Here is a 144,179-nt window from a genome sequence, read left to right as displayed (position 1 = left end):
CCGCTCAGGTGGAGGAGTGGGGAATCAAACCCGGTTCTCCAGATCAGAGTCCACCGCTCCAAACCACCACTCTTAACCATTACACCACGCTGGCTCTCATCTGTTGGTTGCTACTGATCTACAAAAGGAGGTTCCACAGTATCTTTGGGTAGATTTTAAGCAGAAGAGATTTCTGTGATAAATCTAGCAGCCAATATCTAATGGCATGGATATTCCTCTTTTTTTGTGTGCCTGGCCATTTTTAAACTTCATGCAATATTTTGAAGTGCATACCCCTCCACTCTCCAAGACATTCATTTCTGCATTTGATAACGATAGCTGCCCTGAGCCTGGCCTTGGCCGGGGATGGAGGACAGGATACAAATCAATAAAGAAATAAATACATAAATTGAAATGAACAGGAGCGGTTCTCATGCCCCTCCTGTTTGTTCCAGCGGGGCTTGTGCAGGAGTACTTCCCAGCAGGCTGTGAGCCGTGTGAATGAATGGGAGGATAGGGGTGCTGCTTGAATTTTTCTTCCTCTGGCCCAAATACGTCTTGGGCCAGGAGAAGAAAGATTCCCCCCCCCATCTCATTTTCATCTACCAACTGTGAGGGAGAGCAACTAACCTGGAGAGGAGCTGGTCTGGGAGCACAGAGCGAGGAGAAGTAGGAGCGCCAATGCGCAGGCACTTGCGTAGATCTTCATGTTCCTGGTGGGTGGAGTGGAGCGGCAGGAGATGGACTGGAACCGGAGTCTCTTGGAGGCTGTGCTGATGTCTGGCAGCAGCTCCGGGCATCCTTTATATTGAACCGCAGCTAGAAGGGATTGAGCAAGAAAAACAGTGGAATTTCCAGCTGATGTCACCCTGAAGCAATGCAGAAAATAGAATTCATCACCTGCCATCGCAGAGGAAGTCTGAGTCATCCTTCCATAGAGGAGACCTCAAAATCTTCACTGGAAGGTGATTTTTTGTTTGTTTTTTTGTTTGCATTTTAGCAGAAGTCAGACAAGAGAGGGGGAGAGAGGAGAACAGATTAGCTAAAGGGGGGGAGATGCCTCCCTACAATGCTTTGTTGTGTCACCCCCCCCCCCCAAAAAAAACCCCAAACCATTCAGTGTAGAATGCTAACTTGAGCAATCTAGGAAAATGGCAAAATGCAAAGAGGAATCTTTTTCCAATTCCATTTTTCATTCAGAGAATGTGGGGATTTCTGTGGCACGGGTAGGAGAGGGAGGGATGTCGCCATCTCGAAACCATACATTTATTTAAATTGTGTTGGTGTGAAATCCCCAACATCTGTATTCTACTACATGATGATCCTCCTGTTTCTCCAAAGCCCTCGGGGTAGCATACATTGTTCTCCCCTGTCCACAACAACCCTGTGAGGTAGGTTACGCTGAGAGAGAGCAACAGGGCCAAGGGCACTCACCATTGTGGCAGAGCAGGGATTTGAACCCCTGGTCTCCTAGATCCTAGTCCAACACACTAGCTGCTATACCAACTGGCCTGATCCAGCCTTAACTGTTTCGTCTACAATCTGCAGCCAGTGGGGTGCCTTCTTTCCTTCTCAGCTGTCTTGAACCCCTGCCTGCCTTCTTTGATTCCTCCCTAATAGTGAAAAGGTGAATATTTCATATATAGATCCCAGAAGAGCTTAACATAATAGGTGGGAAAGCAGCAAAATGGACAACCTTTAGCAGCCTTTTTATCTATATCCATTGTTCCTCTGCACAAAACTGTCCTGGTTTTTAATTTTTAAAAAGCATCTGCCATGCACATCTTGAGTAAGTAAGGCCACTGGTTCATCTAACTCAGTGCTGTCTATTTTGGCTGGTAAAGGCCATCAAGCTAAGAAATCCCCCCCCCCAGGTCTGCTGTTTGGGCATCGAGCCTGTAGCCTTCTGCACTTGCTCTGCCACTAGGGTTGCCAACTCTGACTTGGGAAATTCCTGGAGATTTAGGGGCGGAGCTTGGAGAGGGTGGAGTTTGGTGATGGGAAGGAGCTCGACAGGGATTCGATTCTATGCCCTCCAAAGCTGCTATTTTCTCATGGGGAACTGTTCTCTGTAGTCTGGAGACCAGCAGTAATTCCAGATCTCCAGGCCCCACCTGGAGATTGACAACCACATCTGCCACTGACCTTATGGTTCCACCTTCTAGAGTACATATCTACAGTACATATGTGAGGCTGAAGGAATGGTAGCTAATTATGTACACCTTTAATGTTAAGGGGGGGGATTGCTACCTGCAGACCTTAAAAAGCTTGTCTCCAAGGCCTAATCTAGTCCCGATCATGCCTCATTAGGCTGTTTCAACAATTTTATTTAAAACATTTTTATGCCGCCTTTCTACCCAATTAGGGCCTCAAAGGGTAAATAAGCCATGGGGACCCCCCAGGTCTGTGCTTGGACTGATGCTATTTATTCGTAACTCATCAGCAGCCTCAAGTAGATCTCTGGAGAAGCAGCAGACACTTTTTCTAAATAAGTAAATCAGGGTGCAGAGCAGCCATATAGCCAGGATTACAGATGGATTCCAAACTATTCAAGGTGGTAAAATCCCAAGCAGCCTGCAAAGAGCTGCTAAAGGATCTCTCTCGATTCAGGCGAATGGGCAACAGAATGGCTGGTGAGGTGTAAGGAAAACAAGAGGAAAACCATGCACATTTTGGGGTGGGGGGTGAGGAGAAGCTCCACAAAATGGATCTGAGTTGGCTGCGAAAGAAATCTTGGGGTTTCGGTGGAACTCTCAAAGAAAACGTAAAGTGAAAAGGGCACATTTCACATGAGGAATTATTAGGAAAAGGATGTAAAAGAAACCAGGCAGTATCCTAATTCTGTTATATAAATCTGTGGGGCATCCACTTTTGTAATACTATGGAAAAATTAAGTGCGAACTCATTGCCCAAAGCAGGCGTTCATCCTGTCATTGCCATTCTTGGGGAGAAGGGAGAGACTGACCTTGCTGAAACAAAGTGGATTTTGCCTACCTGATGTGTAGAAATCTGCAACATCATTGAGAAATCGAGCTGATGTGTTTGATTTCCCTTGAGCTCAGCATTCTGTGGAAATATTCACACACGCAAGCCTTGAAGTTGTTGAAAGAGCAGACATTTGGTGTCTGCTTCTACAACGTCCATGGATGGCCTCCTAGAACTTCAGCGGCCTCTGGACAGGACTGACATTTCTTCAGCCCTCAGGAATTAGTCCAGATCCCTGGGCAATAAAGCTCTGGTTAGAGTATTGTGTTCAGTTTCGGGCACCACAATTTAAGAAAGATGTAGATAAGCTCGAACGTGTCCGGAGGAGGGCAACAAAGAGGGTGAGGGGTCTGGAGACCAAGCCCTACAAGGAAAGGTTGAAGGAGCTGGGTATGCTTAGCCTGAAAAGGAGAAGACTGAGAGGGGATATGATAACCATCTTCAAGTACTTGAAGGGCTGTCATATAGAGGATGGTGCCAAGTTGTTTTCTGTTGCCCCAGAAGGTCGGACCAAACCAACGGGTTGAAATTAAATCAAAAGAGTTTCCATCTAGGCATTAGGAAGAATTTTCTAACAGTTAGAGTGGTTACTCAGTGGAACAGACTTCCTCGGGAGGTGGTAAGCTCTCCTTCCCTGGAGGTTTTTAAGCAGAGGCTAGATGGTCATCTGACTGTCAGCAATGCTGATTCTATGACCTTAGGCAGATCATGAGAGGGAGGGCACCTTGGCCACCTTCCGGGCACTGGGTGTGTGTGTGGGAGGTAGTTGTGAGTTTCCTGCATTGTGCAAGGGGTTGCACTAGATGACCCTGGTGGTCCCTTCCAACTCTATGATTCTATGTGGGTACAGTCATTCCCGCTTCTAGTAGTGGAGCCCTAAACAGAGTTCCTCCTTTCTAAGCGCATTGGTTTTTAATGGACATAGAAATCTCTGTTTAGGACCGCACTTTAGGTTTCACAGCAAGAGAGACCAGATCTGAAATGTGGAACCTGAACAGACTAACTTTTGAATTCTGCCCCAGGATCAGCCTTGGAATCTGAGATGCAGAAGCAGAGAAGTTACCTAGTAAGTTCTGGAGAGTAGCAGTTAACCTCTGAAGTCAGAGGTTTTGGGACTCACCCTCTGACCCGAGAGCTTTGTTTCCTCATCTCAAATGTGTGGGGGCCGTTGTGGATAAGCACCAGTGAGCAAACTGTGCTCTGTTCATGTTCAGAGGCAATCTCAAGGTAAAGTAGGCTTGTAACTACACAGATGAGGAGAAGGACAATAGAAGGAGGAGGAGGAGGTTTTTATATGCCAATTTTCTCTACCTTTTAAGGAGAATCGAACCGGCTTACAATCTCCTTCCCTTCCTCACCCCACAACAGACACCTTGTGAGGTAGGTGAGACTACGTTCTAAAAGAACTGTTACTAGCCCAAGATCACCCAGCTTGCTCCATGTGTAGGAGTGGGGAAACCAACCCGGTTCACCAGATTAGAGTCTGCCGCTCATGTGGAGGAGTGGGGAATCAAACCCGGTTCTCCAGATTAGAGTCCACCACTCCTAACCACTACACCATGCTGGCTACATCACCAGACAGGGGACTAAAGGCCAGTAGGGTTACCACCAGCAAGGAAAGATCAGCTTGGCCCCAGCGGATATTAATGCCTAGGGAAAAGGCACCACTTTATTCTGGCTTGTCAAACAGATCTCTCTCCTCCACCTTTCCTCTCCATCTTTCCCCTTATATGATTGTAAGCCAGAATCTTGTTTTCATTTATGACCAGTCTGTTGAATTTCAGTTACAGTGAACCATTTGGAGAGAGATTTTTTTTTTGCCTGTACAATGGGATGTGTGTGTGTTAAGTGCCGTCAGGTCGCTTCCGACTCATGGTGACCCTATGAATCAATGTCCTCCAAAATGTCCTATCTTTGACAGCCTTGCTCAGATCTTGCAAATTGAAGGCTGTGGCTTCCTTTATTGAGTCAGTCCATCTCTTGTTGGGTCTTCCTCTTTTCCTGCTGCCCTCAACTTTTCCTAGCATGACTGTCTTTTCCAGTGACTCTTGTTTTCTCTTAATGTGACCAAAATATGACAGCCTCAGTTTAGTCATTTTAGCTTCTAGGGTCAGTTCAGGCTTGATTTAATCTATAACCCACTAATTTGTTTTTTTTGGCAGTCCATGGAATCTGTAACACTCTCCTCCAACAATTTCAAAAGAATCTATTTTCTTCCTATCAGCTTTCTTCACTGTCCAGCTTTCACACCCACACATAGTAATAGGGAATACATAGTAATAGGGAATATATAGTAATAGGGAATACAATGGGATACTAATATACAATTACATCTGCTCCAGACAGGCGCTCTTTCCCTCAAGGTTGAACAGGAGAGACAGTGTGGTGTGGCGGTTAGAGTGCTGGACTAAGACCTGGGAGACCCAGGTTCAAACCCCCATCCTGCCATGAAGCTCAGGGTGACTTTGGCCCAGTCACCTTCTGTCAGCCCAACCTACCTCACAGGATTGTTGTGGGGATAAATGGGAGAGCCATGTACGCTCCCAGGACCTCTCTGAAGGAAAGCCAGTGTAAAAACGTATAGATACAATAGATAAATGCTCCTGTAGATCAGCTGGGTGAAAACGCATGGCCGCTTTAGCCTCCTTTATTCCCTGTTTCAGCCAAGATTCAGCCAGGATCAAACGCACTTTCGGCAAAACGCATGTGTTCGATCCTGGCTGAATCCTGGCTGAAACAGGGAATAAAGGAGGCTAAAGCGACCATGTGTTTTCGCCCCAAGTTACTGCACAAGAGAAAATGAGAAAACAAACGTCTTACTACCAGAGTTAGGATACAATTCATGGAAGATAATTGTTTCAATCTATTGCTATAATTTTAATTCCCCCCTGCATAATTTCCTGGATAGAAAGACACCAATCTGTAAGAGCCTAAATTGGGGGTGGGGCAATTTTGGATTGAACCCGAGCGGTAATATTGTAGTAGATATATAAAAATGGAACAAACTTCATACTGGAAACATCATATCCAGTAAAACGCAAAGCCAAGCATCCATAAAAGTAACTCTACAACAGAGATTCCAAACGACTTGAATATTTCAATTTAAAAAATTCTAAATTCTGCATAATAATCCACTTTTATTGCACCCGATACTGAATTGATAACTTCCATTATCTCTTAACCAATCCTCTCTTTAATAAAATCTGGGTCCAGTACAAGTAATTTATAACTGTCCAATTCTTATTTCCCCACAATTTAATTGATGGCACTTTTGATTTTCAAATATAGGGCAATTAGTATGCTTGTAGTCACTAATATGGCATAAATTAGTTTCATTTCCTGTCTTGACCCAAATTCTTTTTAAGGTGGTGACGTCCTGACTCAGACTCCAAGGAGCAAGCCAAAACTTATGATTAAGCATAAAAATACTTCAGCGAAATGAATTTCAGTGAAATCTGAGATGACCAAGCAAAAAAAAACGATGACCAACCGTGACTTTAACAGAATAGTCCGACACAGAATTACATGCTTTTAAATCCATGGGCTTCAAATGCTGTAGCTGTGTTCGGAAATCCTCTTTTTACTCACTAATTTCATTTTGCTGAGAATAAAGACAAGCTCCGTTCCAAACATAGATTACAACCCAGCATATTAGTCACCTGGAAGAGACCACATTTCCCTGAACTGACACCATTTGCTCACACGCATATTCCTCAGAACCCAGACAGACATTTGGTCTAAACATATCATAGTCCTGCACTTTCCCTCTTTTGGTTTGTTTCAAAATTTAGTCCTAGAGCGTAGTGTAACGGTTAGCGTGTTGAATTAGGAACTAGGAGACCCAGGTCCTAATTCCCACTCTGACATGGAAACTTGCATGGTAACCTCACAGGGTTGTTTTGCGGATAAAACAGAGGAGGGGAGAGTGATATTGTAAGCCACTTCGTGGAGAAAAGGGGGATATAATATCTAAATTAAAAAGATGCATGATTTTTTTTTTTTGTTGCCATCAGGTCACAGCTGACTTATGCAGTTAACTTTGGATCAATCGGTGGAGTCACCCTTCACCCTTCAGCAGAATCCATGCCTCAGAATTGGGGAAGGCGACAATTGTATTATGCTGTACCACACTGTTAGCTTTTCCTTATGAATCGTACTGCGCCTTCCCAGATCAGAATTTGTTTCTCGGTAATTGAACCACGTGGGAGTCTGAAACCTGTGACCGCGTTCGTCATTCATTAAGCGCAACAACCAAGTCCCTTCCACTCTCTCACACAGGGACTCACACCTGATTGATTTACAACAAGTCCTCTCTCCCCCTCCCAAATGATTTTGGTTATTAAAGTCTGTATAAAATACCAGTTTCACATGCGTTTGGGGAACAGAGGCGTGGCTCATGAAAGCTTAATCTGGAATAAACTCTGTTAGTCTAAAAGGCACCACTTGATTTCTGGTTTAATCTCTTGTGGTTTGATTGCATGACCAGGATCTGTAAAAAAACTGGGTTAAAATCTCCACCCTTGCAAAAATAAAAATAAAAAACACAACCCTCAACAGATGTAGAAGCCATCTTCAAGTACTTGAAGGGCAGTCATAGAGAGGATGGTGCCGAGTTGTTTTCTGTTGCCCCAGGAGGTCAGACCAGAACCAACGGGTTGAAATTAAATCAAAAGAGTTTCCATCTAGACATTAGGAAGAATTTTCTAACAGTTAGAGCGGTTCCTCAGTGGAACAGGCTTCCTCAGGAGGTGGTGAGCTCTCCTTCCCTGGAGGTTTTTAAGCAGAGACTAGATGCAATGCTGATTCTATGACCTTAGGCAGATCATGAGAGGGAGGGCACCTTGGCCATCTTCTGGGCATGGAGTAGGGGTCACTGGGGGTGGGTGGAGGGGACGTAGTTGTGAATTTCCTGCATTGTGCAGGGGGTTGGACTAGATGACCCTGGTGGTCCCTTCCAACTCTATGATTCTATGTGTTCTTGTGCACCACATACCAGGAGGCAAAAAGGCTTTAAAAAAGTCCACTACGTTTGTCTGGCTAGCTTCACATATTACAGCATGGGGGTGGTACTGTGTGATAGGCAGGCAAATAATTTCTGTGAAGCAGCCACTGTGCAGTGTGCAGAGGTTTTTAGCACACCAGTGGGGCAGAAAATCCCCCAAGGCTGGTTTTGAGCTGTGCGGTTACAAACCACCTGGAATCTGCGGTTGTGTTGGAGGATGTCAGTGTTAACAGAGTCATCTAGATGTTGCAGCCGGGCCAGCTCAAGATGTTTTAGAGGTGGAGGAGGGGAAGTGACTGCTTCCCAGCAAGCCAGCCAGAGCATTCCAGAGATCTTCTCTCCAGAAGGGTCTCTGTGAGCCAGGGAAACGTCAGCCAAAGGCTGGGGTTGCTCAATAGCCTCCAGGTGGGAGGAGCTCTGCACACGAATGCCAGGAACCTGCCTCTGCCTTTTATTGTAAACGGCACTGATGTGAGCAGAAAGAACTCTCTCAGCGCAGCACCCTGGGGGTCCAGCCCCACCGCCTCACATGACGCTGAGAAAAACTCCTCTGCCGCCAATTGTGTGGTGTGCATAATCTAGCAGAGCTGCCTCGCCCCATCAGTGGTGCTTGAACTTCTGACGCAGGTTCCAGCATCCATTTTACAACAGCACAGAGGTGGCCAGATGGCTTAGGAAGGTCTTGTTGGAACAGGCAATGTTTAAGTGTACAAAGAGAGGAAGGCCCTGCCGGGGGGCAGCAACAGCTATTAGATAGGATAGTGAGGTCAGCACCTTCTCTCCTGCAGCCCCTTCTCTCCTGTTAAGGGTAAGTCCTTGTCTGTCTCCAGATTGCTACTCTCAAGGCAATATCCTCCTTCTAGGAAGTTCCACAGTGATTCTCTCTCAGCTATGGATGTATCTTTGTCTCTCCTCTTCAATGTCATAAGAACATAAGAAAGGCCATGCTGGATCAGACCAAGGTCCATGAAGTCCAGCAGTCTGTTCACACAGTGGCCAACCAGGTGCCTCCAGGAAGCCCACAAACAAGACGACTAGCAGCAGCATTGTCCTGTGTTCCACAGCATCTAATATAATAGGCACGCTCCTCTGATATTGGAGGGAATAGGTATGCATCATGACTAGTATCCATTTTGACTGGTAGCCATGGATAGCCCTCTCCTCCATGAACATGTCCACTCCCCTCTTAAAGCCTTCCAAGTTGGCAGCCATCACCACATCCTGGGGCAGTAGGGTTTTCAAAGAGGTAGGTTTGTAGGGTTTTCAAGGAGAGCAGTTGCAATTCTGGGAGAACACCAGGCCTTACCTGTAGGTTGGCAACCCTACCAGGACTATTTTTTCACTTCCCAGTTTACACCTGCTTGGAAGCAGCCAGTAATGAGGGGGAAGAGTATGAAGAAAAAGGCTATAACCACAAAGTGGGGGAGGACTTGCTTTCCCCCAAAGATTTTTCTAGATCTCTTCCTTTTCAGGGTAACCTTCTTGCGCTTTTACTTCTGGAAACCGCAAAAACCTCAGGCTGTATTTTTGCTCGACAAGATGTTGACTAGGAGGGAAGGCGGCATGGTGAAGCCCGATCTCATCAGATCTTGGAAGCTAAGCAGAGTCAGTACCTGGATGGGAGACCACCAAGGAAGACTCTGCAGAAGAAGGCAATGGCAAACCCCCTCTGCTTCTCAATAGCCTTGAAAAGCCCTTGCTGGGGTTGCCATTAGTCGGCTGCGACTTGATGGCACTTTATGCGCGCGCGCACACACACACACACGCACACACAAGACGTTGACCTGCTCTGTGTTCTGGCCCATGAGTGCAAAGGCCCCCAGATAACGGACAAGCATTTGGTGCTTTTTCGCAAATTTTAATATAATTCTTCCTTAAATTATTTTTAAAAAACCTTTAGACCTGCATGGAGACTTTATGGATTCATGCAGACTTAAATAGCATCTGTACCCCCGCAGTGCCCCACCTTTCCTATTAGGATGTCAGATTCAGCAGAGAGCTGCGCTCTGGACCATTCGGATAAATTAGCCAAACAGCATGTCATGGGGGAAGAAAGGGGGAAACCGCTGCCTTGCCAAAATACAGTGGATTTTTCTGCTCTAAAGCAGACTGTCCAACTTCCTTCCTTCCTCTTTTTCCTTCCTTTGGGGGAATTCCTTTATTCTGTCTCGCTGCTAAGATGCTGACAGGCCATTTCAATCACATCCGTTTGGCCCTTGGTCCATCACGGAATGGCATGGCGCAGTCATGCTGAGATTCCAAGCATTTAGAGCTGGAAAAGCATAACCCAAAGGCTCAAGCGCTCCTTTCCCAATTCAGGGGTGGTTTAATTTAGAAGCAAAGCTGAGGGTTGTAGGAAAAAACTAGAGGAAAATGACATTCAGCCCATGGCTTGGGACCTTTGGGTGGTTGTGGAGCCCATCCTGGTGGGTCGTGAGCCCCTATACAGCTGGCACCTTTCTTGCAGCCTTTTGGAAGAGCTGTGCTGTATAGAGAGCAAGGGACCCATGCCTCCTGCCTCTCTTTGTGTGCAAGCTGAGAAGAGCGACAGGGTGGTGAAGGGAAGCCACTCAGTGGCGGTGAAGATTCCTCCACGTGTCTGACCCTTGGCTTCTCCCTCACTATGGTACAACTCTGGGTGCCTGGCTTGTGTTTCTTGCTCCTGGCTCATTTGGTCTGCTATCCATGGTCCTGACCTCGATACCAACGAAGCCATAACTTTGGCTCCCTTTCTTCCTGTCACATCACTGATAACTTCCTGTCATGTGTTTGTAACTCAGCGGGTCCCATCTCTTGAGAAAACTGTACCACTGAGCTAGAGGTTTTCAAGATGGAAGTTCTTTGTCAACTCAGCTACCTGAGATCCTTTAACTGGAGATGCCAAGGTGAACATGGGACCTTCTGGAAGCCAAGCTGGCACAGGAGAAAATGGCCAGGCTGCTCCTGTGCAATCTTGACCTGTGGAAAGCAGCAAATGGAGTTTCTCAGCTACTACCTGTGAACACCTTTGGATAATACCAAGGTTGAAGACAGAGCTATGGAGACCAGTTCCAAAGGCTACAACCCTAGCCACAGGGCTGTAGCCTCTCCCAAATAAGCCACACACCCTTATTAGCTTCCTGGTGAACCGGGTTGGTTTCCCCAGTCCCACACATGAAGCCGGCTGGGTGACCTTGGGCTAGTCACAGCTCTCTTAGAGCTCTCTCAGCCCCACCTACCTCACAGGGTGTCTGTTGTGGGGAGGGGAAGGGAAGGAGATTGTAAGCCGGTTTGATTCTTCCTTAAGTGGCAAAGCCAGCGCATAAAAAACCCAACTCTTCTTCTTCTTCTTTTAAGCAGGAGGGCAAGAAATCATTTCATTCTTTTTTTTGTATCCACTGTTGTCATTTTGGATTGTTATCATTGGTGGTGGTGTATTTTTAGTGTGTTTTTATTTGTAGACGCCGGCCTCGGGAGCTTCATCCAGGAGAGAGCATGGAAAAAAGGGCTGCACCCATCGCACCGGCTTCAACAGAGGTGGGAAAATGACCCCCGCAGGGCAGGATCTGTGGCGGGACCCCTTCCAGCCCGCATCCTGCTCTTGGTTTAGTTTCAGCCCCTGTGTGTTTGAGTGCTGTTTCCTTTCTCTCTGCGGCTGTGTTTGGGTAGCAGCCAGCAGCTTCTTCTGCAGGGTCAGTGAGTCAGAGCATACTTTCTGTTTCAGTGGGATTTTCCAGATAGGCTTCGGTCCAGGAGGCTGGAAATAATTTGCCCTCTTCAAAGCCCTGACAGAATCTGGAGTAAAAACAAAAAAGACCTGGCTGAACAGGGCTTCCGACAAGCTCCCCTATTGGATTAATTTGCGCCGACGTCTTTGTCTGGCCCTGCCTAGGCTTTCTGGGTCTTCCCCGTTAAGGAAAACAGGCACATAGCTTTTTTATTTTTTATAAATTATTTGTATTCAGTTTTAAGTAATAACGCACAAAACAGAAGAAAGAAAAAAGAAAGGGAGGCGAATCCAGCCCGTCATACAAGTAGTCTAGGTATTATTAACATTGCAAATTCATAACATTCTTCCTCATACACAATATTTAATTCAATACCAATTCATGGCATTCTAGCTCTTGTATAATGTTCAGCTTATTCCTTATTATACCTCTTTATGCATATAATACTTGGTATTATACCTCTTTATACATATATTTAACTTATTTTTCCCGTTAAATTCCTTCTCTGACTCAAACCTTTACCCAAATTCTTGTAAATTTCATCCATTTTTAATTTAGAATTTACCTTATAAAATTCTTGTAATTTACATATCTTATCTCATGTCCTATATATTAACAGTCGATCTCTCTTCTTGTATAAGAAATTGATACCAACTAAATTACTCTCTTTGTTTCTTTATCTTAGGAAGTTGATGCAATAAACTTATAAAAAAGCATCTATATTTCTTGGTGATGTTCTTGTGTTTTATCCACCAAGTAGTCTGTCAGTTTTCAGGCACATAACTTTTATGGATCTGGAGCATCCAACAATGGGAAATGGAGGCTCTGATTTTCCTTTTTTAAATATCAGAGTTGCCAACTGACCAGGGCAAAAAATAGGCTTGCTCTTCTGCCTTTAAGAGCAGCTTGATCTGCAGAAATCGGCAGTCAAAACCTTTCAAGGTCTGTAAGAAAACAGATCACAGTGGGTAGCTGTGTTTGTCACTAGCAGTAGAAAAGAACAAGAGTCCAGTAGCACCTTAAAGACTAATAAAGACCTTAAAGATGAGCAGCATAGCCTGCACACGTTTGGTGATCAAAGTACAGCTGCTGTGACTTCTGGAAATGTTGGCAACTGCCTTTATTGGACCAGGGTGATATAAGAACATTAGAAAAGCCCTGCTGGATCAGGCCAAGGTCCATCAAGTCCAGCAGTCTGTTCACACAGTGGCCAACCAGGTGCCTCTAGGAAGCCCCCAAACAAGACTACTGCAGAAGCATCATCCTGCCTATGTTCCACAGCACCGAAGATAATAGGCATGCTCCTCTGATCCTGGAGAGAATAGGTATGCATCATGACTAGTATCCATTTTGACTAGCAGCCATGGATAGCCCTCTGCTCCACGAACATGTCCACTCCCCCCTTAAAGTCTTCCAAGCTGGCAGCTGTAAGAAAAGCCCTGCTGGATCACACCAAGGCCCATCAAGTCCAGCAGTCTGTTCACACAGTGGCCAACCAGGGGCCTCTAGGAAGCCCACTAACAAGACTTCAGCAGCATTGTCCTGCCTGTGTTCCACAGCACCTAATATAATAGGCATGCTCCTCTGATCCTGGAGAGAATAGGTATGCATCATGACTAGTATCAGGGACATTATTTTTTTATTTTATTTACGTTATTTATAGTCCGCTGTTCTCACTTGGACTCAAGATGGATTACACAGGCAATACAATCAATAGGATGGGACATTCAATGAATAATGTAATAGGAATTAGGGCTGTAGAGCCAACCAGAAGCCTAAAAAACCTGGATGGCCCAGGCTAGCCCAGTCTTGGAAGTTAAGCAGGATTAGCCCTGGTTAGTACTTGGATGGGAGACCACCAAGGAAGTTCAGAGTTGCTACACAGAGGCGGGCAATGGCAAACCACCTCTCCTCACCTCTTGCCTTCAAAACCCCATGAGGGGTCGCTATAAGTCAGCTGTGACTTGATGGCACTTTCCACCATAGCTAGGGTCACCACCACATGAATCATGATTAACCCCAAAGCTAAGTGATGATCTCATGCAGCGGTCACACATAAATGTCGAGCAACATACAGATCCATTTGCTACCCCACAAGACCGCCCCCCAGCTGCCAGTTCCCTGCCAGCCTTCTGATATTGCCTTGATAGAAAATATCCCCCCAAACGTAAGCTCCGTCTCACTCATCCCTATACTATATATTCCCAGTACTTCAACAACCCTGCATTGTCTGCTGTGTCAAAAGTAGCCAACAGATCTAATCAAAATAAACAGGGAGGTATTACCTTTGCCAACTTTTAATCAAGGTGGTGTCTGAGCCATAATCAGACCCAAAACCAGACTGAAAAGGGTCAAGGACAGAAGACTCATACAGGAATCCCTGGAGCAGTTCTGCCACCACATGCTTGAGTATCTTTCCTATCAATGACAGGTTTGACACAGCCCCGTCATTGGACAGCACCCCTTTGCGTACCCCCGATTCCCACCATCAAAGCTCAAACTGGCTCACAAAATGCATAAAACGACGAATGAAAGAAGCGGTCTTGCGCAATCAGAAAGCATGATTTATTTTCTAAACCTTTAAATGCATCATCGTAATCTTTGCGGAAAAAAAACTTTGAGCATTTCTGGGAATGTACTCAGAAGAATACCACAAGTTGCAGCAAGTATGTTTATTCTGTCTTTTGGCACATTTCTTCTCTGCCTGGGCTCCCTTTGCAAAAGTAGACAGAACCCCAAGGCTCCTAGCCTACCCAATCTACAGTTTGCAACGTTATCCTGCAGCTGAGCTGGCTTGCCCTCAAACTTCCTTTGTACATGGAAAATACCAGTGTGCATAGGATGAATGCGCATTCCAAGAATGCTCTTTTGTGGCCACGCATACTTGGAAAACAGCAGGGTATTCTAGAAAATCTCGCCACATGACAGGGTATGATTCTGACACAGCTTTCGTCCTGCTTTTGAAGATATTAGAAAGAAGACTTGGCATTCATTTGCACATACACCGAGATCCTTACCCTTTTCAGAGAAGCTGGTGAGCAAGTGAGTTTTCGAGTAAGAGATCATGGAGCAGATGTGAAGCTAGAGCAGCCATCCTGTCCCCTCGGGCTCTCTTTCTCCAACTTAATAACGGGGAAAAAGGATGCAGATAACAGAGTAACATGCTGTGTTAGTTGAAGAGCATCTGTCTTTCATTTCATTTCGTTTCGCTTGCTTTGTTATCCTCCAGCCCATGGAAGAATGTTGTCCCACTTGAAAGCTTGCATGTGGCATTTTAATAAACGTGTTAGCTTCAATACATACTTCACCTCCCTTGTTATGCGCAAGTCTGCACTTGTGGTGGAGGAAAGTGCCATCAAGTCACAGACAACTTATGGTGACCCTGTAGGGTAGGGGTGTCAAACATAAGGCCTGAGGGTCGGCTCCGGCTCCTTGAGAGCTCTTATCTGGCCCACGAGCCAGCCAAAGCAGCCCCCCCACTCAATCTGGCCTGGCCCGACCAAGTGACATTTATGTCATATCCGGCCTTCATAACAATTGCTTTCGACACCCCTGCTATAAGCAAACAGAAGCAGTGTGGCATTGCCTACCTCTGCATAGCAACTCTAGACTTCCTTAGTGGTCTCCCATCCAAGAATTCACCATGGCTGACCCTGCTTAGCTTCTGAGATCTGACAAGATTGGACTAGGTTGGGGCAGGTCAGGACACAAGTCTGTAGTATGTTTCTCTTAACAAGGAAAAAAATTACTCTTCAAAGGCTGCTCCAGAAATGTGAACTAGTATTTAAAGACATGGTATTGTTCAGAATTTCCCCTTATCTAGTATGATAATTAAATGGAACCTCCATGTTCAGGGGCAGTGTCCTTTGAGTGCCGGATGCTGAGGACAAACAAGAGGGGAGGCCTTTATCCTTCCTGCCCTTTTTGCAGGCTTCTCAGAGGCATCTGGTTTGCCATAGTTGGAGACTGGATTGTGGATGGATCTCCAATGTGATCTACCAAGATTCATTTGTGTTCTTTCCCCCTGACCATCTTCTGCGCACACGAAACACTGTCAGTTTTCGGGTGCATCCAGGACAAAACAAGAGAAATGAATCCTGCTTGAACGGGTTCATTTCCAAGCATTTGCTTTTGAGGAATGTTTTCTGCAAATGCGGAGCGAGGAACCAAAGTTAGGTCAAGTGAAACTCCTTCGTCATTGTGGTGCCTGTGATCTCCTCTTGATTTAGCCACATCACAAACTGTGCGGGGGCGGTGGGGAAGACGCTTGTGGCCAGACCAAGCAGCGAGCAGCACAGCAGCGCTTTCTCCCGATGATCCGAACGCCTTTGCAGTTCACCTGCTTAACCTGTTCTCCCCAGCATCACAGCCTGTTCTCATGAGCAGCGAGAAAGAGGAAAACCCAGCTGAATTCAACTGTGCCAGGATACCATGCCTAGCTGCTGGTGATCATCTTTGCCTAAGGCTGATGCATGAATCAGTGCATTCCTTCTGCAGCCCAAGGCTGAGATGGTTGTAGGAATATCCCCCCCCCCCAAAAAAAACTCCAGTCAAAGGGTATCATGGACCAGAACTCTGACGGCACCATGCGGGAAGACCTCAAGAGTAAGGATGTCAAGGGCCTAGAACTGGAATTGGAGGGAGTAACCACGCCACAGAAGACCCCTGCTGGAGATGAGAGGGTGCTCCTAGAGATGGGAATATCTATGATGTCAGCTGCATTCTTCCCCCTTCCTCAGACCCCAGGACGTTTCGCCACACTAGCAAGTATCTCCAACAGTGTCGCACTGAGTAGGAGCAAATACAAGCACAGCCCCTTTAAATTCACCAGGATTCGGGTCCTGAACTACACCCTGAAGCTGCAGAATTGGAGAGATTTTTGGAGGTCCTGTCTAGAAACTGTCTCAAAATTAGAAACAATCAGCAGACTAGGATTTGGAAGATCCAGGTTTGAACTCCCACTCCGCCTTTTTCAGCGGAAAGGAGAGAGGGAGAAAGCCACTTGGGAGAGCTCAAGTTGGGAAACAACCAGATTCCGCCATTTTTCCAAGGAAATTGTGAAGCAATTTATGTTGGGGAGGGGGTCTTTACGTGAATTCATTGCCCTGGCCTCTGCTTCCCTCTTGGATCTCACACCCTGCGCATTCCCAGATTCCAGTTGCGTCAATGGCAATGCATGCTTATTACTTTTGTTTGGGCTGGCAGAGCCCCGAGACGTGAAAGTCACACTTTGCAAGGACCATCAGATAAGGGCTGCTTAGTCATCTTTAATTAAGCGCGATATTACGTGGCTGCTGAGTTATGACTGTAGCGCACAGCCCCACTGGCTGTTTCCAGCCGGCTCGAATGGAAATAAGACACAAAAGGCTGTTTTCAAAACACCTCTGCAGAAAAGCAGGGTGTAAATACCGTAATGTGGTCCGCATGGCTCTTGCTGCGTAAAGCCGGGGAAGGACCACCGAACAAGCAGCTCAGCCTTTAACTTCTGGGATCCTTGGAAGAACCTTGGATTCTCACCAGCACCTCCTTAAGAACTGCACCCTATGCCAAGAAAAGACTGTAATGGTGCATTCCTAAGGATAGTTGTGTGTTAAGTGCCGTCAAGTCACTTCCGACTCATGGCAACCCTATGAATCAACGTCCTCCAAAACATCCTATCTTCAACAGCCTTGCTCAGGTCTTGCAAACTGAGGACCGTGGCTTCCTTTATAGAGGATCTACAACAGCCTGCTTTTCTGTTGTTAACCTTTGCTGTTACTTTCTCAAGGTTACTCAACTGCCTTGAAAGCCCCATGAGGCCTTCCCTGCCCCACTTCAGATACCCGTTTCCACAGAAACATGGGGATTGTTTAGCAGCATCAACCTTGACCCACAAAGGCCTCTCAGCACTCCTCCCCATTTCAGAGAAGCCCTTCAAAAACTCCCCCGGTTGCCTTCTGACAAATTCAAGGGGGCACCACTTTTTTGCTGGGGTGGTGTGAAAACCACCCTTCGCACGAAATCTTTCCCCTGTGACTTGCTGAGGCAGCCTCTCGTAACTTCTTTTTCCCCGCAGTTACAGCCGAATCAGTCATCCCATGACATCAGTGCCCCACTCTGGAGATGGAAATGCTGTTGTGTGTGTGTGTGAGTGTATGTATGTGTGTCCTCACCCAATTTCCATTACCAAGCAGTCTGCTGTGAGAAGACAGAGAACTTCAGGTACCTAGCACCAAAGAGACAAAGAAAGGCTTTAGGGTTAGCCTTCACACACCTGTATTTCCAGGTCTCCCTCAAGAGCACTGGTTCCCAACCAGGGGTCCGTGGACCCCCAGGGGTCCGTGAGAACTAAATTAAGGTCCGCGAAACAAAGTTATAAACCCATAGTAAATTAATATTTTCAATTAAAAGTTCTCTATTATAAAAATATATATTCAAATATTATTCTAAGTTTAATGTTTAACTAACAGTTATGATTAAAGTTTATTTTCAAATTCTCAGAATTTTTACTTTGAACCTTGGGGTCCCTGCACCGAACAAAAAAGTCCTAGTGGTCCCTGGTCAAAAAACGGTGGTAGGTCATCTGTGGTAGGTCATCTGCTGAGAACACCACAGGTTCGATCTCAAGCATTTCCAGTTTAAAAAAGGACTGGTTAGTACATGATGGTCCTGACCTGGATGGCCCAGGCTCAGTTTTGCCAGATCTCAGAAGCTAAGCAGGGTTGGCCCTGGTTAGTACTTGGATGGGAGACCACCAAGGAAGTCCAGGTATACAGAGGCAGGCAATGGCAAACCACTTCTGAATGTCTATTGCCTTGAAAGCTGTATGGGTTCTTCATAAGTTGGCTGTGACTTGATGGCAAAAAAAAAAAGGAGATGGTGTGAAAGATCTTGACCTGGAGAGTTGCTGCCAATCAGCTCCTTGGGATGGATAAATGGATAGGACACTTTGAAGTGGGGAATATGATGGGGGGACATTATCCCTTCCCTTAAAAAAAGCAATGGTTTAAAGAGAGCTACACATCTCAGTGCGATCTTCTCTAGAAGAAGTGGGAGCACAAGAGGCAGAAGTAGAATTGCTAGCTCCAGGCTGGGAAATACCTGGAGATTTTTGGGGTGAGCCCAAGGAGGGCAGGGTTTGGGGAGGGGAGGGGAGGGACTTCAGTGCCATAGAGTCCAATTGCCAAAGTGGCCATTTTCTCCAGGTGAACTGATCTCGGTCAGCTGGAGATCAGCTGTTTCCAGCTAGTACCTGAAGGTTGGCAACCCTAGGCAGATGTCACCCTTCCTTGGACCTTTATGGGCTCATAGAGTGGAAATGTCCATTCTGTGGATGTTGTAAAATGAGTCACATCCCGTTAGAGAAGAGCTCACTCCACGGCTCACGGGACAGCCACGTTCTCAATTACCATCAACCATAAAGAGCACACATCGCTCGACTGGAACACCGGCATAATATCCGCAGATGGTTATGGCTACGTCTGAATCACAGCAACTTCATCGGTGCTGATTTTTCTCTCTTTTACCTGGCACATGAATGGCTGCGCCCTCTTTGGGGCGCAGGACAAAGTCCTAGCCACGGGTCTCCAAGTGTCTCAGCTGCTTGGGAGCGTTTCCAATGAGTCTGATGATCGGGCTCTCAATCATCAGTCTGCAAACCCTGCAAATTCCCTAAACCGTCTTGCTCGTTACAATGGCTCATGAGTCGGGCTTTCTGTACATTTAGACAAAACAGCTTTGAAAAATCACCACGGGGCTCGTCATAGTGGCTGGAGACCAGATGCATTGTTAGGCCAGCTGAGGAAATTTCCAGCACAGATCTGCTGGGGTTGCACTGCGCCTTGGATTCCAGCCCTGGGAATTTCCCCAGAAAACAATATGTGCTGTGTTTAAAAAAAACCCAACTTTTTTTCAGCTACACAAAATGTTGGCTCTGAACGATAGCATAAAAGCCTTTGGATATGGAAGTAGCTTTCAGTATCAATGTATCTAAGCCAAATAAAGTCTAAGCTGGAGCAGTCACTCCCTCTTCTGTGGGAACTGCATTTTCATAGAATCATAGAGTTGGAAGGGACCACCAGGGTAATCTAGTCCAATGCCCCCCCCCCCCGCACAATGCAGGAAACTCACAACTTTTTAATATGTTTTTGTTTCCTCTGACCGTTTATTATCTGTATAGACGATCTGTTGTTTTACATCATATGCCAATAAAGGTAATTGTATTGTACTGTATTGTAACTACCTCCCCCACACAGCCCCAGTGCCCAGAAGATGGCCAAGATACCCCCTCCCACGAACTGCCCAAGTTCATAGAATCAGCATTGCTGACAGATGGCCATCTAGCCTCTGCTTAAAAACCTCCAGGGAAGGAGAGCTTACCACCTCCCAAGGAAGCCTGTTCCACTGAGGAACCGCTCTCATTTTGGGCAACAGGAATCATTAACAGAATTTTCTGCAACCTCAGAAAACAGAAATCCCCCCTAATTCTTCAGAGGAAGGCATGGCAGTTTAGGTAGAATAAACTGGTATAAAGTTTACAACGTGCTGCTGATCAAAGAAGATCTGGAAGGAACCTGAAATGGGGATTGGCTTTTGGCAGACGAGAGCTCTGTGAAACCAAATCAATACTTGCTCGGACATGTATTTATCCATTTAATACCAAGTTTTGTCCCCATCAAATCTTTTAAGCACTACATTGATACAAAAGACCATTAAAGGAAACTGTGCTATAGAATATTATTATATACTGTACATGGTTGCAAGCTGTTTGTTATTTATCAGAGCCCATTTGCAGATCCCACAGATCTCTTGCCAGATTAGAAGAACAATGCTGCCTTTCTTCCCACATTCTCCCCCACCCAGACCTCTTTCTGGGACTCCAAAGCTGAGTGGATAGGGTTGCCAGGTCCCTCTTTCCCACCGGCGGGAGGTTTTTGGGGCAGAGCATGAGGAGGGCGGGGTTTGGGGAGGGGAGGGACTTCAATGCCATTGAGTCCAATTGCCAAAGCGGCCACTTTCTCCAGGGGAACTGATCTCTATCGGCTGGAGAACAGATGTAATAGCAGGAGATCTCCTGCCACCACCTGGAGGTTAGTAAGCAGCAAGAAACAGCACAAAATTTCAATGCAAAAGATATATAAGTGCACAAGGTGTGAAGTGAGTACATAAAAGACACACAATAGACAATTACAATTAACAAACGGACAAGAAAGATAGACTATTATAGGTAAGTACACAATAATTGTTACTAATGGTATTCTTTTCCTTTTTTACATAGAGTTCCAGGTAACTACAGTTCTTTCCCAAATGTTTAAGAAGAATACAACAGTGAACAAAACAGCCACATTATGATGGACGTGTTGTCTAGATCGGTGTCCACGTTTCGCCAAGGCTTCATCAGCTGGTCAATTTCTCAATAAAATTAATAAATATGCACCAACACCATAATAGGTATAATTCTCAGCTGCCTGGAGGGCTTGGTATCAAATCAGTATGAAATGCCATTGAGTCCAACTGCCAAAGCGGCCACTTTCTCCAGGGGAACTGATCTCTATCGGCTGGAGAACAGATGTAATAGCAGGAGATCTCCTGCCACCACCTGGAGGTTGGCAACCCTAAGAGTGGATGGCTTTGCAACCCAAAGTGGGCAACCCTACTGGTTTGTTAATTCTGACAGGGCTCCCCTTTGGATGGTAATGCATACTTTGAATGCCATGCTACAGCCTGTTTTGGGGGCCCCTGCTGTGCTGGGGCCCAGGACCCTGGATTTCCAGCCCGACGCCCAGCTCTGATAGCCAGGGCTGGATTTAGGTTTGATGAGGCCCTAAGCTATTGAAGGTAATGGGCCATTTATACGTCCAGCTGTCCTTTGTGAACAACAAATTGTCGCTGTTTTTTGTGTTGAATATATGCAATATGCTAATTTATGGACCTAATAGGTATCTAAAGCCATTTGCACATAACAAAATATGTATTTTATCAAAGTAATTGTTGAACTGAAATACAATTAAGAAGTATATTAATAGTGAAATAATTATTAAGCTCTAACTTAAAATGGTAACACTGTTGCTATGTGTAGTTTTATTTTATTTGTTTTTTATCTTATATTTTGAAACTGTACATCTAGGTGTTTTTTTTTCCTTTAAATTTTTTGGGGGGCCCCAAGAGAGTGGGACCTTGACCTGGATGGCCCAGGCTAGCCTGATCTCGTCAGATCTCAGAAGCTAAGCAGGGTCAGCCCTGGTTAGTATTTGGATGGGAGACCACCAAGGAATATCAGGGTTGCGGTGCAGAGGAAGGCACTGGCAAACCACCTCTGTTAAGTCTCTTGCCATGAAAACCCCAAAAACGGGTCGCCATAAGTCGGCTGCGACTTGATGGCACTTTACACACACACACACAAGAGAGAGGGGCCCGAAGCTATAGCTTGCTTAGCTTATATGTAAATCAGTGATAGCACCGTGAGATCTGGACTTCAGCCAGCTGAGCTTAAACTGACGAATGCCTGATTTTAATCTTCTGATTCTTCTGTCTACAGCCTCTTGTAAAACATCTGTGTGAGTGCCCCACCTCCTTGCTCCTCCTCTTTCCTCCTACGCTGTGCCTTGTGTACCCTGCTCGGAAGAGACCCTTCATGCCTGGAATCAGTCCCTGCGTTTCCAAGGAACAAGACTAGCCTGAACCCACGGGTTCTACCCCCACCCCACCCTGGCCCCTAGTCTGGAAGGACATTGACCAGACACTGTCTGCTGCTGCTGCTGGGCGGGGAATTCGGGGAGGATTGTTCCAAGCCTCGCTTGCTGTTCTGCAGCTTCTCTTTTTGTCCCTGTCCTACTTGGGCATTTCTGCCGCTGTGGTCTACCCCGGCCACGAGAGAAATAAAAGAAGAAATGGCAGATCTCAGCTGGCACAGGACATCGGTCAAATGGCCAGTGACTCATGCAGACTTTCCCTGGAATCCCGCCCAGTACAAGCTGGCAAATCTGTTGAAAGGAATGCCACTGGGGGTTAAAATATAACAAGGGATGCTTTCCGCTGAATTGAGAGAACGAAGGGCTTTTCCACATGGGGTTTTCCCATCGATTCTGGTCCTATGCTGCTTCAGTTTATTCCCCGATTTCCATTTTTGTGTCTTTGCTTTTTGCGTAGTTATCCCCCCCCCGGTTTCCCCCCCCCCAGTTCTTTTGAGACCACTTTTAACCCGATTTTTTGCTGGAAGCCAATTTTGACTCGCCATTTTCCTTGTGCATAATGTTTCTATCGGTTTTCTTTGTCCAGCCCAGTCTCGCCCATCTACATCCCACTTTACAATGGTTGGACTATGGTCATCATCAAACCACTCACTCTCCTCCCCCTCCCCGAAGACATATGTTCTCATTATTTTTTTAAAAATTCATTAAAATATCGATATATCATTGTAATGACAGGTCAGACGGTTTCTCTGAATTCCCAGCTTTTGATTCCCCGCTCCTCCACATGGACTGTGGACTCTAATCTGGTGAACTGGGTTGGTTTCCCCACTCCTCCACATGAAGCCTGCTGGGTGACCTTGGGCCAGTTACAGTTCTCTCAGGACTCTCTCAGCCCCACCTACCTCTCATGGTATCTGTTGTGAGGAGGGGAAGGGGATTGTAAGCTGCTTTGAGACTCTTTAAAGGTAGAGAACAGCAAGGTATACAAACGCAACTCTCCTCCTTACAGAAGAGATTAGGATTGGAGGAAGAGGACTTTTAGTAGCAGAGGGCACGGGGCCATAGACCCGTTTCTATTCACTCCTAAGGAAAGAGCCTTAACCTAAGGAAAGAGCCTCTGACCCTAATGAGGATATCCTCAATGTGAGAAGATGTCAGTTCACCATCTGAGGAATGGGTCACTTCTGAGGGACCTTCACCCCATTTCCAACATGACATCCTCCTACCCCCTGAGACCCCCATTCTTCTTGACATCGGAGGAGCTATTGCCATGGGAATGGGGCACCCTTAGTAGCCCTCTGAAGGTCTCATTAACACACCTCTTTCAGCAGTTCCAGAAGAAAGATCTCGGCAAAGCATGGAGAAACACGGAAACAGGACAGAGAAGATGATGTAATGTGAATGCTCCCCAAAACAGAAAGCAAGCCTGAGCCGAGCAAAACATACAAGTGGAAACAGCCATACTCAGCAAGGGTACAAAGCCGTTTTTTCAGAACTGGGAAGTCATCCTGCTGAGCACACATCCACAAGCTGATAGCTATACACGCAACACTCTGGCGCAATTATGATGAACAGCCCCTTCCCCCCGCTGGCTTTCTACCTTCATGGCGTGTTTTGTTGGCTAATGCCTATATAAATATATAAATCAAGTGACGGTGTTTATTTGGAACTCTAGATTCGAGTCCAGTAGCATCTTAGAGGTCAACCAGATTTTGGGGGTATGCACTTTCGAGGCTCAAAGCTCCCTTCGTCAGATACAAGCAGGAATGGCCAACCCTGAGTCCATATATGCCCTTCAGAACTTTGCAACACCCCTCCCACCTTCAGAATGGAATATAAGGACTCAGGGGATCTCCGCTTTGACTTGTATACGATAATGGGAGCTTTGACTCTCATGGGAGCTTTGACTGTCAAAAGCTCATACCCTGAAAAGGGAGCAAAGCATGGTGTAGTGGTTAAGAGCGATGGTTTGGAGTGGTGGACTCTCATCTGGAGAACCGGGTTTGATCCCCCTCTCCTCCACACAAGTGGCAGACGCTTATCTGGTGAACCGGGTTGGTTTCCTCACTCCTCCACATGAATCCAGCTGGGTGACCTTGGGCTAGTCACAGCTCTCTTAGAGCTCTCTCAGCCCCATCTACCTCACAGGGTGTCTGTTGTGGGGGGGGGGAGGGAAGGCGATTGTAAGCCAGTTTGATTCTTCCCTAAGTGGTCAAGAAAGTCGGCATATAAAAACCTACTCTCCTTCTTCTCCTTCTCTTAACATGCTACTGGACTCGAATCTAGCTCTTCTACTACCGACCAACGCAGGTATCCTCTGAAACTATCTGGAACTCTGTAATCAACCAAAAAAGAGAGGAACAAAGTCTAGTACCTTGGGCTTCCATGCCCTGTTACTGAACTCGCACATTTCCTCCGTTAACTTCCCCTTCACCCTTGTTCAGGCCATTTATTGCTGTGGGTATGACTCTTTGGCATGAAGGCTCCCCCAAAGGTGAGTTTGTGCATGTTTGTTATATTTGTATAGGTGTTAGGATTGCAATGCTGTCAGCTGCCTCAAGACTCTGGCTGGGAGAATGGGACTTCAAGATTTTGAAATCAACAAATAGGTGACTCACCTGAAAGGGTGGGGCAGGCCAGCCTGCAAATGCATCAGAAAAGAGGCTGTGGCTCAGTAGTAGAGCATCTGCTTGGCATGCAGAAGATCCCTGATGCAGAAGATCCCTGGCACTCGAGTTAAAGGGACTAGGTGATTAGGTGATGTGAAAGACCTCTGCCTGAGACCCTGGAGAGCCGCTGCCAGTCTGAGTAAACAATATTGACTTTGATGGACCAAGGGCCTGATTCAGTATAGGGCAGCTTCATGTGTTCATGTGAAAGGCAGTTTTTCATTTGGAATGGGCAGAGACAATATAGAATCATAGAGTTGGAAGGGACCACCAGGGTCATCTAGTCCAACTCCCTGCACAATGGAGGAAATTCACAACTACCTTCCCCACACACCCCCAGTGACCCCTATTCCATGCCCAGAAGATGCCCAAGATGCCCTCCCTCTCATGATCTGCTTAAGGTAATAGAATCAGCATTGCTGACAGATGGCAATCTAACCTCTTCTTAAAAATCTCCAGGGAAGGAGAGCTCACCACTGAGGAACCACTCTGTTAGAAAATTCTTCCTAATGTCTAGATGGAAACTCTTTTGATTTAATTTCAACCCGTTGGTTCTGGTCCAACCTTCTAGGGCAACAGAAAACAACTCAGCACCTTCCTCTATATGACAGCCTTTCAAGTACTTGGAGAATTTTCTATCTGGAGTTGGTTGAAACTAGGGAGTAGCATTCTGGGGAAGCCTATGTCGGCAGGAGGAGGGTTTTTTTGCTGCCACTTTTGCTCTCTTGGTACGTCTGTAAATAAACCAAATATTAAATAGTTCCTGCAAGCATCCAGCACTCGCTCTTACTGTCCTTCCAAGCAAATCATCTCACATCCTTCCTCTTCTACCTGTGGTGTAATTTCCTTTTGCTCTTCCGATTGCAACGAGCACGAAGGACTTCCCCTTTCCTAATTAGATCATTTTTTCCATTTGGCACAAGAATGACGGTGCAGTTGTGACCTTGGACCCGAAGGGGAACCCGTGTCAAGGGTGTATCCCAAGGACTCCCTCCCAAAGACTGACTCAACAGGATTGCCAACCCTGTTCACTCTTCCAGGGTGCAAACCATAGAGAAAAACTGACCCTTTTGTAGCTCTCCCTTTCATATCCATCAGCAGTCTGCAACATTGCACAGCAGACTCAAGGTTACGCCTACTGTTTCTAGACAGAGGCTCTGCCATTGAAGAAGCAGAGTTGGTTTTTATATGCCAACTTTCTCTACTACCACTTAAGGGAGACTCAAACCGGCTTACAATCACCTTCCCTTCCCCACAACATACACCCTGTGAGGCAGGTGAGGCTGAGAGAGCGTGACTTGCCCAAGGTCACCCAGCTGGCTTCGTGTGTAGGAGTGGGGAAACCAACTTGGTTCACCAGATCAGCCTCCGCTGCTCATGTGGAGGAGTGGGGAATCAAACCCGGTTCTCCAGATCAGACTCCACCGCTCCAAACGCTCCATCTGTTGAAGCTGAAGGGTGAGAGATTCAAAATAGATAAAAGGAAGTATTTTTTCACACAATGCATAGTTAAATTGTGGAACTCCCTGCCCCAGGATGTGGTGATGGCTGCCAACTTGGAAGGCTTTAAGAGGGGAGTGGACATATTCATGGAGGAAAGGGGTATTCATGGCTATTAGTTAAAATGGATACTAGTCATGCTGCATACCTATTCTCTCTAGTATCAGAGGAACATGCCTATTATATTAGGTGCTGTGGAACACAGGCAGGATGGTGCTGCTGCAGTCGTCTTGTTTGTGGCTTCCTAGAGGCACCTGGTTGGCCACTGTGGGAGCAGACTGCTGGACTTGACGGGCCTTTCTTATGTTCTTACATTTTTGTAATCTAACTTGGTTCAATTTACTATATAGATTTGCATTACCCCCCACCCCCTTTTATCATTACTCCTTGGGAACTTGGTGAGAGAATTCCCCATGTGACCCCTCCCCCTCAAAATACAAGTCCCCTAATTCTCCAGGCATAGCCCAAGGAAGCTTATCGCTTTTTCTTTTTCCAGCTAAAAATTCAAACAGCATGAATTGTCTCCTTTAATCCTCCCGCCCAGGGAGGCCGGTGAATCTAGCCCATCCAGGAATCTGGTACAGTCAAGGCCCCCCTGAGGACCATGACGTTTGCCATCCTGTCCTAGGACTGAGTGGAGAGAGAGCATTCTGCAGAACACAGGCCTGCAACAATAAGCATTATTGTGCCAAATTCCACCCACATCATGTTTGGGCATAGTCCCACAAAGAGCCGACAGCAAGCATGAAGCATTACCATTACGCAATGGAAAACTGAATTGCTTCAGGGAGCAGAGTTTGGCCGCTAAAGAGCAGAAAGAGACGTTAGCTTATGAAATCTTATATTTTAGCAGGAGGTAGGGTTGCCAACCTCCAGGTACTAGGTGGAGCTCTCCTGCTATTACAACTGATCTACAGCCTGAGGAGGGCGGGGTTTGGGGAGGGACTTCAATGCCATAGAGTCCAATTGGCAAAGTGGCCATTTTCTCCAGGTGAACAGATTTCTATCAGCTGGAGATTAGTTGTAATAGCAGGAGAGCTCCAGCTAGTACCTGGAGGTTGGCAATCCTAGGTGAAACAGGTACCAGTATGCTTCACAAATGCCCATGTGATTTAGAGGTGTATGTTATTCCGACATTCTCAGATAAGAAAAGCTTCGTTTGAAAAGTAGCCCTTCGAGAAATCTTCTTGGACAGCTTCCCTTACCTTCCTTCCCGAGCCAAACTCAATTCCCCAAACCCAAGCCAAAACGAAATTGCCTCTCTTTCTTGGCTGGATATACTCTGACAACCTCCCCGCTCCTTGCAAACCCATGCCAAATTGCAGAAACCTTTTCCAAAGAGTTTCACTTCCACATTCCGGTTTGCCAAATTTAGCAGATTTGGGGGCATGTCATCATTTCTCGGGTGCAAAAAGTTAATTTTATTTCCAAGAAATCTCCACCTCCCTTTTTCCTCTATAAATGGGGGCAAAGTCCTCATGTTCAGAGTGGAGCAAAGCCCGACTCTCAAAAAGCACATCTTCGTCTGCTTCTGCTCTCACGCCCGGCTCTTTCGCACTCCCACTGCAAACGGCAAGGATGAACTCTTCCATGGCTGCCCTAGTGCTTTTCCTGGTCGCCGCTTTCTTATTGCCGGCTCGGGCTCAGCCTGGTAAGTTGCCCCTTTCTTTTCTCTCTCTTACATCCAAGGGTGAAAGGGAGGCTCTGTTCCCTTGAGCCACAACTGCAGATTAGCAAGCCTTTAACGGCTGCTGGCACCTCCAACAGCTGTGGTCTTTTTGCAGGGCTTAGTTGGGTCACTTTAGCCTGCACTGGTTTGAGGAAGAAGCATGCGGAGCATCCTGAGCCCTGTTCATGTGGAGGGGGCAGAATAGGACCCAGCCCTCCTTTTTCCTGAGATGCCCTGTTGACCAGACAAGTTCCTCTCTGCAAAGAGAACTGTCAAGTATCTTTCTCAGACTTCAGTTAACACAGAGGGAAACGGGAAGCAGGAGGGGAGGGAATGTACCTTTGTATGTACGGTCCATCTGAACAGAAGAGGAGGAAGCTACATCCTGCAGTATAATGCTTTGGAGGGGGGTAAGCATGAAGCTATCTTTCTACCGAGTTGGACCATTGGACTATCAAGGTCTGCATTGTCTACTTTGACTGGCAGCAGCTCTCCAGGGTCTCTGGGGTAGGTCCTTTCACACCAGCTATTACCTGATTTAGCTGGTGATGCCAGGGATCGAACCTGGGACCTTCCGCATGCAAAGCAGATGCTCTGCCAATGAGCCACAGCTGCAGCCTCGAAAACAGAACCCCCATTTGCATTTGCTGAGGAGGGATTGTGGCTCAGCAGTAGAGCACCTGCTATGTGAGCAGAAATCCAGTCCCTGGCATCTCTGCTTAAAGGGTCTCAGGTGATAGATAGGTGCTGGGAATCATCTTTTTCTTCCAGGAATCTACCATATCCTCTGTGCTAGACGGAGGAGACAAAATGGGTGAAAACGCACGGTCGCTACTGCTGAGCCTCCTTTATTCCCTGTTTCAGCCAGGTTCGAACACATGCGTTTTTGCTGAACATGCGTTCGATCCTGGCTAAATCCTGGCTGAAACAGGGAATAAAGGAGGCTAAAGCAACCGTGTGTTTTCGCCCAATATTGAGCTAGTTGACTCATTGGGCAGTTTCACAGAGTCACCTGTCTTCATACGAGCATTTCTACAGAGTTATCAGTCGGTGCTTGTTCCACACAACCCACTGGCGTGACCTGGTCCTCAGCTCCAGTGGCAAAGCATGGTGTAGTAGTTAAGAATGTCGGACTAGGATCTGGGAGACTCAGGTTCGAATCCCTGCTTCTGCTGTGGAAGCTGGGTGATCTTGGGCCAACTGCACTCTCTGGGCCTAACCTACCTCACAGGGTGGTTGGTGCGAGCATAACTGAATGAGGGGAGAAAAATGTTTGGTCCCCCACTGGGGAGAAAAACAGGGCATGAATATCTAAACAAACAAGTAAAGAGGATGGCAGATATCTAGGCTGCTAGAACATATCATAGCAGTCCCTCATCCAGTTTTTGTAAGTTTCCATACCTGAACTGAAATGTCAGTATTATGCACCCTTTAACAAACGTGTCCAGAGGAGGGCAACAAGGATGGTGAGGGGTCTGGAGACCAAGTCCTATGAGGAAAGGTTGAAGGACCTGGGTATGTTTAGCCTGAAAAGGAGAAGACTGAGAGGGGATATGATAACCATCTTCAAGTACTTGAAAGGCTGTCATCGAAAGGATGGTGCCGAGTTGTTTTCTGTTGCCCCAGGAGGTTGGACCAGAACCAACAGGTTAAAATTAAATCAAAACAGTTTCCGTCTTGACATTAGGAAGAATTTTCTAACAGTTAGAGCAGTTCCTCAGTGGAACAGGCTTCCTCGGGAGGTGGTAAGCTCTCCTTCCCTGGAGGTTTTTAAGAAGAGGTTAGATGGCCATTTGTCAGCAATGCTGTTTCTATGAACTTAGGCAGATCATGAGAGGGAGGGCACCTTGGGCATCTTCTGGTCATTGGGTGTGTGTGGGGGGAGGTAGTTGTGAATGTCCTGCATTGTGCAGGGGGTTGGACTAGATGACCCTGGTGGTCCCTTCCAACTCTATGATTCTATGATTCTATGAAAAATGCACATAGGAGTTGGAGACTGGATGTTGGGGATGATTCTGGAATACAGGGCTTAAAAGCAATTGCTTCATGGTGCTCTACAGTAAGGAAAATCCGCAGAAATAATATGGTACAGAATAGGATCTCGTCATGAGACCAGAGAGACTTCTAACTTCTTTTCTGATCCCGCAACTCAAGGGGCAGCAAATGTGCCAAGCAGGAATAATTGATTTAAAAAACCACTCTGTTTCCTTCTCTCCTCCAGGACAAAACTCTGCCTGCTGCTTTCGCTACATAAAAACGCCCATTCCACTGCACCGGCTGGTGTCTTATGAAGTCACAAGCAGATGTAGCCTCCAAGCTGTTGTGTAAGTACTGAATGATGCTTTTTAAAAATAATTGAAAGATGCTTTTTAAAAATAATTCAGCTTGGCCAGAATGTTATAAAATGGCAAGAGCTGTTTTTTTTTTAATCTGCCTGGTTTGGGTTGGCCGTTGCAGCCCACGCAAAAAGGAGACTTGTGGCACTGTTAAGAGGAATGGATTTCTTGTGGCAGATGTTTGGGTGATCCAGCATCCATGTCCTCAGATGCCGAGTGTTGCCACTGGTTGACTGAGGACACTGCTTCATGCGCCTGAGGAAGTGGGCACCGGTCCATGAAAGATGCTGCCACAATATTCTTAACAAGTGCACCAAGAATGTGTTTTTTTAGCCTGCAAGGTTCTTTGTGGCTTAGTCCATTTCATTTTGTTGGGGAGGAGCCGTGGCTCAGTGGCGGAGCATCTGCTCGGCATGCAGGAGGTCCCAGGTTCAATCCCCGGCATCTCCAGTTAAAGGGACTAGGCAGGTAGGTGATGGGAAAGACCCCTGCCTGAGACCCTGGAGACCTAACACACCTTAAGAGTTAAAAATCACACAATCAGCAAACTCACAGCCAGTTCTTCTGGAAAAGTACACCCTCTATTAAATGCTCTCTGGAAAAGGTCTTCCTTACGTGCCTTCCCGAATGCAGCAAGGGCCTACCTTCCAGGGTCGTCGTCACACTTTCTGAAGTAAGGCCTGCAGTGCATCGAGAAAACGGCAGCAGTATTAGGCATTCATCTATCTGTAACTGTACTGATTTAAGACTCCCAGAAGCAAAGCTTCAGTGTAGGAAAACTGCCGTGTACCAAGACCCGTCTAGCTCCCTACCTATGCCACCTATGCCAGATGCCTATGCCATCTGGCATACCTTCTGCAGACCGCAGGCAGAGAAAGTTATTTTCATATCCCTTACCCAAGATCTTTTCATTGGAGATGCCAGGGGACAGGGGACTTTGCATGCAAAACAGGTGCACTATCCTTCAGCGGCAGCCCCTTCCCCTAAGGATTAAATGCTCGAGATGCAGGATGGTAGAACTGAGGTTATAATGCAACTGTAAGTTGGTTCTTAGGAGCTCAGGATGAGAAGATGAGGTGCCCTTGAGGTGAAGCACAGGAACCAGTTCTGGGCCGATAACAATGCAGGGAACAGCCTTTCCCCAGCTTTCTGTCTTGGTGCTAATAAGCTTTTTTCTCCTGACTTCGCAGGTTTCTCACGAAAGCCAGAAAGGTGGTGTGTGCGAACCCCCAAGAGGGGTGGACTCAGGATCGCATGAGGCGGCTCCCAGAAAATGGAAAACAGAATACCCCCTGAAGCGCCCATCAAGGGGACTTAGGAAAGGCCACGTTGGAGATTTAGCCCGATGACTGCACTTTCGTGTTTCAAAAATGTTTACTTGTGAAGTTCAACTAATAACGTATTTAAATTATAATTTTTAAAATATGTATTTTTTATACTAAAAAGTGGAAGTTTTTGTGATGTAGTGTCACAAAGATTTTTCCTTGTGAATAAACCTCAGGGCAAATTCGTTCTTGAGTGCTTCAGCCTCTTTCAATCCAAGATCCTCAGTGAAGGGGCTTATCAGATATGAGTGTGTGGGGGTTTTTTTGGCGGGGGGGCGTGAAGGCGGACGTAATATTTGAAGAGAAGGCTCCAAGTATCCTTCACATGCAGCCCTCCCAGTTCCACAGTTTGCAAGAGATGTATATCAAGTCTTCTCAAATACGCAATATGAGGATTCCCCCAAAATATATAAAAACAGGATACCAAATATATAAGAAATATATGTAAGAAGAATTTGGGAGCTCTTAGGCACAGAGGAGGGGTAGTGTGGGGAGGGGTTAACATGGGAGAATGAAATCAATTTTTGGCGACCTGGGTAGGCATAGGCTCAGAGGAAACAGACCAACAAACTGGCCATCCAGCCATAGATTTTCCCCCCATCGCAGAATGAGTGAAATAAAATTTGCAGAAGTTGCTGTCATAAAATTTGAAGTTTGCAAAAGAGATCATATTGAGTCTTCATTTGGGACTTATCTCCCACTTTAAATGTCCATGATGCTGCCCGAAAAGGATGGTGGCGGTTCGTCTTTATATGTGGCTGCAGGGATTCAGGCCCGATAGGTGTGTAGCCTTTCTAGGTTTGCTTTGGGAGGGAGGGGAGACTGTGCTGGTATCATTCATCCTAACAAGAAGGAGGTTCTTGTCCTCAAAGCCAGGGAGAACAGTGTTCTGAGTCCACACCTGGCAACTTACCTGTCTTGAAGTACCTCAGAAAAAGGGTACATTTTATCCTGGAGACAATAATTTGAGCTGCATTGTGGGTGGCATAATGGGTTAACAGAGTGGTGTAATGGTTAGCGTGTTGGACTGTCAATAGGGTAACAGAACCAGGCACGAATCTCACTGGACGGCTTTGGGCAGTCTAATTCCGTGAATCTCACTGGACGGCCTTGGGAAACAATTGAAACTGGCTCGAGTTCCTTCGAGGAAGAGTGGGATAATAATGGGATAGATGCTTCTTTGGCTGAATTCAGCCCCCCAACACGTTGGCAGGGGCTCCCTTTTCCTTAGTTAAGCTGGTCAGGTGCTTTGTGATCCAAGGCAGCAATTCAAGTAGTGGCCGTTCCTCTTGAAGCCGGGAGCCCCTTGGCCTGTTCTGCGACACGGAACATCCTAGAAATCACAAAGAGGACCATCCATTCTCCCCACTTTCAACGGCTCGGAGGAAGGGAGTGAGAAAAAATGTGATAGACAGCTAGACAGACCGGGGCCTATCCACCAGGAGGGGGAGAGGGTGCCCAAGATGAACCAGCAAAGGTGGCTCAAGAGGTCTGAGGAATGGAGGGAACAGGTCGCCTCAGAAGGGGGGAAACATATATTCAATCACACACCAGTCGAAAGGGTGGGAGAAGGCTGCATCTTAATAGTAAAAAAAACCAAACCAGTCCGATTGGGAAGATACGGTGCTTTATTTCATAAATGTGGAAATCATCAAAGCATTTCAGCAAAGGGGTCCCCCGAGAGGAAGCCCCCCCGCCCACATCAAGAAAATAACTTAAAATGTATACATTGAAAGGCAAGGAAGGTGTTAATTTGCAGTGGCTAATAACATTGTTAGAAGATGTTTGAAAAACCAGCTCAACATTAAAATTTATATTTCAGTTTGTGTAAAAATCTCAGACCAACCGCTTTTAAGCATCTATTTAAGAAACTAATCGCTGTACATCATTTTGTATAGCCAGTCAGCCCTAAGATGGTTCAAGCATTCTGGTGTGCCCTCTTGTTGCCGCTGGAGAAGGACACCCAAGACTCAAAGACCCCATTCACACGTTGGGGGTCTCCCAGCAGGTAAATAACCACAGAACCAAGAACAAGACTTTGACACAAACCCTTCCCTGGCATTCTGATTCTTGAAAATGAGTGCCCGATGGGGGCTGCTTGAGCTTCATAAACTGGTGGTGGTCGGTTAGAAGTCCAACTTAATAAAAGCTGGCTGCGTACGAGTGTTATTTTCTTAAAAGTTTACCTGTCCCTCTTCCTCTAACTGCAGTCTGACATCCAGAAACGCAGAAGGATGCACTAAGGTATCCTTTCCTCTGTTGCTCTAGTCAAGAGTTCTCAACTCCCACCAAACTTTGAGGATAGATGCACTTCAAATGGCAGGTGTTTCGAAACCGTTTCAACTACTGCATTTCCCCACTGGAAACGCTTGTTTCCCAAGTGCACTGAATCACAGTTCTCAGGTGGCTCCTTTGGGGAGTCACAAGGGCTTGGAAACCAGTTTATGTTTGTGGATGGATGCAGCAGAAGGGGGGGGGGAGGACCTTGCAGAACACGGTGGGAGAGAGGCTGCCCGTGATGTACACAGATTCCTTCTGTCCTCCTGCCCACCTCTAGTCACACAAAAACAAAACCCTGCCATTTTTCTAGAGCTCACACTCTACATGCAGAAATCCTCCTTTCAAACCACCTTCCGCTCGCTTTAAAATGTAGAGGTTTCTGTCTTCGGTGGCGATTTGCCCTGGAGCTTTTGCAGTTTCCCCCTTGAACTGGAGACCATGGGGTAGATGCTCCATTGGCCCATGTCACCAGCCACCCTCCCAGCGCATAAACAATCCAAGCCCCATCCCTGAAGGAAGCTGCAAGCTGGGCAGGAGGAACGTGCTGCCTCACGAGCCCTTACGGAGCTGTTGTTTTTTGGCTGCCTTTTGGAAGGACCTGCCCCATAAGGGAGGCCATGCCTCTTGCCTCTCTTCGAGCACATGCCAAGAGGAACAGGATGGCAAGAGGAAGTCATTTGGCGGTGAAGATTCCACCACGGCTGTGACCTTGGCTTGTTCCTCACTGTTGTACAACCTTCCTGGTGCTCGGTTTGTTTCCTGTTCCAGTCTGTTTTGGTCTACTGCCCATGGTCCTGGTCTTGATACCGGAGAAGTCATAATTCTGGCTCCCCCCTTCCTGTCACATGACTAGAACCATGGCTTCCTGTCCCATGCTCGCAAGCTTAGCAGGAAAGGTTGAAGACCACTGTGTTAACCTGGACGTAAAACATTCTTCTAACATCCCAAGTCCATCGGTCCATCTAGCTTAATATTTTCTGCTCTAATGGGCAGGGGTCTTTCCTAGCATATGCCTTTAAATTCTGTGGAATGCTGAGGGATTCTGCAGCAGACACAGACGTAGAAAGCATCTCCTGGCAAGAAACACGCTCTGACACACCATTGAGCTTAAGGAATTAATACCCTCAAATGCTAAATTAGAGGCACAGAATCTGAACCGCCTAAAATCAGCTCTTGAAATGTTTGCAAACAAGAATTCTGAGGATACATATTTTTTTAAGAAGCAAGTTGGTTTCAGCTCCGTTGATAATGCCGGGGTTGGGCTACGTGTGAAGCATTTTTCAGTACGTTGCTTCCAAGCATACCCTTCCCCTCCTTTGAGAATCCAGAAGAGAATCGTGACCCAAACTTCTTCCGGAGGTATTCTCCTCTACTTGACCCACTGGTAAATATTACTCCATTTGGTGGCCAACTGGCTGGCACAGTTGGCTTGGACAGCCCACAGTTGATTTCAACTCAGACACAGGAAAGACCCTGCAAGGTGTCTGATGCGACCAATACTACAGCGTGGAACAGGTTGAAAGATCAAATTAACTGAAGAGGAGCTTGGAAGAGCTCTTCCCTTGGGGGAGCATTCTACACAGAGAGGTTCTCAACCTGCACTGCTGTTCGCACAATGCAAAATACAGTCCTGGCAAAAAGGAAACCGAGGCAGAGGCACTGCCGGATTTTCACAAACGTCATTTCCTGCTCATCCAGGTCAGCACCAAACAGGGACAGAAAATGCAAAGTAAATGAAGAGCATCTGTGGCTCAAGTTCTCTCAGGTGTAGATCATGGGAGGAGGGGATTTGTGAATGCCGGTAAGAGGAATGCTAATTCCTGCTGGTCTTTGAGCACCCAATAAAACACGGAGACTGACTTGGTAAAACCCTCCATGGAATACTTTGGTCAAGTCCAGCAGGGCAACCCCCCACCCGAGTGTGAGAAGAGGCTACCCCTTCGGACGAATTCCCCGCACTTCTGAAAAGCGAATGTCCCAGCGTGAATGAAACACTGCTACTTGTGCCTGGGACTGTGTCTGCTTCTCCGTATAACACTATCACAGGACAACGAAAAGTAGAACAAAACAGCGAGTATAAAAAGGGAACACCCATTACAAAGTTGGCGGCAGAAGCGACACCAAAACACTGGAGGTATTAAACACACGAGCGCAAACGGCCCCCCACACAAAAACACATCACACACCTGTGGAAGCGCCTTTACACAAGAACACACGTTAAGCGGCCCATCATTATTATTGTAAAAAACTCGAGTGGAAAAAATGTGGGTCTCCGGAATAGAGAAAACCGGTAATGAGGCATTTAGCAGTTTTTAAGGACGTGCCGGTTCCTTGAGAGGGAGGCTCGGAGGTGCCGGTTCGGCATCTCATGAAATAATCAAAACTGTCTACTTGAAGGCTCCTTCCACCTCATCTCCAGCAAAGGGCACGCTGGGATGCAGGACTGGAAATGCCCATCAAGGATCACATTTCGTTCAGCCTCACAGACCTGACGTTGCCTGGGTTTGTCCAACCTGCAAAGACGTGGATTGCTCTTTCGAGACCCTCCCCTCTAAACGTCCTGTTCAGCCAGCCATTCAGAGGGAACGTTTTCACCAGCAGTCCAGCCTGAATCTTTCCGGCTGTCCAATGAGCCTGTCATTTGCTTGCCTGGCTCAGGACAACGCGGGGCTGGGCCCAATCCTGTGCTCAGCCAACTCTTTGCAATAGCTCTTATTGGCTTAACAAGCTCACAGCAATGGGATCGCTTCGGATTCCTCCTCGCTTTTTCCATGAAGCCGCTGGCAAAACCACAACCTAAGCCAAGAATCCAGAGTCTGCTTTTGTTTATCCCCATTTTCCATCTCCCTCTGTACTCTTCTTTACATCCAGTTTCAGACTAAACTGGTCAGGGTAGGGACCTTGCCACTAATGATAACAAACAATGACAATTTCCCTTAACTTGCATCTTATTGACCGGTAATTCTAGATGTTCCTCTTTGGATTCTCTCTTTCAGCTTCTCCGCCAGTCCTGTCTCAAAGCACTGGTATCGCTCCACTGATATGGCTGTGGTCTGCACAGCACTCCCAGCAGGCAACAGGATCTTCCAGCATCTGTGCAACCTCCCCACTCCCCTTTGGAATGCCAATTCTTCTCACTTTTGGCTAATACACTAATATACGGAGAGTCCCTGTGAAGATTCGCCCCACCTCTGTGAAGACTCAGAAGTAATAAAGTCTAGATCTTCCTAATTTGGCCCCAGTTTTGGATTGCAAGGTTCATGCCACTACTCAGAGAGTAACGAAGGAATGCACACTGGCAGTTTGCAGTGCTGAAAACACACTTTCCCCCTTCCTTCCACTGGCATCAGCATAAGGGCAGCCATTGCTATAAAGCCTGCAAGATCTGCCATTCTGCAAGGCAGGAGGAGATGAATTTATTAATACACAAACCGTAACTCAGAGCAATAAGGGGAACTCCCTAAGAGCGCCGGCTGACAATCTTGTGGTCGTCAACAGTCAATTTTAGTAAATCTAGTCTGACGTTCCAGCAGGTCTGAGACAGATCTGGAAATGATCCCATTTTCACTCAGTGGACCTGTCTGCTCCCTTGACGGTCTGCACCATGTCGAGATCAGACAGTTCTAGCAATAAGAATCACCAAATTCACTGTCATACTTCCCTCCACATAGGGACACCATTGCCTATGCACAAGGGTCTAGCATGGAGCATCCTTAGGGAAAAGCAGGATGCTAGAGCCACATTGATGGCAGGTTCAGGCTGCAAACTGCTGAGGAATGGAGACAAGTGCAAGCAAGTATTTTCTACTCCCACAGCATTGCTCTTGAACTAAAACCAGAAGCACCTGGTTGAAACAAGGCCCTATAGAATCTTAAATCCAGATGGGACATTTCAACAGCTACCAAGGTGGTGTGATCCATCGCAAGTGCCTGCCCCCTTAATGCATCTGCCACTCATCTCCAGCCCAGCAGACTGGGACCATAACTGGGAGCTAGTGTGGTGTAGTGGTTAGAGCGTCAGACTAGGATCTGGGAAAGCTGGGTTCAAACCCTCACTCAGCTGTGAAGCTTGCTGGCTGACATTGGGCCAGTCACTCTGCCTCTCTTAGCCTAGCCTACCTCATGGGGTTTTTGTGAGGACCAAATGAGTAAGGGAGAGCCGTTGACACTTCACTGAGGACCGAAGGGGGAAGGGGCAACCAGGTACACCTTACGCCTCTCTGAGAAACTTGGAAGGAAGGTTGGGACAAAAACAAACCGACAGGCGCAGAAATGGAAGAGCAAATTATCCGTCTTAAGACATGAGAGGCATGGAGGATTCACGTCTGCCCACCTTCTGGTAACACTGCAGCAGGCTGGTGGGAAAACACATGAGAGTTTGGGGAGGGGGAATGAGTCTACCTGTGGGTAAGTGTGTGTGTGTGGGGAAAGAGGAACAGGGGACTCGCCTCGTCTACTCAAGACCCACATTTAATACTGAGAAAGGAGACACAACCAACTTCTTGGCTTGAAGCACGGGGAACACCTGCACAGTCAAAACAAGCTCCACGAGACACCACAGCGTGCGCAACTCGGACACATGTGACACGCCACCATGTGAGGCAACACCGACATGTGCTTCTGAGCTCTCGGCGGGGGGTGGGGGCAGGAAGAGATGCGCACGGACTTCTAACACTATTTTTTTTTTTAAAAACGCGTTGCTCCAGCATGTTTTTTTTTTTTAAATGTCCGCGTATCCAAAAGCAAGAGCATAAACATCCAGGGGCGTGGCGGGAGTCTGATTCCACCCCTCCAAAATGGCTCCAAAGGGTCTTCGGCCTGCAGACCCACATTTCTCTCTTCCTTCCGCCGCTCTTCCCGAAGAGGCCAAGTCTCGTCTCTTTGCTTTGCTTTTCGTTTTCACGTCTCCCCTCATGTTTCCGGCGAAATGTACAGATCTGCTGGTTTTTCTGGCCTCGCGTCACCGGCCCGGTCGAAAGACGGGGGTCCTGGGCGTAAGGCACCCAAGAAATTCTCGTCGGCCCAGCTAGCTTGCTCGGTTTCCGTCCAGGACCACCTGTTTGAATTTACCTTCCCCAAAAGCCGTTGACCCAGAAGTAGTACGCCGCGAGCCTTGCCCTTTTTAGTTGAGAAATAGGCTTCAGATACTAACGGTGTCGCTCTCCCTTAGGCGCCCTCTCTCCTTGGACAAAGCTGGAGCTTTTCCCCTCTCGCTGCACATGTTTGTAACAAAGTACACACTGAAAGACAAGCTCCTTTGCCGTCCGGCGCTGCAACCTCTGGAGGCGGTGGGTCTCCTCTGCTCTTAACGTTTCCCGATCGGACACAGACGAGAGGAACAAACAGGAAGCTCCCCCTTGGGGGGGGGGGCGGGATGTGGAAGGCAAAACCCGGAGCCTCCGAGGACTCTGGCTCCTCTCACCTTTGACCCGGAAGATGCACAAAAAGCCTCGAGGAGGCACGCCCACAAGCTGATCACAGAATGCCCGAGCCGCGGCCCCGCCCTGGACGGTCGCTACGGGGCCGACTCGAACTTATGAACCCCGCCTCTCACCCACCCGATGGGAGGCAAATGCCGGTCGTGGTCCTTATCAGACTCGGGTTGGCTTTGGGCACGCTCTGGCTTGGGGGTCAAGGAGGGCGGGGCGGGCTGCTGGACCGACATAGTCCTTCGGAGGTGGTTCCTCTTACGCAGGAAGTCGGGCTGGGTGTGGAGGCCGAAGCTGCCCTTCCGCAGGATCATGCGCGAGTTGTTTTTCTTGGGTCGGGAGTGAAGGCTGAACTCCAGAGAGGCCAAGTGGGTTGCGTAGCCTTCGCTGAGGAACTGGTACGGAGAGAAGAAGGCGTGAAAAAAAGAAAGAAAAGGGAAACCAGTGAGCAACACAGCACCTGCTGGTTGGTCTGCTCTTAACTGTTCTAACTGCGCTACTCCGGCATCCTTCACCTGAACCTCAAGTACGAGCATACGAAGCTCATACCGAGTCAGACTCTGATCTATCATAGAGTTGGAAGGGACCACCAGGGTCATCCAGTCCAACCCCCTGCACAATGTAGGAAATTCACAACTACCTCCCTCCCCACACGCCCAGTGACCCCTACTCCATGCCCAGAAGATGGCCAAGATGCCCCCCCTCATCATCTGCCTAAGGTCATAGAAACAGCATTGCAGGCAGATGGCCATCTAGCCTCTGCTTAAAAACCTCCAGGGAAGGAGAGCTCACCACCTCCCGAGGAAGCCTGTTCCACTGAAGAACTGCTCTAACTGCTAGGAAACCATGCTCGATATTGTCTCCTCAAGGTGGCTCTCGAGGATCACGGACAGAGAAAGGTCTTAGCGCTGCTAAGAGAAACACTCTCTTTACCCAATTTACCCCCTGAAATCCAACAATCTGTTTCTTTTCTTCTCTTTAGGAACTTGCAATGAGTTTCGAAGAGAAGAGGGGTAGGAAGGGAAGTTCTGCAAAATTTCAGAATTCCACTCTGTAAGCGCTAAGAGGCAGGAAATGTCTTCCCAAACCTTCCCATCCACCTGCAAGAGCACTGCCCTGAGGCGTGTAACACAGAACAACTGAAAGGGCTGCAGTTCCACAAGGGTGCATAGAGGTGTGACGGAAAACTACAAAAAGAAATGAAGGAGAAATCTGAGATAAATCCCTTGTTTAAAAGAGGAAAAAAGAGAAAGGGAACCAATGGCTATATTTAAAAAGGAGATTTTGGAAAAAGGAATTCCCCTCTCAAAAATAACACCCGGCTCTTTCTCAGCCTTAAAAGACACCGGTGGTCAAATCAGAGAGCCAACGCCCCTCCCAAAGTAGGCAGGATTATGGCATGTATTTAACCACATCCAAGCTGGGGCCTTTTGTGCAGGTGGAAAGGCAGCATCTGAACACAATCCAGTTTAACTCAGGAACACATTTTGTGTGTCAGACACTAATGACACAAGCAAAGTACACCTAATGTGCTGGGAGCCTCTGGATGCTTTGACTAATCTCTGGATTCCCTCCTGCCGCCATAGCAAGTTCCACGGCAGGTCACGAGGCCTCCGTTTCCCTGTCCCTCCCCCCATCCCGCAACACAACAGTATTTCCTGTCCTGTGGAAAGAGTCACCTGGCACTGTGTTTGGTACTTCTTTGCTGGCCGACCAACGATATAGATCTGGGAGGGGGAGAGACCCAGGACGTTGTACACAGAGATGTCCTTCATGGAGCCGTAAGCAGCACAGATCTTGATGTGGCTCTGAAATGAAAAAAGGGAGACATTTTGAGAGCTAGCTACAGGCATGGTCAGTGGCCCATCATTGCTGGTCTTTTTGGCTTGCTGACCCCCAGCCATCTCTCAAAATCCACATCAGTCATAGATTCCAAGGCTGAGACCAGGAGCCTTGTGGCCTAACTTGGACTTGAGCTGCTTTGGACATTGCATGCTCTGAGGCCTAGAAGCATGGGAAGACGGATGCATGCAACATCAACTCCTGGTTACTGGATAACCACATGAAGTCTCTGGATTAACCCCAGGCACGCGTCCGCTGGGAGCCTCTGGAAACCCAGCCATTCCCAGGGAAACAAGCCGGAGATCAGGCTACCTCTTGCACCAGATTCCGGAGGAAGATGGTCTTCTGCCGCAAAGGGTCGTGGACAAGCCCGTCGGAGAAGAAGATCATCCCTTGGGGGAAGTTGTGCTGAGAGAGCCACGAGACGACCCGCTGCTTCTGCATGTCAGGGCGCCCGGTGATGTAGATGATCAGGTACCCGAGATCTTGCCAGTGTCTGCATTAGTAGAGGGAAAAGAGGGAAGGAGGTGATGCTACAATTGAATGTTTATTAAGAGTCCATGGCATGCGAAGTGCTGTACAGGACAGGATAGGGTTGAGGCCAAGGTCATTTCATGCATTCAGAATAACCGGTATCTTTTTCTGATTTATCATCTGGTAAAGTTGTTGACTGCTCCTTGGGCTTCATCTTTGTAACTACCAATGTTTTAAGATTGTCTTTCTGACATCTCTCTTGTAAGCTACACTGAACTTGGCCGGGGTGGGGGAGGGGGTGCAATACATAAATATTTCCCATAAAGCCATCCGGATCCTCCGCCAGCACTGCCTGATTACCAGAGAAAGACTGCGAAGAGTCCCTCACCTGACGACATCGACAGCCCCGGCTCGGACTTTGGGGTCGCTGCCCATGATGGAGACGCTGGCGGCAAAGGAGCCATCGATGCTGAAGACCACACACTCCATTCCTCGCGGGAGCACGGTCAGGTAGCTGATGGCACTGCTCTGGTCGCCCCTGGGGACAGAGAAGTACAGCATGACGGTGAGAAAACAGGAGCCGTGCCGGCTTCTATTCAACCCCATCTCTATGAAAGGCCACAACAGAAATTGGCAGGTCCACATTATGTGGAATCTCTGCTTATGAATATCTGTAGCCCTCCATTCTAGTCTGAGGCGGGAGGATATTTGATTCCCCCCTTTTGGGTCACATATTGTCATGTAAAAAACAGACTCAGTTTTTGTTGGATGCCTTGATCGGTCACGAGAGCCACCGTGGTCTAGTGGTTAAGAGAGGTGGTTTGGAGCGGTGGACTCTGATCTGGAGAACCGGGTTTGATCCCCCATCCCTCCACATGAGCGGTGGACGCTAATCTGGTGAACTGGATTTGTTTCCCCGCTCCTCCATGTGAAGCCAGCTGGGTGATCTTGGGCTGATCACAGCTCTCTTAGCCCCACCTACCTCACAGGGTGTCTGTTAGGGGAAGGGAAGGTGATTGTGAGCCGTTTTGTTTCTGCCTTAAGTGGTAGAGAAAGTCAGCATATAAAAACCAACTTCTTCTTCTTCTTAAGCTTTCCCCAGTGCCAGATTTCTGCCCTGTTCCTCCCCTCTCTCAGTATACAGTCTGCCCCCAAGGCACAATGAAGGCAGAACAACAAGCTCTAACCACACAACACGCAGTCCTCGGGTCTGCTCTGGGTTCTCTATAAAGACTGGCAAGCAAGATATGCTGGCAAGTTCTCTACTGGCGACTCAATTCCCAGGCATGCAGAGCCCAATTTGGATCGAGACCGCAGCGTGCTCCTGCCTTCCCTCCCACACTGCTTTCCAACCCCAAAGCAGTCCTGGTGGTGGTGGTGGTGGTGGCGGCGAGGGTGCTATGTAAAGTTCTGTGCATCCCATCGCTATGTGCCCCTGACCTGGGTAGCCCCAGGCTAGCCTGATGTCGTCAGATCTTAGAAGCTAAGCAGGGCTGGCTGTGGTTAGTATTTGGATGGGCAACCTCCGAGGAACTCCAGGGTCATGGCACGGAAGCAGGCAATGGCAAACCACTTCTGAACGTCCCTTGCCTCGAAAACCCTAGGGCAGTGGTGGCGAACCTATGGCACGCGTGCCACAGGGGGCACTCAGAGCCCTCTCTGTGGGAACGTGGGCCATCGCCCCAGGAAAAGTCCATCACGGGTTACTAGCCCTGATGGGTATGTGCTACCTCCTTATTATAGATGTGGGCCACTGTGAGATACAGGAGCTGGACTAGATAGGTCAGTGATGGCGAACCTTTTAGAAACCGAGTGCCCAAACTGCAACCCAAAACCCACTTATTTATCGCAAAGTGCCAACATGGCAATTTAACCAGCTGGGAGGAAACCTCAGTATTCAGGTTAAATTGCCGTGTTGGCACTTTGCGATAAATAAGTGGGTTTTGGGTTGCAGTTTGGGGAGTCCAGGGAAGTCCAGGGAAGGGGGGGGACGGGTTACTCCCAGCTGGGTGGTGGGGAGTCCAGGGAAGGGGGGGGACGGTTTACTCCCAGCTGGGTGGCGGGGAGTCCAGGGAAGGGGGGGCTTTGAACTGCTCTGCGCTGAGCAGTTCAAAGCCCCCGATGCCCACCTGGGCGGCGGGGAGTCCAGGGAAGGCAGACACGACCGTGTGCCCACCGAGAGGGCTTGGCGTGCCAAGTCTGGCACGCGTGCCATAGGTTCGCCAACACGGAGATAGCTCCAACGCATGTACAGCGGAGGTGAATCAAAGGTAGGACATGCACTCAGATGCCTCAGATGCTTTTCAGAGCAGGCCAAAAGGTCTGCAAATTCAAAAGGAATCCCAGCTGAGAATCACTGCCGTAGATTGTTGATTCAGGGAATATCCATTTCTTTAGTGTTAACTAATAGCGTTAGCTATTTTTTGTATAGGGATAGATTTGTTATTGTGTTTTTCTTTTAAGACAAAAGATGTGAATGTATGAGTTGTTTTCTCTAAACTAAAACCTCAGTATTCAGGTTAAATTGCCGTGTTGGCACTTTGCGATAAATAAGTGGGTTTCGGGTTGCAGTTTGGGCACTTCGTCTCTAAAAGGTTCGCTGGGGGGGGGGGTCACCATTAGTCAGCTGTGACTTGACGGCACCAAAAAAATCAGTATATGAGGAACCCCAAACAGGGCAAAAATTGTCCCTCCAATGCAAAATCTACAGGAGCTCTGACCACGGAGTACCCTCATGTCCAGGCGGGCAGTGCAATGCATGGGGAGAGCGCGAAAGCACACATGCCAAGAAAATGAAGTTTCAGCTGCAAAATTGCAGTTTTGTGTCCCCAGGTCCCAAACATGAAATAACAATGCTATTTGCTGGAATCAATTTTTTATAACTAAAAGTCGTTCTCAAGGCGCTCTGGGGCTCAGAGGCAGTTCGTTTAAAAGGCTGGGAATGTGCTTACTGGAACAACCTAATCCTCCAAAGCGCGTTTTTCTGTTTGATTACCGCTCCACGGTGTGTTGGACGAGGGGGAAAAGCCCAAGGAGGGACAGGGCGAGCTATAGCTTCACAGACGCTAAAGAAGGAGAAACACCTCCTCCTCACACCCACAAATATAGAACTCCTAGTCATCAAACAAAACAGATAAGTAGCGGGTTGAGGGTGTTGCAAGCGAACAGCATGGCAACTTTCCTTTGCACCCTGGAGTACAATAAAGAAGAAGAAAAGTTGGTTTTTATATGCCGACTTTCTCTACCACTTGAGGGAGACTCAAACTGGCTTACAATCACCTTCCCTTCCCCTCCCCACAACAGACACCCCGTGAGGTAGGTGGGGCTGAGAGTGTGACTAGCCCAAGGTCACCCAGCTGGCTTCGTGTGGAGGAGCGGGGAAACAAACCCAGTCCACCAGATTAGCCTCCGCCGCTCATGTGGAGGAGCGGGGAATCAAACCCGGTTCTCCAGATCAGAGTCCACCGCTCCAAACCACCACTCTTAACCACTACACCATGCTGGCTAAAAAGGTAAGTACCTGCATCCTTTCTCTTGTCCACACTGCTGTAGTCTCTTTGTTTACCCAGAATGCTACTTTTAGGGGTTCCTTCCTTCCAGTTAACACCTTCTCTTCCAGCTTCCTAAGCACCAGCAGGGCGATATGTGATCTCTGCAATCTCTCTCCATCCTAGCGTCGATAGAAAGATTACCAGTTCTCCTGCTCCTATCAAAGTACGGAGCTCCTTCACAACAAAGGATTTCTATTTCTTTCCTAAAGTAGAAAGCCTCATATGGACTTTGGGCCTAAAGCAACACCCCTCCCCCTTCTTGCAGCGCAAACCAAGCTCTGTGCTAACAAAGGACACAGAAATTCTTCATCCAGTGCTTCAGTAACCTGCAGGAAGAATCTTCACAGAATCATAAGAGTTGGAAGGGACCACCAGGGTCATCTAGTCCAACCCCCTGCACAATGCAGGAAAGGGTCAACAGACTCGCCTGAGTGGCTTGTCAGTATTTTTCGAACAATAAGATGAACTGGTTGAAGACGCAGGCGGTGTGGGCCCCACACACCCCCTTTCCCAGCACTTTAAAGACACCGCCCCAAGCTCCAAACCCTACCTGACCACCATTTTGATAGGGTACACGCCAACGCCGAGTCGCTTCTCTTTGGGGATGTTGTAAGAGACTCGGCCGCTGTTGTTGGTGATCTCCGTGTCGAAGTAGACCCACCGCCCAGAGGAGGGCTCGGCCATGAGGAAGATGTCGACCTGGAACAAGGCGAATTAAAAAAACAAAACACCTCCATGCTTAGTGTATGAACAATGAAAGTCAGTACAGGATGCCAAACATATATTATGTATTATTCAAAGTAAACTTTCACAATTGCAAACAGTTCCACAATTATAGCCGTAAAGTCTTCAATACATCATTTCCAACAATCACCACCCAAAGTGTGCAATTAACAACAGTAATACCAACAAAGAGCCCCGTGGCGCAGAGTGGTAAGCTGCAGTACTGCAGTCCAAAGCTCTGCTCACGACCTGAGTTCGATCCCGACGGAAGTCGGTTTCAGGTAGTCGGCTCAAGGTTGACTCAGCCTTCCATCCTTCCGAGATCGGTAAAATGAGTACCCAGCTTGCTGGGGGTAAAGGAAAGATGGCTGGGGAAGGCACTGGCAAACCACCCCATAAACAAAGTCTGCCTAGGAAACGTCGGGAAGTGACGTCACCCCGTGGGTCAGGAATGACCCAGTGCTTGCACAGGGGACCTTTACCTTTTTTTTACTAATACCAACAACTGATTGCTTGCAAGCAGTTTGTGAGTTAAACACACTGTAGAACAAAACAGAGATCAGCTCCAAGACTGTCCTCACTTTGGATTGTGATTGTTGGGAATTCTGCATTGAGGACTTTATGGCTATAATTGTGAAAGTTTACTTTGTTTGAATAATATGTTACATATGTTTGACATCCTATACTGACCTGGAACAAGGAGCAGAACGAGGGGTGAATCTTCAGTCATTATGTCGGGAGTGAAGGCAATGAAGGGAGATTTGGATCGACTGTACCTTCGGGCACTCACTGCAGTGAACTGGAAGCTATGCCCTCTGGCCTGTAAGACGGCCTTTAATCTCAGGAGCACCCAGAAGTAGAGCAGTGCTTTGCAGAAGGATCCTGGGCTCACCCCCTGGCAGCTTTAACTACAGCATCTCAAGTAGAAGGCATTGGGAAAGACCTAGTGAGACTCTGGGGAGTCGCTGCCAGTCAACAGAAGTCATCTTGGATCACAGGGCAGCCTCAGCTGTTTGTATTGCTCTAGACCACTGGTTCCCAACCAGGGGTCCGTGGACCCCCAGGGGTCCCTGAGAACTAAATTAAGGTCCGCGAAACAAAGTTATAAACCCATAATAAATTAATATTTTCAATTAAAAGTTCTCTGTTATAAAAATATATATTCAAATATTATTCTAAGTTTAATGTTTAACTAACAGTTATGATTAAAGATTATTTTCAAATTCTCGGCATTTTTATTTTGAACCTTGGGGTCCCTGCACCGAACAAAAAAGTCCTAGTGGTCCCTGGTCAAAAAAAGGTTGGGAACCACTGCTCTAGACCAATGGTCCCAAAACTTTTTGAGTCATGGAGCACTTTTCAGGAGAGAAATTCATCACAGAGCACTAATTTTCACCTAGCACCTATATATTAAAGCAAGTGACAGTAGTATTTTTCTTTCCGATCTCTTCACGGAGCACTAGGAGATATTTCGCAGAGCACCAAGTGCTCCATGGAGCACAGTTTGGGAATCGCTGCTCCGCTGCTCTAGATTAACTCCTCTTGTTAAGTTTGCGTTCCACTCTAGATGGGCCCCGTGGCACAGAGTGGGAAGCTGCAGCACTGCAGTCCGAAGCTCTGCTCACGACCTGGGTTCAACCCCGCCGGAAGTTGGTTCCAGGTGGCTGGCTCGAGGTTGGTCAGTAAAATGAGTACCCAGATTGCTGGGGGGTAAAGTGTAGACGACTGAGGAAGGCACTGGCAAACCACTCCGTCAACACAGTCTGCCTGGTAGGCGTCAGGATGTGATGTCACTCCATGGGTCAGTAATGACCTGGTGCTTGCACAGGGGACTACCTTTACTTTTACTGGGTCTTGGTATCAGAAATGGAGCCTGGCTCTAAAGAAGGCTCCAGCTACAGCTGCAATCAGTTCCCTCAACCCCAGCCTGGCCAGGTGTCAACTTTTCTCAGGAAGAAGGAAGGCTAGCAATCTTTACCAGGTTACAGAGGCAGGGCCAGGCAGAAGCGCAACCACATACCGGAGGCAGGGTGAGGACAGAAGTGGCGAGGAACCAGTTTAAAACACAGAATTGGCTCATCTTAATGGAAGTAGTCTTCCAGCTGCTAACCTCTGCCACTCTACTTCCTCTCTGAGGTTTGTGGCTTTGCCTGACTGCCAAAAAAAGCAGCTCTGTTCTATGCAAGACTCCTGTGAACTACTACAGCTGTTGAGGGTTGGTTCCCGGGGGAAGCTGCCCTTTAATTCTTCCCTTTGGGCTGTTTACTGATGCCCTTGTCAAGGTCAAGTGCAGAGGACGGGGTCTCCTAGTCTTGCAGTTCCACCAGCACTGAAAGCCTCCCCCAGTACTCGGATGACGATTCCCAGCCTCCCCTCGACACTCAGGCCATTTATGCAGGGTCAATTTTGATGCTCCTCAAAGCTCTTTTTTAAAATGCGACTTTAAAAATGCCCATTTAAGGTCCCGACGCAAAAGGAGAAATTCCACCTCCCCACTCGCCTGCTCCTTCGTTCCTGTTTGCATAGACATTAGCATGCGAATAGCTAATGCACCACTGTTATTTTGCATGGTTCCTTGAGGGGATTCTTCAGGGCAAACACCAAAGGTCACGTTAGATGGGCTTCGCAGCCACTTCCAGAATGACGGTTCAGTGTGAAAAATTTAAAAAAATATACGGGGCAATTCGGCATGGAACGCGCTGCTAATTACAGTGCATAAATGGCCATAGAGTAAAAAAGGACAGGAATCAAAGCTTGTTTGTCAGAGAAGTGGCGAGCAGGAAGGGTATCATTTCCCCATTGCTGAACTAGTCTTGGCTGAATTAGTCTTGGCGGAAAGAACAAGAGAGTCACCTTTTCCCCTGTCAGGGCCACCATGTCGAGGGGGCCGTACATGAACCGGCCAACCAGAACCTGAGGGCCACCTTCTGCCGTGATGACGTCGTTCGACCTGTGGTTTGAAGTCACGTTCTGGAAGGCAAGTGGGGAGAGAGAGTCAGCTTTGGAGGTTCGGCGGCAACACGGCACCTGGGCCATGGGATGCAGCAACAGGGTGGCTTCCGGCAGAGCAAAACGGCCACAAAAATAATTACCATTCATAACTCTAAAAGCAAAAGGACAAACTTTTGAATCTAGCAGCATAAGATCTAGCAGCATAAAGTCTCGAAAACTAAAAAGACAAAACCCCACAAACAGTCTCGCTGGGGCCCCAAAAGACTGCCGGGAAAAGAACACTGAGGTCTGCAGTTTTTCTAAATGAAAGGAGCGGAGTATGTTTAGTCTGAAGAGGAGAAGACTGAGAGGGGTATGATAACCATCTTCAAGTACTTGACGGGCTGTCATATAGAGGATGATGCCGAGTTGTTTTCTGTTGCCCCAGAAGGTCGGACCAGAACCAACGGGTTGAAATTAAATCAAAAGAGTTTCCGTCCAGACATTAGGAAGAATTTTCTAACAGTTAGAGAAGTTCCTCAGTAGAACAGACTTCCTCGGGAGGTGGTAAGTGCTCCTTCCCTGGAGGTTTTAAGCTAGATGGCCATCTGTCAGCAATGCTGATTCTATGACCATAGGCAGTTCATGGGAGGGAGGGCACCTTGGGCATCTTCTGGGCATGGAGTAGAGGTCACTGGGGGTGTGGGGGGGGAGGTAGTTGTGAAATTCCTGCATTGTGCAGGGGGTTGGGCTAGATGACCCTGGTGGTCCCTTCCAATGATTCTATGACAACCCTGACCCTCTGACCTACCAATCTAATCTCTGAAAAGGTGGAATTCAGAGTAGGGCAGGGAGATACATGCAGAAGCCATTTGCAGAACCAGGCTACAACTCTTTCTTTAAAAAAAGCCTAACCACCAAGCTGAATGCTCCCCCAAAAAACCATTCTGTCAGAAATGCTGAGCCGATTCGCTTGGCACAGCTCACGAAATTCCATTTGTGCACCAACCAGAGCTGCTGGTCCCACAAGCGAAGCACGTAAAGAAGGGAAGGGAAGCTGACAGTATCCTAACTGGAAGGGCTCCGCACCTGTCTGGGGGGCCCAGCCTTCGCAGCGGCACATACTGGAAAACGACAACGCCTCTGCCATAAGTCAGCCCGTCTGGGCACTGCACTCTCTCCCCTCCCCATTTGATCTTTGGCCCAGCCGCCAATAGGAAGGTGACACAAGCACCGCCATGATTTACCCTCAATTTGACGTGCGTCCTCTTGCGCAGCCATTTCTCCCGCGGGTTTGATGGACTGAGAGTCGCAGGATCCAAGCTGTTGCTCTCCTTGATGCTGACAGTTTCAAATCTCATCACCTGGAATGAAACGGGAAGGGTTAGAGCGAACGGAGCTGAGTGCATGGAACTGAATGCACGACGTGCCTCTTTTCTTCTTTCGGTCTATTTTATTTAAAAGGGCTTTTGAAAGCACGACAACACTACTGCCCGAAATGAAGCGGTGCCGTGTTGTTTTTCATCTGAAGCTGATTATTTTTATGCTACGTTTTAAGTCTGTGATACGGTGCCAGCAATAACCGGTTTTCTAAGATGTCCATATTACAAGAAGAAGAGTTGGTTTTTATATGCCGACTTTCTCTACCACTTAAGGCAGAATCAAACTGGCTTACAATCACCTTCCCTTCCCCTCCCCACAACAGACACCCTGTGAGGTGGGTGGGGCTGAGAGAATGTGACTTGCCCAAGGTCACCCAGCTGGCTTCATGTGTAGGAGTGGGGAAACAAATCCAGTTCACCAGATTAGCTTCTGCCGCTCATGTGCAGGAGTGGGGAATCAAACCCAGTTCTCCAGATCAGACTCCACCGCTCCAAACCACCGCTCTTAACCACTACACCACACTTGCTCCCAATTTTATTACAAGGAGGCCAGATCAAAATATCTCTAGCCAGTGTTAGTTGGAGTTCTTGATTAATCTGATTGGAATATCTGTTTTCTGACAGAAACCATTGGGTATCCAAACAAGTAGCTAGATTCTGTCTTGTGATATGTAAGACATGGGGAAACAATATTAAAGCTGATGCAGAGTTCTAAACCCATTTGACTAGCTTAAATGTTCATGCAGCTATTTTTCTGTTATATTGAACTATTGTTGTTTTAATGATGTTTTAACTTCGTAATACTGGTCAAGGACCGCAATAAATTATACTACTACTAAGATGTGCCTCTTTATGACCGCCGGTAGTTGGCGATGGGTAAACAGTCTAAAAATCCAAGAACCAAAATTACAGGCTGAGGCTGCTCATATATCTGAAACACCCAGCATACCGGCAAGGAATTCTAAGACCATGGATAGATCTTCAGCAGCAGCATAAGACAGTATTCTTTGGATACAATGGTAGTACCTTAGTATCTTTGGCAGTATCTTTTCCTAATTCAAGGCTGTTTGATGTCTTTGATATTTTCAGGCACATTCTGTAAGTCACCCTGCGTCCCTATTATTTCCAGAAGGAAAGGCTGGGTATGAATATTTTAAAATAAGCACAAAGGGAGGGAGGGAGAGACTGTTACCTGTCTCAGAATGAAAGCAACCACATCAGTTGATTCCCAGTAGCTGGCATGGAAAAGATGGGGAAGAGCCACCGTTGGAAAGGCGGTGAGCACATCTGGGCAGTACAAGGCATAGTCTATCCGCTTGGTTCCCCACCACTTGGAGGTAACTGCAGGACAGACAAACAGAACGTAAAACATAACCATCGCTGCCTCAGTTCCTGGAGGCCCCAATTTTGCACGTGGCCTCTCCGCCATTTTCACCAGCAGTACAGCAGCAGCAGCAGAAGAAGAAGCAGAAGAAGAAGCAGAAGAAGAAGCAGAAGAAGAAGAGGAGGAAGAGGAGGAGGAGGAGTTGGTTTTTATATGCCTACTTTCTCTACCACTTAAGGGAGACTCAAACTGGCTTACAATCACCTCCCCTTCCCCTCCCCACAACAGACAACCTATGAGGTAGGTGAAGCTGAGAGAATGTGACTTGCCCAAGGTCACCCAGCTGGCTTCACATGTGGGAGTGGGGAAACAAATCACCAGATCAGCCTCTGCCGCTCATGTGGAGGAGTGGGGAATCAAACCTGGTTCTCCAGATCAGACTCCACCGCTCCAAACCACTGCTCTCAAACACTACACCATGCTGGCTCTCTTAGCTCTTAAAAATAACTTGCAAATATCAACACAGCATGCGACACCCAAATCTGTCACGTTTTAACAGCAACAGGAGTGCCTAGAAAGTAGAAATGCTGCTTTCCAAACCCAAACAAGCTGCTAGGTGTGCATCCTCCTCTTCTCTCTTTCCAAAGAGTTCAGGCATGTGTCACCCATTGCTGACGGTGGGTACATAAGAACATAAGAAAAGCCATGCTGGATCAGACCAAGGCCCATCAAGTCCAGCAATCTGTTCACATAGCAGCCAACCAGGTGCCTCTAGGAAGCCCACAAACAAGACGACTGCAGCAGCATTGTCCAGCCTGTGTTCCAAAGCAGCTAATATAATAGGCACTCTCATCTAATACTGTAGAGAATAGGTATGATTCTTCCTTAAGTGGCAGAGAAAGTCGGCTTCTAAAAACCTCCTCCTCCCCCCCTCCTCCTCCTCCTGAAAAGCCCTGCTGGATCACACCAAGGTCCTGCAAGTCCAGCAGTCTGTTCACACAGCGGCCAACCAGGTGCTTCTAGGAAGTCCACAAACAAGATGACTGCAGCAGCCCCATCCTACCTGTGTTCCAAAGCACCTAATATAATAGGCACTCTCATCTAATACTGTAGAGAATAGGTATGCATCATGACTAGTAGTCATTTTGACTAGCAGCCATGGATAGCCCTCTCCTCCATGAACATGCTCACTCCCCTATTAAGGCCTTCCAAGTTGGCAGGGACTCAAACAATCGTTCTAAGAGGGCTGACAACATTTACACCTGAACCCCCATGACGCGGGGGGAACAACTGCTTTTGACTGTTCTTTGTGCTCATAGGCTCAGATTGCGTAAGAGTTAAGCCATAAAACAGCAGGAAGCTGGCTCGGCGAGCCACACTGACCTCATCATTTTGACACTCCGAAAACAGAATTATGTTTCCTTCAAAAATATTGCTCTGTTGCAGCCAGTGCTCATTAATTCTTCGTTTTTGAAATTTTATGGCGGCGGTGGAAAGCGCCGTCAAGTCACAGCTGACTTATGGTGACCCCATAGGGTTTTCAAGGCCAGAGACGTTCGGAGGTGAATTTTATACACACATATATGTACAGCACCCTCCCCCCCCCAGAAATTACAGAACAAAATACGTTTGTTAGCTAGGGGCTTTTATGCATTCTCAACTTCTAACTTCCTGTTTCTTCGGGGACAGGGATTTCAGTTCTGCACAGGATTTGGGCCCTCTAATGGTTGTTTGGACACCACACAGCTTTGAATGAAGTGTTTCTCCCTGAAGTTTAAATCAGCAGCTGTTTGTGCTTGATAAAAACCGGTGTTATACAGCATTGACCACTAGAGGGAGTAAAACTTGCAGAGCTGAACCCCCCCCCCCAAGAAACAGTAAGTTAGATGCAAGGAAACTGAGAATGCATAAAACCCCTAAGACAGGATCAATACTTGAGTTAAAACCATGATAAGGTTGCCAACATACCACTGGGCCCTTGGCTCTCAGCCACTGGCAGTGCAGAGGGCAATGAGCATCACCTTCTGGACCCACCCCACCACTGGCCGGGTTCAAGTCTGGTCCCAGCCTCCAGGTACTAGCTGGAGATCTCCTGCTATTGCAATGGATCTCCAGCCAATAGAGATCAGTTCCCCTGGAGAAAATGGCCACCTTGGCAATTGGACTCTATGGCATCGAAGTCCCTCCCTTCCCCAACCCCACCCTCCTCAGGCTCTGCCCCCAAAACCTCCCACAGGTGGTAAAGAGGGTCCTGGCAACCCCACTGCAGCAGTGGCTTGAGCGTCGCAAGAGGCGGCATGGGAGGAGCCAAAGGGAGTACCTTGATAGGGGCAACAAAATACCTTGAACCTGCTCTGCACGCCACCTTCCCAATGCTGCTGTTTTGGTTTAGGGAACGAAAAGCAATTCCCCAACAGGTCACCCATTTGTTTCCCTTAAAGGTGACTCCCTAGAAAGAAAAAGGCTTTTCCCACAGCATTTCTCGTTGCATTTTGCCGACTCCCTTTTTTTGTGCGCCCGAAACGAGGCGCTCATCTGGACCGCTCTCTGCCTCACTCACTGTTGGTTACGCTGGCGGGCAACAAGCTCTCCGTCGACCCCGAGCTTTCGCTGTCGCTGCTGTCCACGCTGGACCTCCTCGCCTTCTTCCCTTGAGAGGCGCTTTGGGATCCTGACGCGTCCGCCAAAGGAGGGGGGCTCGCGGAGCCGTCCTCGGCAAAGAGGGTGCTGTGGCTGTGGATGATGTCGGCTGCGAAGCGGGAAACAGAAGCACAGATAATGCGGAATGCTTAAGGGCAGCCGAAGATCAGTGAATTTCACACTCGGCTGCGGGACGCCCAAAGCAACCTGACAAAGCAAGTTGCTCTGCCACAAGCTTTTGATGCGCTTCTCTGCCTATGCAATGTCCCACGCTGGCCATTCATGGCCTAAAAGGAAAAGAAGAGGCAGTTTCTTGGAAAGCTTCTTTGCCTAGCGGAGTTTCTTAGGCTGGAGAAAGATCAGAGTTTTTCAGAGGGAGTTGGAAGCAGGAAGTAAAAGGCAGTACACACCGCATGCACGAACACAACCCTTGTCATGCTTTTGTCTCTGGTCAAAGAGAACATAAGAACATAAGAAAAGAATTTCACACTCGGCTGCGGGACGCCCAAAGCAGCCTGACAAAGCAAGTTGATCTGCCACAAGCTTTTGATGCGCTTCTCTGCCTATGCAATGTCTCACGCTGGCCATTCATGGCCTAAAAGGAAAAGAAGAGGCAGTTTCTTGGAAAGCTTCTTTGCCTAGCGGAGTTTCTTAGGCTGGAGAAAGATCAGTTTTTCAGAGGGAGTTGGAAGCAGGAAGAAAAAGGTAGTACACACCGCATGCACGAACACAACCCTTGTCATGCTTTTGTCTCTGGTCAAAGAGAATATAAGAACATAAGAAAAGCCCTGCTGGATCAGAACAAGGTCCATCAAGTCCAGCAGTCTGTTTACACAAGTGGCCAACCAGGTGCCTTGCAAGAAGAGGTCCTCCTAGAAGCAAAAGCGGGGACATGTGAAAGAACTACAAACAATGTTCCCCTCCTTCCAACAGCTTTCAACTCCCTGGGAAAAAATAATAATTGCCTTACTCACCACAGGTAAATAGCTACTTAAAGAAGAGTCCTTAAGAAGCAGAAGCAGTTCATGGAAGGAGTGGGCGGAGCAGATCTTTTTTTGCCTTGCCCTTTCTTCCATTTCATACAATCATAGAATCGTATAGTTGGGAGGGACCACCAGGATCATCTAGTCCAACCCCCTACACAACGCAGGAAATTCACAACTGCTCACAACTACATTTGTCCCGATAACGTCTCTCAGAGGATCAAGAGAGCCTCAGAGAGCCAAATTGGCACCACAGGATGGGCATCCGCAGCAACAAGGGGGAAGAAGGTAAACCCTCCTCCTCCTTCCTTCCTCTGCTGATGAACACAAGTTGAAGAGCGCCTCCTGCTTATTGCCCCAGTGCCCTGTCCTCCGGCATGTTTTGCATGCGTGTCTCTGCCAAGCCTCAGCAGTGGTTGCCTGGGGAAGGGGAAGGCAGGGAAAGATCCCCTCCATCAACTCTTCCCATAAACTCTTTTGACCAGATTTCAACCCATGATCTGATCTGAGGCCTCAGGGACACCCGGTGCCAACTAGGTGGCTGATTTGGTCAGAGCCGTAGACCTAAGAGCTGCTTGCAGCTGCAAGAATGGGATGCATCCATTTCAACCATACAGCCTGAAGAGGAGAAGACTGAGAGGTGATACGATAACCATCTTCAAGTACCTGAAGGGCTGTTATATAGAGGAGGGTGCCGAGTTGTTTTCTGTTGCTCCAGAAGGTCAGACCAGAACCAACGGGTTGAAATTAAATCAAAAGAGTTTCTGTCTAGACATTAGGAAGAATTTTCTAACAGTTCGAGTGGTTCCTCAGTGGAACAGGATTCCTCGGGAGGTTGTAAGCTCTCCTTCCTTGGAGGTTTTTAAGAAGAGGCTAGATGGCCATCTGTCAGCAATGCTCATTCTATGACCTTAAGCAGATGATGAGAGGAAGGGCACCTTGGCCATCTTCTGGGCATGGAGTAGGGGTTACTAGTGGTGTGGAGGGGAGGTATTTTAGAATTTCCTGCACTGTGCCGGAGGTTGGACTAGATGACCCTGGTGGTCTCTTCCAACTCTATGATTCTATGAGATCAGGCACTGGAGAAAACCTTCTTTGGTCGCAGAGGAGAGGGAAAAATGGGAGCTCCCCCTGCATTACTGCAGCAGACTAATCTGGGCACTCTTCTGGACCACAGGCCGTGGTTGATCATGGTTGCCCTCTCCTCCACTCCAAGCAGACAGCAGTCCTTCCCATTTTTTCCAGCTACCACTAGATTTTGAATGGGTACAAAGTCTTGCACACACACTTGCGGGGCATTGTCAGAAGTCAGAATTTTCAAACACAAGCAAAAGGGCAAACTTCTGCTCTACCAATTTTAATCCTAGCTTTTGGAAATGTCTTAACAGTTTTAACTTTTGGCAACGCCTTTAGAAACAGGATCTGGACAGACGCAAGGGCTGCTTGTCCAGGAGTCATATTTCGGCTCAAGGTGACATGCGTGCTCACACCGTGAATCTCTGCAGATCTCGTTCGCTTAATTCTAGCTTACGAGTACTTTATGTTTGCTATGTGAAGGCCGTTTTTAGCAGCTCTGAGCCCAGACGGTTCTGGAGGGATGAGGGAGACAGGAGCCGACAGAACATGCTGGAGGCCGTTTCCAAAGTAACACATTATGAAATCATAAAACAGCATTAAATCATTAGAAATCAAACTATTGAAACCCAGCCAGGGCGCAAAAACAGCGTTGGACATTTAGCAGCCTAAAATAGTTCCCAGAAAACTGTTCTCAGGCAAGCACAGGGAAAGATAAAAGATACCTAAGAGGTGAGACATCCCATCTCCCAGAGGGTATCTCTGGTACTTCGGCACACTGAACGGAGGCAGGAGGTGGAATTTCGCCTCCAAGAAGGGCTCGAGCCTGGAGGCAGAGGGGTCGGCAGAGTGGAAGAGGTTGTAGACCTGGCTGCAAGCTGGCTGTACCTGAGAGACTGGAAAACAGAACAAGAACGAGAGGGGATATCCCGGGATCACCAGACATGGCTCGAAAACCTCTCTGCAGTTTAGAAACAACTATACAAGCCATCACTTTGGGGTCAGGAGGTAATTTCCCTCCAAGCCAGATTGGCCAGGGATCCTGGAGGGGTGTGTGGCGGCGGGGTGGGTGGGAGAGATAGTTTTGAATTTCCTGCATTGTGCAGGGGGTTGGACTAGATGACCCTGGAGGTCCCTTCCAGCTATATGATCCTCGGAGAGCACTGTGTGTATAGGGAGGGGCTGTGGCTCAGGGGTAGAGCATCTGCTTGGCATGCAGAGGGTCCCAGGTTTAATCCCCGGCATCTCCAGCTGAAAAGACCAGGCACTGGGTGACATGAAAGAGCTTTGCCTGAGCCCTGGAGAGCTGCTGCCGGTCTGAGTAGTCAGTACTGACCTTGATGGACCAAGAGTCTGGTTCGGTATAAGACAGCTTCATGTGTTCCCTTTCATCCATCAATGAGGCCCAAAACTCCCAGGCCATTTAGGCATGGCTGCTTCCTCGTGGTCACCCCGCAAACTACTTCAAAGCTTTGCTTTGATTATGCTTGCATTTGGAGTGGTGGACTCTGATCTGGAGAACCAGGTTTGATTCCCCACTCCTCCACATGAGCAGCAGATGCTAATCTGGTGAACTGGATTTGTTTCCCCACTCCTGCACATAAGGCCAGGTGTGTGACCATGGGCTAGTCACGGCTTTCTCAGCGCTCTCTCAACCCCGCCTACTTCACAGGGTGTCTGTTGTGGGGAGGGGAAGGGAAGGTGATTGTAAGCTGGTTTAATTCTCCATTAAGTGGTAGAGAAAGTCAGCATATAAAAACCAACTCTTCTTCTGACTGTCAGAAGTCACCTTGCTCTGGATTATTCAAATAATGATATGTTTTATTTAAAAAATATGTCAATGATATGGAATAATGTGCTATACCCAATAGAGGGGTAGAAATCTTTACGTTTAAGCTAAATGATATTCAACTAATATTCCTTTCCCCTTCCCCTTCTTTTTTCTGTATATTTACCTAATAATGAAAATAAATATATATATATATATAAAAAAAGAAGTCACCTCTCTCTCTCTCCACCCATTTCTGTGCGTTCCCCCCGTGTTTTCTGGATGCTGGCTAAACATGAATCCAGGAAACGTGGGCAAAACGCACAGAAACGCGCAGGGAGAACAAGGCGATGTCTGACGGTCGGAAAATGCAAGCATAATCAAAGCAAAGCCCCGAAGTGGTTGGCGGGGTGACCGCGAGGAAACAGCCAGGTATAAATGGCCCCGGAGAGACTTTGGAAACTGTGGATGCCATACTGAGCTGTTGTATCAAATGGAAAAACAGTGGAACTGAAACTGTGGATTCTTTGCTGTGCCCAATCCATCCATTTACCTGCTTTGCACAGCTGAGAGACACCAGCTGATTTAGCAATTTTCTAACCCGCCTCCCATAACCTACTGATTAGCTTTTAATAAAAAGTTTGGCTGAGCAAATGCACACAGCTTGTCAACCAGGGTTCCTGCAAACACAACACTCCAAACAAGGGATTGCCACTGAAATATCACACTGCACAAATCCAAACAGTGTAATCGTTCACACTCGTACTATAATTTCACACAAGATAACGCGTCTGGATTTTGTTTTGCAATTTTGTCTGGCACATTGCTTCCCTTCGCTGCGGCGCAGTCTTTCACATCTCGAGATTATGACAACCCTTTTAACTAATGGGAACACACTTTCTTCTGTGTGGATGCAATGAAGCTGTGCGGGTGGAGCCGTGAGGAGAGATTCCGCACACCACCAGATTCTGGAGGCGTGAAACACATGTTGCGGATTCAAGTCTCCCTTCCTCCAGGAGCACTCCAATGGGCCAGATCTAGAGGCTGTGCAGATGTCTATCTGAATGATTTATCTGTTACAAACATTTATCCCCTGCAAATGCTACCAGTCTAATATTTAAGGCAGCACATGACAATTTAAAGTATGTGTAAAAGATAAAGGTCCCCTGTGCAAGCACCGGGTCATTCCTAACCCATGGGGTGATGTCACATCCCGACGTTTACTAGGCAGACTTCGTTTACGGGGTGGTTTGCCAGTGCCTTCCCCAGCCATCTTCCCTTTACCCCCAGCAAGCTGGGTACTCATTTCACCGACCTGGAAGGCTGAGTCAACCTTGAGCCAGCTACCTGAAACCAACTTCCGTCGGGATTGAACCCAGGTCATGAGCAGAGCCTGGACTGCAGTTCTGCAGCTTACCACTCTGTGCCACGGGGCTCTAAAGTATGTGACACAATAATAAATAATAAGATAACCAGCAAAATAACACACACCTTAAAACAGAAGCATCGTTTATAGCATATAAGAGCTTTTAAAAAAACTGAAAAGACCGTCAGTAGCAAGCGCCACGATCAAGTAACTCAAAGCCAAGGGTGTTAAAAAAACCCCACACAAAATACCAGGGAAAATAATTACATCTTAATTTGTGTGGTTGGGAGCATGTGTACCCTATGCACACATGACCATGTGAATGGGGTCTGCTTTCCAACTTGGTTAGGGCTTCACACGGGTAGGCTGAGCATTGGATTTCCCTTCTACTGCCTCTCACTCCATGGAGTTGCTGGCTTATGTTTTGCACTTGGCTTGTTATCTGGTCAATGACCCACACAAATGGCAACAAAGGGATCACTGGCAAAGTGATGGGTCTCCGAGCACCAGTTTGGAATGAATATTGAGATCTTAAGTACTGTGAAAACAGACTCGGTTTACTAAGGGAAATGATCAGGGCTCTTAAGCAGTCATGATGACCTCCAAGCATATGCAGCAGAAAAGAGCAGGAGATCGGTAGCACCTTAAGGACGAACAAGATTTCTGGCAGGGTATGAGCTTTCATGAGCCACAGCTCACTTCTTCAGATACAGCTAGAATGTGATTCCATCTATCCTTAAGTAGAGATGAGTGAATTAGACACACAATGGCAATGTAAATGTCAAAAGCAAGTAAATGACATTAGCACGTGTGATTGGATTAGGTGTGATATGAAGAGGGGTAGCAGGCATGGAGAAATCAGCATTGGTAATGAGATAGGAATCCCAGATCTCTATTCAGTCCCAGAGAATGCATATTCTTGAGCTTCATTATTAGTTGTAATTCAGCAGTCTCTCTGATCCCCCTTTGAAATCTCTTGGGATTCTCCTGGACTGTTGCCACAAAGCCCTTCTTGGGCCTTGCTGGTGCAAGCCCTCTCCAGAACAACTTTGGGGAGGGGCCGTGGCTCAGTTTGTAGAGCATCTGCTCGGCATGCAGAAGGTCCCAGGTTCGATCCCCGGCATCTCCAGTTAAAGGGACTAGGCAAGGAGGTGATGTGAAAGACCTCCGCCTGAGATCTGGAGAGCCGCTGCTGGTCTAGGTAGGCAATACTGACTTTGACGGGCCAAGGGTCTGATTCAGTATAAGGCAGCTTCATGTGTTCATGTGTCCCTGGCATCTCCAGTTAAAGGGACTAGGCAAGGAGGTGATGTGAAAGACCTCAGCCTGAGACCCTGGAGAGCCGCTGTCGGTCTGAGTAGGCAATACTGACTTTGATGGGACAAGGGTCTGATTCAGTATAAGGCAGCTTCATGTGTTCATGTGCATACCAGGCTGGACAGCTCCTTGGAGGGTTCAGCAACCTTGCGCTGAAAGTGGCTGGACAGCTCCCCAACTCCCTCTGCAGCCCTGCTACACTGCTGGAATTGCCTCAACAGCAAGGCAGAATCTAATACCAGGTTCCAAGGTCAGCAGGAATGGGACAGTAATCGCCTCCCCTCAACCTCACCCCAGTCTTTGCAACCATCAGAAGACATGAAAAAGTCTGCATCATTTAGAGATCAAAGAAAGAAACACAACATCTGGGCAGCTTTTCCTCTCCTGTGTAGTTCTTCTGATGAATTCTGCATCCAGCAATTGCTGCAGGCATCCCATAAGGGGAGTCAAAGTAATGAAATGTGATTTATGGGCCTGGAAAGCACCTTACCCCATCAGCTGTGACAGTCACACGCGCCCCGCTCTCGGTGTGAAACAAGAGCAGCTGTTCAAGTCCCAGGCACTCCTCTGAGCGACACAGAGGCCGAAAGCAGCCAGTTACCTTGAAAAGTCTGCTAAATGCATTACTGAATCCCCCCTTGTGGAGGTGGCCCACACCTGGAATGGGCTGATTACAGTGCATCTACGGTTGCGGAGATGAAAATGTAAATGGGGCAAGGGCGGATCTACCGTCAGCGGAGACTAAAGCATACATTCAAGGGGCACGTCTCCTAAACGGGGTTCCTTTGCGTATTAAGAACTTGCCAATCCTGAACTGCTGACTTTGGGTTGTGGCCCACCCTTCTTGCCACTAAACACAGTTTGGAAGACCACCAACTCGGCGGCTGCGTTCTCATAGCTACTTTCTGCTGAACCACTCCCCTCTCTTTTCATTGGCTCCAACTCACCGTGGTGCCCCCATCAACCCTTCCGGAGGAACCTTCTCTGTCGCACTGGCTCTCAGTTCCTTCACTTGTGGTCCCCTCTGTCACAACCATGCCACGTACAGACCCCAAACGAGATACCACATTAGGGTCCCACTTAAATGGGTGGTAGTGGATTTTCCTCAATTTTCACAACTCCCCCTACAGAGGGTTGGCTCTTGTAAGGTGCTGTTGGGTCTCAGTCTAAGGGCCCTGGGCAGCCTAACTCCAGATTCTGATCTTTACACTCACAGTTTGGTCATAAGAACATGGAGAGCCAGAGTGGTGTAGTGGTTAAGAGCGGTGGTTTGGAGCGGTGGATTCTAATCTGGAGAACAGGGTTTGATTCCCCACTCCTCCACATGAGCGGCAGACGCCAATCTGGTGAACTGGGTTGGTTTCCCCACTCCTCCACACGAAGCCAGCTGGGTGACCTTGGGCTAGTCCCCGCTCTCTTAGAGCTCTCTCAGCCCCACTTATCTCACAGGGTGTCTGTTGTGGGGAGGGGAAGGGGATTGTAATCCGGTTTGATTCTTCCTTAAGTGGCAGAGAAAGTCGGCATATAAAAACCAACTCTTCTTCTTATTCTTCATATGAAAAGCCCTGCTGGATCAGGCCAAGGTCCATCAAGTCCAGCAGTCTGTTCACACAGTGGCCAACCAGGGGCCTCTAGGAAGCCCCCAAACAAGACGACTGCAGCAGCACCATCCTGCCTGTGTTCCACAGCACCCAAGATAATAGGCATGCTCCTCTGATACTGAAGAGAATAGGTGTGCATCATGACTAGTAGTTGGTCGCACCAACTTCCTGCCAGTGACAGAAAGAACAGCAGACAACAGCCCCAGCCCACTACCTCATGCAACCCGTTCCCTGAAACCCAACAAAAGAAACACACACAGGCACACTCAAGGCCAGAGAACTGTCTCTATTATGTTCCAGACAAAGCTTATTCCTGGCTTGAAGCTACTAGCTCATCTGAGGCCGTCAACACGCCAGCTACCTGACAGAGAGCCCAATTACCAGCTCTTGCCTGCCCAGTATTATGCCGCCGGTTACTTGGACAGCCCTCGTGATCTCAAGCAGTGCTATAATCAACCAAAACAGGCCTTCCCCAGGGCAAACAGAAGAATCCAGGCAGACCTTGGAGCACCGGCAGGCCAGCTGCACGACTGCAAACATTCTTCCCATGAAAGCTGATTAATGAACTCAATTACTAGTTGGGCCTAATGACTGGGGCTCTTGCCATTCCACTAGGGAGCCGGATCTGTCCCTTAACGGTTCGGCACTTGCTGTTCGCGGGCCTCTTTAGCAGCTCAATGAGCATTCAGCTCCAATCGCAAGGAGGCGCTGAATGTTTTGCAAAGCTGGCAAGAGTCAAAGCCGGGCAATCATCTCAGCTGCTATTAAACAACGTTACAGCCTTGATGAGGGTAAAAGCAGCCCGAAAATGTTCCAAAAAAACCTCCTGGAAGGACTCCAGCCTCATTGTTTTGCAAACAGCCTTGTGACCTGCAGTTTTGAGGCGTTGGGAATTTGTGGCTCTGTGGGAAAAGCGGAGCTTTTCAGAAGTCAAATGCTACGATTGCCAAAGGGGGGAAATGGCATCCTCCTTCTCAAGGCAGCAAAGCAGGCAAAATGTCTCTGCTCAGATTTCCCTCTTGGGTTTATTTTCCCAACCCAAGAGCAGCCCTGATGGATCAGAACAGTGGTCTGTCTAATCCAGCATCTTGTTCCCCACAGCAGCCAATCAAATGCTCCAGAAAGCCCACCAGCAGGAGCACAAATGCCAAAGCCATCTCCAGCAACTAGTATTCAGAAGTACACTGCCTCTGGACAGGGAGGTTTCATTTATCCATCACGCCCAAGAGACATGGAAGGACCCTACTGTCCACAAGCTTGTCTCATCCCCTTCTAAAGGCACCTAAGCTTCCTCGGGAGGTGGTGAGCTCTCCTTCCCTGGAGGTTTTTAAGCAGAAGCTAGATGGCCATCTGTCAGCAATGCTGATTCTATGACCTTAGGCAGATCATGAGAGGGAGGGCACCTTGGCCATCTTCTGGGCATGAAGTATGGGTCACTTGGGATGTGGGGGGGAGGTAGTTGTGAATTTCCTGCATTGTGCAGGGGGTTGGACTAGATCAGTGGTCGGCAAACCCCGGCTCGCGGGCCGCATGCGGCTCTTTGGCCCCTTGAGTGCGGCTCTGCCACAAATGACCACGTGCGGGCACGCAGGCACGAGCGGGGGTGTCGGACGGCAGGCGCTTGGCTCTCCTTCGCTCCGCTCCTCCCTCTCACGAGAGCTGCCTTTAAACAGCGTGGTGCCGCTTGCCTGCCTGCCTCCCTCCATTAGCTTGCCGGGAAGGGGAAGCGGCTGCAGCCCAGCGCGGAGGGGAGCCTGCTGCTTTGGAGAGGTGAGAGAGCGCGCGCGCGGGGGGGGGGGGCGTCTGGCACGGGGAGGCCTGAGTGCTTCGGGGGGGGTTCCCGAACGGTGGGCAAGGGTCTCTGCTCCCCCCTTGGGCCTGTTACAAGCCCCTAGTTGCTGCCATCTAGGGATGAAGAGGGATGGTTTTGGCTCAGGGCAGCTGCTTCCGACTGCTCCCCACCTAGTTGCTGGAAGGGAGCCCCCCCCCACTTTAAAAAAGCAACTGGGGGCCCAGGTTAGTCAAGAACAGAATCCCCGAAGGAAAACTCGGCTGCGCCTTTGCTTCAGATGGCAGGTCCACCTCGTGCTAAGTCACCTTCAGAGCTCGATGATATTATTTTTATCAATAAATAAGATCATTATTAAGTATGATATCAAGTTTTATTCAGTGTACCTATAGTTTAATTAAGACTTAAAACTTTAAATTTCATTAAGTTAATAAACAGTGTACCTACCTATATAGTTTAAGAAATTTGGCTCTCAAAAGAAATCTCAATCGTTGTACTGTTAATATTTGGCTCTGTTGACTAATGAGTTTGCCGACCACTGGACTAGATGACCCTGGTGGTCCCTTCTATGATTTTATTCAAGATAGATAGACAGACAGACAGACAGACAGACAGATATTCTGTCTAGGCATTAGGAAGAATTTTCTAACAGTTAGAGCGATTCCTCAGTGGAACAGGCTTCCTTGGGAGGTGGTAAGCTCTCCTTCCCTGGAGGTTTTTAAGCAGAGGCTAGACGGCCATCTGTCAGCAATGCTGTTTCTATGAACTTAGGCAGTTCATGAGAGGGAGGGCATCTTGGCCATCTTCTGGGCATGGAGTAGGGGTCACTGGATGTGTGTGGGGGAGGTAGTTGTGAATGTCCTGCACTGTGCAGGGGGTTGGGCTAGATTACCCTGGTGGTCCCTTCCAACTCTATGATTCTAACCAGGAGCAGTCAACAGATCTTGTACCACGAAGTTCCACAACTAAGTTCCAGTAGCACCTTATAAAGGTAAAGGTCCCTTTGCAAGCACCGGGTCATTCCTGAACCATGGGTTGATGTCACATCCCGAAGTTTCCTAGGCAGACTTTTTGTTTATGGGGTGGTTTGCCAGTGCCTTCCCCAGCCGTCTTCCCTTTACCCCCAGCAAACTGGGTACTCATTTTACTGACCTCGGAAGGATGGAAGGCTGAGTCAACCTTGAGCCGGCTACCTGAAACCAACTTCCAATGGGATCGAACTCAGGTCGTGAGCAGAGCTTTTAACTCCAGTAATGCAGCTGACCACTCTGTGCCATGGGGCTCTTAGTAGCACCTTAGAGACCAACAAAATTTTCAGGACATGAACTTTCGAGAGCCAAAGCTTTGACTCTCGAAAGCTCACCTCCCCCCTCCAAAAAAAACCTTGTTGATCTCTAAGGAGCTAGTGGACTCGGATCTAGCTGTTCTACCGCAGACCAACATGGCTACCCTCTGTGGAACGGAGTTCCACAAATAAATTACGCACTGCGCAAAAAATCACTACTGTGTGTGTCCCCCTCCACCTGCGCCATGGCAGCTCACCTTCCTGGCTGGGAAGCACCGTCCTTCTCATAGCCAGCACCAAACCGAGGGGAGAGCCGAAGAGGAAGAAATCGGAGACCTCGAACTCAAAACGCCCCATGCTGACGTCCGACACGCTGGAGGTGCTCACGGGGGGGAAGTCCGCGTCCTCCTGCAGCATTGTCGAGTGGATACTGGGTCGGTGGGGGAGAGAAACCAGGAGACACACCTCCTTAGTTGAAAGGGTTATCAGTCCAGACAAGTCAAGCAAGATAGAAAGGGAGTGTTTTTCAAAACAAAAAGCCAAATGCCACTTTAAAAAAAAGATTGCAGCCAAATATCCCCCCCCCCCAAAAGAATGCACAGAAGCTCCTGGAAGCTTCCACTTGCACGGGGAGTAGAGAGCCGGTGTGGTGTCGTGGTTAGGAGCAGCAGACTCTGATCTGGAAAACCGGGTTTGATTCCCCACTCCTCCACGTGAGTGGCAGACTCTAATCCGGTGAACCGGGTTGGTTTCCCCACTCCTCCACATGAAACCTGCTGGGTGACCTTGGGCCAGTCACAGCTCTCTTAGAGCTCTCTCGGCCCCACCTGCCTCACAGGGTGTCTGTTGTGGGAAGAGGAAGGGAAGGAGATTGTAAGCTGGTTTGATTCTCCTTAAAAGGTAGAGAAAATCGGCACATAAAAACCAACCCTTCTTCTTCGCTTTGTCTTCCTGTGGTGCTCAAAGAGGCAGGGAGAAGCAGCTGGCTTCTCTTCCTGCTGTTTGAGAGATGGGGATGGATGCTTCTCTACGAGTTGCACAGTCCACGTTGACCGCTGCTTGTCTCTTACTGAAACTAGTCCGAGCTGCAGGTTGGTAAGTAGAAGACGATCTCTCGTGGGGGAAAAGAAGAGAGATCACGCTTCTGAGGAGGTTTGTTGAATTTCCCACTGCTGAGGAAGGGGACAAAGGCCATTTATGCATGGGAGAGTTTGCCTTGGATTTGCCACTATCAAGATGCACATTTTCCCCATCCGAATTCTCAAAACTCCACATGGGGACTTATTGTTGAGTTTTGAGAATTTGGAATGGGGAAAATAAGCGGCAAATCCTAGGCAAAACCTCCCATGCACAAATTGCCGAAGAGAAAAGTTGGCTTCCAGATGCCATTCAATGCACTGGTTGAATGGAATCCTTACAGAGCCCGGGAGTGGAGGATCAGACGAAAGGAAGGGCAGAGCTTCCTTTGCTGATTATAAGAAGGGCTCTTGCCATTGCTGGCGGATTCGTTTCTTGCAGTTGTTTTGAATCCTTGTAATGTTTAGGATAATTTCAAGTTCATGTTTCTTGTCTGAACGTGTTAAAACGTAACTCCCAAATGCTGCCTTTGGGGAACCTGGTTTGGATGGAAGGCAGATTAAACATTTAAAAAATCACAAGATCAGTCATCCACAAACGTGTTTCTTTGTTTCCCGCTTGCCCCAGCCTCTTTTGCCCCACAATACCTTTTTTGCAACTCCTTGTCGGATTGGGCCACAACGCACGGTCGCTTTAGCCTCCTTCATTCCCTCTTTCAGCCAGGATTCAGCCAGGATCGAACGCACGTTCGGCGAAAACGCATGTGTTCGATCCTGGCTGAATCCTGGCTGAAACAGGGAATAAAGGAGGCTAAAGAGACGGTGCGTTTTTGCCCATTTTCTAACTATAAATCTTGAGATCTCTACAACAGCTGGCAAGGAACGTCTCCAAGCAGTTTCTCTGAACATGGTCTTCGGCTTACCTGGACAGGAGGGCGTGATGCTGTGTGATGGAATCGCACTCGTAGCTGGAGCAGTCGCTTGGTTTCCGCGGCAATGGCTGCCTGGGCTCCTCTTCCTCCATCAGTCCGGAGATGTCAATGTTGCTCTTGCTGAGGCGTTTGAGGTCTCCCAGATTTGAGCCTTCGGCATTGAGGGGGTTATCCTTTACAATAATAATTTTAGGAAAAATAACACACAGCAAATGAAAGATTTGGGGTTTTTTTAAGTTAAGAGAAGTATTCCTGTAACAGAAGTATTTTGTAAAGGGAACAGGGCTGTAGTAAAATTGAATGGTTCAGGAGAGAGCTCTTATAAAAGGAAATAGGGCTTTAGGATCTGATCTGGGGCCTTTTCAATATTGGGTACCTGGGGTTGGGTGAGAGGAAAATTTATGTAAGTCTATGTGGAAATATTACAAATATATTTTATTAGAAGCACTATAAAGATTTTAAAATTCTTTAAAAGCATTAAAATGGCACAATAGCCAAACTTAAGGTTGATATCTGTAACCACAAACCCAAACGCGTTTCAGCCTCTAGGGCCTTCATCAGTGGTTAGTTAAAACCTTTTCTAAAATCTGCACACATATATAGAAATACAATGATGTGAACCAATACAAATACAAAATACAAAGTACAAACAGTTTAAAACCCAACCAGGTAAGTGAATATGTTGTAAAGTTTATTCTCAATCATTCAAACAACTGGTATATTGGGTTTTTGTTGTAGTACTGGTTAGTATAAGTCTCACATATATTTTGTGTGCAGATATCAACCTGGTGAAGCAATGGGGTGATCAATTGGGGGGGGGACGGGACCACAAGTGTGAAATTAACTTTAATAAAATTGTATATATGCCAACAACAGGCCCAGCAGACACAACGAAGGCATGTAACTGTCTAATCGTCAGCTCTCACTTGTATCTTATTAACCTTTGATAATACCTTTCTCCACTTTCTGGTGCAGACTCCATTAGCTCCTGAATGAGTCTTGCAAATATTAGCTTTATATTAGTGCAGAGTCCAGAAACAAATTACTGCTATGGCCCATTTTTTAAATCGGCTGCACTCCTGTGGCTATTTACTTGAGGTTTGCTTCTGAGTGATCACGCGTAAGATCAGGTTGCAAGAGAATTTCCAAAGTAAAAGAAGAGATGGGGAGGGGACTGCTAGTTAATAGCCTTACGAAGACCATCTTCTGACCTAGATAATAGCACTGTGTCATCTGCATATAGCAGAGCTGGGATTTCATGACCAGCCAATATAGGTACATGAAGTGATAATTTTTGGAGGCAGGGCATCATGTCGTTTATAAAGCACCGGGTCATTACTGACCCATGGGGTGATGTCACATCTGAACGTTTACTAGGCAGACTATGTTTACGGGGTGGTTTGCCATTGCCTTCCCCAGTTATGCACACTTTACCCCCACCCCACCCCGCAAGCTGGGTACTCATTTTACCGACCTCGGAAAGATGGAAGGCTGAGTCAACCTTGAGCCGGCTACCTGAAACCGACTTTCATCAAGATCGAACTCAGGTCTTGACTGCAGTACTGCAGCTTATCACTCTGTGCCACGGGGCATGTCGTTTCCATAAAGGTTAAAAAGCAGAGGGGCTAAGAGACAGCTTTGCTTAATGCCTTTTAGCAGGGAAATGGAGCCAGTTAACTGGCCCTCCGATCCACAACGAACTTGTGCTGTTGGGTTCAAATACAATTTAATAGTCAATCACAGAAGCCTTTTTAGCTATTGTTGTGTTGGCCAGTTTAGCCCAGAGATGGGATCTTGGAACAGACTCAAAGGCAGCCCCAAGATCCATGAATGCTACATAAAGACGGCCTCCTGGGAAAGAGGACTATTTATCAGCTAAGTTGTATAGTGTAAGACTGGTTAATAGCATCTAGTTCCCTGTTTAAAGGATTTTGGATTCAGGACTGGATCCTGTGTCCTTCAACTGCTGAGTGTCCTAGCAGTCCGGATCCCGAGGCAGAGAAATTTGACAGGTGCGGCCATCTCCGTGCCAAGAAATTATGGCAGTGCTTTCAAGCTCTGTTTCGTAGAATGCTACCCCCGCACCACTCCCAAGACTGATCAAGAAATGTGCCAGAGACAGCCACTAGACAACGTGTGCAATCCGTCCTTTTATAAAAAGCAAAACAAAACCAATTAGGCCAACCGTCACAGGCAGCCCACAGCAGAAGAGAAGGGGCTGAAAAACCTCAGCTAATTATCTGCTTAAGACCCCCGTGGCACAGACTGGTAATGCTGCAGTACTGCAGTCCAAGCTCTGGTCACAACCTGAGTTTGATCCTGACGGAAGTCGGTTTCAGGTAGCCAGCTCCAGGTTGATTCAGCCTTCCATCCTTCCGAGGTCGGTCAAATGAGGACCCGGCTTGCTGGGGGTAAAGGGAAGATGACTGGGGAAGGCACTGGCAAACCACCTCGTAAACAAAGTCTGGCTAGTAAACGTCAGGATGTGACGCCACCCCATGGGTCAGGAATGACCTGGTGCTTGCACAGGGGACCTTTACCTTTTATAATTATCTGCTTGCCACAACAAGGCATGTGGTGACAAAAGGGTTTTCTCCCCAAATTTCTGCCGTCTTCACTGGTTAGCAAGGTGAAGCCTGCCGGGCGTGAGGCTCAGAGCCACCGCCCCAGCCGGCTTACCTGGACACTGCTGGAGCTGCCTCTTCGGCTGCTGGCTTGGCTTTCGTCATCTAGCCCTGTGCTGTAACAGATGGCATCGAACCCCAGGATGCCTCCCACGCAGTCCCCAATGAGGCACACCTGGAAGAAGGAGAACAAGCGGCCGAGCACATTACTTGACAGACAAGTGACGGACACCTCTTTGGACTTCCTGCCCGGCACACAAGAAGAACAGGGAGAAGGATGGGTTTCTTCCATGCACAAAGACACGGGTGGGTTCAGAAGACAGGCGAACCACACAGCCACGTGGCAAAGATCCTCGCACCCAGATCTTTCCTCCCACTGAGGGCTGGCGGAGAGAGGAAGTCTCCTAGGGTGACCATGCCACAAAGCCTTCTGCCAAGCTGGGATTCTCAATGCACACAAAGCAATTTCGGGTATGAGCTTGACAGACCTGGTCCCCTCCTTTGCCATTGTTAGCACAGTGCAAGTAACGCAGCGGAGTTGCACAATCTGATTAAGGTGTATAGAGAGGTTTATTAAGGAACTACAGAATAGAGAGTAAAGAGTACAGACAGAAACAGTCTCCCAACTAGCTGAGAGAGCGGAGATAGACTTCCAAGGAGGATATTGCCGTAAGTATAGTCTGGAGACAGACAAGAGGTGACACTTAAAAGGATGGAAGGTCCCTAAACCTCACTATCCTATCTAACTGTCCACTTGCTGCCCCCTGAAGGGTCTTCTTCTTCCCATCCTTTGAACACTAGACATTGCCTAGTCCAACAGCTATCTGCTTGAGCCTTAAGCTTCTGTCCTGAATTGCCCATGAAGTCCAAGCTAGGCTACAAAGAAGAGTTGGTTATTATACCCCGCTTTTCTCTACCTTTAAGGAGCTATCGTATTTTGGTCACGTCATGAGACGACAAGAGTCACTGGAAAAGACAGTCATGCTAGGAAAAGTTGAGGGCAGCAGGAAAAGAGGAAGACCCAACAAGAGATGGATTGACTCAATAAAGGAAGCCACAGCCTTCAATTTGCAAGATCTGAGCAAGGCTGTCAAAGATAGGACATTTTGGAGGACTTTCATTCATAGGGTCGCCATGAGTCGGAAGTGACTTGACGGCACATAACACAAGGAGTCTCAAAGCGGCTTACAATTTCCCTTCCTTCCTCTTCCCACAACAGGCACCTTGTGAGGTAGATGGGTCTGAGAAGTCGGAGAGAACTGTGACTGGCCCAAGGTCACCCAACAGGCTTCATGTGGAGGAGTGGGGAAACAAAGCCAGTTCACCAGATTAGAGTCTGCTGCTCTTAGCCACTACACCACGCTGGCTCTCCCACTCTTCCTTGCCTGCCCCCTTGCCCCCAGCAACCTCTTTCCAGGGCTCAGATTCCCTTCTGGACCTCCCAGGTCCTCAGCAGAACACACACACACATTCTGTGATGCAGCAATATGATGCCTCTTATGAAATTAAGGGGGGAAACTAGACAGCATAACTGTGAAATGCTTACTAATGCCAACACTGCAGTTAATGCATATTTTTTTCCTCTTTGTTTGCTTAATTTGTTATTGGATTTCCTAGGTATGAAGCTGTTGGGTGCAGCAGTGGGGGAGAGAACCAACACATACACACACATGCATGAACACGCACGCACGCGAAGACAGTTTTACCCACAGCTTCCTCTTTCCTGACAGGGACTCTGGGTAGGGACGGGAAAACCCTTTGGACAGTTTTAGCAACTGTTATTACTCAGCACGGCTACATATATATATGCGCTTGATTTTATTCTCGGTCTCTGCCTGTGCAGCAGTCTCCTTCACAGAAATCATATCAAATGTATTTTGTTCAGCTTTTGAGTCAGGGGGTTTCTGTCTGGACCAGGGCCTTGACTGGCAGTACCCATAACCAGACTCAAAGCTTCCATTCCAGTCCTACCAGGGTTTGCTAGCTGGAAGGCTACTGAGAAGCTGGAAGCTGAATGACAGAAAAACAACATGGTCTTACGCTGTTGACCAGGCAAAGGCAAAGGTCCAAACTCTCTGGATTCGTGCCATGAATGGCCAATCCACAGGCTTCATACAGCAAGGGATGTCAGCGTAAACCTTCATTTCTTTCTAAATCTGAACAGGAATCTGTGGTCTGAGCAAACTCAGCCCTGGTAGCTTACTAACTCGGCGCAAAAGGTTCCTGCAGCCCTTGACAGATTCTTTAATTGCCCACTAGCAATATTCAGTTGCGCTGCTTGAAATTAAAACAAGGGAAAACAAAGAAAGCCCACGTGTTGCTTCCACAAAACAGAGAGGAAGCAATTAGATACAGACACAGAGATGCTCTGATCTGAAGCGGAGAAATCCACCTCAGTAGACCCACGGCTGTAACTCAAACCCTCGCATTTGTGCTGCCCGTCAAACAGCGGGATGGATCGTACCTGCCCATTAAAGCCGGTCCCGTCAGGAGATCTGAGAAATTCATTGTAAACCTGGTTGGCTCTGTTGATCACCATGGCAACCGCATCCTGGTACTGGGGGGAGGAGATGGCCAGCAAAGGCAAGGCCGCTAGAGGGATGTGGTCTTCGCTGCTGCTAAGCGATGTCTCGTCGTAACTGTAGGGATTTAGGCTGAAAAGAGAAGAAAGTGGAAGCAGTGCAAATAGCCTGGAGCTGACGGGGTGGGCTATAAATGAGGGAAGGGGACACATGGGGGGAAATGTCACATTAAGCACAGTTTTCATATCTTGAGAACATAAGAACATCTTGCAAAATGATGACCCACCTTCTGCAACCAGGTGCTGCCCAAACGGAGGTGTTTTGTTTTTTTAAGTCTAATGGCAGCACGGGTTCTCGTTGCAAAATCCGGACCAAAAAAAACACACACCAAAACAACAAGAACTGAACCACCCCCACCCATCCCCGGCCCTTCTAGTTTCAGACCAGAGCCATGCTCAAAGATTGATGCAATTTCCCGAGGGAAAAAAGAGCCCTTTCAAACTAATTGCTGCCTCTTGACTGGCTCGCGTTATCCGTAAAGAAAGCCTTGGAAGAAGAAGAAGAGAATGCAAGGGAAAGAGCCCCCGGATAACCGAGGACTCCTTGGGAGAATACTCCTCTATTTTACGGAGATATTATAACTGTTATGAGATGATGGGCGCAAAGCATTTGAAAGCTCCACAGCGGCGCAGAAGCTGAGAACCGTCACAAAAGAGGCGCTTTGTACGTTCCAGAGACAGCTTGCCATCCCTCTGGCCTGCCTTTCCGGGGCTCCTCTGGAGAAGGGAGGCATCCGTTTTGTCAAATAGGGGACAAAATTAGCATGTCTCGGGGGCAGGTGGGGGGGAACGCATGTGTGTTTCTGCACATCTCCTCTTTGGATGACGACAAAGCAGGCGTCAGTCCTCCGTACTTCTTGTACCTTCTTTGCGACGTGCAAAGCGCCTCTGCCCAGCCTGCTCCTCAAGACTTCCGAAAGACAAAAGGCTTCCATCGCAACTCCAACCCGCCTTAAGCGGCTTTCGAAAAGGTCCCAGCCCCTGCTCCTGAGAAAGGCTGCTCAGAACGCCCACCTTGAGCCACTTCGAAGAACAGAGCCGCGTACCGCTAGGCATGTCTCCAACTATCTGAAGGCACTCCGCCAGCCCCCCTCCCAGGTTCCTCTCCTTCGGGCAAAGGTCGCCCCTATCTGCATTCCTGAAATTCATCCTGCTGACACCCCTAAATTGGACCAATACTCATCAGCACTTCTTCTCCTGCGTTACACAAAACACTTTTAACACCTATCTACATCTAATTTTCAGTCATTTGGGGGGGGGGTCTCTCCAAGCAGAATTCCAAGCCCAACACCGAGCGCCAGAACAGACTCTCTCTTTGGAGAAATACAGTGAGAGTTGTTTGACAGTGGAATCGGCTACCTAGGGAGGTGGTGAGCTCCCTCTCACGGGCAGTCTTAAAGCAGAGGCTGGACAAGTGCTTGTCAGGGATGCTCTAGGCCAGGGGTGTCCAACTTATTTGTTATGAGGGTTGGATATGACATATATGTCACCTGGTTGGGCTGGGCCAGGCCATGCCTCGCCAGCCCAGATCGAGTGTGGGGTGGGGGGTGGCTGCCTCAGCTGGCTAGATAAGAGCTCAAAAGGGGCCGGATCTGGCCCACGGCCGTATGTTTGACACCCCTGCTCTAGGCTGATCCTGCATTAAGCAAGGGGTTGGGATTAGACGGCCTGCATGGGCCCTTTCAACTCTACGATATAAGATAAACTGGCTCGGCTTGAGAGGTCACAGAGGAAATGTTTTCTCGCGTTTCCTCCCCAAGATGCAGCGGAGAGCTCTTACAAGGAGCCCTGCTGTGCAGGGCAGATTGAGACACCCTTTCTCCCACCACACCATGCCCAGGCCTTGGCAGCTGTTGTGTGTTCCTAGACTTTGCCTGAAGGCATCCCAACGCACGACAGACTCGATGGTAAACACTCCCCTGCACCAGCTGGCCTCTAGACAGTCTCGACAGACTTAGCCCCAGAGCCTGTTGAAGCAAACTACTTCCGCCAAAGTACAGCCACTGTAAGAAGTCGACACATCGGGGAAAACCGAATCCACTCATGGTTGGAAAGTTTTCCACTGAATTAAGGTAAAGGTAGTCCCCTGTGCAAGCACCAGGGACATTACTGACCCACGGGGTAACGCCACATCCTGACGTTTACTAGGCAGACTATGTTTACAGGGGGGGTTGCCATTGCCTTCCCCCGTCATCTACACTTTACCCCCAGCAAACCGGGTACTCATTTTACCGACCTCGGAAAGATGGAAGGCTGAGTCAACCTTGAGCTGGCTACCTGAAACCTACTTCCATTGGGATTGAACTCAGGTCGTGAGCAGAGCTTAGTACTGCAGCTTACCACTCTGCGCCACGGGGCTCCATGCCTCCATGTTAATTCCCACTGAATTAGTGGCTGGCGATGATGAGCATGGGAGGGAAGACAGCATGCTGTAGCTTTATCTCAGCAGATCTCAGCAACTGAGCAGGGTCGGTGTGCTTGGATGGGAGACCACCGAGGAAGACTCCACAGAGGAAGGCAATGGCAAAGCACCTCTGCTTCTCACTTGCCTTGAAAACTGCTTCCTGGGGGGTGCCGTAAGTCGGTTGTGACTTGATGACATCTTTGTATGTAATGATGAATATACAGCCCCGGAGAAGCATCTACAAATCTTGGGGGGCAGGGGGAGGGAGGCGGGGGAGGAACAAAATCAAGAAAGGAGGGGAAAGGAGCCAGTGAAAGCAACATGCCCACCCATCCCCTCGCCATGACTGTGACCACCTTGGCTAGGTAAGGGCACCACAGGAAGAGGAAAGAAGGCTGCTCTCAAAAGTGGCATCGATTCTCTCCCAAAGCAAGTAGTGCATACTTTGAGCATCCTTGCCAGCAATTTGCAAAACCCTGCTTCCTTTGCTGGCTGCCGCCAAAAGGGTTGCTCTCCAGCCCCCAGCCCAGGCGTGTGGGTCCAGCTGGTAGCCTTGAAGCATGGCTCAATGGTAGTGGTTCATGTGCGGTGGGTCCCTGGTTCAGTTCCTGACGTCTCCAGTTGAAAGGGTCAGATAGTGAGAATAGGATGGCAGGTAATGTGAAAGATCTCCGCCTGAGATCCCGGAGAGGAGCTGCCAGTTGGACTAGACACTTTGACCTTGATAGACCAAATATGTGGTTTAGTATAAAGCAGGTTTTGTGCATTCTTGCGTGGCTGGCAGCCACCGGCCATCAATCTTCACTGAAGAAAGCCTCTTGTGGACATCAGCCCCATTAAAAAGAAATATTGGTAACTATACAGAGGCAGAGCGAGAGCGAGAGAGCTCTCTTTGCTTGCCATCATACGACTGTGTCACAGCATCCCCCCTGGAACAGCAGTTTTGTGCCAACAGCACCCTCAAAATAGCCAGCCAGCAGCCACAAGGTGGCAGCAAGATGCTGTCAGGTGCCACCAGAAAGGGCTTAACCCACAAGCCTGGGATGGTTGCACTGGAACACACCCTGGGGGGCTCTCTACTATTCTGCTGTTGATCTCAGTGGAAGACAGGCAGTTCTACCCTGTGGGGGGCATGCTGCATTTTTTTCTTGTAGGGGAAAAACAAACCCTCCAGTGTTTTTGCTGTGCCGGAGCTCGCCCAAACGACGTTTTGTGCCCAAAGCAGCAAAACAGCTTTTATGTCCTGAAGCTCAGCTGGCTTCCTGCGTGCTCCATCAATTTCCAATTAAATGACTTTGCCACTTCATACAAGCCATAGAAATGCACAAAGCAGAAAAGATCTGTGGGTAATATTTATGCAAACTGAGAAAACTTAACGAAACAAACAAACAAAACCCCCCCTGCAAACGTATAACTTAATAGGGGGAAATGGAAAAGACCACGATTCATGTCACACAAGCAAACACAGAAGGCAACAAAGCAAGAATTCAGGCCAGGAACTTACAAGATAGAAACGGAGCCCCCAGAGCATCAAGGGATTTAGGTATGCTCAAGAGGCCAGTGAGTCCCACGGTCAACCCAGACTCCACTGCCACAAAGCAGAGGACAGGAGCAATACGGAGAGAGCCAGGTAGCTCCAGCAAGTCAGCCAAACTACTCTGATCAGGGATGTGAAAAGGAACAGGTGTTAACCAGGCCCTATGTGCAAGCAATCCTACCCCACTGTACCCCCTCAAAAAGCACTCTTTGCTGTGTCCATCACCTGGGTCTAAGCTGCGGCAGCCAGCCTTTTTTGCATTCCTTGTCGCTTACATGGAATGCAGCAGTTTCGCCAGCGGCAGCCAGAGAAAATGCAGCCCTCTGTGACATCAGGGCAATTTGCCCAATCACAGTCAGAGGCCCAATTAAGCTAACGAATGGTGGTCACATACTAAAATGTGGCACGGAGGGATGGAGTAGACAGGGAGTGTCTAATAGAAAGCAAGGAGGTTCAGTCCATCGGGTGAAACTGTGGCTTGTAGTCAAACGCAAAACGTAGCTTGGATCCTGAACGTAGCTTGGGCCCTTGCACTGGGTCATAGTTCTGCTGTCCACTGCATTGGTCACGCCGCACCTGGAATACCGTGTGCGTTCTGGAGGCCTCACTTCAAAAAGGATGTGGACAGAATGGAGTGGGTGCAGAGGAGAGTGACGAGGATGATCAGGGGCCTGGCGACCAAGGCCGATGAGGAAAGGCTGAGGGAGCTGGGAATGTTTAGTATGGAGAAGAGGAGGTTGAGGGGGGGACATGATTGCTCTCTTTAAGTATTTGAAGGGCTATCACTTAGAGGAGGGCTGGGAACTGTTCCTGTTGGCAGCAGAGGATAGGACTCACAATAATGGGTTTAAATTGTGGGCGGAAAGGTACCGGCTGGATATTAGGAAAAAATTTTTTTTACAGTAAGAGTTGTTCGACAGTGGAATCAGCTACCTAGGGAGGTGGTGAGCTCCCCCTCACTGGCAGTCTCTAAGCAGAGGCTGGACAAGCACTTATCAGGGATGCTCTAGGCCACTGGTTCCCAAAGTAGGCAGTACCACCCCCTGGGGGGGGCGGTGGGATTACCTGGGGGGCACTAAGAGGCAAGGGAGCAGCAGGGGGGTGCTAGAAGTGGGCCCCTTCAACTGTTTTGTTGGATAGGGTAAGGGGCGCTGGAGTTGAGTTTGTGGAAACTTAGGGGGTGGTAGCCCGAAAAGTTTGGGAATCACTGCTCTAGGCTGATCCTGCATTAAGCAGGGGGTTGGACTAGATGGCCTGCATGGCCCCTTCCAACTCTATGATTCTATGATTCATACAATATCAAAACATCTGCAGCATTGCACGGGTGTCACTGTACCTTGCAAGGCTGTGAACGAGTTGGATGTGCATGAAAAGTGGAAAACACCAAACGTCATTCTACCCAGGCTCTCCTGCAGCCAAACTGCACCACCTGCCAAAGAGGGCTCTTGCTTAAGCCCCAAAGCCCAATCAAACCACAGGAGTACAACTGGCTGGCACCGGTAGCTGACACGGCCAGCCACAACTGTAGTCGCCCTGCTAGATTCCCTTCCATCATTCTTCCTCACGTTGTCACTTCCCTCTATGTAGTACTGACGAGCCAGAGGTGAAGCTGGTTGTCCTCTAATTGGGGGGTTGACTCTGCACAGTTCGTGACGTGGCAATCATTGGTGATGGCAGGAGCCGGGAGGAGGAGCAGACCGAGGCCAGCGAGGCCTCTGCTGGAGAATCTCACATGGCTGTCGAGTTTCAGAGCCGCTAAGCCTCTGCACAGGCCGCCTCCCTCGGCCGTGCAGAAGAAACAGGATGATGTCTTGCGAGGCGGCCAAGGGCTCAACGTTTCCTCTTCCCGTTTTACTGCATTAGGGCTGCTCTCAAAGTACTTCCTTAGCCACAAGCAGGTCAGAAACTGCCGCCCTTTCACCTGCGGGGCCACTGCCAGACGTTCAAGGAACACGCCTGGGGCCAGTCTGGGCCAACGGAGGCAGCGCTCAAACCCAGACCCAGAGAGAGTGATGTCTGGGCCACCCCTGGATCCAGAGCGAGAAGCGTAGCAGGCAGAAGATCGGTTGACCATAGAATCATAGAGTTGGAAGGGACCACCAGGGTCATCTACTCCAACCCTCTGCACAATGCAAGAAATTCCAAACTACCTCCCCCCATACCCCCAGTGACCCCTGCTACATGCCCAGAAGATGGCCAAGATGCCCTCCCTCTTATCATCTGCCTAAGGTCATAGAATCAGCATTGCTCTTAGAAAATTCTTCCTAAAGTCTAGACGGAAACTCTTTTGATTTAATTTCAACCGATTGGTTCTGGTCCGACCAGTCAAAGGAGGAAAGCAGAGCTCTGGAATAAGCTTTAACTCGGGCTCGCTGACCTCCCTGCCCTTAAGGTGCCAGAGAGGACTGCGTGGCTACCCATGGCTCATGGTAAAACAAAGCCTCTCTGCCTGCCAGGATGGAGCAGGGTTAATGGTCTCTGCCTGCTAGGTAGGTTGCTCAGCGTGTTCCTCAGGGGGTGTCGACTCCTCCTGCTTCTCAGCGATAGAGGCGTGTGTGTGTGGGTCCTCCTCCTGGGAGAACAAGCTGTCTGAATTACACCTAGGCAGATGACAGGACATGACACCACCCTTTCTTGTGGGTGTGTCTAAGTGCATGTGTGTCTAAGCAAAGTGAGTAGGACCCCAAAAGGTTTTATGAATGGTTGTATGGAAGGGAAGAGTTCTGGGGAGCTCCAAACAGGAATAGAAAAGCTGAGAGGGCAGCCATATTCCAGATACTTTGGAAGGGCTGCACAGTTTGGGGGACGCTCCCTTATTGCCAACCCTGTCTTCATGTCATTTGCAAAGATTGCAGAATGGGATGAGAAGGGATACCCATCCATCTCCTTCCAACTGCCCAATTCGCGGGTGTCATCTGCTCTTATAATTCAGTTTAGGGCTGCACTGTAAATGCTCTCATTTTGACCTTCGGGATCAAAACACATCCTTCTCAGGCTGCGGGTGTGTGAGATTTCCCTGGGGTGGGGGCAGGGAACCCTTCTACTGTTCGAACACTCGTATTTTTCTTTTGGTCATGTAGTCTATACCTGGAAGATCATGTTCTGATTGCAGCTTTATTTCTTCTTCCAGGATTAGTCACGGATCATGTAGTAAAAGGGATGATATCATAAATGTATGTTTGCCAGTCGGATTCAACTATGGGATGTCACCCTCGAGGGCAAACGCCGACTAAGGGAAAACAAGCAAAAGACCCTAACAGAAAGCATTTTCGCAGCGCTTGCTGAAAATATTTACCCGGCCAAGGGGCGCATTCCAGCACAGCCCAAGATTTCCCTGAGATAAAGTGAAGCAGATTCAAGAGGTTACCAAGATCAGCATGGGGGTGTCCCTGTAAGTTGGGTGAAGTCGAGTCCATTGCGTGCTTTTTCTTCGGATACTCTTTCTATGAGGAAGCAAGATTTAAGCTAATTTCCCCTCTCCTCAATCTAACAAAGGACAGCTCTGAGGAAGGGAGGTTGAGGAATCTCCTTTGGGAAGGGTCAGCCCAGACGATGAAACAAGTAGCTAAATTCTGTGCTTTGACATACAAGATCCCTCAGACAAAGCGGGGGCTTGGCAATCTAACCTAAAACGGAAAATGCTATATTAATCTGAGGTTTTTACCTAATAGAAATTTGTTTACTTAAGAATTATATGTCCCATAGTTTTTAGACACTGTATCTTTTAATTCTATCTTGTAATTGATATGAATATTTCAATGGCTTTGCCGTATTAATAAGAAATCTGAATCTGAAGCAGTTGTGGTTTTAATTGTAAGTCCTTTTCCAAGCTTTGCATGTTTGTCTCTGTTCTTGGCCGTTGGGTCGAACTGACCCAGGACATGCTGTTGTTTGGATTACGAATCTCTGAACACAAAAGAACTCAAGGAACAAGCCAGCCAATCCCAACTATTTCCATGGCAGTTTAAATAAATTAACGTCGGCTGGTGCAGAGATGCGGCACAAAGCGGCAATTAGAGCAGGAGGTATATTTTGACACAGGAGTCTGCTTGCTATCTGCCAACTACGTTGATGAGATTGATTGCCGAGGGTGGGGGAAGAAGAGGAAGAGTTTCCATTTTATTTCTAAATGTGCAGCCTGTGGAACGAGCACTGAAAAGGCACTCCAAGATTTTAAATTATAGTTAGCACAGTTCTATGTATAGGCAGCTTCCAAAATTTCTGTGATGCCTCTCCAGGGAAAGGAAACAGAACCACCACTTGAACAGAAAGGTGAAAAATATAATCCTGGGGTGAAGGCAAAGAGGGTCAAGATAGGATTGCCAGTCACCCAACTCTCTTCCCCGTCTCCTTCCCCTAGCATAGAAGGAAATCTTGCATTTGACAGAACTGGGAATTTTCAAATGGGCATAAAAATCCATCTGGTGCAACAGGGTGTGTAGGAAGAGTTGCAACATCTGGCGTGCAAAGGAATTGAAAAGAAGACCCAGCAGAGGGCAGGCAAGTGGTCAGCTTGTTAGGGCTGTAAGACTAGAGACCTTTCCACCCTTTTCACACCTCTTGTCTGTCCTTAGACTGATTTTCTTAGGTCGAATTTCCTGCTTCTTCCCAGAAATTATTCTACCCTCTCCCTCCTTAGCTAGTTAGACAGCTAGAGGCTCATCTCTCAGCTTTCCTATCCAAAATGTAGTTCCCTCAATAAAGAGCAATTTTATTTTTAATCAGTGAGTCTGATGCTTTTCTGCATACGCAGAAGAAGCAGGAGGGTTGGTTTTTATATGCCAACTTTATCTACCACTTAAGGAAGAATCAAACTGGCTTACAATCACCTTCCCTTCCCCTATGATCCAGGTTAGCTGAAACGAGTCCCAGGATCCACCCCTGTGTTTCCACTGTGAGCCAGATGTCTTTTCTGTAAAGTGCACTCCATGTACCCAACACAGTAGCTTTGGCCACCTCTGAAGCAGGGCGCAGTTTTCCCCACACTTTTCCCCACACACGGCGACTGCCCTCATGGCAGTAACTCAAATCAAGGTGAAACTGGGTCTTCTGCTAACTTCTCCCACAAGCAGGCTCTCGTGGCCCTTTCTTGTATGCCCAGGGTAATGCTGATCGCCACTTTGGGGTCAGGGAGAAGAAGAGCTGGTTTTTATATGCCGAGTTTCTCTACCAAGGGAGAATCAAACCGGCTTACAATCACTTTCCCTTTCCCTCCCCACAACAGACACCCTGTGAGGTAGGCGGGGCTGAGAGAGCTCTAAGCAAGCTGTGACTTGCCCAAGGTCACCCAGCTGGCTTCATGTGGAGGAGTGGGGAATCAAACCCGGTTCTCCAAATCAGAGTCCACTGCTCCAAAGCACCGCTCTTAACCACTACACTACGCTGGCTCTTTCCTACAGGCCAGATTGGCCAGGGATACTGGATCAATTGTTGTTGTTGTTTTTGCCATCTTCTGGGCATAGAGTAGGGGGTCACTGGGTGTGTGTGTGGGGGGGAGGTAGTTGTGAATTTCCTGCATTGTGCAGGGGACTAGATGATGACCCTGGAGGTCCCTTCCAACTCTATGATTCTAATTATTTCTGTGTTGCTCACCCCAAACCTTCCCTGCTTCCTTTCTATGCTCAGCCAAGGGACTTCAAGTTAAGCAGCATGTCTGAGCTTTCCAGACAGCAGTAAGTATTAGACTAAACCCATCCCCAAGTGCAATAGGCTGAATATTCCTATTCTCGAATGCGGCATTTCATATTCACTGAGACTCGTTCTTCACTTGAAATGCCATACTGACGGTTTTTCACTTCTATAAATCTGGGCTTAGAGAATCCCTTCAGGAGTTTCGGAAAGCCACGGCATTAAAACAAGCCACCTGACATGGCACAAGCTGCCAGTAAAAACGTCTTGTTAAGTTATCTTTTACGCAAAAGATCACTGCTTCAGATTGGGGCTATTATTTAAATTTACTAAAGCCAGCACATTTACTGCCAAGATCGATTCTCTGCTGGCCCCCAACAAAGACAGCTTAAAATCATAGAATTGGAAGGGACCACCTGGGTTATCTAGTCCAATCCCCTGCACAATGCAGGAAATTCATAACTACCTCCCCCTCACACCCCCAGTGACCCCTACTCCATGCCCAGAAGATGGCCAAGATGCCCTCCCTCTCATGATCTGCCTAATGTCATACAATCCGCATTGCTGACAGATGGCCATCAAGCCTCTGCTTACCATCTCCCAAGGAAGCCTGTTCCACTGAGGAACCGCTCTGTTAGAAAGTTCTTCTTAATGTCTAGATGGAAACTCTTTTGATTTAATTTCAACCCGTTGGTTCTAATCCGACCTTCTGGGGCAACAGAAAACAACTCGGCACCATCCTTCTCAACAATCGCTGGTAGTTTCCATTTCCCAGCTAGGAAACTAAGGCAGAGAGTGGCTCGCCTGAGGTAAGAAAGTCCATCTGTCCCCAAGACCTTGACATGCATTATGCTTGCTATTTCCACCTACAGCCTTCAAGCCACCTTTGCCCTCAGGAACTTCTCCTCCTCATACGCAAACACACAAAGCTGCCTTACACTGAAACAGACCACTGGCCTACTGCGGTCGGTACTGTCCACTCAGACTGGCAGCTGGCTCTTCCAGGGTCTCAGGATAAGGTCTTTCACATTACCTGCTACCCGGACCCTTTGAAATGGAGATGAGATGCTGGGGATGGAACCTGAGACCTTCTGCATGCCAAACAGATGCTCTACCACTGAGCCACGGCCCCCTCCCTCCTCAGCCGGGTCTAACGCACTGAGCAAAGCATGCCTAAGCAAGCAAGCACGGGACTCACTTGGCCACGAGAGAGAAGGCCTCTGAGCAGACAGCTGGGCAGGGGACAAGCCTGATTAAGATGTGGCCAAGAGCAGCGGGGAAATGGGCTTGCGTCACCTTCTCAAACACCGACGTGAAGGTGTTGACATCTCCTGTCTTGCTACTCGGCTCCCCTCCTCCTGTATCCAGGATGTTGCCCCCGTGGAGGACAAGAATCAGGACGTGAGTTTTACAGCTCCCCTGCTGACCTCCTTCCTAGAGAGAAAGAGAAAAACCAGCCGGCATATTCAAAAGAGCCAAGCCTCCTGGGAAAGATTTGGGGCGAAATGGTGGGCTGCGTGGGAGAGGTTTTGTGACCTGCCCTGTGGAGTTGTGACCTACCTGTTAGGGGTTGAAAAAGCACATGTGTGTGTGTGTGTGTGTGGGGGGGAGTCTACCAAAAATTAAGCCAAGGCTAGACACCTCTACTGAAAGCCGGGGTGGTAAAGTGGTCAGACTGGGACTGGGGAGACCTCGATTCAAATCCCTGGTCAGCTATGAAGCTCTCCTGTTATACCCTCTTGGTCTAACCTACCTTAAAGGGAGTTATTGGGAGGATAAAATGGAGGACAGGGAGAACCACAACCTCTCTCCTAAGTTCCTGGGTAGAAGGCCAGGATAGAACTTTGAGAGACAGATCTTTGAGAGCACCATTTTGGTCTTAAATTTTTTGAGGGGGACCATCTGACCAAACTTGGAACATCAAATGTCCTGCTTCAAACTAGTTCTACAAACTCTATCAAACAGTTTAAATTGAGGGCAGGGGTGGGGTCTATCTGAAGACCAGGATCACCTGCCCTTCGTCCCACCATCCTTGGTGAAGCAGGAAGTTCAACAGGAAGTAACCCATGAAAGAGCTCTTCCCGATGCCAGCACCAGGAATATGGAATCCTCTTGCCCAAGAGGTCTTCGTTACCATTCTGTAAACTGTCAAAGCCTGTGTTGCTTAGGAGGGCTTAGCTCAATTTGATTTCCCATTTTAATTCTTCGGGTGGCTTATCTTGGTTTCAGTCTGCCACCCTGTAATAGCTTTTGATGTTTTGAGATTGTTTTACTGGTGGTTGTATAATGGTGATGCATTTGATAAACTGCTTAGAGAAAGGGGTTCCTTGTAGACCAAAAATATAAAAAAATAAAATCAAGAGATCAATTAATAAATTGAATTAAATTCAATAGGAAAAAAGTCCTCCACTTCAGAACAGAGATTGCACAGCCTTAAGCCGCCTTCATAGGTCAGTCCTCGAATCCCCGTTTAAGAGATGTCAGGCTGCCGTGAGCACCGTGGAGGAAGGATGGAATTAAAACACAAGAACTGAAGCGGGTTCATTTATGTTAAAACATTTCCCCATATAACAGAATTTACTTGATGTGTTCCAAAGTAATACAGTTTTTACATTTGGGAAAGGAATTTCTCAATCAGGAATTACTGAAGGGGTATGGTAACGCTTACAAATCTAATGTAACGTATCTTAAAGGTATGAACGGTAAGCAGGTTCAGGATGGATAAGCATTTGAATTGGAGGAATCAGCACTGTGTATTTTCCCCGTGTCCTTTTTCTCTCGGTGCCTTAAACTATAGATATTTCTACTGATATAAGATATTCTATTATTTAACTGCGTGCTATATTTTGTAATATATGTATATTGTTTAAAACTGTGTAAACCTAAAATGTTGGGGGGGGGGGGGAAGCACCAAGATGCCACCCCCTGAAGTCACAACGAGGCCCTGCATAGAAAGACAGTGTGTAGTGGGGAAGGGTGCCCAGCATGCAGGAATCCAGAGAGATCCCTCCCCTTCATAGCGAGAGCAAGATGAGTCTTGGAATCTGCAGCGACTGCAGAAATGACAGGGCTGCTCAGCTGTGATGTGGACGCCACCAATCCAGCTTCAGCCGGCCTCCCGGAAGGAGCCACTGTTTCAAAGGGAATCTCTTCTGCCAAATCTGACAGCGTATGGCAGAAGTTGAGGGCACCTCCACAGTAAAACCCCAGCACTGCTGGACCGGCGGCTGCCTGGAAGCGCGTTGGGTCAACGGTCTCACCTCACTGTCCTCGTGAATCTCAATGCTGCCTTGGGCAGGATAGCGCTGCTTCCTTAAAGAGGCCCTATACAGTTCTCCTGAAAGAAGGGGAGAGGGGAAGAAAGAGAAAAGCCTGTATGAATTAAAACCCAAAACAACTTTCACTTCCGGTAGCACCAGCGTTGCAAAAGCCTGCAGGACAGGCTGATTCATTCTCTTTTAAGAGTGGAGCTGGGGATGTGATCTGCCCGGTTTTCCAAGGGCATGACTATTGCCCGGTGAAAGCTCTTTTCATGTAATAGAGAGAACAGGAGAGAGAGAGAGGCTGTTTTTATTGTTTCACTTGTTTACCGTTCAGTGCCTTTTAAAGCAATTTGCTGTAAAAGGCGCACCTGAAGCTCTAGGCTTCCAGCCGATTATGAGTTTTCATTTTTAGCCAAGGCTTTTCAGTGCCCCAAAAGCCATTTCTCTAAAAACTGCAGCTGTCTTTGGCTGCGTTTCCCACTTCCCTCCTGATATCTCCTCAGCCAAAGGGTGGGATGCTGTGGATGAATCAGCATTTTGTGTTGCCTCTGTCCTTCGTCCCTTGTCACTGTCCCTAAGCACATGGGATCCTCCCACTGACCACACTGAGATCCCCCATAACCTGCTCCTGAGAAGGTGGGCCTGCCCCCCTTCCCAACCAAATGTGTGTCTTCCAATCCTAGTGGGAGCTACAGTCCACATGTTATTCTGGGACTGAAAACGTGTCTTTAAAAAAATTAAATGTTGTGGGAAGAAAAGGAGTTTCTAAATCTTGCCCTCATGCAGTTTTCCCATCCAAAGAGGGGGAAAATCCGTTATCACAACAAGCATATAACAGAATGAGCTTATGTTGAGGATTTAGATCTTAGAATACCGCTCGAGGAGGCTAACAGCAATAGATACAAACATTAATAAAAACATTTGCACTGAGATGGTGGAGTCCCAGGATGCTAGACTGGAATGGAGGACTTCAGGCAACAGCTGGGGAATGCAATTTTTATAGACTCGTTTAAAAAAATCCATGCAGCAGAGAACTAGCACTGCAGGGAGCGGACGGGGCTAGAGCCTGTCTCCCTGAGGTGATAGTTTTTTCCTTGTGGGGAACGCTTTATGCATTTGGCTTCAAATATGGCGCTGCCATCCCTCACAGTCCCGCATCCTAAAGTGGCAGAGATCTCTTGAGCTACCACCACAGGACTTTTATCACCTCATCCTGCTGCATGGACAAACCAGGTTTGCTCAAGGGCGGCTGCCGAGCTCCAAGAAAATCGTCTTGGAGTTAGTCAGCACTTTCAGAAAAATGCTCAGCCAAACAATAAAATCATCTCAGCTTCCCTGAACTAAAATTCTAGCTTTTAACAGCACAACGAAAAAGGCCTGCAGACAGAAGCCAAACGCCGGCAGGAGTCGATATAAAAATAACTTCCAGCCGCACTGTTTTCAAAATGGGCTTTTCCAACCGCCGTTTCAAGACGCTTGGAAGTGGCAGCCCCCATGGGCAAGCCCTCATTTCAAAATAGTCCCCCCCCCCACTTTTAGGGAAAAGGACACTGGCTTTCTGTCAGACGTCGGCACCTAGGGACGAGGGAACAAATGCAGAACCTGGATTTCCCCGAGCGCGTCGGCTGAGCAGTGAAGGCTCAAAATTTGGCCTTCAAATACACCTGGCAGGCAGGGGAAGTTACCAGCTGTGCATGGCTGCTCCATTTAGTGTCTCAGTCACTGTGGGCAACAGAGAAAGAATTAAGGGAAGAGACAGGCATGGTCTCAGCAGCACAGCGTAGGGATGATTCACAATTATGTCTCCTGGAAGTACACCAAAGATGTTGTAAAGGACAACCCTGAAAATATGGAGTGTAGATTAAGAGCCCTGACCTGGATAGGCCAGGATAGCTCGATCTCGCTCGATCTTGGAAGCTAACCAGGGTCAGCCCTGGTCAATACTTGGATGGGAGGCCACCAAGGAACACCAGAACCAGATTTTTGTGGGGGCTGGGCAACAGAGCATAACTGGGGGTCCCTTGCCCTTCCCCACTGGTACCCACACCTTCCTCCATTAGCCACTCCTCTTCCTCACACAGCCCTCTCTCCTATACCTACTGGGTCACTACGCAAAGGCAAGCGATGGCAAACCACCTCTGAACATCTCTTGCCTCGAAAACCCTACAGGGTCTTTATACGTTGGCTGCGGCTGGGCGGCCCCTTCCACCACCATCAAATTAACAGCGGGGAACCGTCGCACTGTTTGCAAACATGCGCACAACAAACCCTCATGCTTTCAACAGCCAGGAACAGGTGGCGCTTCCCAGGTGGGCGCCCCTTTCAGGGACGATGCCGGCATTGCCCTGCGTCGTATGCCAAAGGGCCCTTAGAAGTGCTGTGCCCAGGGGTACGTTTTGAAAGATGCCAGGGCTGCAGCTCAGTACCCCAAACTAGCCAATACTGGAGGGGGGAAGGAGGAGGAGGAGGAGAAGGCAGAATCAAATTGGCTCACAATCACCTTCCCTTCCCCTCCCCACAATAGACACCCTGTGAGGTAGGTGGGGCTGAGAGAGCTTTATCAGAGCTGGGACTAGCCCAAGGGTCACCCGGCTGGCTTCGTGCGTAGGAGCGGGGAAACAAATCCAGTTCACCAGATTAGCGTCCGCTGCTCATGTGGAGGAGTGGGGGAATTAAACCCGGTTCTCCAGATCAGACTCCACCGCTCCAAGGAAGGAAGTGAGGCCTTCTCACCTTCCTCACACACATACAAATTTAAAAAAATTGCACCTGGGCAGTGCAGATTCTGTGCCAAGAAAAACCTCAACAAGCAGTTTATTTAGGTCATCAAATGCAGAAAAAAAGGCATGGTTTACACTGCAATTTTGTCATACTGTTTTGCATAATTTATTCTGGTTTTGCTAGGGAAGAGCTGCTCAGGGCCCCAAAATATTCAGCCATCTGTCTGGCTTCTGATATTTCAGCAGACGTTGCTCCCATGCTTTCGAAGCATTTTTCAGGCTGCCACGTGGGCCAGTAACATGATTTTTTTTTAAAGGAGTGAAATTAACATTTTCAGGAAGCTAAACTGGGGGAGGGAGAAACATACATGCAGATCTGAGCTCCTTTCAGGAAGAATGGGGTAAAGAAATGAAACACAGCGATAGAATTCCAGACACGCAGCCCAGCATAGATCTGTTTCTGACCCTTCCTCACAGGAGTGTTGTTGGAATGACCCACACGAGGCCCATGAGCACTATGAAGACCCAATAAAATGCGCTGTCAAAGGAAAGCAGCCTACTGTCGCTAACATTTTCTCAGCCTCATGAGGGCTGAACTACACGTTACACTGGTTCTGGGTCCCAGGTTCTTCCAAACCAAACAGGGCCAGCACCAGGTTTTTGTGGGGCCTGGGCAACAGAGCATAACTGGTGGTCCCTTGCCCTTCCCCACTGGTACCCACCCCTTCCTCCATCAGCCACTCCTCTTCCTCACACTGGCCCTTCCTGTCTATTTTGTGGTGCTTGCTCCCAAGAAATGGTTCTTAGGATTGCACTGTAAGAATTGTGTGCTGTAAATTGGAAAGCTATCAATTCAAATCCTGCCTCTCTGTCACAGATGTCTGGCATAATATGAGGATAATTATAGCGGCCGGCCTTGGAGGGTTGTTATAAGCACTATTGAGAGAGAAAGTAAAATACCTTGAACAATCAAAGAGCACCCCATATTTATTTCAATTCCATAATTAGCGATATTAATCACATTACACACATCGTTGGCAAATTTTGTCCCAGACTGATCTGATCATCTCGATTTTATGCATTTTGCTACAATCTAATCTGCCAGCTGTCATAATACTAGTTACGATCTAGCAACCATCAATTAGTAAAGAGATTTTAAAGTCAATACAACTTCAAACTCGGCAGGGTCAATGTTTGGCTTTTGTACCAACTAGGGTTGCCAACCTCCAGGTACTCAAAACAAGCTACAGCACCCAAACAAGTTAAGCATAAACAATTTTATATGGATATATCTTGCTCTGTAACCTCCAGGTACTAGCTGGAGATCTCCTGCTATTACAACTGATCTCCAGCCAACAGAGATCAGTTCACCTGGAGAAAATGGCCGCTTTGGCAATTGGACTCTATGGCATTGAAGTCCCCTCCCCTCCCCAAACCCTGCCCTCCTCAGGCTGTCCCAAAAACCTCCCGCTGGTGGCGAAGAGGGACCTGCCAACCCTAGTACCAACACATTTCATAAATTGCTAAATCAACATTTAAAAAGCAGCAGAGTAAAAAAACAATTAGCAATTACCTCTCCATCAAGACTACCCATTAGGGCTGTCGATTCGGTTCCATCCAATAAGAAAAACAGCCGAATTTTCCCCAATTCGGCGGTTTCTAGTTCGAATGGAGCCGAATTCAAAAAAGGCGGGAAAACAGCCAGCTGAATTCGGTGAGTTCGGGCGGATGCCAAATAAATTTTGGCAAATTTGGCGGCCCTGAATCAGCAGCATAACCATCAGTTAGTTAGCAGTATTTTCCCGTGGCCAATGGTGGCCAAGCTGGGTCTTCTCCTGGCCAATCAGAGCAGGGATTCTCACTTTTGAAATGGCCAGGAGAAGAGTATAAAAACTCCCGTCCCGACTGCATTCATTTCCTTCCATTTGGGTGGTGCTGCTGCTGAGAGATCCTGACTGGGCCGAGCTGCTGCTGCTTATCGGAATAGGCTTGGATTTACTTCTCCGTGCTCCTGCTGGAAGACATCTACACAGTTTGATTTTGGGGTTTTTTCTCTACACTTTTTCTTCTGTGTGTGTGTGTGTGGGGAAAAGCAGATTCTGTGTGGGGGGCAGATTCTGTGGGTGGGGGGGAAGCCAAAGGGGAGGCCTTTTTTGCCGGGGGGGGGGTGCCCGCTCGCCTCTGCGGGAGTGTGCGTTCTGCTTTTGTTTTTTGCCTGTTGCCACCCTCGCCTGGAGTTGAGTGCGGCAGTGTGGCGCGAGTCTCCCTCTGCTCGGCACCCGCGTGCCTCCTCCTCGGTTTGTTTAGGGTTGAGCTGAGCCTTACTGGTTTGAGGGTGGGGGGCTTCGCCTTTTCTGCCCAGGGGGGCTGCCCGCTCGCCTCTGCGGGAGTGTGTGTTCTGCTTTTGTTTTTTGCCCGTTGCCACCCTCGCCCGGAGTTGAGTGCGGCAGTGCAGCGCAAGTCTCCCTCCACTCGGAACCCTCACGCCTCCTCCTCCTTGGCTTGTTTGTGTTTGGGGTTGAGCCGAGCCGTATTGGTTTGAGAGGGGGGGCTTTGCCTTTTCTGCCCGGGGGGGTGCCGCTCGCCTCTGCGGGAGTGTGCGTTCTGCTTTTGTTTTTTGCCCATTGCCACCCTCGCCCAGAGTTGTGCTTTGGGGTTTGTTTGTTTGTATGGAAGGCATAAAATCGCGCTGAGCAGGTGCTTATCTCTCCCCCTTTCTCCCATAAATCGTCCGGCTCCTACTGATTCGTACAATAAGCCAGCCTTACTTTTGCAACCATTTTGCAAGCCTCATTTCTTATTACAATAAATGTTGCATAAGGAGAAATTCCACTCCCCCACTCGCCCGCACCATTCTTCCTGTTTGCTTAGCTAATAGCATATGCATAGCTAGCGTGCCTCTGTTCCTTTCCATGGCTTGCAAACTCCCAAGGTCGCATGTTGCAATTGCAATGGTTTGCAAACTCCAAAAGGTCTATTCTATTCATTTCAATGGGCTGATCAAGGGGGGAACCCCATTCCGAGCCCCATAACTTCGGACCCCCTGACCCAATCTTCACAAAACTTGGGGGTTCTTGCAAGAAGGGTCCCCTCAAGCTACACTGGGACCTCTACCTCTGAAAATGCCCCCCTGGAGCCGCGGAAAGACGCAAATGTGTTTTTAATGGCTTTAAATGGCCGAATTTATTCGCAAATTCCGAACTTAGTGCCGAATTCCACTGATCCGAATCAGGGGAGTTTGGACTTTGGCATTTCCCAAATAAAAATGGGACAAATTTTGCCGAATCCAAATTTTACCAATTTTTTTTTTCAACAGTCCTACTACCCATGTTGTAGCCAAAAACAAAAAGTTCCCTTCTGTTTGGTTTTGAACGAACGGCAGCTGAGGGACGTTTACATTTTCTTCGCAGGGCAAGACCAGCAAATCTGTGCTCTTCCACTACCTTTCCATTGCAAAGCAGACCCCAGTTAGGCCAATCCTGTTGCTTAACACATAGAGGGTTTTTGGCTTCCTTAGCTGTTATCAGCTTCCCAGGTTTTGTTGCTGCAGAAAAAGGGGATTAGCAGTTGCCCAATTTACACCTGCCTTTACCAACTGAGGCCCTGGTGTTGGCTGCAAAGGAATCATTTTCTGCATCACAGCTGAAATCTTTGAAAGAGCCTGAATGAAAAGATGCTGAGAACAGAGGTGAGGCACCAAAAGGGCACAGCAAAAGGGATTTTCCCTTGGATGAAGCTTGAGTATCTTGGGGGCTTTGTCATTTTCTACAGAGGTTAGATTACTCTTTGATGTGTCCCTTCAGAATAGCTCAAGGGTAAGCCAGGAAGTCTCTCTGGATGTCAGATAGTTGCTCTTACTTACCAGAGGTTTGAAAAGGGCTGGCAGAAGGTTTGATCTAACAGCAAGAAACTGGTTACGTTACTGTTGACGATTAAATCTTTTAGCATCAAGATTTAATTTTTCAGATCCACATCGTTAAAAAAATAAAATAAAATTCCGCCTTCCATCAGACCGGCCTCCTCCGTGGCCACCTTCAAGATTTAATTGGGGTAAGACAAAAACTACACATGAGTAACACTAGGATGGTCTCAGCCAAATCGCTACTCAGAAATGAACTTCCCGATCTATAGCCAGACGTTAGAAGTTGTCATTCAAGATGTTATGGTGCGGGGTAACCAAGCTGTTGAAGATCGAAAGCTGACCTTCTAGAAGAAATATATTCACAAACAATTAAAGAGAGCAAGAGAGTGGGAGCAGATGGTAAGAAAAGGACTTAAATGCTGGGTAAGAAAAAACCCCAAAGTAGAATCTCCACAAATGAGAGGAATTCCACACAAAACGGAAGGACCTGGAAGCCCATTTGGAGATCTGGTTAATGAGAACACTGTAGTTGGACATTAAATGCAGCTATAGAAATGGAACAGAGCCAGCATGGTTAGGGGGCTAGAGCAACTGCCCTATGAGGAGTGGTTAAAACACTTAGGGCTGTTTAGCTTGGAAAGAAGGTGGCTAAGGAGAGACATGACAGAGGTCTATAACATTATGAATGGTTTGGAGAGTGGACAGGGAGAAGCTTTTCTCCCTCTCTCATAATACTAAAAAATGGGGTCGTCTGCTGAAGCTGGAGGGTGAGAGATTCAAAACAGAGAAAAGGAAGTATTTCTTCATGCAACGTATAGTTAAATTGTGGAACTCCCTGCTCCAGGATGTGGTGATGGCTACCAACTTGGAAGGCTTTAAGAGGGGAGAGGACATGTTCATGGAGGAGAGGGGTATTCATGGCTACTAGTTAAAATGGATACTAGTCATGATGCATACCTATTCTCTCCAGATCAGAGGAGCATGCTGAATATATTAGGTGCTGTGGAACACACGCAGGATGGTGCTTCTGCAGTCGTTTTGTTTGGGGGCTTCCTAGAGGCCCCTGGTTGGCCACTGTGTGAACAGACGGCTGGACTTGATGGGCTTTGGTCTGACCCAGCAGGGCTTTTCTTATGTTCTCTAATCTGGAGAGTGGTGGGCTCTAATCTGGAGAATTGGGTTCAATTCCCCACTCCTCCGCATGAAGCCTGCTGGGTGACCCTGGGCCAGTCACAGTTCTCTCCAAACTCTCTCAGCCCATGCAGAGGCAGGCAATGGCAAACCACCTCGGAACCTCTCTTGCCCTGAAAAACCTACAGGGTCGCCATAAGTCAGCTGTGACTTGACGGTACTTTCCACCACCACCACAGAAATGGAAACAGTCCCAAGAGCTAGCACCATTGTCGGCAAAACAAAGACGCCATAAACCAAGAAACGGTTATTGTTCAGAGCAACATCTTACTACAAAACACGGGCCTAGGTGCTGCCAAAAAAAACAAATCAGTGGGTTATAGATCAAATCAAGCCTGAACTGACCCTAGAAGCTAAAATGACTAAACTGAAGCTATTGTATTTTGGTCACATTATGAGAAGACCAGAGTCACTGGAAAAGACAGTCATGCTAGGACAGAAGGAAAAGAGGAAGACCGAACAAGAGATGGATGGACTCTATGCAAAGGAAGCTGCAGCCCTCAATTTGCAAGATCTGAGCCAAGGCTGTCAAAAATAGGACATTTTGGAAGACTTTGATTCATAGGGTCGCCATGAGTCGGAAGCGACTTGATGGCACTTAACACACACACACACACAGGTGCTGTTTGCTAAGCTGGGCCCGTTAAGACTGAACCAGGTAGCAAGTTCTTCAGAAAAGAAAAAAAAAGAGGATGGTTTCGAGCCCCTTCTCTGGAGCGTTACCAAAACAAGATCCTTCCAGCTGCGACCTTGACGCCGGAGGTACCAACGGAGAATACAGTTCTGGCCACAGATGGTGCCACCATAAAATGCGAGCTGCCAAAGGGCCCCGCACTCTGCGGGGAAGGGAGAGAGGGCTGTGCAGAAAAACAGAGAAATTTCATTAGCCCCTGAAACGGAGCTGATTACAGGGGAAATTATGTGTTTTCCTATTTACTGGAGAAGCTTTAATGAGGTAAAATTATAACGAGGCTTAGCGGGACTCGCTGAACCTCCCAGGTGAGGTAACGGCTTTTTTTTAAACCAGTTTTCCTTTGGCAATCTTTACTTATACCGTCATTACCGCAATTTATGCTAATTACATCATTATGCAAGCCACTGTAACAAAAGGAGGCCAAATCAAATCCCACACAAAAGGTGGAACTCAGGAAGCACAATAGCTCACGGTTATGAAAGGAGGCAGAGGGGTGCTGCTGCATTTGGTTAGAAACTAAAGCAGATCTGGGGGGGGGGAAACGAACCAATGTTGGGAGGGTTTCAAGATCGGGGGGGGGGGGAAGCTGAAAAATGCAACATGGAGAAGGCCTCTACTGGACTCACAATCCTGTAATTTTCCAAAGGGTCCTTCATGCCAGAAAGTCACATCCTGTAATAGTTTTTACAGTTTTATCAAGTTGGACAATCTGATATACTAATTTCTGGCTGGTCAAATATCAATAAACTTGACTTGACTTGGTACTGAATGCCTGAACCAAGTCAAACCAATACCCCAAAAAAGTTGCACAGATCACGGGGCTAAGGATCGTACTGCTCTTGAAAACAACAGGTGCTAGAGGTGTCGCAGGGATCTTTCCCTTCTGCCTTTTATCCCCTCTTTACAATGTCTATGGGTAGGGTTGCCAGCTCTGGGTTGGGAAATACCTGGAGATTTGTGGGGAAGATCCTGAGGAAGGCGGCGTTTGGGGAGGGGAGGGAATTCAGTGGGGTATAATGTCATAGAGTCCACCTTCTAAAACAGCCATTTCCTCCAGGTGAACTGGTCTCTGTCGCCTGGAGATCAGTGGTCATAGCAGGAGATCTCCAGCCACCAGCTGGAGGTTGGCAATCCTATCTATGGGTGATCTCATCTGAGCCCACACATCTCCAGTTCTCCATCTGATATTTCCACTCCTACATCTCTTTGATCGCCAACCTAAAGCGAATGGCTTGCATCCTGTCTAAGACAGGAAGCAATTCCTCCAGCCTAAAGGAGACTTATTTCCTATTGGAGGAAAGAGCCATTTACATTGGAGAGAAGGCTCAAAACTTTGCTCAGTGAGAGTGGCGGAATACAGACCAGTATGTCTAAGACTGAATTTCTCATTCTGCCCCCCACCCCAAGCCTTTTTCTCCTTGCAGGTGCTCCATACCCACAGATGATATCACCAACTACCCTGTCGAAGGAGCACAACGAATGTGGCTTTTTGCCCTCTGCATGCTCACTCCATCATCTTTGGTCACATTTCCCTTTACGACAGTACAAAAACCTCCCCTCCCTTCGGCAAAAGCTCTGGGCATCTCTCTCAGTTCATCGCGGCGACATCCTCCTCATCTCTGATCTGCATTTCCAGATGGCCAAAGGAATTCAAGATGCGAAACAAACGGGGAAACGCAACAGGACTGAAGAAGATATTGTGCTAAGGGGAAACATATGAGGAGGGGGAGGAGGAGTCGATCAACTGTGAAAGCTGCAAATTATGCAGCCTTTCTGGTGCATAAAGGCTGCAAATTATGTAGCCTTTCAAAAACAAACCAAAAGGAATTTCACAACCCTGCATCAAAAGGGAACCTGCAGATGTGGTGGAGACTTCCATAAAAATGGCCACAAAGCGACCCAAAAAAGGGGCTGCCAAGCAGATGGCGTCATCCTTGCTTGGTGGTTCTTCATTTGGGAACCAAAACTTAAAGACTGTATTTGGTTTCCCCCAGCAAAACGACTCCATGAGAAAGAAAATAGGAGAGATTATTGTTTGTTGAATGTATGTGTATGGCGTTGTCTTGTTTAACACACACAGACACACAGAGAGAGGAATTAAAGAGTGGCTCCTAAACTCACCAGCCATTCTACTCTACGTAGTAACTTTTTGCTGAAAAGGAGCCAGGTCAGTCCTGCAAAGCTGAACTCAGGCACGTGTAAAGAAACAGATGAGTGAATATTTACACAGCAATCCTTCCAGTTTCTCTTTCCAATGTCTTTGGGTGAAACGGAGTTTCTCAAGGCCAAGTTTAGAAGGAAACACTGATAGGAACTTGGGTTGGACCATTGTTCCTTTGGGTCAATCTAGGATCATAGAATCACAGAGGTGGAAGGGACCACCAGGGTCATCTAGTCCAACCCCCTGACCAATGCAGGGAATTCCAAACTACTTCCCCTCCCCCACACACCCCCAGTGACCCATACTTCATGCCCAGAAGATGGCCAAGGCGCCCTCCCTCTCATGATCTGCCTAAGGTCATAGAATCGGCATTGCTGACAGATGGCCACCTAGCCTCTGCTTAAAAACCTCCAGGGAAGGAGAGTTTACCACCTCCCGAGGAAGCCTGTTCCACTGAGGAATCGCTCTAACTGTGAGAAAATTCTTCCTAATGTCTAGATGGAAACTCTATTGATTTAATTTCAACTCGTTGGTTCTGGTCCGACCTTCTGGAGCCACAGAAAACAACTCGGCACTATCCTCTATATGACAGCCCTTCAAGTACTTGAAGATGGTTATCATATCCCCTCTCAGTTTTCTCCTCTTCAGGATCTGTTCTCACAACCAATATTCTAAGGTTATCATCAGACAGGAGCCATTCTCAGCTAGCCACACTTGCCCCAGGTAGGGCTGCCAGTTCCGGGTTGGGAAATACCTGGAGATTTTGGGGGTGGAGCCTGAGGAGGGCAGGGTTTGGCGAGGGGAAGGACTTCAATGAAGTATCAGGCCACAGAGCCCACCATCCAATGCAGCCATTTTCTCCAGGCGAACTGATATCTGTCGCCCGGAGATCAGCTGTAGTAGCAGGAGATATCCAGCCGCCACCTGGAGGTTGGCAACCCTAGCCCCAGGGGTTGCCTTTGCTGACTGCTCGGCGTCATTCACCGGTCACTGTGCTCCTCTGGGGAAACAGAGACTCTACCTACCAAGGGAGAGCCAGCGCAGCAAAGTGGTTAAGAGCGGTGGTTTGGAGCGGTGGACTCTGATCTGGAGAGCCAGGTTTGCTTCCCCGCTCCTCCCCATGAGTGGCAAAGGCTGATCTGGTGAACTGGATTTGTTTCCCCACTCCTACGCACGAAGCCAGCTGGGTGAACTTGGGCTAGTCACAGCTATGTTAGAGCTCTCTCAGCCCCACCTACCTCACAGGGTGTCTGTTGTGGGGAGGGGAAGGGAAGGTGATTGCAAGCCGGTTTGAGCCTCCCTTAAGTGGTAGAGAAAGTCGGCATATAAAAGCCAACCCTCCTCCTATTAAGCCCTGCTAAAAATCGGAGGGACAGAGCTACAACCAACCATTTCTGTACAAGGGCTGAGTAATCCACCTGGACTGCCGAGACTACTTAAGCAGCAAGAGCGGAGCCTCCCGCTTATGCATTACCTTGTCCATCAAGGCACCGTGCGAGTAAACCATGAAGTTAGAAGACAGCTCCTTTAATGGGAAGCCGCAGACATCATTTCGCATTCCAGGCGCCCCACCTGGAGTCCTTCCCTAATACAGTCGTAGATAACTAGCGGTGTCATCACTGCCATTTATCAGATGGGGGGTCCAGGTTGCCAGAATAGACTCCAGCTGCTGAAAGGCGTCGACGTTCCCTTGGAAGCCTCCATTACTCAAGAGGACGGTCTCGCGCGCTAAATGCAGAGCGGCTGCTGCTATGCAAATGCGCCATGGGATTTCAGCAGCAATAAGCCCTTTAGACAGATGAACCCGGGAAGGGGGGGGGGGAGAGACAGACCGAAACAGGAGGATCAGAGAAGGGGCGTAGCGGGGGGTGGGGGGAAAGACCCGCTCACAACCCCGGTTCTTAACAGGCTTTCATTTGTGCCACAGAGCAAAGGAAAACAATACGCTAATCTTCGCAACGAAGAATGGGGGCTTCGGATGTTTACAGCATCCCCCTCGTTTACATTTGCAGGAAAACGATTCCAGAACTGGTTCACGAAAAGCTTACCGAGGAGAACTCCTCGGATTAGAAAAATGGGCGCTGCACGTTCCCCTGGCAAATGACCCTGATTCTGAAGTCTTGACGCGTGTTGCAGCCATGAGGGCTTAGAAACCCCTTTAAAAAATTGTCAAAGGGTCGGGACTGGATGTTGGATTTCACAGAGGGAAAACAAACAGAAATCTGCAGCGAGGCTAAAATAACAGGAGCTGCAGGAGGGGTGCAGCATGGTTTATGGCCATTCTACCCCAACTATTCCATTCCCTTAATGTGCGGCTTCTGAGGGGGAGAGAGAGACACAAGGCCATTTGTAGCCTCCCTTGCCGGCGTTTGCAGCGTTTCGCACATTACGAACTGGCAGACTCGGGCTTACCACTGAGGGGAGGGGCCGTAGCTCAGTGGTAGAGCATCTGCTTGGCACGCAGAAGGTCCCAGGTTCAGTCCCCGGCATCTCCAGTTAAAGGGACTAGGCAGGTAGGTGATGTGAAAGACCTCTGCTGAGACCCTGGAGAGCCGCTGCCAGTCTCAGTAGACAATACTGACTTCGATGGACCAAGGGTCTGATTCAGCCTAAGGGTCTGATTCAGCTTCATGTGTTCACATCACCTTCCTTTTGGGGAGGGGCCATGGCTCAGTGGTAGAGCCTCTGCTTTGCATGCAAAAGGGTCCCAGGTGCAATCCCCGGCATCTCCAGTTAAAGGGACTAGGCAGGTAGGTGATGTGAAAGACCTCTGCCTGAGACCCTGGAGAGCCTCTGCTGGTCTGAGTAGACAATACTGACTTCGATGGATCAAGTACAAGACGGCAGCTTCATGTGTTCATGTGTGTGTACCTGCGGGGTTATCATAAGTCGGTCACTTTACACCACCATAGCTGTCTTTGTTCTACCAACAATTCAGCCAGACGGAAGGGGCCAAGCCAAGAGGTAGCAGCAGCTTTACCTCCAGGATAGAATTCTTCACTGGTTCCTTTGTGCTCAGTCACATTCAATAAGAGGGAATTAAAAGGCCACGGGGTGGGGGTGGGGGGACGACACAAAATCAAAGCCAAATTCCGGGGAACGGCAAGGAGCCTTTGCAACTGAGTCAACAATGTGAACCAATGGCCCTGAAAAGCCTCCTTAAAAACTGGCTTTCCTATGCTTTGAAGAAAGTTTTCCGCTGAGTTGGCAGCCGGCTCTCTTCAAAGCCCTCGTGCTGCTCCGGCAGCCAGACAGCTCTGGGGGTTTGCTTCCACAACAGAGATGCGCAGAAACCCTCTGCCATGATGGCGGCTTTCTTCAAAAGGAGAGAGAAAATGGCCTCTCCCATAATACTAGAACGCGGGGTCATCTGCTGAAGCTGGAGGGTGAAAGATTCAAAACAGATAAAGGAAGTATTTTTTCACACAACGCATAGTTAAATTGTGGATCTCCCAGCCCCAGGATGTGGTGATGGCTGCCAGCTTGGAGGGCTTTAAGAGGGGAGTGGACATGTTCATGGAGGAGAGGGGTATTCATGGCTATTAGTTAGAATGGATATTAGTCATGCTGCATACCTATTCTCTCCAGGATCAGAGGAGCATGCCTATTATATTAGGTGGTGTGGAACACAGGCAGGATGGTGCTGCTGCAGTCATCTTGTTTGTGGCTTCCTAGAGGCACCTGGTTGGCCACTGTGTGAACAGACTGCTGGACTTGATGGGCCTTGATCCAGCAGGGCCTTCCTTATGTTCTTATGCAGAGGGCAAGGAGACCTCATTTTCTCTTGCAGGACTTTGCATTTCTGGGCAGGACAGGAGAGAGCGGAGGCTCTTCTAAGGCCAGTCTGCTCTCTGGGCTTGTCTTTGATAATGTTGGTTTTAGAGAACCTGAACTTCCCCCCCCGAAATAATCCTGGGGATTGCACTTTGGGGAAGGTACTGAGAAGTCTCAGAGATCATGGGTAGTAAACGATGAAAAGGAACCTTATATTAAAACTGAACAAGATTTTGTTAAATTTCTGCTAAATAGATGGCCATGGGTAAAAAAAAATATAGGAATTTTTTTATAATAAAGATAATAACTGCATTAATACCATTCTAAAACAATGGGATGTATTAAGAGAGAAACTAGCCCCAGATATTTCCCCGTCTTCCTTCCTTTGGAACATCTTAGCTGAGAATCCAGAGTTCCAACTCCCTCGCAGAATAAAGACAGATAAACAGAATGATTATTATTATTTTTAATCCAATAATGATAATTTGGAACCTCTAGAAAAAAATTTGGATAAGAAAGAAGTTACCTTTATAGAATATTTACAAATGAAAAAGTATTGGAATAATTTAAAAGAGAAAAAATTAACTGAAATTAGAGAAAAAACTGAGTTTGAGAAATTAATGCTTCAAGATAAAGTTTCAACTTCAAAAATATATGCAATTTTAGTAAAAGAAAATTTAAATTAAACATTAGGCTATAGGGACAAATGGAACATTTATTTAGATAAACCATTGAGCGATCAAGAATGGGAATATATTTTTTCAAAGGGATTGGATTTCTCAGCTTGCAAATAAGAGAAAATCTAATTAAGATGGTATATATGTGGCATTTAACTCCAGTTAGGATAAGTAAAATCTACAAATCAATGAACGATAGTTGCTGGTACTGCGATAAAAAACAAGCAGACTTCATTCATATGTGGTGGAAGTGTGAGAGAGCTATAACGTCCTGGACTGAAATAGTGAAATATCTGTCTGTTGGAATGGAGATTGATATCCCATGTAAACCTGAGATAATTTTGTTACATTTAGCCCCTAACCTAACTAAAGATAAACGATGTATGGGGTTACACATGATAACTGCTGCTAGAATGACTTTTGCCAGACATTTGAAACAAAAAACGACTCCAAAGATAGAGGAATGGTTGGTTAAAGTAAAAGAAATATATGTATTAATTAAACTAACAACATATCAGAAAAATGGTGATACAATGAACCTAGATGAGCTATGGTTACGAACTGTAAATAAAATGGAAAATCTTATAATCAAGGGTGGGAAAGGACAACTTTCTGCGATGACAGTCTAGCTATTTTATAGAGGACTAAACCGTGAAGCTGTAATATAGAAATTCAGGGTGTGTTTTCTTAAGTTTACACACACACACACACAATATTTTAAATTATGAAGACTGCTATATGTTTTTCTATATGTTTTTTTTGTTTTTGCTGTTGTTAATTTTATTGAATAAATATAATTTTTAAAAAAGTCGCAGAGACTCTTTCGCTCACTCCCTCACCCCCCAAACTACAATTCCCAGACTTCCCTGGGAAGAAAGAATGACGATTCAGTTTAAATCTGTAGTGTGGTCTGCAGTTGTGCCCTTCACATCCTACCTGTATCAACTATGCAATGCTTAGCTTTTAAAACAGAAGAGGTTCAAACTCTTAGGAAAGTTGCAGGAAGCTTACCTGCCTAATCCTAGATGTACGGGAGCTTTTTTGTGTGTAAAATGGGACAAAAAGCCTCATAGAGAATAGCGAGGCTGCGCCTGCAAAAAAGCAGGTGCAGCAACGCCATTCTCGGTGCCGGCGTCCAGGCCTCCACACTGGCCCTGGGGCCACTAACGCCGGCGTAAGTAGACTGGACGCCGGGGTGGAGGGCCCCAACGCCGGCACAGCGCCTTCCTGGCCTCCTAAAGGTCAGGAATGTTCAGTTAATTTCTCACTGGGGAAACCCGGTGATGGGTTTCCAACGTAACATGTAGTTCGGTCCTCGTAGCCCCTTGCCAGATGATATGGCCAAGGACACCTAGCAGTGGAGGAGGATGGGGCTCTGGTTGGCATCCCGCTTCTGGCTTGGGGTTGGGCTGGCATTCAATGCCCAGAGAGGCTTCTTTTCAGCTCTATTGTTCTAATTTTTTTTTTTAAAGAATGCTCCAATTACAGAGAAAAACTACAACATTACAGCATCACTGGGGCGGGGGGGGAAGACTCCTCCGCGCATTCCCTTAAGAAATCAGGCTGCTTTCTACCATCTGTTGCGCTATTACGAGCTGTTTATTGTAACAAATCTGCCAAAGAGAAATAAACTTGCACGCAGCTGCTCGCATATGCTTTCTATTAGCAAATTATAAAAAGAATACTTCAAAAGTTACCAAAGGCCCAGGTACTCGCTGGCTGCACAGACAAAGTGGCAGAAGAGAAAGCTAAACACAGGGGAGGGGCCGTGGCTCGGCGGCAGAGCATCTGCCCGGCATGCCGAAGATCCCAGGTTCGGCCCCCTGGCCTCTCCAGTTGAAAGGCTCAGGTAGAGCAGGTAGGTGACGGGAAAGACTGGAGCCTGAGACCTTGGACAGCTGCTGCCAGTCAGACTGAAGAGGCAGTCTGAGGGACCGATGATTGGACTGTGCGTGTAGAAACGCCTTTGGGACCACACTGGGCTCATGTTGAACTTTCCATGGGGCTTTGCAGTACTACTTTAGGACTAAGCAGAAGTAAGATTTTGTTTGCTACTTTTGTTCACGGGAGCGCGATTGACATAATCAAGAGCCTCTGAACCTGGCTCTACTACGATTAAGGGCACCAGTGGAAATCCTGAGAACCTCCAAGGCCTCCCTCTCAGTTATGGTACCCGAGGTTGGGTGTGAGGAAAATTTATGTAAGTCTATGTAAAAATATTGCAAGTATAATTTATTAGAAGCGCTATACAAAATTTAAAATTCTTTAAAAGCATTAAAATGGCACAATGGCCAATCTTGAGGTTGATATCTGTAACCACAAACCAAACGCGTTTCGGCCTCTAGGGCCTTCATCAGTGGTTAGTTAAAACCTTTCCTTAAGTCTGCACACATATACAGAAATACAATGATGTAAACAAATGCAAACAGTTTCAAACCCAACCAGGCAAGTGAATATGTTGTAAAGTTTATTCTCAATTATTCAAACAACTGCTTCACCAGGTTGATATCTGCACACAAAATATATGAGAAACTTATACTAACCAGTATTCCAACAAGAACCCAATATACCAGTTGTTTGAACATTGAAATCCGCACACTGGAGAATGTTTGCAGTGCTGTAAGCAATCAACTTTTTATATCTAAGGGACAGGACTAAAGCCAAGTCTGATTTCTGCCTCCAGATGGCCATAGAAAAGAGCATAGAAAAGAGATTTAAACCCAGTTGGTATTTGTGTTTTTAGGCATAAAGCTCTCTTAGAACGACGAGTGCCCCCCCCCAAAGGAAATGAGAGAGACTCACGTTGTTTCTCTTGCAGGATGCCAGATGAACAAAATGCAGGGTCTTCACCTACCAAAAGGGAAAAAAGGGTAGCAGGGTTAGCATCTCTTTGAAGGCCAGCTGTTACCCAGTTCCACCTGCTGCATAACAAAGGGCCTGTCGCCTGCCCTCCCCACGGCTTGTGGCCCCAAAATTGCCATTGCACAGCCTGTAAATGGAGGCTGATATAGGCAGGCTGGTCCAGCAATTACCTTCTCCGGCCTCCATCGTCCATCTGGGCAACGCTGCCCCTTGTGGCCAACATCAGTCACAGCCATAAAATTATCAACCACACAATATTTAACCCAGAGGCAAGAGAGAACCCAGACAGCAGCGTCCACTTCCTCCCTACGAGAGAGCTCCAGAGACGCCGATGCCTGGAACGAACCCCGTCCCCACCCAGACCACCACCACCCCACTCTGCAGCGTGGTTTCCTGGGGTTTCCGTTGAAAGGTGCTGCTAGTGGAAAGGAGGGACAATTCCTAGATCTATGAAGAGCCCCGTGGCGCAGAGTGGTAGGCTGCAGTTCTGCAGTCAAAGCTCTGCTCACGACCTGAGTTCGATCCCGATGGAAGTCGGTTTCTTTTCCTTTTGTCCCTTAGAAGCTCCTTGATCCATTGATCTTGAGCAGCACAATTTTAAATCTAATGTTTGAGGGATATAAGGACTGAAACAAATCTTGCCACTGACAATGTAGCCTTGGGATCCCTGTCACTTTGTAAAAAAGGCATTATGTCAGACACAGAGGCGTTAGATTTATATATTAAAAAGGGAGAGATATGTGATCTAGGTTCCTCATAAAAATGGCATTCCAAAAGGGCATGAGCTAATGAATCAACAGAACCAGAAGAGCAAGGACAGGTCCTGTCTGGGTATGGCAGTAGGTTTCAAGCAGCAGGCTCAAGGTTGACTCAACTTTCCATCCTTCCGAGTTCAATAAAATGAGTACCCAGCTTGCTGGGGGTAAAAATGCAGACGACTGGGGAAGGCCATGGCAAACCACCCAGTAAACATAGTCTGCCTAGTAAACATCGTGGTGTGACATCTCCCCATGGGTCAGTAATGACCCGGTGCTTGCACAGGGGACGACCTTTCCCTATAAACTAAGAAGGGTCTTTTGGATGTTTAAACACCAACAGCATGTTGAGTTGCACACTGGGAAACACATGAACACATGAAGCTGCCTTATACTGAATCACACCCTTGGTCCATCAAAGTCAGTATTGTCTACTCAGACCGGCAGCGGCTCTCCGAGGTCTCAGGCAGGGAGGGGTCTTTCACATCACCTACCCGACTAGTCCCTTTAACTGGAGATGCCGGGGATTGAACCTGGGACCTTCTGCATGCCAAGCAGATGCCCTGCCTCTGAGCTACGGCCCCTCCCCTTAAAAAAAGGGATCCAGTGCTGGGACACGATGCACAACAGAGGCTGCCATGTCCTGTGCTTCTGTTTTAGCAACAAACTGTGGGTGAGGTAAAGTGTGCCACCGGGCTGCAACCAACTCATGGTGACCCCCTTGAAGTTCCACTCTCGCCGGGTTTTTGAGGCAAGAGGTGAGCAGAGGTGCTTTGCTATTGCCTGCCTCTGCATAGCCGCCGCCCCGCCTTCCTCGGCGGTCTCCCATCCAAGTGTCAACCCTGCATAGCCTCCAAGCTCAGATGAGATCAGGACAGTCTGGGCTATTAGGGCTGCTGCTAACCATGGGGATAACATCCTTATTCTAAGTGCCGGCAGTGTCCCTGAGCAAAACCCAATCGCAACACACAGTGGCCGTTTTACAAGCTAGGCCCGACGCTGTCCTCGGCAGCGGAGGGCTTTGTTTCCAGCGCCAGCGACCTTCCAGAGCCGAATGTGGGGGGCACGTCAGTCACACGCCTGTTACCTTAATTAGAGCCAATTAGCAGGTTAGCTTCTGAAATACGGGATGTCGGAGGTAAAAAGAGGCCACAGAATTAGTGGCTTTTGCTGCTAGCTGCAAGGGCAGGAAATTATACACTATTGCCGGCATCACAAGCCCCCCTGGGTTGACGCTGGCCCATGTGAGCACAGCCATCTTTCCAACAACCCTGCACCCCCTTCAGGATGGTTACTCATTTACCAGGTTAGCTCAGCACGGCACACATGAGACTTTAGTCTCCCCACACTTCCTTCCTGTGAACGTACGAAGATGAGTTGCGTTCAGCCAGCCAGACCAGATGCCCAGCAAGGCTTGGTGGTGGTGGAGGTGGAGGAGGAGGAGGAGATGAAGAGTTGGTTTTTATATGCCGACTTTCTCTACCACTTAAGAAAGAATCAAACCGGCTTACAATCGCCTTCCCTTCCTCTCCCCACAACAGACACCCCGTGGGGCTGATAGAGTTCAGAGAGAGCTGTGTCTAGCCCAAGGTCACTCAGCTGGCTTCATGTGGAGGAGTGGGGAAGCCAACCTGGTTCTCCAGATTAGAATCTACCGCTCATATGCAGCAATTGGGCTTGGGGGCGGGGGATTTTCTCTCACAGTAAGCTCTACAAAGTAAGCCAATGACAAAGCAGCAGTTCAAGGGGCGGGGACTTGCTCTGAGCTTGGAGACTGCTGGTGCATACTCCCATTGGGAAAGTGTGGGTCCAGCGAGCAACGAACCTCAGATAAAACCCCCATGCATAAACAACCTAACCAAACATATTCCAGCATAAACTTCCTTGAGTCAGCGCTCACTTCAACAGATGCACTGGAAGTGCATATCCATTAGGTACACTTCAAACACATTATGATGGAGTGAGCTCTGACTCACAAAAGCTCAACGCTGGAATAAACCTAGTTGGTCTGTAATGTGCCACTGGACTCCTGCTTTACTCTCCTGCTAACAGACTAGTACTTCCAAAACATGGAAAAGCAATCAGGGACCTCCAACCCACCGGGGTGAGGTGTGGATTACACTGGCTGTTCCTAAGAAACGCAGTTGGCACTGATGCTTAGCATGACTGCAGAACTCCATTTGGGGGAAGGGCTGTAGAGTATTGGCCAGGCATGCAGTTGGTCCCAGGTTCTATCCCCGGCATCTCCAGTTAAAAGGATCAGGTAGGAGGTGATGTGAAAGGCCTCTGCTTAAGACCCTGGAAAGCCACTTAGGGTTGCCAGTTCCGGTTTGGGAAATACCTGGAGGTTTTGAGGGTGGAGCCTGGAGAGAGTGGGGTTTGGGGAGGGGAGGGACTTCAATGCCATAGAGACCAATTGCCAAAGCAGCCATTTTCTCCAGGGGAACTGATCTCTGTCGCCTGGAGATCAGTTGTAATAGCAGGAGATCTCCAGCCATCGCCTGGAGAATAACGAGCACTGATGGCTACTGGAAACATCAATAAGACTTTTTATAATTCAGTCATAAAAATCAAACCTTATACAGTGAAACAGAAGCAAACAAAGTCCCGTGGTGAAAATAATTTTCGCCAGGTGAGGTCTCCCGGTTGCCAAGTTCCAGGTGAAGGCTGGAGATCCGTTCACTGGGGCGGCACTAGCGGCATGCCAAGCCGCAAATGAAACAGGTACCGCAAGCAAAGGTAGTTGCAGATCGATATTGGCTGTATGTAGCCGAAGAATTTTGAGCCAAAACTTGATTTTAAAGTAAATTGTAACAAAAATTGGGGCTAAATTGCCCTTTACTTTGAGGAGAATTTCCTTAGAATATTTTAAGCCCGAAATAGGATTCCGGTATTTTCCTATTTCGCTGATGCTTTGTCCATCGGGCTTAAGGTGGCTTGAGCTAGTATATTTGACTCTATATAAGAAAAATAATACAAAAATGCGAGACTTGAATATGCTATACAATCTTAAGAATACTAATATGGCAACCCTGGAGAATGGCAACCCTAGAGCCACTACTGGACAGAGTAGACAATACTGACTTTGACAGACCAATGGTCTGACTCAGTAGAGGGGCCGTGGCTCAGTGGCTCAGCATCTGCCTGGCATGCAGAAGGTCCCAGGTTCAATCCCCGGCATCTCCAGTTAAAGGGACTAGGCAAGTAGGTGATGTGAAAGACCTCTGCCTGAGACCTCTGCCTGAGACCTCTGCCTGAGACCTCTGCCTGAGGGCCGCTGCCAGTCTGAGTAGACAATACTGGCTTTGACGGACCAAGGGTCTGGTTCGCTATAAGGCAGCTTCATGTGTTCACGTGTTCACAGTCTTCCTTCAGTGGCCAGACTCCGCTCTGGAGCATGCGCAACAATGAGCCATAAGCAAGGAAGTCCCGCGTTCAAATGTCCTCTGCCACACAAATTTGTAAATGGGGCCTTAGGCAAGTCCCTGTTCTCTCAGCCCCCTCATCAGCACCTTGGTGACAACAGTGCTGGCCCACCTTAGAGGTCTGTTGTAAGGATTAATGTATGTGAAGAGTACATGGGAAAGGCACGAATGTGCCATCGGCATTTTTAGGATAACCCTGGCTACGGACTGAGTGCGTGTCCCTCACCGGTAAGCAATGGGCGCCTGCCCCTGGAAAACACTCAGGCTGCAGGGCATGTTTGAGAGCCACCGCTGCTCGGTTTGGCAATGAAAACACCAGCCTTTAGAACAAAGCGTTTCCCAACTGCCTTCTGAAAGATACCCGGAATCGATCCTATTAGTACACAACACTATCTTTTTCTGTTGTTCATGGTCAGGTCTCCCCTTGAACAAAGAAAAACATTCCTGTGGGCTAGCTTAACAGCTGGAAGAAACCTATTCCCTTTTTGTCTTTTGATGCAGTTATCCTTTACCATTGTGTAAGACGCATTAATTGGCGGTCAAGCCATCAAGCACACACACACACACACACACACACACACAGAGAGAGAGAGAGAGAGAGAGAATGCATTGCACATATATACATACACGTTTATAAAATCTAGCAATTAACTTTGGCATGTTGCAATAGCACTGCCTCTGAAGTGGAATTACTGCAGGGCCTGTGAGAAACGGACCACCACCAGCTTTGTCTGACAACAAAGGGCTTGAAGAACCTCGCAGGCCAAGCCCTGTTACGCTCCCAGAATGCCTTTTGAACTGCATTCTGCAGAAAACAGCACACTGGCCGGGCTTCCAGCAACACAACGCAACACGTAATTTCCCAGTAAATGAATTAAAAAGGTGTTTGGAATGGCATTAATACAACCAGAACCAGTATGTGGACAGTTTACAAGTTCACAGGCTCACACTGTGCAGGCTCTTTATGAAAGGCTTGCACGGGGGAGCTAGCCCCCACCCCCAGCATCTGAGCAGGAATGGCAGACCACCTGTGAACACCGAGGTGGCTAATCTACCACCCAACAATTTACTAATCCTTTCCTAAAAGCCACTTATGTTTGGTGGGTGGTGGACAACCCCCACATTTGGTAGCAAATCCCTGCATGAATAAACAAGAGTCGCATGAAGACTCTCCCATCCATCTAGTTTGGCGCTGCTTCCGACTAGCAGTGGAAATGTGGATTGAAATGAAATCTGGGATGGTCTCCCTTGCCCCACACCAAATCTGTGGGCTCCCAAGAGATAGACTGCCCTGACCTAGATGGCCCAGGTTAGCCTGATTGTGTCAGATCTCAGAAGCTAAGCAGGGTCGGCCCTGGTTAGTATTTGGATGGGAGACCACCAAATCTACCCTGTGATACACAATCTGGCAGTAAGAGAAAGGAATGAGGAGTTTGTCATATCATATGTAATTCTGGACAAATAAGACAAATGCAAAGTTCTGAAGAAGATTTTTACGAAACGGGATTAGGAGCCGGCAACCCGTCTGTATTTACCTACTAGTACAGAAGAGATGATTTATAGCTATTTTTCTACCGATACTGAAGAGATTATTTATAGCTTTATTTAATAACTGATCTACTGGTGTTGCATCATTGAAGAGATATCCACCACACGTGTAAGAGCAAGCTTAAGAACTGCATAAAGACTCTTGATTCTATGCCAGCAGAATTACTGATTGTCACCTTGGACGTACTTATATATAGGCAGTCACAAAGTTTGGTACATGATATATTAAATCCATAAGTATATATCCTTCTGCCACATACATTTGTATTTTGAGGTTTAATTACAGTGTTGGTGTGGCATAGCTATTGTTTTTCTTGGGTAAGAGAAAGGAAAGCTATGGCTGGTTTTAAAGGAAATGGGTGTGTCATTACATCTGATCATTTTGATGCGCAACCTGTACTTTGGACAAGAGGCCACAGTTAGAACAGAATGGTTTCCCATTGGAAAAGGTGTTAGACAAGGATCTCTTCAATCTATATGCAGAACATATCATTAGGAAAGCTGGATTAGATTTAGATGAAGGTGGAGTGAAAATTGGAGGGAGGAACATTAACAATTTGAGATATGCCGATGATACTACATTACTGGCAAAAAAATAGCGAAGATTTGAAACAAATACTGCTGGAAGTTAAAAGAGAAAGTGCCAAAGCAGGACTATAGCTGAACATCAAGAAAAAAGTAATGACTACCGGAGAATTATACAACTTTAAGGTTGACAATGAGGAAATTGAAATTGTTGAAGACTTTCTATTCCTTGGCTCCATCATCAACCAAAAGGGAGACTGCAGCCAAGAAATCAGAAGGAGATTGAGACTGGGAAGGGTAGCCATTAAGGAGCTAGAAAAGATTCTGAAGTGTAAGGATGTGTCACTGGCCACCAAGATTAGGTTAATTCATGCCATCATATTCCCTATTACTATGTATGGGTGTGAAAGCTGGACAATGGAGAAAGCTGACAGGAAGAAAGTAGACTCCTTTGAAATGTGGTGTTGGAGGAGAGTGTTACAGATACCATGGACTGCCAAAAAATCAAATCAGTGGGTTATAGATCAAATCAAGCCTGACTAAACTGAGGCTATCGTATTTTGGTCACATTAAGAGAAGGCAAGAGTCACTAGAAAAGACAGTCATGCTAGGAAAAGTGGAGGGCAGAAGGAAAAGAGGAAGACCCAACAAGAGATGGATGGATTCAATAAAGGAAGCCACGGCCCTCAATTTGCAAGACCTGAGCAAGGCTATCAAAGATAAGACATTTTGGAGAACTTTGATTCATAGGGAGGACATTGATTCATGAGTCGGAAGCAACTTGACGGCACTTAACACACACAAGAGAAAGGAACCAGATGGGTCAACGGTCTGACTCGGCCTTTGGCTGCTGCTGTCCTGCTTGGGGGGAGCTGTCCAAGGTGCTTGTCTATTTCAAAGGGACACAGAACAAGATTCTTCCCTCCGAGGCTGAGATAAACTCACTCTTGAAAATGCACCTGGGACAGAAGCATCAATGCTAGTCTAATGGCCTGTCCCCCGCCATAGTTACACTGGTTTGCTCTGTCAACTGAATGCCCAGAAGCGACAGGATCCCGGAGACACGGTAGCCTGAGACAGCCCTAGTCCTGAGGCATGTTAACATTACTAGACAACTGGCAGGCTGGCTGCACTCATCCCCCCAAGCGCATGTTGCGTGATGTACATAAACAGCTAACAAAAGCCATACCCCTCTGCTGCTGCTCCAACAATTATAATTACTTTCATTATTAGTATTAGTGGTGGGGGAAATTAATTCTGACATTCTGTCACACACTCAACTTTCCTTATGTTTCTCATCTAAAATCGATGAAATGTATAAACCGAGACGGCGAGGACCGTTCTGCTTGCAACACTCAGAAAGAACGAGATGCGGCATCTCCCTGCCCCACTGTTCCCCTCCCAATCTGGCTGCCTGCTTTTAAAAAAAGAAAATAAGGGTTTGTTGCAAAACAGCAGAGAACGCAGTTGGCTAAATCAGTAGTTCAGTCTCCAGCCAAAACACAGTATGATTAACCACAGCGACAAGATCCATCAATGTTTTGGCAGGTGATTTCCACGATGTGAGCGTAAGGACGGAAAGGGAAATCTGTATTTTCCAGATGCTCAAAAGCGCCGGAGCCTGCAATATTCAATCACGCTGGAGAAGAAGCTCTCTTGCCTAATCCAGGATTCTCATCTCTTTTTCAGAAAGATGCAAGTTAAGTCGGGGGGAGAGGTGCACTCACCTGCACAGGTAAGCTCTAGGGCTGGGAAGGGATTGGAACCACAGTCATCTGAATGCATGGAAGATACCTTCTACTGAATTTGGCCCTTGGTCTACCTAGCTTGGGGCGGGGCACTTGGAAGACCAGCTCCTCCAGTACCGGTCCCACCTGCAAGTTAAGATCCATCTCCCAAGCCCTGCTCTCTGTGCCTCTGGTTTTCAAAGTCAAGGCAGGTGGCAACCAGGAAGAGGGCCTTCTCAGTGGTGGCACCTCACTTTTTGAAATTCCCTCCCCCTTAAGGCCATACTGTTTTGTAGCTATGAGATCAAAGTGTTTCTTTTTACCCAGCCCAAGCATTTTATATTATTAGCTGTTTTATGGCCTGCTTCAATTCCGAGATCTGTTTTATGGATTTTTTTTTTAGGATGCTCTGTTGTGTTTTGGGATGTTTTTTAATGGCCATAGATGGTTTTTAAGGGCTTGCTCTGATTTTTATATTGAAAATGCACAACATTTTTATGATTTTATGGTATTGTTTTCACTTGTAAGCCCCCTCGTGTGGGACTCTGGAGAGGTGGCATATAAATTCCTTAAGTAAATAAGGAATAAATAGCTGCGGTGTTCTCTCCTGTAGCTGGCAATAACTCTCCAAGGTACCAGGCAGAGAAAGATCTCTTTGCATCTCCTGCTACCTGAAGCATTTGGGGGTTTCATCACTCCCACTCAAGTTCACCTCCAATGTCACCTCCGACTTGTGTGGCTGAATTTAAAATTCCATATGAAAATTTCACAAAAGTAAAATTTAGAACACAGACACATTCTGGGATACAAAAAAAATACGGAAAATAAATACAGCTAGAAACTAATATTCACCATGATTTTTCCATTTAAGTAGAATAAAAAGATAAAGGTAAAGGTAGTCTCCTGTGCAAGCACATTACTGACCCACGGGGTGATGTCACATCCCTATGTTTACTAGGCAGACTATGTTTTTGGGGTGGTTTGCCATTGCTTTCCCCAGTCATCAAGCAGATTAACTCAGTCTTAAATCAGATGAATCAAAAATGTTATATTCCTCTCTGTGGCAACCATGCAGTCATTTTCCTTTAGGGAAGGCTCTGCCATGGTCGGATTGATCTGTTTCTTCCTCGCCTGTCATCAGGCAAAGGAAGGCGCTTGGAATTCAGAGGACAGCTTTTCACAGCCCCTCTGAATCATCACTTCTCGATTGAAATAAATTAGCATGGAACACAAGGGAGCCTTTCCCATCAACGTCAAGGGCAGATGTAAAACACAGAGTTCCCCCTCCCCCTTCCAATTAGCTGTTTAGCTGTCTTAGAGACACCGCTTGGATTACGTGGTCAACACATCTCTCTGCTCCCCCCCAAAAAGAACCCAAGACACTCTGACTACAGAATCAACAAGCAAATGCTTCCACAAATGTAATGTACATACACGCCTGTGTCCCTCCCCTGGAAGTGCCCACAGTAGCAGCCTTGGGTGCTCCAGAGGACTATCAACCCAAAGGAGTTGTGGAACTCCTTGCCCCAGGATGTAGTGATGGCTGTCAACTTGGAAGGCTTTACGAGGGGAGTGAACATGCTCATGGAGAAGAGGGCTACTCATGGATACTAGTCAAAATGGATACTAGTCATGATGCATACCTATTCTCTTCAGGATCAGAGGAGCATGTCTATTATATTAGGTGTTTTGTAACACAGGCAGGACAATGCTGATGCAGTTGTCTTGCTTGTGGGCTTCCTAGAGGCACCAGGTTGACCACTATGTGAACAGACTGCTGGACTTGATGGGCCTCGGTCTGATTCAGCATGGCCTTTCTTGTGTTCTTAATATTCTTGGACAATTTGACTTCCAGAAATGCCATGCAAAGATGTTGCCATAAAGCTCAGAAACCAGACAGGCCAGTATTTGAGACTGAGCCTCTTTGGTGGTGGGGCCCAGACTCAGGAATACCCTCCCTTCAAGCAGTTTGCTTAGCACCTCCTTTATTGAGGTTTAGGTTTCATTTGACCCAGACTTTTAATTAAAGACTTTGGTTTGTGCTGTTTTATCTGGTTCAGTTACTTGCTGTTTTGACTTGGGCTGCATTTGGCATTTCACTTTGTTAAATTTGCTTTAATGTTTTTATAATAAAGCTTACATTTTTTGTTGGGAAGCAGGCCTTGGCAGTAGAATAAACATTTGAAAGAAAGAGAGAGAGTTTGGTTTCAGAGTTAAACTCCCAGAGTTTAAATGCGAAACAGTGCCCGTTTGTTCGGACGCATGACGGTCATTACCTTGATTTTCTTCCAGCTTCCCAATGGTCTCGATCTGCTCCACCAGGTCATTGGAGTTCCACTGGCTCATTTCTAGGAGAATAGCATTCTTCCCTTCCACCACTTCCTCTGCAGCAAGAGATATAAGCATCAGTCTCAATGGCAGCCAAGTAGACAAAGGCAATATAATCTCTTTTAGCAATTATCAGAGAAATCAAGTGGCCCATTGTGGGAATACAGCTCATGGGGCAACAAAGTTGGGGTCCCCCCGGAAGGCTCTGCAAAAACATTGCTCACAGTATCCTGCATCTGGGGTTTGAGCCATGGCTGCATCTCCCAGGAAACAGTAGAAGAAGGAGAAGGAGAAGAGTTGGTTTTTATATGCCGACTTTCTCTACCACTTAAGGGAGAATCAAACCAGCTTACAATCACCTTCCCCTCCCCCAACAGGCACCCTGTGAGGAAGGTGGGGCTGAGAGAGCTCTAAGAGAGCTGTGACTAGGCCAAGGTCACCCAGCTGGCTTCATGTGGAGGAGTGGGGAATCAAACCCTGTTCTCCAGATTAGAGTCCACCGCTCTTAACCACTACACCACGCTGGCTATAGCTATAGGTTCTATTGCTTGGCCAAAACCTTTTTCTGAGGACACAAAGCAACAGTTTTGACTCGAACAAGCTGTCCCAGAAAAAAGACTTGTTAATAGCTGTGTGGGTCCCAAAGTAAAAAAAAACACAAAACCACACACCACAATCCACATAATACCTTTTATTAGGACCAATCCAATGATACATAAGAGCATGCAAGCTTTCGAGTTCACCAGAACTCTTCATCAGTTGTTGAAAGTCTTGTATTACAGCATTGGAGAGATAAATGCCCACCTCCAATAAATCAATGCATTGAGGACCTCAGAACTTTATCAATATTTGAACGCACGGTATTAGACGACAATTGTGTATCAACTTATTTTTATATAATTGGAAACCTTTTATAGAAATTTATGCATTTTTATTTTTATCATCATCATTATTATCATTTTATTATTATTAAATAATAATAATAAAATAATACTAATTTATTTATTTATTTATTTGGAAGGAATCAGCGTTGCGGATTTGGGACTTGTTCCATTGAACTTTGCACCCGCATGTTACATTGGGGCTGTTGTTACTAGCCGGATATTTCTAGCTTGTTTATGCAATTTATGAAATGTATTATTTTTATGTGTATGTTGAGTATGGGTTGTAGAGTTTGTATGTTTGTTTGAATTACTCCAACTCCACTATTGTATATGTTATGTTATAGGATTTGATTGTGTAATATAAGAGTTTAGATAGAGCCTGCGTGCTGCCTTATTTTTGTTGTAACTACCTGGAGGTTGGCAACCCTAATTATGAAGGCAGGCTAAGAGCAGAGGGAGGGTTCACTACACAGAGCAACCCCCCCCCCAAGTGCCTCTGTGAAACCTCAGCTAAACATCAGTGGGGTCCCATCCCCTGCCCCAGCCTTTCCCCCTTATCCTTCTACCTCCCCCGAACTAATTAGGTTGCTGCCTGCAAGCCCATTCCTAAGCAGTAAAGCCTCAGCTCTTCTCCCAATCCTTGCCAGGATTCTCTCCTCTCTCAGCACCATTGCTCCACAAAGAAAACACTTAGCGGGCTAAAAAAAGAAACCTTCCGCTCTTCTCAGGTGGAAACAAAAGGTCAGCCGAGTCCTGGGTTTCGGCTCAGAAGAACAGCGGCTCTGCTTTCATTGAAGTTAAAAAAAATGCACAAAGGCAAGCTGTCTGTTTGCCCAGGCGGTGCTCAGGAGGGGGGTGGCTGGCCACTCTTCCCACTTGCCTCAGCCTACAAAAATGTCAGGAAGAGAGACAGACCCTTTCCTTTTCCTCAATATGCTCCCCTCCCCCAGCTGGGGCACCGAAGAGGGCAGGGAAGAAGTACACCCCTGTATGAAAAGGGCTCAGGCCGACCTACCAAGAATTTGCGACCCAGGACCTGGTTATGGTGCTTGCTGGCGAGGAAGAATGCAGCACATGCTCAAAGGCGATCTCAGACTAGCCTTACTTTTGAAATCGGTTTTGGACCCTGGTGCAGAGGAAGCTACGCAGCTGGAAAAGGAAGAGAGGAAAATCTGACTTCGGTTCTGGAGTTCTTCCTAATCTGTATCCTGTTTCCAGGGCATAGGAACATAAGAAAGGCCATGCTGGATCAGACCAAGGTCCATCAAGTCCAGTAGTCTGTTCACACAGTGGCCAACCAGGTGTCTCTAGGAAGCCCCCAAACAAGACAACTGCAGCAGCTTTATACTGCCTGTGTTCCACAGCACCTAAGATAATAGGCATGCTCCTCTGATCCTGGACAGAATAGGCATGCATCATGATAAGTAGCCATTTTTACTAGTAGCCATGAATAGCCCTCTTCTCCATGAACATGTCCACTCCCTTCTTAAAGCCTTCCAAGTTGGCAGGCATCACCATATCCTGGGGCAGGGAGTTCCACAATTTAAAACAAACACTTGGTATGTAGGATGGGATCTGGCTCGAGGTCTTTTTCATTATTCAGAAGTAGCTTTCATTAAAGAAAAGGTTGACGACCCCTGCCCTAGAAGACCCACAAGTGGGGCACAGAGGCCAAAGCTCTCCCCCCCAACAGGCAACAGATATTTAGAGGCAGATTGCCTTTCTACTACCAACTAAGCCGGGGTGGGCCCACTGACCTGGATGGCCCAGGCTAGCTTTATCTTGTCAGATCTCAGAAGCTAAGCAGGGTCGGCCCTGGTTAATAGTTGGATGGGAGGCCACCAAGGAATACCAGGGTCGCTATGCAGAGGAAGGCAATGGCAAACAATCTCTGTTCATCTCTTGCCTTGAAAACCCCATAAGGGATCACTATAAGATGGCTGCAACTTGACAGCACTTGACATTCACACAAGCAAGGGTGGGAGAGGGAAGGCTGCAGGGTATAGCCCAATCTCCTCAGATCTCAGAAACGAAGCAGGGTCGGTAGAAGAATAAGAAGGGTTGGTTTTTACATGCCGACTTTCTCCACTACTTAAGGAAGAATCAAACCGGTTTACAATCCCCTCCCCTTCCCCTCCCCACAACAGACACTCTGTGAGGTAGGTGGGGCTGAGAGAGCTCTAAGAGAGTTGTGACTAGCCCAAGGTCACCCAGCTGGCTTCATGTGGAGGAGTGTGGAAACAGATGCAGTTCACCAGATTAGAGTCCACCACTCATGCGAACGAGTGGGGAATCAAACCCGGTTCTCCAGATCAGATTCCACCGCTCCAAACCACCGCTCTTAACCACTACACCACGCTGGCTCTTGGAAGGGAGACTGCCAAAGAAGACTCTGCAGAGGAAGGCGATGCAAACCGCCTCAGCTTCTTACTTGCCTCGAAAGCTCCTTGCTGGGGTTGCCGTAAGTCAGCTGCGACCTCAGGGCCCTTTACACATGTGCAAGCAAGGGTGGATTGGCCATTAAGGCGACCAGGAAAAGCCCTGGTGGGCCAATGACCTCGGAGGTCCTGGCCCCATGCCAGAGCTTCCCCAACCTCAAGTGTGGGGCAGCCTGTGCCCCACAGAGGGCAGGTGCAAGTTGTTGCTGCTGGGAGGCCTGCATGGGGTGGGTGTGAACATACGCTTTCTCTCTGCTCCACCATCGATGGGGCACGGATGCTTCCCAGTCCACTCGCGCATCCAGGCCACTACTGAGCCAAGTTCCCCAAGCTAAGTGATGCATCGGGGTGTGTCCAAAACAATTATATCCCTCTCATATGAAATCCCACCCTCTCTGAGTCTCTCAGGCTGGGGGGAAGCAAAAATCGAACAACTCCACGCCAAGAGCCCTCTGAATGAAACCTTGCCCTCTATCAGCACCAAGGTCAACCCGCATCGACCGTGCGCTGAAGCGCATGCATCATGACACCAATTAAAGCCTGGCGGTTGCCGCCGATCCACTGAGGAGGCAAGCTTGCACTGCCTGCTGATGTCCGATGCTGTGAAAATTTATTACTGGCAGGGAAGGGCAGACGGGAGGGAGAAACAGATTCTCCTTCCCTGGCGTCAGCATCTTCGTCTCCATTGCACTCCTAATACGCTCCAAGTCCAACCCGCAGAGTCAGCAACCAGCCTGGGAGAAATCGTCGCCGATCCCTGACCTTCAGCAAAGATGCAGCCGCCTCGTTCAAGCCAAGATGTGAAAATTGCCTCACCCCACCAGCCCTTCTTCTCTTCAGTCTCTCTGGCCCTGGCAGTCACACGTGAACACACCTGAAAGCGGCCTTGTACTGAAGGAGGCCATCAAGGTGGGTGTTGTCTACTCAGACTGGCAGTGGCGCTCCAGGGTCTCAGGCTGAGGTCTTTCACGTCACCTACTTGCCTAGTCCTTTTTAACGGGAGATGCCCGGGACTGAACCGGAGACCTTCTGGAGAACCAGGTTTGATTCCCCCACTCCTCCACATGAGCGGCGGAGGCTAATCTGGTGAACCGGATTTGTTTCCCCACTCCTCCACATGAAGCCAGCTGGGTGACCTTGGGCTAGTCACACTCTCTCAGCCCCACAGGGTGTATGTTGTGGGGAAGGGAAAGGAAGGTGATTGGTGAGCCGGTTTGATTCTTCCTTAAGTGGGAGAGGAAGTCGGCGTATAAAAACCAACTCTTCTTCTGCATGCAAAGCAGAGGCTCTTCCAGTGAGCCATAGCCCCCCCCCCCCCCAGCTTGCAGTGCTTCTTTACATGGTCCTGCCCTTTAGCAAAAGGAAAAAATGGCCGTCTCTACAACTAACATAATAGTGTATTTGGCTTTATCAACCTCAAAAACATATTGTGACACCAAGATGAGCAATTCTATGTGAATTTTAAATATCAAAACAACCATATCCGCCATCTTGGGAAATGGCGGCTACAGGGGAAAACATCCCAAAATTGATCACAATGGGTAGCCATGTTAGTCTGTCAATAACAGTAGAAAACAGCAAGACTCCAGTCGCACCTTAAAGACTAGTAACATTTCTGGCAGGGTGTGAGCTTTCTTGAGCCACGGCTCACTTCTTCAGATACAGCTACAATTGTGAGTCCATCTATCCTTAAGTAGAGTGAATTAGACACACAAATGGCAATTGTAAATGTCCAAAGCAAGTAAATGACCTCAGCAGGCATGATCCCCAAACTGGATGGTCGACTCAAGAAAAAATTTAATCAATGGTGTCCTGAAACACACAATCAATAAAATTCTCTGTACCTATATTGCGGGGGTCTGTTGTGGATCCAGGGGATAGAATTACTTTCCTTTCTTTTCTGGAGGGAAGGGGGTGTTGGTATCCTGGGCCAAAAGCTGCCAGGGGGCATCAGCATAGGAAGAAAGAGAGGGACTTCCCTGCAGCGTCCGGAAAGGCCTCACCCTGCTTAAGACTGGGCAGGCTGCTGAAATTCATCCGCTCAATGAACCTTGGCAACTTTCATGCTTGAGGCGAGTATCAGAGTCCTGAGTGCTTCTCTGGCTGGACATCAAGCGTCCTGGGGGGACAGGAGAGCAGCCCCACGTTTCAAGCCACCCTGAAGCCTTATCCACTGCCATAGCGGCATACCAGGCAGTAGAGAGGAGAGGAAGAGAGCTCAGCCCTCCCACCCAGCAGTGGCCGACGTTGCCCCCACCATTAGGGATGCCAGCCTCAAAGTGGGGCCTGGGGATCTCCCGGAATTACAGCTAGGGTTGCCAGGTCCCTCTTCGCCAACGGCGGGAGGTTTTTGGGACAGATCCTGAGGAGGGCGGGGTTTGGGGAGGGGAGGGACTTCAATGCCATAGAGCCCAATTGCCAAAGCAGCCATTTTCTCCAGGTGAACTGATCCCTATCGGCTGGAGAGCAGTTGTAATAGCAGGAGCTCTCCAGCTAGTACCTGGAGGTTGGGGAGAAAAACGGCACCTCTGTACTCGTACCAAAAGGTTTAGAAAAACAGTACAGGAAACTGTATATACACAAAGTGCAAATATTTATAAGCTACTGAGGTGAAACATAGACCATATACGTGACATATATACAACACAATTATATACAATATGTACAGTTCACACAAAAAATGTAGAGAAATTTCCAAAGGTCTCAACTGAGTACCACAAATATATAGAGGAAGTTCCAAAGGTCTCAACTGAGTACCAAATGAATGCTAATATTGTAATCCTTGTGTAAAGTTCATATAGAGCCACAATCATCGATGGATACGGCCGTTTCAGATCCACAGCAATGGAAATCTTTCTTCAGTCCTTAATACAAAAGTGCTGTTACATATTCATCATTCCTTCCCACACAGGGTAAGTATGAGCAATCAGACGTCAGTAAAGTACATCACACAGTACCTGGAGGTTGGCAGCCCCTGGTACACCAGGAGGGCTGGATACTTGTGGGGAGAGGCTGAGAATTCATACATGATTTTAAAGCTACCAGGAAAAGAGATTTCTCCCTGCCTCCCCCCACTCCTATTGTAATGCCTGAAATCATTATATGCTATGGGAAATGTATTGGAAATGTATGCTTTATGCTCAGTCCGCAAAATCGCACTTATAAAGATGCTAAGCCCAGGATATAAGGGTTAGCATCTAGCACAATACCATGTGAGAGCACATGTATGTAATTGACATGCAGCCCCAGGTATAAGGGGTAAAGTATTGATCCTTGAAACAGATGCCCTAATGTGTAATCATTTAAGTTAGCATGAGTCTGGCAGACGCCATTATGAGCTGCCAGAATGAAAGACTACATTGCTTGCCTGGTACGGCCTTTCACCAGTAGAGAAAAACAGTATCTTACCTTCATCCTTAAGAATGTGGTCACAAGACCTAATGCTTGCTTAGAGACAGCTTTGACCAATATCTAATACACTATGCTAATTAAAGTGAAGTAGACAACCAATGTGCAGTAAATCCACGTAATGGTAACACCCCTGACCCAAAGTTATAAAAGTTGTTGCAATCCTTTGTTCTGGTGTGTGAATTGTCCTGCGCATTTGGGGCAATTCTCACCTGGTATGTGTATTGGGCCTAATAAACAGACTGCTTTGAACTTTCAACCTCCTACTGTATTATTGTCATTGGGAATTAATACAATAATGCAGGCATATCACTATGATACTCATAAATTGCTAGGTTCGTTCCGAATAGAGCCTGAGGAAGCTCGTCCCCCGTTCATCACCAGGCAAAAAAGGGGGGATGTTTATGTGCACCCTGCACAGTCCGAATTGTCTTGGTCCAATCTGTAGGCTGCAAAAGGCCTTGGGTAGGGAAGAAGAACGCTTTAAGAGCTTCCCCCCCCCCCCACTGCTCCCCGGAGCTTTAGAGACGGTGTGGTCTCCCCCCTGCAAAGCGGCCCATCCCGGCCTGATAAGCCTCCTCGTTTTCTTGTACTTGCCCTTCTTCCTCTCCGCAAGTGGCCTTTCCCCTCCCTTGGTTCCTGGGCCTCCCCGGAGACGCCTGGCTCTTTTACCTGCCTCTCCTTATCTACCCTGAGATGACAACTGTCAGTGCCTGGGAGGGAGATGAGCTGTGATTGCCTTCAGGCCTGGCAGCCCGTGGCAAAGGCCGAGACGTGATGCCAGCGTGGGTCGAAGCTGCCCCTGTTTGCCAGACTCAGAAGCTGGCCTCCTTGTGAAGCACACCAGAGACAGACAGACCGACAGAGAGAAGCCAGACAGCAGCTCCAATTGCTGGAATTCCCAGTGTCTCATCTGTAGAGTCGCTAGGGTTGCCAACCTCCAGGTAATCACCTCCAAAAGAAGAACCTAGGTTGTTGGAATGATGGTGTTATAGCAAAAACAACCTATTACAATGTAAATCAAGTTGCAGAATCTAAGTTATAAGTTCTATTGTTATTACCCTCCTGGACAAACCTAAGGAGGAAAAAACTCAGTTCCCAACCTCCAGGGCTGGCCTGGAGAAAAAAAAATCCTCTGTTGCCACCCTCCAGGAATGACCTCGAGAAAAAAGTGTTTGCCAATCTCAAGGGCTTTTCTAGACTGAAAATCAGTGGTTGCCAACCTCCAGGGCTTGTATTTTAACAAAAACAATCTGTTGTAATTTATAACTTATAACTTAGATTCTGCAACTTGATTTACATTATAATAGGTTGTTTTTGCTATAACCTCCAGGTAATAGCTGGACATCTCCTGCTATTACAACTGATCTCCAGCCGATAGAGGTCACTTCACCTGGAGAACCCTATGTGTGTATGTATTTATCACGTTTGTGTATTAGGGTCATTTGTCACTTTGTTTCACATGGTTTGGTTGTATGTTAATATTATAGATTAATATTGAGAATTGTTTATACTTGAGTGTGTACTGGCTGTTCTTGACAGTACCTGGAGGTTGGCAACCCTAGGCCCTCCACAAAATAGGCTTTTGCGAAACGAGCTGATGCCCAAGGCTGCAAGAGGGACGGAACCTGGATTTGTGCTGGAGCTGGATAGAAAGAGGCATCAGGAAGCCTAACCAGGAGGGTTGTAATTGCCTCCTTGTGAATTGTCCTGCCTGATGAGGTCAGGGAGACCCCCCACCATGCTATCATTTTTCAGGAACGTGTACGGTGGAGCCGGCCCAGAGGCCATTTGCAGTAAAATGGAACTCTGCAGGAGGGTAATTTCTGTATAGGTAATAAAGTTTTAATTTTAATTGCCTGTGCGGTTATTAGGCAGCCTTCTTTTTCTTTATGTTCTTATGTTCTCCCCCCTTCATACGGCATTGCTTTCTGGGTGCGGCACGCCGCAGTTCAGCATCCCCAAATTGTGAGACCCGGCTCACTGGATCTCGGTTCTCCGACTGTGAAATCCAGTTTATGTGATGCATTGCGCTGTTCCCCTTTCACTGCTCTTTAGTTCACGCAAGCCGTTTTTATTGCATCGTTCACAGCGTGCCCTGATACCATTTTTACTGCATTGCCTTTAGAAAACCCGCAATCCACCCTGAGTCTCAAGAAGAAAGGTGGACAAGAAATGAAGTCGTTGAGTAAATAAATAAACGCCTGCCTTCAAAGCAGACAGAAGCACACCAATGCAGAGCTGAGAAGATATGCGGCCTGGTTTCAGCAATTTTCCAAATATGAATGGGGCGATTCTTTCCATACACTGCATTCTTGCAGCAATTATCACTATCTCGCTGTCTTGCTCATGAATACGGATGCCCAGTTTGCTCCCCTTTCTGTTTGAATGTTTAGCAAAGATCAGACAGAGGGAGCCAATGTTTATAAATCCAATGAAATTTGCTTTTATCAATCAAATTGATACCCCACCACTCGACAAGCAAGGCTCGGGGGTGAGGTACAACCAAGTAAAATACACTTCAATGGACAATCTTAAAAACAATAGTAATAGTAAAAAATATAATAAACACATAACACAATTTAAAACCAAGTTTTAAAAAATATCTTATTGAAACTTAGCTGGCCTCCAACAACCCAACAGTAAAATCATCTGGAGGAAACAATACGAGAATGGATAATTAAAATACGCGATGGATAATTAAAAGCCTGTTGAAAGAGTCTGTCTTGCAAGCCCTGTGGAAACTAACAAGGTCCCACAGGGCATGTGTGTCCTCTGATAAAACATTCCACCAGGGCAGGACCACCACAGAGAAGGCCCCCCACCCCGGTAGAAGAGAGGCGAGCCACTCAAAGGACTTTACTACTTCGATGAACACTTGAACACATGAAGCTGCCTTATACTGAGTCTGACCTTTGGTCCATCACAGTCAGTATTGTCTACTGGCAGCGGCTCTCCAGGGTCTCAGGCAGAGGTCTTTCACATCACCTACTTGCCTGGTCCCTTTAACTGGAGACGCCGGGGATTGAACCTGGGACCTTGTGCATGCCAAGCAAAGGCTCTACCACTGAGTCACGGCCCCTCCCCAATCACACAGCCCAGACTTTTAAAAAGTACCATATTGGCAACCAAGAACAGAAATTACGGGCCTGGCTAATAAATCATCCCAGCCTGATGTATGAAACCCTTTACTCTCAGCAGATCAAACGCAGCTTTGCAAATTGCCTGCACAAAGACCTGTCCATCAAGGCGATGGGGGAAACCTCTATTGTGCATCATTTTTATTAATGTAATTATTGCTTGCCATTGATCTATTGTAGCCATTTTTTCTTAAAAAAAAAAAAAAGAAAGGGTGTTTTGAACATCAAAATATTGCAACCGCTGCTATAGCCGCGTACGCAAAAGTTGCTATGGAGAGAGCCGCAAAGCCTCCCTCTCAGCAAAGATGCCACTCAGGTTTTAAATTATAGATCTAGCTGAGCAAACCCAGAAATAGATGCTGCACATTTTACAGTGGAGACATAACAAAAAATAAGCGACGGGTCCATTTTTCAGGGACATGAGCCCAAAAGCATCCGCAGCAGGACATTTCCCAGCTCCTTCCCGCCCCCCATGGCTGTTAAGCAAAGAAAGGGAGTGAGGGGCTGAGTCAAGGTATGGGAAGACCCCAATAAGCTCCACACTCTGGAGTCATCCCATTGAAAAAGATAAAGGAAGTCCCCTATGCAAGCACCGGGTCATTACTGACCCATGGGGTTACATCACATCACGACGTTTACTAGGCAGACTATGTTTACGGGGTGGTTTGCCAGTGCCTTCCCCAGTCGTCTACACTTTACCCCCAGCAAGCCGGTTGCTCATTTTACCGACCTCGGAAGGATGGAAGGCTGAGTCTACCTTGAGCCGGCTACCTGAAGCCAACTTCCGTTGGGATGAACACATGAACACATGAAGCTGCCTTATACTGAATCAGACCCTAGGTCCATCAAAGTCAATATTGTCTACTCAGACCAGCAGCGGCTCTCCAGGGTCTCAGGCTGAGGTCTTTCACATCACCTGCTTGCCTAGTCCCTTTATCTGGAGCTGCTGGGGATTGAACCTGGGACCTTCCGCCTGCCAAGCAGATGCTCTACCACTGAGCCATGGCCCCTCCCAATGGATCAAACTCAGGTTGTGAGCAGAGCTTTTACTGCAGGACTGCAGCTGACCGCGGGGCTCTTAATGTCATCCCATGAAACATCATTTATAGATGGCTAGGAGGGGCTGCGATGAGAGAGAAGGAAGGGTTGGCTCATGACCTTCGGGCTTTGCACGGCAAGTGCTGCTCCTCAAGCCTGCAGCAGGGCAGGTCCAGAACGGGGATTGTACAGACCAAGAGGTTTAAGCTCTAAATCACTCCAAGAACACAGGAAATGTTATGCTTCCGATCCTGGTCAGCAACCAGCTTTGCCAGAGAGTTGCTGCAAGAAGAGACTCTGCCATTCCTTACTAAGCAAGTCTCACTGCCACAAATGCCAAATCTAGCCCACACCAGTCATTTCGGGGCTCCTCCCAACAGAAGAGCCCCGTGGCGCAGAGTGGTAAGCTGCAGTACTGCAGTCCAAGCTCTGCTCGCAACCTGAGTTCGATCCTGACGGAAGTCGGTTTCAGGTAACCAGCTCAAGGTTTACTCAGCCTTCCATCCTTCCGAGGTCGGTAAAATGATCTTGCTGGGGGTAAAGGGAAGATGACTGGGGAAGGCACTGGCAAACCACCCTGTAAACACAGTCTGCCTAGTAAACGTTGTGATGTGATGTCACCCCATGGGTCAGTAATGACCCGATACATGCACAGGGGACAACCTTTACGTTTAAACAGACAGATACCCAAATGGCACAGCTCCCATTCATTTCAACAGGAGAATGTCCCAAGGGGTGGTGCCCTTAGGTTAAGTCGGCCTGTGTCCCACTATGCCACCTTTTAACGTTGCCCAAGATCTGCTGCCCACCCCGCTTTCTCATGGCAGGGCCATCCGTGGGTCCATCTGAACACAGTGTGCGGTTATACGTTAGCTTTTATGTAAAGACAGATGGGTTAGAAGGTGCCCTCCCCCCCACTCAGTCTAGGGCAAAATAAATGATCAAAGGTATCAATGCAAGAAAGCATGCCTGTTTTCCATCTCCCTCCTCCCAATTCCTCTGCTTATTCACTCCCGTCTAGCTAGCTTCTTGAGAAAGCATCGCCGCAGTGCTTGAGATGAAGGCCTTTGATTCCTGCCTTTCCCTTTGGCGGGACAGACGTTACACCTCTTTGAAATCTACACTTTTATTTTCCTCTGTTCTGCAGAAACAAACTGAAAAGGGAGACACCCCCCCCTTCTGTCTTACCTAGACAAACTACGGCATTCAAACCACCTCTGAAGTTAGCCTGCAGCCCTGTAGAATAAATTTCTTGGATCCAAACTCCCTGAGCAGGTTTGTTAGCAACAGGGAGAGGCTGACAATGCTCTAATGCTCACCTTTTGTTCTCGGGGGCTTTAAGAAACCCAAACTCATGCAGAACAGCCCCTGCCCTCAGTCAAAAGCTTTGTAACGCATCTTGTTCCATTTGCAGGGAAGAGGAACGTGCAAGCTTGTGGGTTACACAGAACTCTTGCTGTCTTTGCTCATTCTCCCACCTCACCCAAATTCCTTAGTGGTGAAAACTGCCATTGAGCTGCAGCCCATTCATGGTGACCCAATAGGGTTGTCAAGGCAAGAGACAAACAGAGGCGGTTCAGCCATTGCCTGCCTCTGCGTAGCAACCCCAGACTTCCCTTGGCAGTCTCCCATCCAAATACTAACCAGGACTGACCCTGCTTGGCTTCTGAGATTTGAGGGGAGGGGCCATGGCTCAGTGGCAAGGCATCCGCTTGGCATGCAGAAGGTCCCAGGTTCAATCCCCAGCATCTCCAGGTAAAGGGACTAGGCAAGTAGGTGATATGAAAGACCTCTGCCTGAGACTCTGGAGAGCCGCTGCCGGTCTGAATAGACAATACTGACTTTGATGGACCAAGGGTCTGATTCAGTATAAAGCAGAATCATGTGATGGCATCGGGCTAGTCAGGGTTATCCAGATCAGGGCACCCAGATTCCTTATAAGGCAAAGGCCCCCTGTGCAAGCACCGAGTCATTCCTGACCCATGGGGTGACGTCACATCCCGACGTTTACTAGCCAGACTTTGTTTATGGGGTGGATTGCCAGTGCCTTCCCCAGTCATCTTCCCTTTACCCACAGCAAGCTGGGTACTCATTTTACCGACCTCGGAAGGATGGAAGGCTGAGTCAACCTTGAGCGGGCTACCTGAAACCAACTTCCGTTGGGATCGAACTTAGGTCGTGAGCAGAGCTTGGACTGCAGTACTGCAGCTTACCACTCTGCACCGCAGGGCTTTTCCTTACTTGCCTTTAAAACACAAACATTCAACCATGAACAGAGTTCTTTTCCCCCAGTGCTGAGATAGTCACAGCCAGACCCAAAATCTCAAGACAAATGGAGAATGAGGCTTCCAGAGAGTTATGGCCCCCAGCAACTATGACACTAACTGGTATCACAAACACACGCGCCCATCAGAGATTATCAAAAATCATTTGCAAATTAAAGACGCTCAACAAATGAAAAGCCAGAGCAATATTTGCTGCCAAGCGCTCTTTACAAAGCCGTCATTAGGCAGAGAACCCCCCCGGAGAAACTATTTCCAATTAACTTCGACAGGGAAAGAGAACTGAGCTTTGCAAACCTCGTGCGTCGAAGAATTCATCATCCGAGCTCTCCACGGAGTCACTGAGGATGCCTTGCATATGCCACTGGGAGCTGAACCTGCGTAGATCAACTGCAACAGAAAGGAGAGAGTCGCATTATTAAAACGGAGGTGCCCGAGGCACCCTCCAAAACACAGCCCTAGGAAGTCATATTCTGAGATACCCGTTGCCTAAACAGAGCAGCAATGTAGAATGGTGGTAATCCTCAGGGGACTTTGCAAATACAGGTTGAGTATCCCTTATCCAGACTGCTTGGGGCCAGAAGTGGTCCATATTTCGGATATTTCTGTGTGTTGGGATATTTTGGAATTTTTGCATATGCATAATGAGATATCTTGGGCATGGGACCCAAATTCGTTCATGTTTTATATACACTTTATACACATAGCCTGAATGCAATTGTAAAAAATATTCTTAATAATTCATATTTTATTTTTATTTTTTTATTTTTCAAAATGATATCCCACCCTCATCCCCAGCAAGCCAGGCTCAGGGCGGGTAACAACAATCAAAACACAAAATATATAAAATACATAAAACCATCAACATCATGAAAACCATAATCTCCATAATAATTTATACACCAGCGGCCATAAATGTACCTAGGGTGCAATAGAATATCAGCAGTTCAGCCCCCCACGGATTTCAAGAGTGGGGGGTGGGGTGGGGAGGCCAGTAAAGATGGATCCTCTCGCGGCTGTCCTCAGCCATAGAGCTGGTGGAATAGCTCCGTTTTGCAGGCCCCGCGGAGCTCCTTAAGATCCCACAGGGCTCTGATGTCACCAGTGTACATTGAACCATCCGAAAGCAAAGGTGTGACTATCTCACCCGAATACCTGTATCAGCTGTTAAATAAGAGCAACAGCAAGCAAACTAACAATGGCAGGCTTTCAGTCTCCACCTACGATGCAACATAGACTTTATTTTTATTTTTTTAGGTGAGAGAAAACTTTGAAAGCAGGCAACACGGACATGCCCGCATGCCGTCTCGAAGGGTCCGGCTTTCAGATCAGTCCGGATACGGGATGTCCGGATAAGGGATACTCCACCTGTACAGGCATAGATGAGGGTGGAGTAGCCAGCCTCCAGATGGGGCCTGGAGATCTCCTGGGATTACAACTGACCTACAGACTAGAGATCAGATCTGCTGAAGGAAATGGCAGCATTAAAGAAGAAGAGAGGAGTGGGGAAGAAGAGAGCCAGCGTGGTGTAGTGGTTAAGAACGGTGGTTTGGAGCAGTGGAGTCTGATCTGGAGAACCAGGTTTGATTCCCCCCTCCTCCACATGAGGGGTGGAGGCTAATCTGGTGAACTGGATTGGCTTCCCCACTCCTACATATGAAGCCAGCGGGTGACCTTGGGCTAGTCACACTCTCTCAGCCCCACTGACCTCACAGGGTGTCTGTTGTGGGGAGGGGATGGGAAGGTGATCGTAAACCAGTTTGATTCTCCCTTAAGTGGCAGAGAAAGTCGGCATATAAAAACCAACTCTTCTTCTTCTTTTTATATGCCGACTTTCTCTCCCACTTAAGGAAGAATCAAACTGGCTTACGATCACCTTCCCCTCCCCACAACAGACACCCTGATAGGTTGGTGGGGCTGAGAGAGCTCCAAGAGAGCTGTGACTAGCCCAAGGTCACCCAGCTGGCTTCGTGTGGAGGAGTGGGGAAACAAAACCCAAGTTCACCAGATTAGAATCCACTGCTCAAGCGGGGAATCAAACCCGTTTCTCCAGATCAGAGCCCACCGCTCCAAACCACCACTCTTAACCACTACACCATGCTGGAGGGTAGACTCTATGGCACGGCACCCCCGCTGAGCTCCCTCCCCTCTCCAGGCACTGCCCTCAAATCTCTAGGAATTTTCCCAGGCTGGAGTGGGCAGCTCTAGGTCAGGGATGGACCACAGGCAGACATTCCCAGATTCAATCCCTGGAGCTTCCCGTCAAAAAGGGGATCTGAGTTATTAGGGTTGGGAAAGCCCTCTGCCCCAAGACCTAAACAGAACCCATGGCCCAACTGTGAAGCTAATTGATTCCAAACACTCGGCACCCTCCCAAACTACAATTCCCAAGATTCTTGGGGAGGATGGGAAATGATCTGGAAGCCATTCACATGCGCAAAAAGCAGCGTTCTTGTTGTTTTACTCCACTTCGCTTTGCCCAGGCAGGGGAAAAAACACAAAGCTTTAAGATGCATTTAACTCCAGGGCTCAGTGGTACCCCCTCTGCCAAGTCCATGCTGCTTCCACATCTCCCGAGAAGCCCGTTTAACGCACCTGCAGCTGGCCATGATGGAAGGTGTCCACTTATGGCTAATGAGCCGGTGGTCGGGGAACCCAATCCCGCCAACTGCCTTGCCTACTGGGCGAGGGACCTGGGGAACGCTAATCGCTCCGCTACATTAAATAAAGTCCACTCAGCTCTAAGTGCTGCCAGACAACCGGCGAGCCCCTTCAAATTAAGCTGGAGGAGCTGACGAAGCCTCGGCTAATTGAGTGCTGCGTCTGATTAGGATAAATGTTTAGGGCTCGCTTCCGCCCGAAGGATGGTATTTTACATCTCCGGCTTTAAAGAGCGCCGTTTCCCCAGCCTCTGCGTTCCAAGTGGAGAATGAGATAGAGCCAATTAACTCCCGACGCCAGCACGGATGTGCGGGGCTGGCCTGATTTCAATGTTGTCGGTAACGTAGGGTTGCCAGCCTCCAGGTGGTGGCTGGAGATCTCCTGCTATTGCAACTGATCTCCAGGCGATGGAGATCAGTTCACCTGGAGAAAACGGCCGCTTTGGCACTTGGACTCTACGGCATTGAAGTCGCTCCCCTACCCAAACCCCGCCCTTCTCAGGCTCCACCCCCAAAATCTCCAGGTATTTCCCAACCCGGAGCTGGCAACCCTACGTTGACAAGAAGCGGCCCGCCCCATTTCGTTTGTCCTCTCCTGAACAACAGAAAGAGGACTGGAGTTTGCCCCCGTGGGGCAGGTGGCAGGTATTTTCTCTGCCTGAGGCCTGCGCCGCATTCGGCAAGTTCAGCCTTCGTTTTGGAAACATGGTAGGGTTAGATTCTGGCAGCCAAAGCTGAGCACAAAACAGGGAGCGAGCGCAAAAAAAACCAGATGGGTAGGAAATGCAATACAATGTGCTGCCACAAGCCACCATGGCAGGAATCAGTTTAGATTTATTATTTAGATTTATTTTAGAATCATAAATCAGTTTAGATTTATTTAAGAAGAAGAAGAGTTGGGTTTTGTATGCCGACTTTCTCCCCCACTTAAGGAAGAATCAAATCAGCTTACAATCTCCTTAGAACATAAGAACATAAGGCCCTGCTGGATCAGACCAAAGCCCATCAAGTCCAGCAGTCTGTTCACCCAGTGGCCAACTAGGGCCTCTAGGAAGCCCACTAACAAGACGAGTGCAGCAGCACCATCCTGCCTGTGTTCCACAGCTCCTAATATAATAGTCATGCTCCTCTGATACTAGAGAGAATAGGTATGCAGCATGACTAGTATCCATTTTAACTAATAGCCATGGATAGCCCTCTCTCCTCCACGAACATGTCCACTCCCCTCTTAAAGCCTTCCAAGTTGGCAGCCATCACCACATCCTGGGGCAGGGAGTTCCACAATTTAATTATGCGTTGTGTGAAAAAATACTTCCTTTTATCTGTTTTGAATCTCTCACCCTCCAGCTTCAACAGATGACCTCGCGTTCTAGTATTATCCTTCCCTTCCCCTCCCCATAGGGTTGCCAACTGCCAGGTTCAATCAGAAAGATCCCTTATCTGCAGCTGTATCAGGTGGATTTTAGACGAGCAGAGCTGCTGGCTACACTTGGGAGTATCCTACGGGAACTAATGAATTGATTACATGTTGTTTGAGATGTTGTTTGAGATTTTCTTACGTTGGAAACTTGAATAGAATTGGGGCTGAAGAAATTTTCTTGAAACGGCCGTCCCCCGTCTACACCTTCTATTATGAAGATCCAATGATACATGTACCTTATGGACTTTTTTAAAAAAGAATTTCTTACAAATATATTAAGAAAACTATATTGCATTGAGACTGCATCAAACATGGATTGTGTACTTTGAATATATTTGTAATAAGCGTTACTTGTGTGTATTCCCACTTGCTTGTTTTTGCACGTTTAAACACAATATAGTTGTTTTCTTGTACTTATTGTCCCTGTGCTGTTTTCTAAACCTTGTGGTATTGGCATGGAAGTGCTTTGTTTTTTTGGGGAACCTCCAGGTAGTAGCTGGAGATCTCCTGCTATCACAACTGATCTCCAGCCGATAGAGATCAAGTCACCTGGAGAAAATGGCCACTTTGGCAATTGAAATCTATGGCACTGAAGTCCCTCCCCTCCCCAAACCCTGTCCTCCTCAGGCTCCGCCCCAAAATCCTCCCACCAGTAGCAAAGAGGGACCTGGCAAACCTAGCTCGCCAGCCCAGATCGGGACCAGGGGTGGGGTGGCTGCCTTGGCTGGCTTGAAGGCCAGATAAAAGCTCTCAAGGGGGCAGATCTGGCCCCCGGGCCTTATGCTTGACACCCCTGCTGTAGGCCATCTAATCCAGCATGCCATGTCTTACAGCAGCCAATAAACAAAGCATAGTTACCCGGGCCTCTCCAGGTATTGCCTTCTAGTTCTGGTATTCAGAGGCTGACTGCCTTTGAATGTGGAGGTTCCATTGATGAACCTCTCCTCAATGTCTAATCCCCTTTTGAAGCCACTTATCACATCTACCCTGTATTCTCTTGAGGGGCCCTTCCACTTTAGGGGAGCAATGGAGTGCAGCATGCATTTCATTCCCAGCCCCCTCTCTGTGCACCCACAAAGCCTGGCACACCAGTCGTTAAGAGACACCGTTCCATTCGGGTGACAAAAGTCACAAAATAAATTAGACGCAGATCCATCAGGTGGATGCCAGAAGAAAGGGGTAAGGAGAGCTTTCCTTTCCCTTGGGTTTCCCAGGCAATCAAGGAGGTTAATTGCTTCTCGAGTCACCCACCCAACACCAGTGGCAGGCAGAAGCTCCCACCCCCCACCCCCAAATGCACAGAGGAGAGGAAGCCCCCCCTCACTGGCAAACGGATGCGAGGAGAGCAGCGTGTCATTTACACAGGAGCTAGACAATTGTTTGCAGACAGAGAGCCGGTCCAAGTCAGTTTGCTCACCATACCAGCAGCTTTGCCTTCTGCAAAGAAAGGGGAGCAGATGGGCATTCGCGCCGGGGGAGGCTCGCCTCTAACAGACAGCAGCCAAATGTCACCGGCCTTCAGGAACATCTTGCGGCATGGAGGAAGGGCCGGTTCAATGCCCAAACACCCCAAACAGCTCCTGGGGGGCGCTGACTGGCTGGGGTCCCAGCCTGGCTGCAGATAACAGTGCCTCTGGAGTCTGCTTGATATGGCATGAGAGGAAGATGATTTGGGGTGGGGGGGAATGATTGGTAGGGTTGCCAGGTCCCTCTTCGCCACCAGTGGGAGGTTTTTGGGGCGGAGCCTAAGGAGGGCGGGGTTTGGAGAGGGGAGGGACTTCAATGCCATAGAGTCCTATTGCCAAAGCGGCCATTTTCTCTGGGTGAACTGATCTCTATCGGCCGGAGATCAGTTGTAATAGCAGAAGATCTCCTGGCACTACCTGGACATTGGCAACCCTAATGATTAGGCTGCCTGTGCTTGGAGGTGGGTAGGAACATGGCTATGGCTGGTTTTAAAGGAAATGGGTGTGCCACTATATCTGATCGTTTTGTTGCGCAACCTGTACTCTGGACAAGAGGCCACAGTTAGAACAGAGTATGGAGAAACAGAATGGTTTCCAATTGGCAAAGGTGTCAGACAAGGATGTATTTTATCTCCCTATCTCTTCAATCTATATGCAGAACATATAATTAGGAAAACTGGATTAGATTTAGATGAAGGTGGAGTGAAAATTGGAGGGAGGAACATTAATAATTTGAGATATGCTGATGACACTACATTATTGGCAGAAAACTGAAGATTTGAAACAACTACTGCTGAAAGTTAAAAGAGAAAGTGCCAAAGCAGGACTACAGCTGAACATCAAGAAAAAAGTAATGACTACCGGAGAATTATACAACTTTAAGGATGACAATGAGGAAATTGAAATTGTTCAAGACTTTCTATTCCTTGGCTCCACCATCAACCAAAAGGGAGACTGCAGCCAAGAAATCAGAAGGAGATTGAGACTGGGAAGGGCAGCCATGAAGGAGCTAGAAAATATTTTGAAGTGTAAGGATGTGTCACTGGCCACCAAGACTAGATTAATTCATGTCATCGTATACCCTATTACTATGTATGAGTGTGAAAGCTGGACAGTGAAGAAAGCTGATAGGAAGAAAATAGATTCCTTTTGAGATGTGGTGTTGGAGGAGAGTGTTACGGATTCCGTGGACTGCCAAAAAAACAAATCAGTGGGTTCTAGATCAAATCAAGCCTGAACTGACCCTAGAAGCTAAAATGACTAAACTGAGGCTGTCATACTTTGGTCACGTCATGAGACGACAAGAGTCACTGGAAAAGACAGTCATGCAAGGAAAAGGGCAAGAGTCCAGTAGCACCTTAAAGACTAACAAAAATATTTTCTGGTAGGGTATGAGCTTTCGTGAGCCACAGCTCACTTCTTCAGATACAGCTAGAATGTGAATCCATCTGTCTTTAAGTAGAGGAGAGTGAATTCAGATAAGCTAGGATAATGCTAGGAAAAGTTGAGGGCAGCAGGAAAAGAGGAAGACCCAACAAGAGATGGATTGACTCAATAAAGGAAGCCACAGCCTTCAATTTGCAAGATCTGAGCAAGGCTGTCAAAGGTCGCCATGAGTCGGAAGAGACTTGACGGCACTTAACACACACACACACACAGGAACATGGCATCGGGTCGGGGGGGTTGGCATAAAAGGAGGTGGCAGTACTAGGTCTCCGAGCAGCTGCCCTGGAAGGAAACCCACCGGACATCTTAATTCTGCAAGGATAGACTGCCAGTGCGCTCGATCTGTACAACCTCTGAACATCTCTTGCCTTGAAATCCCTACAAGGTCACCATAAGAAGAAGAGCTGGTTTTTATACCCCACTTTTCTCTACCCAAGAGAGTCTCAAACTGGCTTACAATCGCCTTCGTGTCCCCTCCCCACAACAGACACCTTGTGAGGCTGAGAGAGTTCAGAGAGAACTGACCCAAGGACACCCAGCAGGCTTTATGTGGAAGCGTGGGGAATTGAACCCGGTTCTCCAGTTCTTAACCGCTACGCTGCGTTGGCTGCAACTTGACTGCGCTTTCCACCACCATGGTGCCTGAACACACATACGTATACATGAAGCTGGCTTCAACAGAGGCAAGCCACACATCTGTCAAGGCCAGGACTGTCTATTCGGACTGGCAGTGGCTTGCCACGGTCCCAGGAGGAGGTCTTTCACATCACCTCCTATCCGATCCTTTTAACTGGAGATGCTGAGGATCGAACCTGGAACCTTCTGCATGCCAAGCAGATGCACTACCACTCAGACACAGCTCTCACAGGTCAATAAAATTCAAGTTACGTATTGATTGCTTTTCCCACAGCTCACTGCCTGATTTTTTTTTTAAAGACCAAAGCCATTAAAATGATACGGTCAAAATGAGATTCACAGAAAATAAACTGCAGTCTCAAATCATCCAGTGCCTGCTGAGAAAGGCAAGCCTTATAGCCTTCCTAGAACCCAGTTAGGAGACACAGGTCCTCAAACATTCCCCAGCAGGAGGTGCTGTGGCTCAGTGGTAAAGCATCTGCTTGGCATGTAGAGGGTCCCAGGTTCAATCCCCGGCATCTCCAGTTAAAGGGACCAGGCAAGTAGGTGATGTGAAAGACCTCAGCCGGAGACCCTGGAGAGCCACTGCCGGTCTGAGTAAACACTACTGACTTTGATGGACCAAGGGTCTGATTCAGTATATAAGGCGGCTTCATGTTTCCAGAGTTTGGGAGCCACTCCCACCAAGGCCCTGCTTCACACCCCATCAATCCTAACTTGCCTCAGTGATGGAAAAGCGATCAGAACCTGCTGACCTATCATATTTTTAAAAAAAGAAAAACAAGCAAGCAAACTGTTAAATTATCTACCACCAAATCCACAACAGAAGAATACATCCATATTTTTTCTTTGTTTTAAACAACTGAAGCTTCTAGATCTCAATGCAAACCTGATTATTACTTTGGACATGAAAGGGACTAGACTCTCCTGAACCCCAAAATGAGATTCCTACCATGGCCCCTCCCACAGACATCTTATGGGTATGCCTCCAACCTCTTCCCAGTCAGGAAAGCTGCACGCTTCACAGAGAACCTGGATGCACTGACGCATATGTGATACATGCTGGAAAGCTGGGGCTGCCCTGTCCTTAGCAGACACGTGGGGAAGGACAGCCCTTTGGGGATGTGTGCCCTGGCTGTGAAGGGACTTAAGCTAGCATCTTCAACTGAGCCTGGTTGTGAACTGGCTAACAGGGTGACTTGTGCAGAACGGGCACTATCAGAACACATCTGGCAACACAGTACATACAGCTACATTAGTCACACCAGTCACAGCTTCTCAGGGCAGCACCACACATACTACACTGCAGTAGTCAAGCCTATAATCTCCAAGCCCCATGGATCAGCACAGCCAAGGTGCAACCTGTCCTAGAGAGGGCAGAGTCCCCACACTTGGGGCCAATAAAAAAGTCTCTGCTAGCGACACTCCAATCTCCAGTAACTCCATATATGTCAGGCAAGTAGAATCATAGAATCACAGAGCTGGAAGGGACCACCAGGGTCATCTAGTCCAACCCCCTGCACAATGCAAGAAATTCAGAACTACCTCCCCCCCACACACCCCCAGTGACCCCTACTCCATGCCCAGATGGCGGCCAAGATGCCCTCCCTCTCATCATCTGCTTAAGGTCATAGAATCAGAACTGCTGACAGATGGCCATCTAGTCTCTTAAAAACTTCTATGGAAGGAGAGGTTGCCACCTCCCGAGGAAGCCTGTTCCCCGAGGAACCGCTCTAACTGTTAGAAAATTCTTCCTAATGTCTAGCCGGAAACTCTTTTGATTTAATTTCAACCGGCTGGTTCTGGTCCGACCTTCTGGGGCAACAGAAAACAACTCGGTAACAGATGTTCCTTACAGGCATCAGCTCTGTTTTGTCTGAATTCACCTCCACTGTCGGTCGTTTGACCACAGCCTGCCAGAGATGCCCTCAGATGCTTCGATGGAGAAACGTACAGCTGAACATCACCCACGTATGGACGGCGTCCCTCAGCGGCTTCGTGCAGCTGTTAAGTAAAATCTGCGATAACACTAAGCCTCGTAGCAATCCACATAATGAGTTTAAGGATGGCAATGCAGCGTCTCCAGTGACCACATTCTGCCTGACAAAACCCCCACACTTTCCCCACCCCCGGCCAGGCATTCTGCACAGCCCAAAAGAATACCATGACCTATTATACCCCAAAGCCAGTGAGAGCTCTGACACGTTCAACGGCTAAGTGTTTCCCTGTTGACAGCTGAGCTAAACAAAGGCCATCCTTCCACCAGCGTTTCCCAGACGAAAATGGGGACGCGTTTGAAAAAGGATCCGTTCTCGCAACACAGAGCACTTGCTCAGAGCCTCGTCGCGACACGATGCCGAAAAGTTCTCTTCTGCCCTGCTGAACAGGTCTGTCCTCCGTTGTTCCAAGGGCCGTGGGAATGTTTATCCTTCAGTTTTAAAACTGCAAAAAATAAAAACTGACGCACAATGTGCCGTCCGCCTTTTCAAATAGATCCTGGGAACTGCAGGTACGAAATGGCAGACAGTACTGTTTGGCTTCTCAACGTTTTTCACATCACCTAGTCCCTTTAACTCAGTGGTTCCCAACCTTTTTTTGACCAGGGACCACTAGGACTTTTTTGTTCCGAGCAGGGACCCCAAGGTTCAAAATAAAAATTCTGAGAATTTGAAAATAAACTTTAATCATAACTGTTAGTTAAACATTAAACTTAGAATAATATTTGAATATATTTTTTATAATAAACAACTTTTAATTGAAAATGTTAATTTATTATGGGTTTATAACTTTGTTTCGCGGACCTTAATTTAGTTCTCGCGGACCCCTGGGGGTCCGTGGACCCCCGGTTGGGAACCAGTGCTTTAACTGGAGATGCCAGGGATTGAACCTGGGACCTTCTGCATGCCAGGCAGATGCTCTGCCACTGAGCCACGAAACCTCCCCATTGCACAAGATTTTTCAGGATGGTGAACACCAAGGCCGACTGGGAAGAGCTCCAGGAGGACCTCCCCGAACTGGAAGAGTGTGAGAGTGTGAATGCCTCTCTGCCGAGATCCAATCATGTAAAGTTTGGTTGGGTGACAAAACAGCTTCTTGTCAGCCACCCCCAAATCACAGAATTCCTCCCCCTGAGGCAAGACGACAGTCCCAATCTCTTCTGCTCTTCCAATATCACCTAAAAATGCACCTATATTGGAAGGCCTTGGAACGAGCCTGACTGTCCTACCTGGGGTTATAACGCTGTTCTCCTTTTACAGCTGTTTAATTTTTAACCAAATCTAGCATTTTAATGTTTTATTGAATGCACCCTTCTTGGGTTTTTTTCTCCCCCTGAATAGAAAGGTGTTCATCCAAACCAATTAAATCAATAAATAAGGAATGAGGTGGAAGTAATAAATAAAGAATGAGGCTGGGGAGGGGCTGTGGCTCGCTGGAAGAGTACCTGCTTTGCATGTAGAAAGTCCCAGGTTCAATCCCCGGCATCTCCAGCTAAAAGAGTCAGGTGGTAGCGGGTGTAAAAGACCTCAGCCTGAGAACCCAGGCAGCCGCTGCCGGTCTGAGTAGACAATACTGACCTCGATGGACCAATGGTCTGATTGGCTGCTTTATGTAGTTGTGAATTTCCTGCATTGTGCAGGGGGTTGGACTAGATGACCCTGGTGGTCCCTTCCAATTCTATGATTCTATGTATGCATGTGTAGTAGAAGCAGTAATGAAAGACCATGATGACCTGCAAGAGTTTGCCCCCGCCCATTTATGGGCGTTTCCCACATGCTGGAAAACGGGGTGGAAATGAAACACTGCACCAACTCAGACTTGCAGCGGGTGGAGTCCTGCTATGAATTTTCCAGCACATCAACCAAAAAAGGTAAAGGTCCCCTGTGCAAGCACCGGGTCATTTTTGACCCATGGGGTGACGTCACATCCCGACGTTTACTAGGCTGACTTGGTTTACGGAGTGGTTTGCCAGTCCTTCCTTAGTCATCTTCCCTTGACCCTCAGCAAGCTGGGTACTCATTTGACCGACCTCGGAAGGATGGAAGGCTGAGTCCACCTTGAGCCTGCTACCTGAAACCGACTTCCGTCGGGATCGAACTCAGGTCGTAAGCAGAGCTTGGACTGCAGTCCTGCAGCTTACCACTCTGCGCCACGGGGCCCACATCAACCAAACTCTCTGCAAACAGAAAGCCAGCACAGCAGGGAGAATGATTCATACCACTTCTCTTTGTCTGCAGTGCTGGTTTTCTTTTTTAGGACAATTAAGGCTGCCAAATCCAGCTTAGGAAATCCCTGGAGACTTGGGGCCATGCTTGGCGATGCTGGGGTTTGGGGAGGTGAGGGAGTTCAGCAGGGACATGATGCGAAAGAGTCAATCCTCCAAAGCTGTGGTTTCCTCCAGGGGAACTGATCTCTGTAGTCTGGTGTTCGGCTGTAATTTTGAGAGAACACTAAGCCCCACCAGGAGGTTGGCATCCCCAGGCAACATTCCAAAATGTGATTCTCCACCAGCAGCCCAAGGCAGTGTTGTTTCTTCGAGTATCTCATTCTTTGGCATCTGGAACCAGGCCTTACACCTCTGGTGTCTCCTAGTCTAACTGGATGGAGGAGCGATGTGGCTCCCGCATGCCAAAGATCATTAACTTGTATAAACAGTAACCATCAACCCGGACCATCCTCCAGTTGATAAAAGAAGAAGAGTTGTTTTTTATATGCCGACTTTCTCTACCACTTAAGGAAAAATCAAACCAGGTTACAATCACCTTCCCTTCCCCATAACAGACACCTGCTGAGGTAGGTGGGGCTGAGAGAGTTCGGAGAGAACTGTGACTGGCCCAAGGTCACCCAGCGGACTACATGTGGAGGAGTGGGGGAACCAACCCGGTCCACCAGATTAGCATCTACCACTCATGTAGAGGAATGGGGAGTCAAGCCCGGTTCTCCAAATCAGAATCCACCGCTCCAAACCACCACTCTTAACCGCTACACCACGCTGGGGTAGAAGCATTCACCTCAAACTCACCAGCTGGAGAAATAGTGCCCCTTTCTAATGATTAGGAATGGGGGAAGCAGCCTTTAAGGATCATAGTTCTATTGTTACAAATATAGTCCCTTCATTCTTTCCCTCCCCGCCAACACACAGGGAAGTGTGTTAAATTCCCCAGGTCCATCACAATGGCATGCTGACAACCTTATTCCCAGAACCAGAACTGGCAGCTATTCTGAACAACTTTAGAGCCTGCAGGTTTTTTAAATATATATAAAGCTCCTATTAATTCATAGAAATTAATCAGCCACAAACGGCTCTTTCTGTGAAAAGCCAGGCTTTTAATTAAGCTGAACTGGGGAAATATCTGGGAAGAACAGGCAGGCAGAAGGAATAGCGAGATAAAAGGGGGTTATGCGGAAGGGACTAACCTGAAGGGGTGGGGGAGAAGAATAGACAGGAGGAGGCAAAGATAGTGAAGGGGCCATATTGTCCTTCACTTCAGAGGCTCCTGCCTGGATTACTGGGGCCCTGATTCCTCAAGGGAGAGGCACTCTGCACATGCTCAGATTCACTGTTGACCTTCAATACCACAACCTACGTTCCCGGGCTCTTGGAAAAGGGGCCATTGAAAGTGTTGAAACCCAGAAGCGGGACAGCTCAAAACAGACACTCCAGCAGGAGACTTTCTCTGCACATGCCACCATTCCACACATCTGGGAGGAGGGAGATCTGGCGGCCCCTCTAAGCCAAGACTCAGAGGCCTGTTTATTTCCACACCAAAGATTCCCCATGTATTTTACTTAAAAAATTACTTTAAAATCAAATACAATACAAGAGTCTAGAACAGAAATTATATGTCAACAACAAATTCTATTCACTTGTCAGGGATGCTCTAGGCTGATCATGCATTGAGCAGGGGGTTGGACTAGATGGCCTGTATGGGGTCTTCCAACTCTATGATTCTATTATTTTAAAGTATACACGCTCAAACTAACTGCACATCCAAAAAAATCCATTATTCAAACTTTTTGGACTTTTGGCCGTGTAAAAGGCAGGTTAGTTTACTCAGACAAATACATTTTGACAGCTTCTCCAGCCACTCCTCCAAAATTGGAAGAAAATATCATCCCAAAGATTCCCCACGTTTCAACCACCCGGCTGGTGTGTTTCCTCCCTGCCCACATTTCCAGATGATGCCGTCATATATTTGTGCACAACTATTAACAGCCCATTCCTTCCACACACACAATCTGCTTTATTTTAAGCCTGTAAAAAAACCTACTGTCAAACAACAGAGGTTTTCCTGTGTTTGAAGAGGAAATAGTGCAATTGCTCGACTTCGGTGAATAGCTAGTCAATTACTCTTTTCATTTGCTGATGACTGCAAGGAGACAGTATCATTAGCATAACAAAAGAGAACGGCCTGACTTTTGGAGAGGAGGGAACCTTTGGAGGCTCTGCAAATCCTAGTTGTTTTTTAAAAGGTTGTTAAAGGTATTGAGTTATTCCTATCCAGTGCTATTCATGAGACAGTGAACAAACATGTAGGTAACAGTGACCAGGTCGACACTATATACTTGGAACTTCAAAAGGCTTTTGACAAGCTACCTCACCAAAGACTCTTGAATAAGATTAGCAATCATGGGACAAAAGGATGGATCCTCTTATGGAGGGGCCGTGGCTCAGTGGTAGAGCATCTGCTTGACATGCAGAAGGTCCCAGGTTCAATCCCCAGCATCTAAGAAGGTGATGTGAAAAACCCCTGCCTTAGACCCTGGAGAGCTGCTGCCAGTCGGAGTAGACAATACTGACTTCGATGGACCGAGGGTCTGATTGAACCTGGGACACACATGAAGCTGCCTTATACTTAGAATTTCAAGTATATAAGGCAGCTTCATGTGTGTCCCAGGTTCAATCCCCGGCATCTCCAGTTAAAGGGACTAGGCAAATAGGTGATGTGAAAGACCTCTGCCTGAGACCCTGGAGAGCTTCTACGGGTCACAGTGGCTGTGGCTCAGTGGTAGAACATCTGCTTGGCATGCAGAAGGCCCCAGGTTCAATCCCTGGCATCTCCAGTTAAAGGCACTAGGCAAGTAGGTGATGTGAAAGACCCCTGCCTGAGACCCTGGAGAGCCGCTGCCGGTTGGAGTAAACAATACTGACTTTGATGGACCGAGGGTCTGATTCAGTAGAAGGCAGCTTTGTGTGTTCATATATTCATAAACACCAAGAAGAATTGACTAGGGAGAAATGGACAGTTCTCTAAATGGAGGGAAGCAAGCAAGATGGTCCCACTAAGATCAGGACTGCTATTTGATTTGTTCAGAAATTATCTGGAACTGGGGTTGAGCAGTGTAGTGGCCAGGTCTGCAGATTACACAAAATAATCGTAAAAACCAAGGCCGACTCTGAAGAACTCCAAGGGGATCTCCTCAAATTGGGTGAGTGGGCAACAAGGTGGAAAATGAAGTTCTGTTTGCTAACTGTAAAGTGATACACCCTGTAACCAAAAAAATCCCAGCATTAAGTCTGAACTTGAGGAGACGGAGAAGGAAAGTGACCTTGGGGTTGTAGTGGACAATGAAAATGCCAACCCAGTGTGCTGCAGCAGTGAAAGAGAAAAACCCCATACTGGGGGATTATTGGGAACAGGACTGAAAAGAATCAGGTAATATTATAATGCTCCTGTATAGAACTATGGTGCAGGAATACTGTTTGCTCTTCTGGTTACTGGTTACTGTGACATGGCAGAGCTGGGAAAAATACAGAAGAGGTCAACCTAGACAATTATGGGGTTAGAGCACCTTTCCTATGAGGAAAGGCTGAAGAGTCTAGGGTTTTTCAGTTTAGAAAAAAGATGCCTAAGGGGAGGCACGATAGAGATTTATACAATTATGCATGGGATAGCGAGAGTGGACAGAGAGAACTTTTCCCCTCCCTCTCCCACAATACTAGAACTCAAGGACACCCAATGAAGTTGATCAGAATGGACAAAAGGAAATAATTCTTTACATAGTGAGAGCTTAAAATGTGGAGTTTGCTGCCAGAGGATGCGGTGATGGCAGCAGGCACGGATGCCTATAAAAGAGGATTAGACAGATTCATGAAGGACAGGCCTACCAATGGCGACTAGCCATAGTGAACCTGTGAATATCAGTTGCTGGGGTTAACTCATAGAATCATAGAGTTGGAAGGAACTACCAGGGTCATCTAGTCCAACCCCCTGCACAATGCAGGAAATTCACAACTACCTCCCCACCACACACACCCAGTGACCCCTACTCCATGCCCAGAAGATGGCCTAGATGCCCTCCCTCTCATCATCTGCTTAAGGTCATAGAATCAGCATTGCTGACAGATGGCCATTTAGCCTCTGCTTAAAAACCTCCCGGGAAGGAGAGCTCACCACCACCCAAGGAAGCCTGTTCCACTGAGGAACCACTCTAACGGTTAGAAAATTCTTCTTAATGTCTAGATGGAAACTCTTTTGATTTAATTTCAACCCATTGGTTCTGATCTGACCTTCTGGGGCAACAGAAAACAACTCGGCACCCTCCTCTTGTCGTTGATGCCCTGCTTGTGGTCCTTCTGGAGCATCAACTCACAGCCGTGAGAAGCGGTAGGCTGGACTCAATGGACCACTGGTCTGATATGACAGAACGGCTCTTAGGTCCTGGTGCTCCATCTCCATTAAGAAGCACAGATTCAGAAGCCAGAGAGGAACTTGGCAGTTATTAAACAACTGCGGGGAGCTCAGAGAACCCAACTGGATCCTCAGTACTGCCTTTCTTAATCTAGGTAGCCTTTCTTATTTTAGTTACCTTCGGGACCCTTGAAGGGAAAACAGCAGCCTCAACCGCTCCTTCCGTGGGGGTGCAGGAAAGCATCCAGGAAACCCAACACAGTTCCAGGTGGACTTAGGACAGTTGGGAAGAGCATCCTCCGGTTGCTAGGCAAGCCACAACATTCTCCTCCCGTAACCAACATCCCCAATCAGAGCTGAAGGCAGCCTCTGAACCAGTAGCTGCAACAGGTGGCAAAATGACACCTGGGGCCACCACTCACAAGTTCTGGCATCTCAACCAGTGCGCAGGATGGCTCTGTGGCCCAGGGGTGCAACAGGATGCGAAGGGGTATTTGCATGACAAAAATGTCAGCAGCTAAGAACGAGTAGCTCACGTGCAGCATTCAAGGCCTAGTAGTGCAGACACCCCCTTGTATACCCCCGCCTAGGGTTGCCAACCTCCAGGTAGTGGTAGAAGACAAGACACTTCTGTGTATTCAGCAGTTAAACCAAAATTCACTCAAAAACCATATATTCAAGCAATCTCTATTATATTCCAATAAATCATCCCCAACAAAACATTAAGTACCAAAAACATCCAAAAATAGTTACGTATTACAATTTCACCAAGTATGAGTTCACGGGTATGTATATACATATCTAATATTATTTCTTTCTTTCTTTCACAGCAATATG

General features: G+C 47.8%; 2 protein-coding genes across 2 annotated transcripts in view; both read right to left on the bottom strand.

The window, feature by feature from the left end:
- The window catches only part of LOC130491356 (C-C motif chemokine 4-like), a 1,983-nt gene extending 1,295 nt beyond the window's left edge, over positions 1-688 (bottom strand). Inside the window, exon 1 of the mRNA XM_056865075.1 lies at positions 610-688. Within this exon, the coding sequence (XP_056721053.1) occupies positions 610-688 (79 nt within the window). The remainder of the gene's footprint in view (positions 1-609) is intronic.
- A 38,594-nt stretch (positions 689-39,282) lies between these two features.
- On the bottom strand, positions 39,283-132,692 carry PITPNM3 (PITPNM family member 3). Its single transcript, XM_056865569.1, has 20 exons — positions 132,587-132,692; positions 127,382-127,474; positions 113,843-113,950; positions 103,527-103,574; positions 85,643-85,719; positions 83,581-83,816; positions 72,697-72,886; positions 70,288-70,407; positions 67,600-67,781; positions 65,858-66,030; positions 57,200-57,370; positions 54,338-54,526; positions 51,646-51,794; positions 50,319-50,435; positions 48,994-49,110; positions 45,968-46,116; positions 42,255-42,404; positions 41,705-41,888; positions 41,230-41,358; positions 39,283-39,945 (listed from the first exon to the last, which is right to left on the bottom strand). The coding sequence occupies exons 1-20, from the start codon at positions 132,690-132,692 to the stop codon at positions 39,637-39,639; spliced, it is 2,997 nt and encodes a 998-aa protein (XP_056721547.1). The 3' UTR covers positions 39,283-39,636.
- Positions 132,693-144,179: the final 11,487 nt, after the last annotated feature.

Source organism: Euleptes europaea, chromosome 19 (assembly GCF_029931775.1).
Source record: "Euleptes europaea isolate rEulEur1 chromosome 19, rEulEur1.hap1, whole genome shotgun sequence".
Lineage (NCBI taxonomy): Eukaryota > Metazoa > Chordata > Lepidosauria > Squamata > Sphaerodactylidae > Euleptes > Euleptes europaea.
This window is presented reverse-complemented; position numbering and strand designations above follow the sequence as displayed.

Excerpts from the sequence above, each read along its gene's own strand:
- PITPNM3 (XM_056865569.1), bottom strand. The coding sequence starts at position 132,692 with ATGTTCCTGAAGGCCGGTGACATTTGGCTGCTGTCTGTTAGAGGCGAG. Across the intron at positions 85,720-103,526 it reads CATCCTGCAAGAGAAACAAC|GAGAACTGTATAGGGCCTCT; the intron begins GTGAGTCTCTCT and ends CCCTTCTTTCAG. Across the intron at positions 54,527-57,199 it reads TGGGATGTCTCACCTCTTAG|CCGACATCATCCACAGCCAC; the intron begins GTATCTTTTATC and ends CCCGCTTCGCAG.